Source organism: Phocoena sinus, chromosome 2 (assembly GCF_008692025.1).
Source record: "Phocoena sinus isolate mPhoSin1 chromosome 2, mPhoSin1.pri, whole genome shotgun sequence".
Classification (NCBI taxonomy): domain Eukaryota; kingdom Metazoa; phylum Chordata; class Mammalia; order Artiodactyla; family Phocoenidae; genus Phocoena; species Phocoena sinus.
Genome location: NC_045764.1, coordinates 8,653,795 through 8,767,306, shown reverse-complemented (window position 1 = coordinate 8,767,306; position 113,512 = coordinate 8,653,795). Strand labels below are relative to the sequence as shown.

Genomic DNA, 113,512 nt, shown 5'->3' with positions numbered 1-113,512 from the left:
TATCTATATCCTAAAATATTTAAGAGAAAAATTTTAAATCTCCTCTGTTTGACTTTGTCATAAGGATCTCTCCTACACAGACTTGACTTGTGTGGGCCTATGTGTGTAGGTATATATATATTTTAAAACAGGAATCAAAACAGTTAATTACAGCTTCATGCCAGGAGAACACACTGCACAAATTCAACAGTAATTTAGATCCCCTCCCTCACCCCAGGGGGTTTGTTAAAGACATTTCTAAAATAACTACGAAAGTTTTACTTTTAATTTCTTGTTTATAGTTTCTAGTTTAAATTTTTTTCCCTTACTATCTTATATTGGAGAAGATAGATTTCTACAGAATCCTAAATGAAAAAGCAAACCAAATGGTTCTACACTTAAGATATTGGGAATATCCTTTTACTTTGTTCAAGTAAAAATATTAACCTGATCCCAATGTGAAATAACAGTGTGAATGTGCTGATTAAGCCTGTTATCAAATTGTTTCCTTGCTAATTAGATGGATTGTAAATGAAGGCAAGTTCATATGGTCAATTTAAATTAAGGCTATTGTTTTGGGGGAATCAAACAGTTTGGTAAACAACTTGTAAAGTCTGTGCATGTCTTATCCAGTTAATTTAGTCTTCAAGGCCTTGTTCCATGTTACCAGTTAACTACACCTCATCAGAATTTAGGCCCCTCTTCTAGGGCCAGCCATGCTGTATTCTTGTGTGGCTAATGGGAACAACAGAAAGATGGCAAATGTGAAGAAATATGAGGGAGCAAAAGAAACTTTTACAGCTAATAATTTTACACAATTAAGTCTTTAAATATTATGTTAAAAATAATTTTGGTCTGGCATGTAAGGAGCTTGGACGTCATCACTCCTATCCTTATAATAAGAAAAACGCTGAACAAACTTAAAATCGTCAACTCTTTTAAATCTTTCAGAGAACTGAGGTCACAGGGTAAACCTCTGCCCCCCAAACTGGAGACAAACAGGGAGATACAGAGAGTCGCTGATGACAGACCACTGTCTCAGGAGCAGAAACCACAGTAGGAGCCAGTACCTGAGTAGGAAAACGTAAACTGTAATTGAAGAATTGCTAAAGTCTCAGTGTGGATGAGCTTGAGAGTTAAAAAACTCCAGGGGAGCCCAGTCTTAGGGGAACTCTGCACTTTCATGAGTTTTACCTCCACAAATCCTACCAGATTCCCACAGTAAAGATTAGAAAAAACTCCCCCATAATTCCAGCAGGGCTGGGGGGCAGGTGGGAGTAGACATTTTGAAATACACCAGAGCATTCTGTTCTTAAGAAGGCTGCCCTCAGGGAAACTTTTTTACCAGAGCCTTACTTGCTGGGATATTATCAGAGCCTGACCAACCTGGAGGAACAGATACACCCAACTTATGCCCCCTTATTCTTAGCACCTAAGGAGGAGGGAAAAACCTGTAAAGGTCACAGCCAGAGGCACAAGCTCACGAAAAGACTAACCATAGACCTATAGAATGCTTCCCCTCCCCGCTACTCCTCACCACCACATCAACAGGGCTTCTGTATAATAACAAGGGATTACAACGGAAACAACTGCACATCTTAGACTTTCTCTAAGAAGAAGTCTATAGGGAAACTCAAAGACAACAGTGGAGACAAAAACAAGGACACCAGAGGGAATTTCAGCATGTGACACAGCTGCAGCAAACACTAATAGTCCAATTCCTAACCAGATAAACAAAAACCCCACACCAGAGGCCTATTTACCACAGTTCCTTTTACCTAGTACATCATGTTCAGTTTTCAACAAAAATTCTAAGGCATACTAAAAGACCCAAAAAACAGTTTTTAAAGATAAAGAAAGCATCATAACCAGACTCAGACATAATGGATAGATATAAAATGGAATTTGAAACAACTGTGATTAACATCCTAAGAGCTCTAATGGAAAAAGTGACAATATGCAGAAACAGAGGGGAAATGTAAGCAGAGAGATGGAAACTCTAAGAAAAACTCAAAAGGGAATACTACAAATCAAAAAGCCTGTAACAGAAATAAAGAATGCCTATGATGAGATCATGAGTAGACTAACCATGGTTGAGAAAAGAATCAGTGAGCTTGAAGAAATGGCATGAGAAACTTCCAAAACTGAAAAGCAATTTTAAAAACAGAATGAAGAAGAACAGAATATTCAAGAACTGTGAGGCAGTTACAGAAAGTGTACAATGAGAATACCAGAAGGAGAGAAGGGGACAGAGGAATGTTTGAAGTAATAATGGCTGAGAATTTTCAAAAAATTAATGACAGGTACAAACCACAGATCTGGGAAGCTCAGAGAACACACAACAGGATAAATGCCAAAAAAGTCTTCACCTAAGTGTATCATGGGCAAAAAGCAGAAAATCAAAAACAAAAAAAAATTTTTTGAAAGAAGCCAAAAGGGAAAAATAACTTACCTGTAGAAGAGCAAGGATAAGAAATATATCAGACCTCTCTTCAGAAACCATGCAAGCAAGAGAAAGTTGAGAGAGAAGAACCACCAGCCTATAATTCTGTGTCCATGGAAATTATTCTTCAAAAGTGAAGGAGCAGTAGACTATCTTAGACAAACAAAAGTTGATGGAATTTGTTGCCAGTAGACCTGCTTTGCCAGAAATGTAAAAGCTCCTCAGAGAAGGTCAAAAACTCAGATCTATAAAAAGAAAAGAAAAGCATTAGAGAAAGGATACATGAAGATAAAGTCTTTTATTTTTCTTATTCTTCATGAACAGATAATAGGTTTTCTCGTTTTTTGTTTTTTTGGTGTTTTTTTGGCTGTGCTGCATGGCTTGTGGGATCTTAGTTCCCCGACCAGGGATCGAACCCAGGCCCTGGCAGTGAAAGCATGGAGTCCTAACCACTGGACTGCCAGGGAATTCCCAAATAGAATACAGTTTGTTCAAAATAACAATAGCCACATGTATTTGGTGATTATAGCTAATGGATAAATGAAATAAATGACAACAATGTTATAAGGGATGGGAGGGAAGAATTGGGGATACTCTGTTACAAGGTATTTTCCCTACCCATGAAGTGATATAGTATTCTTTGAAAGTGAACTTGGATTAGTAGTCGATGTATATTGCAAACTCTAGGGCAACACCACCCCACCCCCCAAAAAAAAGTTTTAGAAAGTATAATTGATACACTAAGAGAAGTGTGAAAATGGAATAACATAAAATGTTCCATTAAAACCAGAAAAGTCAGAAATAGAATGAAAGACAATAGAAGAAACAAAGAACAAGGGCAGTGAACAGAAAACAGTAACAAATATGGTAGATGTTAATCCAGTTATATCAGTAATCACTTTAAACATCATTGGTCTCAATATACCAATTAAAAGACAGAAACTTTGAGAATGGATAAAAAAGCAAGACTCATCTATATGCTCTCTACCCACTTTAAATATAAACACACATATAGATAAAATGTAAAGAGATGGAGAAAGATACAGCATGCCAACACTAATCAAAAGAAAGAGTAGCTATGTTAATTTCAGACAAGATTTCAAAGCAAGGAAAATTATCAGGGATAAAGGGGCATTACAAAGTGATATAGGGATCAATTCTCCAAGAAAACATAAATATCCTTACTGTATATGGTACCTAAAAACACAGCATCAAAATACATAGGGCAAAAACTACAGGGAAAAATATACCAATCCACTAGTATAGCTGGAGACTTGAAATCCCTCTATCAGTGATTAACAGACCAATAGGCAAAAAAATCATTAAGAACATAGTTGAACTGACACGGTGTCAATCAACTAGATCTAACTGACATTTATAGAATACTTCATAGTGTACATATGACAGAATACACATTCTTCTCAGGCTCTTAGAGGACATTTACCATGACAGACCACATTCTGAGCCATTAAACACAGAAATTTAAACTTAATTTAAGAAATTTAAAACAACAGAAATCATACACAGTATGTTCTCATACCACAGTGGAACTAAACTAGAAATCAATAACACAAAGATACCTGGAAACCCTCAAAACACTTGGAGATTAAATACACTTTGTAAATTACACATGGATTAAATAAGTCTCAAGAGAAATTTAAATATATTTTAAACTAAATGAAATAAAATATAACATCAAAATTGGGGGATGAAATGAAAGCAGGGCTTAGCAGGAAATGTGTAGCATTGACTGCATATATAGAAAAGAAGATCTAAAATCAATAGTTAACGCTTCTTTAAAAAAAAAAACTAGAAAAAGAATGGCAAGTTAAACGCAAAATAAACAGAAGAAATAATACAACTGAGGCCAGAAATCGATGAAATTTAAACCAGGAACTCAATAGAGAAAATCAATGAAACCGAAAGCTGGTTCTTTGAAACAATTGATAAAATTGATAAACCTCTACCCATGTTAACTAAGAAAAGAGAAGACACAGATTACCAATATCAGTGTGCCATGAATAATTGGAACTTGAAATTAAAAAAACACGATAACATCTATATTAACACCCCCAAATGAAATGCTTAGTTATAAATCCAATAAAATATGTATAAGATCTGATGAAGAAATAAAAGAAATAAATGGATAGTCCATGTTTATGTATAGGGAAACTCCATATTGTTAAGATATCAGTTCTTCCTAACCTGATCTACAGATTCAATGCAATTACAATCAAAATCCCAAGTTATTTTGTGGCTATCAACAAACTGATTCTAAAGTTTATATGGAGACACAAAAGACCTAGAATAGCCAACACGCTATTGAATGAAAAGAACAAAGTTGGAAGGTGGACACTACCCAACTTCATGACTTACTATAAAACTACAGTAATCAAGACAGTGTGGTACTGGTGAAAGAATAGACAAATACATGAATGGAACAGAACAGAGAGCCCAGAAACAGACCCAGAGAGTCTTTGACAAAGGGGCAAAAGCAGTTCAGTGGAGAAAGGATAGTATTTTCAACAAATGGTGCCGGCACAACTGAACATCCACATTCAAAAAGAAAAATAATAATAATAAGCTAGTTGCAGACCTTATTACACCTTTCACAAAAACTAACTCAAGCCACAGACTGGGAATAAATCTTTACAAAACACAGATCTGAGAAAGAACTGGTATCAAAATATCCAAAGAACTCTTAAAATGCAACAATAAGAAAACAACCCAATATTTTAAAGGTCAAAAGATAATGGATACCTCACCAAAGATGTAGAGTTGGCAAATAAACATATGAAAAGATGCTAAACCGCGTATGTCTTTAGGGGATTGCAAATTTCAACGATACCATCTCACACTTATTAGAATGGCTACAATTCAAAACAATAACACCACCAAGTGCTTGGGAGGATGTGGAACAACAGGAATTCTCATTTACTGCTGATGGAAATGCAGAATGGTACTTTGGAAGACAGGTTGGCAATTTGTTGCAAAACTAAGCACACAATCCTTGGAATTTACCCAAATGTATTGAAAACTTACATCCATACAAAACCTGCACATGGATGTTCATAACAGCTTTACTCATAACTGCCAAAACTTGGAAGCAACCAAGATGTCCTTCAACAGATAAATGGATAATCAAACTATGGTGTACATCCATGTGATGGAATATTATTCAGTGCTAAAAAGAAATAAGCTATCAAACCACACAAAAAAAAACCATGCAGAAACCTTAAATGCATATTGCTAAGTGAAAGAAACCAATCCGAAAAGACTACACATTGTATGACTTGAACTGTATAATGCTCTGGAAAAAGCAAAACTACGGAGACAGTAAAGAAGGTCAGTGGTTGCCAGAGGTTTGGTGGAGGGAGGGATGAGGGGTTAAGAGCACAGAAGATTTTTAGGGCAGTGAAACTGTTCTGCATTATACTGTAATGGTGGATACCTCTGTCAAAACCTATTGAATGTGTAACAAAGAGTGAACCCTAATGTAAACTATAGACTTTAGTTAATAATGTATCAATATTGGCTCATCAATCGTAACAAAAAGTCCCATACTAATGCAAGATGTTAATAATAAAATTGTGTGTGTGCCAAAGAAAACATACAGATGGCCAAGGGGCACATGAAAAGATGCTCAACATCACTAATTATTAGAGAAATGCAAATCAAAACTACAATGAGGTATCACCCCATACCAGTCAGAATGGCCATTACCAAAAAACCTAGAAACAAAAATGCTGGAAAGTGTGTGGTGAAAAAGGGAACCCTCCTACACTGTTGGTGGGAATGTAAATTGGTACAGCCACTATGGAGAACAGTATGAAGGTTCCTTAAAAAACTAAAAACAGAACTACCATATGACCCAGCAATCCCACTACTGGGCATATACCCTGAGAAAACCATAATTCAGAAAGAGACATGTGCGACTTCCCTGGTGGCGCAGTGGTTAAGAATCTGCCTGCCAATGCAGGGGACATGGGATTGAGCCCTGGTCTGGGAAGATCCCACATGCCGCAGAGCAACTAAGCCCATGCGCCGCAACTACTGAGCCTGCGCTCTAGAGCCCGCGAGCCACAACTACTGAAGCCCACGCTCCTAGAGCCTATGCTCTGCAACAAGAGAAGCCCCCGCTTGCTGAAACTAGAGAAAGCCTGCACACAGCAATGAAGACCCAACAGAGCCAAAAAATAAATAAATTTTAAAAAAGAGAGACGTACCACAATGTCCACTGCAGCACTATTTACAGTAGCCAGGACATGGAACCAACCTAAATGTCCATCGACAGGTGAATGGATAAAGAAGATGTGGTGTATATATACAATGGAATATTACTCAGCCATAAAAAGAGACGAAACTGAGTTATCTGTAGTGAGGTGGATGGACCTAGAGTCTGTCATACAGAGTGAAGTAAGTCAGAAAGAGAAAAACAAATATCATATGCTAACACATATGTACGGAATCTCAAAAAAAAAAAAAAAGGTACTGATGAACCTAGGGACAGGACAGGAATAAAGACGCAGATGTAGAGAATGAACTTGAGGACACGGGGAGGGGGAAGATGGGACGAAGTGAGAGAGTGGCACGGACATATATACACTACAGAATGTAAAACAGATAGCTAGTGGGAAGCAGCTGCATAGCACAGGGAGATCAGCTCGGTGCTTTGTGTCCACCTAGAGGGGTGGGATAGGGAGGGAGGGAGGGGATATGGGGACGTGTGTATGCACATGGCTGATTCACTTTGTTGTACAACAGAAACTAACACAGTACTGTGAAGCAATTATACTCCAATAAAGATCTGCTAAAAAAAATTGTGTGTGTGGAAGGGGCTATATGGGAACTCTGTTCTTTCCACACAATTTTTCTGTAATCCTAAAATTGCTCTAAAAAAATAAAGTCTATTATTTTCTTTAAAAATGAAAAAAAAACCTTTTAACTATATATAAGATTATTTAATATGAACACATATAAAATCGTTCACATTAAATCATAAAATCAAGATTATGGTGAAAATTGACCAACAATTTCATTTGACCCATGATGAAAGGGCTAAGTTGGAATTGCTTTTAATGAAATGTCAGATTTATTATGCAATCATTAATTCAATGGAAGAAAGCTGATAGAACAGCTAGTTGCAGCTTTGCAGTGTAATAGGAATCAAGTATACGGACCAATATTCAAATGTTTTAGTGAAAGGACAGGTACCAAAACTGCTTTGCTATGAAAGCAAAAAGTAGAAATAATTTTACCATCTTCTTTGGTATCCTTTGACTTACAGAGTTCGTCATTTTAAAAATTATTGAAATAACATTATGTTCTCTTTGTGAAGATATTGGTCATCACTGAGTATTGCAAGTGTTCTTTTTTCTAGGTAAGTAATTGCAAAGATATGAAGTATAATACAAAAAAATATTGGCTTAGGAACTCTCAGTAAGCTGATAGGTTTATGAAGCAATTTTGTCCTTTAAACGTATGGAGCCATAATCACGGGTCAAATTTATTCTGCATGCATAGAGTATATATTATAGTTATTAACTCAGCAAAACCAAGGAAGAGATGTGCTGAGCATTCTCATGAATTAATTAAAACCAGCAAGGCTAGAGTTTTTTTTGTTGGCTTCTCTTTGCAAAGCATCAGTTGAGATGGAGGAACATACCCTGTTGCTTGAAGTAACCTCTAGATTGTTTGAAAAGCAATAGACATTTATTTGGGCAACAAAGACAATATTCTGTTAGGAAAATTAAGGAGGCTGGGTTTTCCTTTCTCAGGAGGGCCATTCATCTTCAAGTAGAGCACTGCCTCTGAGGAAGGATGACAGTTTTCTCAGTAAAGCGTTTTTGTTCAGTTAGTTGGGCAAATTCAAGTTCGGGATAAGACTCTAGAGAATTCTGTGCCATAAAGCATGAGATGTGAAGGCAGATGTAAACAGATGTCTACAGGCAGGTGGTGTGGGTGCTTTGGAAACCGTCTGTTAATTCCAACAGAAGATCTGATTTTCTGATTTTTTTTTTTTTTTTTTTTTTTTTGCGGTACGCGGGCCTCTCACTGTTGTGGCCTCTCCGTTGCGGAACACAGGCTCCGGACGCGCAGGCTCAGCGGCCATGGCTCACGGGCCCAGCCGCTCCGCGGCATGTGGGATCTTCCCGGACCGGGGCACGAGCCCGTGTCCCCTGTATCGGCAGGCGAACTCTCAACCACTGCGCCACCAGGGAAGCCCCGATTTTCTGACTTTGAATAGCATTGTTTCCTGCTGGGCCGAAAGGTGGAAGCATCGATTTAATCGTCTGGTGCATTAACCCTGGAAACATACTCAAAGATACTCTGCTTCTACAATCTCTACTTTAGAGAACTCAACTGCACTCACTAAGCCTACACCTGCAGCCCTGATATGTCCCCTTGGCTTGGGTCACATATCTAAAGGTAGCGCTGAAATCTCCCCACCATCGCCTCAGGCTGAACTCACATCTCTACCCTGTCCAAAGCAAGCTCCTCCTCTGTAAGTCAGCCGTCTCTCAGCTGTTGCCAACCTGGCCATCGTCCTCTCCTTTTCCTGCCAAAGGTAACTTTCCTCTGGTCAGTTACCAAAGCAGGTAAGTTTCCCTCCTAAAGTGCTTCCAATTCGTCCCCTCCCTTCAGCTCTCACAGTCTGGGACTATCATGATCTATCAAGCTTCTTTGTCTTCAATTTCTGGTGTATCCAGTTCCTGAGCACCTATCTTTTGAATTTTTTTTCTTTTTGGCCGCGCTGTGCGGCTTGCAGGATCTTAGTTCCCTGACCAGGGATTGAACCTGGGGCCACGGCAGAGAAAGCACCAAGTCCTAACCACTGGGCCGCCAGGGAATTCTCCTGAGCACCTATCTTTGTTAGCTTAATCGTCCTAAGCATTGCCTTATAAAGTAGTAAGAATAAAAGTTATTACACTTTTAATGCTTACATGTGCTGGGCACACTCTGCATATTTTCAAGTTTTTCTCATGAATCCTCACAATACCCTATGAAATAACTATGACTGTCCTTGTTTTGCACATGAATAAATTGAGGCTCAGAGAGGTTAAGTAACTTAGCCGAGGTTGCACAGTTAGCATGTGGCAATTAAAAATCATGCAGTCTTAACTGCGTAGTCTGGGCACTTAGCCACATCTTTCTCTAACCATCTACATTCCTCCCCCACATGCTCAAACAGGGTCTCTTTACCGCTTACAGAATATTCATCACCTGCCACCCTATTTGTTTTACCTACATTTTAAAATGTTTCCACCTCATCTTTCTACCTTTTACCTCCTCATCAGCAAGACTGGTGCTCCCTGGTAGTCACCTTACATTATTTGTCTTTTATGCATAGATCACATCTCCCAAACTAGACTAAATGCCTACAATATGGACCTTGTCTTTGTCCAAACATGTACACCTGAGGCACTAAGTGATTATGGCTGATAACCAGTGTGTGAAAAGGTACTGGAAATTCTCATTTGATCCTTCCAGAAATCCTCTAGTTATCGCTATTATGAGCACTTTACGGATGAAGAAATTGACCCCCCGCCCCGCCCCCGCCAAAGCTAAGTGCCTTGTTCAGGAGCAAATACTCTATTCGATTTTTTCTCTCTGTAAACATTTATTGTGTGCCAGGCACCAACAGCAAGAGAAAAGACAGAGGAAGAGCTAGGAAGATGAAAACGACACGGTCCCCTTGTCTCCCGATGCTGACATTTTGGTGGGAAGAAGCAGAAAACAGTTACTCCCAACTCTGACGCAATTAAAGTCTACGGACCACGAACTCCTCCGCAAACAGTGGTTTCTACTGGGTCTAAGAATCTCATCTAGTCTTACCTTCTCATTTTACAGACGGTGACGACGGTCAGAGAGAGGTAAAAGTGGACCAGATTTTTGGTTTGTTTTTCAGTCCCATTATCTCAACTGAACACGAGGTTGTAAAATAACCAACCGAGCGAAATTATCAACCAGCCTGTTCAGACCTCTATACAGTCAACCCAGACACAGGCAATCTGTGAGGGCAGGGGGAAGGTCTGCAGTGGGTTCCGCGGTTTGAGCCTCAATGTGCAGGCTTCTCTGCGTCAAGCGTAAGAGAAAACGAGACTCAGAACTGGATGACACGGTCAGTGCCGGAAAGTGTCAGGAACTAACTTCTGACCTCCTATGAACATACCGTACAGGGACAGTTCTACTTCCCGGCGCCTGTGGGGACGCTAGAACACTTACCGGAGGAAGCCAGGGCTGCACCGACCGGAAGTTCCCTTGCCCCCAACAAAGAGGGCGCCGGTCACGTGAGCCAATCAGATTGCTCTACGCAAGGCTCACCTTCCCGCCCCCCCCGCGGTCGTTTCCGCCAAGACCTCTGAAGTAGCCAATCAGTGCAGCCCCGAGCCGGCGTGCGTCTGACGTCAGAGGCGTGGGGGCGGAGTCGAGTTGGAATTTTGGCGGTCTGGCTGTAGAAAGGGAAGGAGTGCGGAGCGGGTTAAGGTGCGGGTCTGCGACTGTTGAGGAGCAGCGTGAGGGACTGCCCGCGCGCGTCTGTGGGAGAGTTTAGCGAGCTCCGAGGGCGGGAGGCGCGGAGTCCGGGGGCGCTCAGGTGGGCGAGACTGGAATTGGGCGAGCGCGGAGGCTACCTGGGCCGAGCGCGGGGCCGGGCGCGGGGGTGGGCGCTGAGTGCTGAGCGGCGGAGGTTCCGGGGCTGGGGGATTGCGGGCAGTTCCGAAATATACCGAGAGGTGCCAGGTGTTCTGCCGTCCAGGCTATTTAAGGGTCCAGTTTCTTCTTTTTAAAGGTAACCTTTTAAGACGCTTGCTAAACGCGTGCCGTCTGTACTGTGTCTCATTCATTCATTCATTTGTTCAAATCGATGATTTGCTAATAGTTACTGAATGCGTCACCCATCACTTCAGCCTTCGTGAAGTTTACACTTAAAAGTGGCTAACAGGTAACAGACAGGTACACCATAGTGGAATGTGTAATAAAGTCGTGAAAAGGAGGAGGTGAGAGGGTTCCAGGGGCCTGGTCAGATAGGGTGGTCTGGAAAGGCTTAGAAAAATGGAGAGTGAAGCAGAGACTGAGGGATGAGAAGGAACTAGGGGAGAGCTTTTCAAAGAACCTGAGGCCCCAAAGCACTTGTGTGTCCAAGAAGTTGAAAGCAGGCTAGTCTGGCTGGAGCATCCTCCGTGGGGGGGAGGGGGGCGGAGTGGTTTTAGAAGAAACTGAGGAGGTGGAAGTAGGCGGGAGAGAGAGTAGCCATTGCCTCGCAGGAACTTTTGTAAATTTTGTTCTAAGGGCAATGGAAAAACCATTAAAGAAATTTTATCAAGGGAATACTGCCATCTGACTTAACGTTCCTAAAAGACTACTAAGGAAAGAAAAGATTACTGTAGCTTTTGTACAGAGGATAAATTACAGAGACAGGGAGACCAATACAGGAAGCTAACACGGTAGTCCAGGCAAAAGATTGATGGTGGCTTGGACTAGGCTTTTTGGCAGTGAAATTGGGGAGAAGTAAAAGATTTGAGCAATATACTGGAGATAGAACCCCTAGCACTTGTCGGATGGTCCTAGGTGTGAGGGTGAGGAAGGGTGCGTGGGTTTTTTCGGGGGAAAACAGGATTGGTTATACAAATAAACAAGAACAGTTTGCTCCTACCTAGCTCTCAGGAAGCTTACAATCCCGCAGATTCCCCAGTAGACAACACAGTGCAGGATCCATAGAACCTGCATGATGGGTCCTTAGAAATGTTTGTTGAATAAGTGAAAAGAAAGCACCATAATTAATACTTGACATCGGACTTACCAAGGTCATATATATTATAGGGCCCATGTAAGTTAAGCAGTAGCCTAGAAAAATTTATATTTTCTTCTTGCAGTTCTAAAAACCATTTTAAATGAAAAAAGGAAAGTGCACAGAATTATATGACTTTATCCTAATTGGCTATGCCAACTATTCCTCTGAGCTTTGCTAACTAGTACTGAATCGAAATCTTGATGTGACTAAGGCTGCAACTAAGTAGAACCACACAATAGGCTCTTATGGACAATGTAGACCTCAGATGTGTTACAAGAAATAAAACAGATAATAGCCCTACTATTTAGACCAGACTTCATAATACCTGTTCACAATTTGTCTCATCTGTGTAACCTAATATCAAACAAACTATACCTCAACCGAGTTTCTGTAACCATAGCTTGGAGACAAGAAAAGGAACTGCTTCCATACTAGGAGGGAGATGGTGTTGGCGGTGGGGTGAGAAATAGCCAGAGTCTGCATGAATTCTGAGCTCGAGCCCCTACAATTTGTAGGCTTCTGGGTTTGCTGGATACGCGTGCGATGTGAGAGAGAAGACTCAAGGGTGTCTTTTCTTATGTTCATTTCACGCAGCCAAGGTCCTGCATCTCCTGCTGTCTCCTGGGCACGTGACCCTGCCTCGCAGCTCTCCATCTCCACTGTTCTCTTGCCAGCATGGATGGTGAGTCCTAGCCATTTTCTCAGTTCCTCTTTGTTTCATGGAAAATCACTCTTGTGTTCATGGGCTTGTTGTTACTTATTCCACTTATAAAATAGTGAAAATCGCTGCCCTCCCCTCAAGCACTGTCTGTTTCGAAAGAAATCTCACTTCAGTCAGTGAATGTTATTTGTTTTAATCAGGTGAGATTTCTGTTCCTGACAGCACTGATTGTCTTTCATATTAACGGTAGTTGACATGTACTTACAATATGCCAAGCACTGCTCGAAGATCTTACGTATACAGTTGGCCTTCCACATCTGCGGATTCAACCAACTGCACATAGAAAATATTCGAGAAAAAAAATCCAGAGAGTTCCAAAAAACAAAACCTGAATTTGCTGAGAGCCGGCAAGTATTTACATAGCATTTTCATTGTATTAGGTATTATAAATCACCTAGAGGTGATTTAAAGTGTACGGGAGGATGTTCATAGCTTATATGCAAATACTGCGCTATTTTATATAAGGGACTTGAGCATCTATGGATTTTGGTATCCATGCGGGATCCTGGAACACATGCCCTGTGGATACCAGAGATGACTGTATTAACTGATGTTACCCTCACAGCAACTATTTTATAGACAGGAAGACAGATGTCTGAGTGACTTGTCACAAGTGAAACTGTCAGAGGCAGGGATTTGAACCCAGGCAGCCCACGTCGGAGTTTACATTTGATATTGAAATCTGTTGAAATGGTTTTAGTCTAGCTCTGACTTAAATTCTTATAGTGCTTTTAAATTTTGTTCATCTTGCAGGGATGTGTGCAAAATATTTACCTAGCAAAGTGTTGTCGCTCTAATTAGCGGAGCTTAGCCTGAGGGCAGCACAGAAATGATTGTGCTGGCTGTGAAGAGACCCTAACAAGTAAAATGCATTATTTTTCTGGTTGTGTAATTTTGTTTATTATTTTTCAAAATTTTTATTGGGGTATAGTTGAGGTACAGTGTTGTGTTAGTTTCAGGTATACTCTGGCTGGTAATTTTAAAGCCCAAGTTTGTTACACTTTGCCTTTTAAAAAAATTAAAACCAAACGTTGAAATTCATCGCACTGTGATAATATGTAAGATTGATTGTACCATTGGTATAATGATAGTTTCCTATTTCTTAAAATCACCAAATTACCTACAGAGCCATTGATGTAATACAAAGTGTAACTTTTTGCTGTGAGGTGGTCATGAGAAGAAGCGGTGAATGGGTCCATGTTCTCTCAGAAATCACTGTATCTAAAAAAAGTCTCATTTGGTTGGCATGGCTTCACAATTTGGTCCAGTACAGATGAAATCAAAAAGTTTCCTGGTGCTGGGTGCTGTTGAACAACATCCATGTTTACTTGCTAGTAGAGAGAGCAAGATAATAAAACAAGTAGGGAAATATCAGGTAGTTGGTAAGATGGGAGGCGCTGGAACGAGCTTGGTTGCTGAGAGGAATGCGCCAGGAGACAGGGAAGAACCGGTGATGTGGGAGAGAGCTGGTGATTGTCACCCGAAGTCCTGGAGAAGCTGAAAGTAGTGGGAACCAGTGTCTAAAGGGAGAAATGGGCCAGAAATAGGACCCGACACTTCATCTGTCGTCGCTGGAGGAAAAGCAGAGAATACAGGTTCAGGTTTGGTAGTGAAAGATGATGAAGTCTGATTGCTTCTATGTTTTTTCCTATAAAATACGAAACAAGATCAGTCAGCCAAGATTAAAGTGGGAGGAGAGGGCATCAGAGGTTTAAGGAGAAACGTGTGAAGGAGTTAGAGAACAGGGAAGCAAGTGTATCAGGAAGTGTGAGGATTTTTAAGCAGTATTGACTGCCCGTTTGTTATTGGTGGGAGTATATTTAAAGTTAAACCAGTCATGGTGGTGGGTCTTTGTTCAGGAAAGTTCACCAGCTGGAGTGCAGGCAGGGACGTGGTGGCCTCTCAGATTTCATTAGGGTTAAGAACCATGAGGGCAAGAGAGACAAGCAGGGGAGTTAAGAAGCTTTAGAAGGCAGTGATTATAATGATAGAACATGGATCCAAAGTGAGGAGATGGGGTATGAGGGTGGTAAAAACACTGTAGGAGGGTCGATGGATTTGGACATCTTTTTTTTTTTTTTTTAACTTTTATTGGAGAATAGTTGATTTATAATGTTGTTTAGTTTCAGGTGTACTGCAAAGTGAATCAGTTATACATATATTCACTCTTTTTATTTTTTTTTCTTAAGATTCTTTTCCCATATAGGCCATTACAGAATATTGAGTAGAGTTCCCTGTGCTATACAGCAAGTTCTTATTAGTTATCTATTTTATATATAGCAACATGTATACGTCAGTCCCAATCTCCCAATTTATCCCTCCACCCACCCCCATTATCCCTGGCAACCGTAAGTTTGTTTTTTCCATCTGTGACTCTACTTCTGTTTTGTAAATAAGTTCATTTGTACCCTTGTTTTTTAGATTCCACATATAAGTGATATCATATGATATTTGTCTTTCTGTGTCTGATTTACTTCACTCAGTATGACAATCTCTAGGTCCATCCATGTTGCTGCAAATGGCATTATTTTGTTCTTTTTTATTGCTGAGTAATATTCCATTGTATTGAATATACATATGTACCACATCTTCTTTATCCATTCCTCTGTTAATGGACATTTAGGTTGTTTCCATGTCCTGGCTATTGTAAATAGAGCTGCAGTGAACATTGTGGTACATGACTCTTTTTGAATTATGGTTTTCTCAGGGTATATGCCCAGAGGTAGGATTGCTAGTTCATATGGTAGTTCTCTTTTTAGTTTTTTAAGGAACCTCCATACTGTTCTCCATAGTGGCTGTATCAATTTACATTCCCACCAACAGTGCAAGAGGGTTCCCTTTTCTCCACACCCTCTCCAGCATTTATTGTTTGTAGATTTTTTGATGATGGCCATTCTGACCGGTGTGAGGTGATAGCACAGTGTAGTTTTGATTTGAACATCTTAATATAGTGCAGGAGATGGCGATGGGAGCACTAGAGTGAGTTGGCGGAAGGATAGGATGTGGGGATCGGAGTGGGATGCTTGAAGTCAGGATCTCAGAAGTAGGCTGTACCTTTGCTGTGATGACACGGAATGACCTTGGGAGTAAGTGGCTAAGATGAGGGGAGGACAGGACCATTGAAGGTGAGGTCAGGAAACCGAGAGACGGAGGCATTGGCTGGATCATCCTTGTGCAGGTTGTAGTGACTGAGAATGGTGACAGCAGTAGAGATGGAGGGGAAGAGGGAGGCATCCAAAGGGAAATCAGTCGGTGACAGCAACCAGGAGGGGATCTTGATGAAAAAAATCTTCTGTCATGAACTGTGGCTTGAAGAAAGTTAAGAGGGGGCTTCCCTGGTGGCGCAGTGGTTGAGAGTCCACCTGCCGATGCAGGGGACACGGGTTCGTGCCCCGGTCCGGGAAAATCCCACATGCCGCGGAGCGGCTGGGCCCGTGAGCCACGGCCGCTGAGCCTGCGCGTCGGAGCCTGTGCTCCGCAACGGGAGAGGCTGCAACAGTGAGAGGCCCGCGTACTGCAAAAAAAAAAAAAAAAAGTTAAGAGGTTCCAGAGTGAACAGGGATAAGCAAAGAAGACGTCAGAACCCTGGAGTTGATCTCCAGATATCTATTGCATGCTTAGTGCGTGCTGGACACTGTTCCAGCATTTGCAGTGTGGATGATTAAAGAACTTCCACTCAAGAGGGTCACAGGGCAGCCAGATTTTTGTTGTAAGAGCAACTGAAGATATAGGAAATGGGTTGGTAGTAGATTCTGTTGGGTCCAGAGAGCAGATCCCAGGAGTTTGGGAGGAAGGATGGTGGAAGATGGGGTCAGTATAACATGGAGAAGACAGATGATTTGGGGTGGTGACCGAGGTAAACTGGGATGCAAGGCATCACGGGATCAGCCCTGGTTCTCATGAAAAGATGGGTTCAAGGCCCAGAGTGTGGAGCCACTAGGCAACCTTTTTCACCTGTGGTTCCCAGTGGTGTGGGCCCAAGCCTCTTCCAGGGTGTGCTCTTTACAGCAGCTTGGAACGGGAGAGAGAGGAGGGCCTCTTGGCTCCGTTTGGGGGTGTGGTGATCTCAGCTGGCGCCTAGGGAGTCTCATGGGCTCTTCTCTCTTGCCGCACCCTGCAGTCTTGGAGTCTTTGTTGACTGAGCAGTTCAGACTAATGGTTAGGCAACCCCTGACTTCAAGCTTTAGACTCTTTCGTCAGATTCTAGGCCTTGAGTTTGGCTATTGGCTCATTTCCTTCTGGTAAGGGAGCATAGAGCAGTGGAAAGGATATTGGTTTACTGATCTAGAGATCTCCACCCTAACCCAGGCTCCTGTGCTGACCTGTTTCACCATGTGATCCTGAACTGACCCTTAACCTCTCTAGGTTTCAGCCCCTGTCTTTCGAGAGAGGGGGTGCATCACATATTCTTAATGTTTTTGCTTTAAATGCCTCTGATTTTATAAAGGAATCATGCCCAAATAGGGGAAAAAATGAGCAAACAAAATAAACAGATAAATCAAGAAAGAAGAAATCCAACTGGCCAGTAAACGTAAGCAGTTCCCTACCTCACCAGTAACCCTGGAAATGCCAATCAAAGCAGCAAGCTACCTTTTAAAACCATTCATCAGATTAGCAGAACATCTTAGATGATGTACCAGATGTTGGTGAGGTAGTAGGGAGAAACTCACAAATGTACAGGAAGGTGGGTACATGCTTGCAGCCTAGTTTGTAGTGGGGAAAAATTGGAACTAGCCCGTTTGTTGGAAAATGGGTGAGTAACACATGACACAGTCTTACCGTGGAATACTATACAGCAGTTGAAAGAAATAAACTACAACTATATTTTGATTTGGATGAATCTTACATGCAATGTTGAATGAAACCAGGATAGGAGTAACACGTACAGTATGAAATAATCTATATAAATATTTTTAAAGCATACTATGTTAACGAATACTATGTTAATGAATACTTACATGTTTATGTTAAAAGTGTGAAGAATGGCCTCGAGCGATATAGCAAAATTATGACAGTGATTGCAATGGGGCCTGGAGCCAGCCAGTGGTAAGGAGTTGGGACAAGATTTGATGTGATAAACCTCTTAAACTTTTTTTTCCCCCAACCATTTAATGTAAAAGCTAAAAGCAAACATGATAAAATGTTAATGATGGCTAATTCTGGGTGACAGGATATGAATACATTTAATATAATGCTTTGTAACTTTCTATAGTTTTTTAAAATTGCTCAAACGGTTAAAAATGGAGGGCATATATCCATCTAGAACCTAAATGTATACTTAGCGTGTTTTTCAGTTATTCCCTTGTGGGTTGAATTTCGTATGCAGGAAGTGTCTGATTAGCTGAAGTAGCACAGGTAAACAGATCTAGCCCAGTGGCTGCCCACGGTGGTCACTAAGCAGATACTGGCTCCTGCTTTCTTAGCCCAGTGCCCTCCAAGAAGCACTTGGGGAGAGCAGAGGTAGAAACAAGAACAATACTTATACCAGGCAAAATGGTGAATCTGCCGAGTCATTTTAACTGCCTTATGAATGTTGAATGTTTTAACTCTGCTTGTCAAAGGCTGTTTTTCACAGGTAGGCTTTCTTTCTTTGCTTTTTCTTCTTTTTCCCATAGGGGAGGAGGATGATTTGTCTCTGCTGACCGCACTGCTGGAGGAGAATGAGTCAGCCTTGGACTGTAATTCAGAAGAGAGTCAGCCCTTGACCCAGCAAGATGGTGAACCTGATGCATTCGATGAGCTCTTTGATGCTGACGGTGATGGTGAATCTTACACAGAGGAGGCTGATGAGGGTGAAGTGGAAAAGGCTGAAGACCAAAAGGAGAATTTGGATGCTCTCTTTGGAGACATGGATGACTTAGCAGATGAGGAAGAAGCTCCTACATCGCAATCAACGAACAACAGGGTCCTCCCTGTTCCTGCCCCCAGTCAAGGGAAAACTAATCAGGAATTGCAAGGTGCCCTACCACTTGCTTTCTCTAATTCCTTTACAGTAGCCCTGATGAAGACTGCCCATCTGACAGCTTTCCTCAAAATAGCTGCCGAGTCAGGGGTAGAGATAAATGACTTTGCCAAGAACATTGTACGAGTTAGTGGAGCGAGCATTTAAAGCCAGCATCGGAGGGTACAGAGGCCCCCTTATATCAGGGTCAGCCAGGTGTGACTGATCCTTCGCAGAATGGCTCTAACATTTCTCACGCTCATTACAGAAAAATAATACTTCAGGATTTAGCAAAGGGAGCCAGGGACAAGACTACAAAGCAGCTACACGTTCTACTTCAGCAGAAGACCATTTCTGAACACTCACATTGAGGACTGCCATTTCCTTATTCCTGGCGTCTTTCTTATATATTTTTAAATTACAGTAAAATTCTGCTCTATCAATGGGCTATTTCTTCTAATACAGGAGCCAGCATTTATTATATTAATTATGGTACTTGATTTACGAAATAAATATAATCATTTCTTGACTCTTAAGAACCTGTCAACCATGGACATATATCTGTGATTATCTGTCAGTAGTACAAATTCATAACCAGCTTTGGTATTAGAGATTTGATTACTGGAAATAATCATGTTTCTTTCTCTGAGGGGACCCCTTCGAAGTGCAAAAGTTAATTGTGAGTTTTCGGTATGTGATTCTATTGTGGGTCTCAAGGTTGTGGAGGTGATGGGTGGACATCAAAAATCATTTCAGTACTTTCATCATGTATAATATTTCCTCTGGTCTGGTTCTTAAATCAATATATTTTTCTTCCCTAGATGAATTAAGGAAGTTGCAAGAGCAAATGAAGTCCTTACAAGAACAGCTGAAACTAGCTACAATTAAACCGCCTGCAAGTCCAGCCCGTCTGCATAAAACCCCAGGTAATCAGACTAATTCTAAGGATAGTATGCATTTCTCTTACGAAGAAATTATAACATCACTTCTGCATCCAACTCCTGGTAAAACGGTTTTTGAGCCCCTTTCTGAATTTTCTTTACTAATTTCTTTTACTTTTAATCGAGTAGATAAGTCTCCACGTCCCCCTCTTAAGGAGAAGAAAGTTCAGAGAATTCAGGAGTCGTCGCGCTTTTCTGCAGAGCTTGACGTCCCTACTCTACCAAAACCCAAGCGGGTGGCTCGGACACCAAAAGTTTCACCTGCAGGTGTAGTACTTGAGGCCTCCCTGGTTTCTCACTGCTTGGGTTCTGTTTGCAATATATTTTGGCAACGTCATGTATGTGTGTATGTGTGTGTGTGTTTTGGTGTATCTTACCTGCCCATGGAGAAAAGTAAGTTTCCTGGGAATGGAAACCATATACTATACTTCCTAATCTTTCTCTACATCTCAAAGTGCTTAGAAAATCCTTAGGTAGAGAATAGATATTTAACCAAATGCTTAGTGGATTCAATATTTTTTTAGCTCTTATAGTCCTATAGTTGACTTGAATTATAGTCAAGTATAACCACTGGGTTGAGTTCTTATGCTAGCAGTCTAGAGATTTAATCTTCAGACTGTGAGACTGATACCCTTATAAAATGATCAAGTTTTATTTGAAGCCAGGTTGTTTTAAACCAGAAGATCCATTCTTTAGAAAAGGCTTCTTTGCCAGGAGCATAGAATGGTACTCAAAATCCTATTTCAGCACGTACACATATACACACAAAATAAAATGAAAAGGATTTATAAGCTCTATGTATTGGTTTTGTCGTACTGCCTTTTTGCCCAAAGTGATTATTCTTTGGAAGGTCTAAGACAAAATGGTCTGGAGATAACATAGTTTAGAGTAAGCAACATTTTATTGATCACATGTTCAGAGAGGCCCTTTTCATTACAATATGATACATATGGCTCAATAGGACAGAATAGCTGTAGGCTCCTAGTGTTCGTATTTATTTGACAACAAATTATATATTCCATGTATCCACTTATTAATAGTGTTTATCCCCTTAGGACCTTTGGTATATTACTAAGCTGTTTTATTAGGCAATGTCCAAAGTTGGGTTTTGAAGGGATGGGTCAAGGGCATGGTTTCTGGAGATTCTAAAGTTCTAGGGTTGTCCTGGCCCCTGGCTTGCGAGAAGTGATCCAAAGTCGCTTTGAAGGTAAACAACAATCTTACTTAAGAGAGAGAGAGATTTTATTAAGGAGAGTACCCAAGCTTTCTGACCCTCAGGAGCATTATCCAATGCTTCTAAAATATGAAAAGTAACCATGTCAGAATACCCTGGGCCCCCTAATTACGCCCCCCCCCCCCAAGTAAAATGGGATTGAAATGAAACGAAACAAGAGATAAGAAAACAAAGGGGAGCTAACTTTGGATGTTTTTCAGGTAGAATTTGACCCTGTGCATACATCTCTACTGATTACTGATTTCTGTTAGGAGGTCTCTACCTCCCTTGTGGAATCTTCTGCAGTGCTCTGTATATGGTGAATACTCAGTAAATGGCTTTGCCCAGAGGAACAGTGTTTTAGAGCAGCACTGCTGCAGCAGCCACTGGCTACATGTGGCTAAGTAGATTAAATTAGGCATCATTTCCTTAGCTACACCAGTCAGTTTCAAGTGGGCAGTGTCCACCTGTGGCTGGTGGCCGCCACGCTGGACAGCGGCGCTATAAAACATTTTCATGTGCAGCAAGCTCTTTGGACCACACTGCGGAGATCTGGGGGTAGCACAGAAATGGTCCTGTGGGCTTGCTTTGTTCTCTCAAGATTTGGTTATTGCATATGTTGATTAAAAAAAGAAACAATTCCATTTAATGTTTAGTTATCAGCGTGGTTTTCTTTTTAATTTTTATGTTCATTTTTTAGAGCCCCAAAGCTCATCTTTCAGGATGACAAGTGCACCCTCCCAACCACTCCGAACAACTCCTGGGAACAAGCCTGGTGGGATGACGAGGGATCAGAGTGCAGGGACCCCCAGGAGCTCTGGGGAAACAACTCAGACAGTCTCCATGGAAACCTTCTCCGGCCTGAGGCTCAGGTCAGTAACTGTAACGGGCCTCTCACTCTGCTCATAGGCCCCACTAGATGCCTCTTCCTCCTTCCTAGGGACCTGGCCTTCCAGAAATAGTGTGTTTGTACCGGAGATCCGCATAAGACCTACAGCTCTTGAACTTGACCATACTAGGCCATCAGCACTGGGTTTGACTCATATATTTACATATGAATGAGGAAAACTTTCTCTTGCTTGTGTAAAGAATAAAAGATATATGTTCATAAAAAGAGATCAGTAAATAATAAGTACTGTATTTAATCAGAAACTGATGGAAACAGTGATAGAGACTATTTTTTAAACACCTAAAGGTATATACAGTTTAACCAGGATAGTAGTATCTTCTTACAGTTGACGTTAAGAGAAATAGCTGTGCTCTTTTTCTTCCTGATAACTTTTAAGGCCAATTTATATTCTGTGTATCTGTTCCTTGGAGAAATTAAGATATTCAGTTAAAATAGGAATAAATCCCAGGATCAGTTCAGGGAAAAGCCTGGACTTTTAAATCTTCTGTGCTCTGCATCACTACTGCCTTGCATCTCCATTATTACTGCTCTTGAAGCCCAGGGCAGAGCAGTAACCCTTAACTCTGAAACCCGATTGCCTTTAGTACTGTCTATCTGAGTAGCCAGGTGCAGCCCCTCTAGAAGACCTGAGCTGTCAATCAAAAATAAAACTGCTAAGCTCTTAAATAGTTTATTATTAAGCAGGGGGAGAACAAGTGACTGCTAACATGCAGTAGAAGTTTATTGTAAAGACTCTGTACTCTCCAAAATTGGGGGGAAGATCAGTATCTTAATTACATTTGAGACAGTGTCGGAGGGACGGAATACAGTAAAAGCTCACTGAGGGGCCTCAGGGTTCTTTTTCAAGGTAAACGTGGCCCTCCTGAGATGATACTGCCTTTCCCAGTTGAAACTCCCTACAGATAATGAAAGACGTTGCTGATGTGAGCGTGCTGAACGTTTGAACTGTATGGAAGTAGATGAAGTTGAAACACTCAGCCAAAGCTTCTGAGGGGCCTATAAATTTAGCGGATTGCAGAATTGAGTCTCTATAATTGTTCTACCTGAACCACAGAACCTAGAAATACTCAGAAGGATCACTGCCTGATAGTAACCTATTAACTTACAGAAATAAGGCAAAGAAAGGATTTCTTCACCTATGCCAGTGTTTCTCTCCTGAATATTCTTCATTGTTCAGAGGTAGCTCTTGGGCTTTCTATTCTAGAAGCCTTCTGAAAGAGTCAGAAAGCATGTTTTTTCCTGTTTTCTCTTGTCCTTGAATATGTAATATGATCAAACATGGAACAGATGTTAATATTCTACTAGAGAAAAACAATTTGCAAATTCATGAGTTTTTAGCCACTCATTAAGAAAAAGAATATATTAATTGAAGCTAGGTTCAAAGCTTTTATTTATTATGTGAAAAGGTTGGCTTAAAGAAAACTAATTAGAAATAGTAGAACTTCTGAAATTCTTACAGAATTGATGGAATTGAAATATCTTATTTACTTAAGCAATTCATGATTTTGTATTAAAGTCAAGAGATTATTTTTAAAAGGATATTTTAACTTTATATTAGAATTCATAAGAACTTAAAGAATTTGTGATCTTTATTTTCTACAGAGGTCCCAGTTCTAGATCCAAGGAAGAACAAACCTAGCTTTTAAAATTATCTCTCTCTCTCTCTTTTTTTTGCCGCACTGTGCGCCATGTGGGAATCTTAGTTCCCTGACCAGAGATCAAACCCGTACCCCCTGCAGTGGAAGCACAGAGTCTTAACCACTGGACCGCCAGGGAAGTCCCAAAATTATCTCATTTTTATCTGCTGTAAAAATATGTGCCTTGTCCATTACTACGTAACTACACCTCCCTGAAAACAGGTGCTTTAGAGATCTCTGCCAATTACATCTGTGCTAACCAACTTGCTACAGCGCCAGATAATCTCTTCTTAGAATAATAATCTACCAGTCGCTGGTTTCTTGACCCAGGAAGCCTCGAGTATCCTCCACAGAAATGAACAAGAAAATGACTGGCCGAAGACTGATCAGACTATCTCAGCTCAAGGAAAAGATGGCAAGTGAGAAGCTGGAAGAAATAGACTGGGTGACATTTGGGGTCATATTGAAGAAAATCACTCCACAGAGTTCTAACAGCGTAAGCCATTTTATTGATTTCTCAGCTATTTCATCACAGATTGACAGTGGGGACTCATATGTTCTTGATTTGTTACCCAGAGCCCATCAGTATTTCATTTGGAAGTCATTGCTAATAAGTTCCCAAGTTGCCACACCATCGTTGGGTTGGTACCCGAGGGGGAGATGTGTAAGGAGGGCCCTACTTAAAGAACATCTGGTTGTACAGGCTTCTTGGGCTTTTTACTGTCCATGTCATTCTTTCTTACGTCACCTGTCATTGTTTGTTGATGTGTGTAGATGCCCCTATGGCACTGCAATCCCTTTTGTGCAAGGGAAGCAGGTCCTCAGAGAGGCTGAGTTCACAGATCCTTTGGAAGCTTTACTAGGTGTAAGATGTCAATTGCAACAGTCCTGAAATTGCTGGCTTGTGCGGGTACAGTATGGTATATTGAATTTGATGGATATTACAAAAGATGTAGCAAGTTTTAAAATAACAGTTGACTGAGGCATAACAGGAAAATTATTTTATGGCCTGACAAGTCAGAAAATCTGGATGCTAAGCCTCGTTCTCCACTTAGCAGGAGTTGTGGCCTTAGGGTGGCCCTGAATCTTTCTTTGAGGACCTCCATTTCCTTACCTGTAAAATGAAGGAACTGGCTTTTGATTCAAAGGCTCTCTCTAAAATACTGCAAATAATCTTGCTCAAAACTAATTCACTCTCCAGTTTAGATCTTGGCCAACCTTAGATTTTTTTATGAGCTCTGACACGAGGGCTTGAGTTTCAGATTCTGAATCCTGCTCTAGCCCTGTTCTATCTCGCTAAATGTGAACAAGTCTGGTTTTCATTTGGTTAAGTTCCTAATTGCATCACTACTGGCTATAATGACATGGAAATAATAGGTGTGAAATTTATCTGAACTCCTCTGTACAAATCCTTGGGAGAATAATTAGAATACTTGAGTCTAGGCGATAGCTCACCTCAACGTGTAACCATACCCACTCTGGGCTGCCTCTGAAATAGCTTGATTCAATGTTGTGTGAATTATTTTGTTTTAAAAAAAAAATCTGTAAACATGGAAGACATTCATATTATAAGTGGGCAGCATTTTGAGTTGCACTTCTTGATATGTCATAGTATTTCCAAAATTTTACAGTTAAATACAACTAGTTTTCTTTAAATGATGCTTTTTTCTTCTAAGCTAAGGAAAGATTTAGAAACATTAAGCTGAAACCTCCTTATTAATATTAATAACATAATCAGTGATAAATAATATTTACTAAATTTATATCAGTAAGTTCTTTTTTTTATTGAAGTATAGTTGATTTACAATGTTGTGTTAGTTTTTGGTATACAGCAAAGTGATCCAGTTATACATATATATATTCTTTTTCATATTCTTTTCCATTATGGTTTATTACAGGATATTGAATATAGTCCCCTGTGCTATACAGTAGTAGTCCTTGTTGTTTAAATATTTTATATATCATAGTTTGTATCTGCTAGTAACAAGTTTGCTATTGGCTTGCCTTTCTTCACCTTCATTTCTAAAATGAGAAGAGTCATACCAAAACCTAGAGAAAGGATTAATTTATAATTAACAGACATTCTGATGATTACATATTCAGGGTGGGTTATACTTAGATATTTTTCCACAGTAGAACACTCGAACAGTAAATGGAGACATTGTAACCTGTTGTTCAAAATTTATTAAAAATAAGATAAATGTTTGCTCCAGGGGAAAACATTTAGCATCTGGCGACTGAATGATCTTCGTGACCTGACGCGGTACGTGTCACTGTTCCTGTTTGGAGAGGTTCACAAAGAACTCTGGAAGACTGAACAGGGTACCGTTGTAGGGCTGCTCAACGCGAACCCCATGAAGCCCAAGGATGGTTCAGAGGAGGTAAGCCTCTGTTTCCATGTTTTTTTTTTTTTTTTTGGTCTTTATAACTTAGCTGAGTTCTATCACAAACATTTATATTGGTCTACCTCCAGGTAATACGTCAAGCTTTTATATTCTTTTGTCTCCATTAAACTGGTTTTTTGTTTATTCATCTACCCCTCACCCACCAATATTCTGAATTTCAGACTACTCTAGAGTATTTCCTAACAACTTCTTTCATTATATCTTTTCAAGTTCGTTCCAAGGTTCCTGTAATTCTTTCAACTCTTGGGCTCAGGTTCCCTTAGATCTCCCATGAATTTCCATGATGGCATTGAGAAGCCAAGGGTTTGTAGTTGAGGGAACTGTGTTCCATTTGTTAGTACAATCATAGCTGCAGCTTGTGAATTTTCATTTTTAAAGTGAATTTTCATCTTCTCAAGCATCATTAGAGTTTGGGTACTACCTACTGATTCTCTAGTAAATTGCAAACTTAGATACAGTATGAATAGCAACAGTTTCTCCACTCAAGCCAGCAAGAAGCTACTGCTTCTGTTGTAGACAGATTATTATATCACAAGGAGTGAGAGACTAAGTTATTTCATTCCTTGCTTTCACAGAGAAGGGCAGCAAGTCTTCATTTATTGGTTAAGAAGGTGTTTGGCTACAAATAACAGAAGAACTTCACTACAGTTTCTTTTTCATAGTAAACCCTGGGGTTTATTTTTCTTATATAATAAAAAATCCAGACATAGGCAGTGTGGTGATGTCAGGGCTGGTGTCCATGAGTCTCTCAGCCTTTTCCTCTTAGTCACAAGATGGCCGTGAAGCTCTAGCCATCATATTTCCATTCAAGGCAGGAAGTGAGCCAGGCTCCTTGCTCTGCTTTTAAAGGAAAGCAGAAGCTTTCCCAGCTACCTTCCCTGCTGACTCCTGCTGAGTGGAGTCACATGACCACCACTAGCTACAAAGAATGCTGGGAAAACTGGGAACTGGATCCATCATCTAAGGCTGAGCGTTTGGATTCTGATAGCAAAGACACGGGAGAAAATAGATAGTGGGTGGAGAACTAAATGTGTCTTCTACACGTCCCATTTCTACAGCTGTCTTATGGAGCACTGGCTTCAAATTCCAGTGCACTGATAAAAACCTTCTTAACTCGCACCAACTATTGTTATATCCATTCTTGCTGTTGAAAGGCCATACCTTTGCCTGCTTTTAACTCCAGCTCCCCCTTTTTTCTACAGGTGTGCTTATCTATTGATCATCCTCAAAAGATCTTAATTATGGGGGAAGCTCTTGACCTGGGAACCTGTAAAGCAAAGAAGAAGAATGGAGAACCGTGTACACAGACTGTGAATTTGGTAGGTTTCAGCTTTGTTGGGGTGGTTTTTGCTAAAGACAGAAACTAATAGGAATAAATTATAGGTACTTTACCTGTAATGACCTGTTTGGAACTGAGTTTCCTACATAACAGGAAGCATCAAAGTGAGAAAATTGAATGTGTGGTTAATAATGGCCGGTTTACAAAGCTGAGGGTGGGGGAAAGATTTAACCTCTTAGGAAAGTGATCTTTTATTGCTAGCTGACTAGGAGGTATAAGAAAGATAGAATTTTAATTTGCCCTCAATTCTTTCTAGTGCTGGAGATTAAATGCTAATGATGAAATATACTGAAACCTTATTTTAGTCAATACTTAACTCTATTATACCTTTTCTTAGAGCTTTCTTTTTAAAAAAAAAATAAAAGCTTTATTGAGATAGAATTCACATACCAGACAATTCACAATTCTAAAGTGCACAATTTAGTAGCTTTTAATATATTCAGAGAATTGTGCAACCATCACCACTATGTAATTTCAGAACATTTTCAGTACCCTTCCAAAAAACCCATATCCATTAGCAGTCATTCCCCACTCTTCTCTCTCCCCAAGTCCTGGCAACCACTAACCTACTTTCTGTCTCTATAGATTTGCCTATTCTGGACATATACAATGGAATTGTATAATATGTGCCTTTTGTGTCTGGCTTCTTTCACTTAGCATAATGCTTTTAAGATTCATCTGTGCTATATCCACGCTACAAAGCCATTTATTAGCGCTTCATTCCTTTTTATGGTTGAATAATATTTCATTGATGACCACACTCTTTTTATCCATTCATTGGTTGATGGATGTTTGGGTTGTTTCGCATTTGACTGTTACGGGCAATGCTGCTGTAAACATTCATGTACAGGTTTTTGTGTGGATGTCCATTTTCAGTTCCCTCGGGTATATATAAGCCTAGGATGGAATTGCTGGGTCTTATGGTAACTCTATGTTTAGGCTTTTGAGGAACCATCAAACTGGTTTCCAAAGTGACTTTTACATTCTCCCCAGCAGTATGTAAGTGTTCTAGTTCCTCCACATCCCGGCCAGCACTTGTTATTGTCTGTCTTTGATTGCAGCCATCCCAGTGGATACTATCCATCTAAGTGGTACTTCTTAGAGCTCTTTGAAAGGATTAAATGACAGATTTTGGTTTCATCTCTTTTTATTTCCCTCATTCTTGTCTAACAGATGAACTAGTGAGCAGGACATGGGAAGGAGGGAGATAGTTGGAAAAAGAGGTCTCAGGGGGAGTACTTGACAAATCACTTAAAACGCCACTGCCACCATCTCTGAGGTTCACCCAATAGGGTAATACTTCGGAGTTTCTCTTTGTTCCTTTCACTGAAAGGGTAGCATTCGTCCAAGAGTCAACCAGAGAAACAGATAACCTCACTAGAAACTGATTTTGTTTTATTTTTTAACTTTTATTGAGGTAAAATTCACATTATGTATAATTGACGATTTAAAAATGTACACGTCAGTAATATTTAGTGTGTTCGCCTTGTTGTGCAACCACCAGCTTCTTCTAACTTCCAGACCTTTTCATCACCCCATCAAAACACACCCTACCTATTAAGTAATCACTTCCCTGGTGACCTGTAATCTGCTTTCTGTCTCTAGATATATGCCATAAAAGGAATCATACAACATGGGACCTTTGTGTCTGACTTCTTTTGCTTAGCATAACCTTTTCTTTTCTTTTCTTTTTTTTAAATAAATTTATTTATTTTATTTTTGGCTGCGTTGGGTCTTTGTTGCTGCCTGTGGGCTTTCTCTAGGTGCAGCGAGCAGGGGCTACTCTTCGTTGTGGTGCACGGGCTTCTCATTGCGGTGGCTTCTCTTGTTGTGGAGCACGGGCTCTAGGTGCGTGGCTTCAGTAGTTGCAGCATGCGGGCTCAGTATTTGTGGCTCTTGGGCTCTAGAGCGCAGGCTCAGTAGTTGAGGCACACAGGCTTAGTTGCTCCGCGGCATGTGGGATCTTCCCGGACCAGGGCTCGAATCCATGTCCCCTGCACTGGCAGATGGATTCTTAACCACTGTGCCACCAGGGAAGTCCCTAGCATAACCTTTTCAAGGTTCATCCTAGAAGCTGATTTTACTTCCATTGTAGAAAGAGGGCAAAGGCAGTGAATGATGCCACTTTTTCTTTCACCCAAGTAGTGTGTTCAGAGGAGTTTAGGGGAAGAACTTCTCCCACCAACCCCGCTTTTTGTTTTTAATTTTTATTGGCGTAGAGTTGATTTAAAGTGTTGTGTTGGTTTCGGGTGTACAGCAAAGTGAGTCAGTTATACATATATCAATACATATATCCACTGTTTTTAGATTCTTTTCCCATATAGGCCCTTACAGAGTATTAAGTAGAGTTCCCTGTGCTCTACAGCAGGTTCTTATAGTTATGTATTTTATACGTAGTAGTGTGTATATGTCAATCCCAGTCTCTCAATTCATCCCCACGCCCCCCCATCCTTACCTAGGAAGAGAAGATCTAAGTTGCTGCTTAGCTGTGCGTTGAGAATGGTCTCGGAGGTCAGCAGGGAGGCCCCTGCCTGCAGAACAGCTCTCTGTGAGACTGGGAGAAAGGAGCTGTGTCTCTTAATGTTGTCCCCGGCCTGTCTCCCTAACGCTGATGCAGCCGTTCTTCCTTTTTACAGAACGACTGTGAATACTGTCAGTATCACATCCAGGCCCAGTACAAGAGGCTCAGTGCCAAGCGAGCAGACCTGCAGTCCACCTTCTCCGGCGGCCGAATTCCAAAGAAGTTTGCCCGCAAAGGCATCAGCCTGAAAGAAAGGCTGTGTCAGGATGGTTTTTACTACGGAGGAGTTTCTTCGGCCTCGTATGCAGCCTCGATGTGAGACATTCTCAGGGCTTCTTTGGGGTCAGCGGTCTTGCTTGTCTTCTTTTAAGAGTAAAAAGTGTGGTTGTACATTTCTGTCCCGGTGCTGGAAGACTTGTACAGGTTTTATCTTTCATAGCATGCTGCCTGGAACAAGATGGCTGAGGACCTCTTTCGTTCCCGGGAAGAGAGGAAAACACTCAGAAAGTGGGGAAACTAAGTCAGGTCATGGTGGTCTTTAACAGGGAACCCACACTTCCTCTTTGGCTTCTAATGTGAATAGTGCTGCTTTGTCAGGGCTGATGGGCCGTTAAAAGTGTTAATCATAGTGTCGACATACTTGAAATCATTTCCCTGAAGACTATTAGTGTGAGGTTGCCGACCTCGTGGAACCCACATTTAATTTAGTGAATGAATATGCAGAGAAGCCTCACGGGGGAGGGGGCGCTGCTCAGGCTGGCATGCGTGGCCTCCCCTCTGGGGATCTCAGTCTCTCCCTGGAGTCCCTGAGTAGATGATGGATGGCCTCGTCCCTGTTCTCTAGAAAGTACATCTGAGGATGCGGCAGGTGGGGACCTGGCTCAAGGGAGCTACACTTGGTCCAAGAACAAAACAGATTTTGTCCTCGATCCAACAGAAATTGGGCTAGAGGACTCTCACTTCCTGTATATTTTGTGATATCAAGCACATTTTTAAGATTTAAAATAATTTCTGTATTTTACCAAATTGCAAAAAGCAATACACATATGTTATTTTTAAAAAATGTATGTACAGTTTAGCCAAAAGGAGACAGTAAAAACCATCTATAATCCCACCACCTAGATAACTGTTTTGGTATATGTGGTTCTAGGGGGTCCTTTTTTCTCAAATGTATAACGTTTTAATAGTATAAAATGAGATCATAATATACCTATACTTTGCCAACGTTCTTTTTTCCCACATAAAATAATGAGTTTTACTTTGTGGAACATTCACTTATGGCATTATTTTTAGTGGCTACATGGTGTTCTTTTACATGGCTCTGTGATAATTTAAATAAGTCTCCATGGGTAAACATTTATAGCATTTCCAACTTTTAACAATACAAACAAAGCTTCCGTTAATATCCTAAATTTTTGCATAGGTCTTAGGTAAATCCTAGACTACTTGGTAAGTCCTAGTCTACTTGATCAAAGTGTTGGCATATTTTTTATTTCTCTTGCCAACTTGCTCTTCCGGAACGGCCTTCAATCAAATTTGTAGGTCGCCTGTTGTTTTATATCTGTGACATAATGCACACACCAGTTATGCTGTAGGGTCATGGTATTAAGAAAGTCTACTTACATGGTGATTTGAGAAACGTTGACAGTTTGTAATAAATGACTACTTCTGTGCCTCCTTTACCTCACAGAGCATTGAAGTTCAGTGATTTTCCTTTTTTGAGGGGGTGACTCTTGTCATTTCAGTGCAGCTGCTGTCGCACCTAAAAAGAAGATTCAAACCACTCTGACTAATCTGGTGGTTAAGGGCACAGACTTGATCCTTCAGGAAACTCAACAAAAACTCGGTAACTTTGTTTCTAGATACTATTTTTCTTTCTCAGGTTTAAACATGTAGTCTTCAGGATTGAAACTGGTTAGATCCTAACACTAAGTTATACTTGGTGAGTGATGTGGCCTCAGCAGAACGAACCAAGCTTGGTTGGCAGCATCTTAAGAAAAAACAGCATATTAATCTTAGCTGTGTCTTAGCTTTTTAAAATGTCTTGATGGGGACTTCCCTGGTGGTGCAGTGGTTAAGAATCTGCCTGCCAATGCAAGGGACACAGGTTCGTTCCCTGGTCCAGGAAGATCCCATGTGCTGCGGAGCAACTAAGCCCGTGTGCCACAACTACTGAGCCGCGCTCTAGATCCCGTGCACCACAACTACTGAAGCCCGCACACCTAGAGCCCGTGCTCCACAACAAGAGAAGCTACTGCAATGAGAAGCCTGCACACCGCGACGAAGATTAGCCCCCGCTCACTGCAACTAGAGAAAGCCAGTGTGCAACGAAGACCCAATGCAGCCAAAAAAAAAAATAATAAAATAAAATAAAATAAAATGTCTTGATGTATCTGGGTCTAACTCTTAGTGTCCAGCACTAGAATCAGTAGTATCAGGTTCCTAGTCAAACTCGTCGGTTATCTTTCATTAAAACAGGTCTAGGTTGGAGAATGCCACCTCCACCCTGTCCTTGGGGCTCTGTTCATAACAGTGGTCCAGGTCTAGCATGGATCCTCATGCATAGTGCATATTCCAGGAATAGTGTATGAAATGACCCTGCAGGTATTAATATTCTAATCATTTTTCAAAAATAAGATACATTTGTCTTACCCTTGCAGTCCTACTGGTCTGAGGTTAGAGGTGAAAGATTCTCTTTTCTCTTGATATTCCATCTACTTCATTTACAAATAACTAAAGTTATGAAAGCAGAGTTTAAAAAGGGGTAAGTCACATGACATAAAATACTCTGAATTTTGAATCCTCTAATGCTGGTATTTGTATATTCCAGGAGTACCCCAGAAGAGATTGTCTTGCTCTGAGGAATTCAAGGAACTGATGGACTTGCCTACATCTGGAGCCAGAAACTTGAAACATCATTTAGCCAAAGTCAAGTCATCAGGTAGAGTCAGCCTGTACCTGCTCTAGTGTCTGCACGTGGGTCCCCACAGCCTCTCAGAACCCCCTCAGCCTGTGCCTTGTGTTTCAGGGGTAATGGGGAGCCCGAAACCTGCTTTCCAGTCTATCTCGGCATCAGCCCTCTTGAAGCAACAGAAGCAGCGTATGTTAGAGTTGCGGAAAAAGAAATCAGAAGAAATACAGAAACGGTAGGAGTCACAGATTTAATGTTCCCTGTTTAGGTAGCTCATCTCAGGAATTCTGAGGATGTCTTAATAGATTTCAAAAGTGTGACTTTGGATTTGGGGTGGTTGGCTACCTTTTTAACTTTGGAAGTTTTTAAAAAATTAATTTTAACATAACCTTTAAAATTATAAAGCATTTTTAAAGTTATGTATTTCTGACTTATGCTAGTAAATCCTGAGACCTGGTGGTACAGGCTGCAGTAATTAATATCACTGTGGAAACAAGAAAGGAGTAACATATAAAGACAGTTTTGTGCAAAGGGAAAGTAGGTGTTGAGCTGTTTGGTGCCCATTTCTCAGTTTTGCCACAGTTAGGTTTTTAATTACAGGCTGGGCCAATGCGTAGATTCTGCATTTGTTCAGGTCAGTGATAAAAATGAGGCACTGAGAATGGAGAGTCATTTCAGAGGCAAAATCAAGTGGAAATGGGTGTGGAAGGTAAACAAATCAAAGACTCTTGAACTCAAGTTATGCAATGGTAGTAAGAGCTACTGTTTACAGTCACCCAGCATGCGCTGAGCCACCATGCTTTACACTGTACACACATCTAATCGGTCCTTACCACAATCTGCAAGGTGTTATTATCCTTGTTTTATGGCTAATGTAACTGAAGACCAGAGAGTTAGTAAGTGGTGGAGCCAAGTTTGAACTCACACCTACCTGTTCTACTCCAGTGTTGAACCATTATGCTGTCCCAGATCTAGGCTCCTGTAGGGTACCTAGTTCCGTGGAAGAGGACACCTATTACGAGTCAAGAGGAAATGCTTTGAATTTGGCCTCAGGCAGGTTAGTTTGAGGTGCTGGTGGGATATCTATAGAGGTATTCATCAGGGGCCTACAGATGACGTAAATGTATATATATGGACATAAAAATGTATATGGAGTTGTGAACCTTGTAGGGAGTAGAAAGCACCCGTCAGTTTAAAGGCATTAGTCTGAAGTTTTTCAGAATTTTGCTGGCCAAACAAAACATACCTTTGGGCAGGATCTGCTAGGCAATTTGCAAACTCAGCCTGGAGCCTACAGGAGTGGGGATGTGGTAGGGGAGAGAAGACTGGCCCAGGATTACCTGGTACTACTAGTCCCGAGCCTCTCACTTATGAGCAGTCGGCTCTTGGGCCTCAATTTCTTTATCCCTACAATGAGAGGTTTGGCCTAGATGATTTCTGACCTTTGTTGTTTTTCAATAGTCCTTAAAGCCATATATAAAATAATCACTGTGTGAATTATAGCACCTTTCTGTTAGGACTTCCAAATGTAACAAATGTGTTATCTCTTCCCAGTAGAGGAAACAAAATACAGAGAGATTCGCTGAGTTCCTGAAGGATCTCAGCTAACCGGAGGGCTAGGAATACAGTCCACAGCTCGCCTTCAGGGCTGGAGGTGCTCCATAGTCTGCACCCACTGGAAAGCTAGTTGATAAAAATAGTAATCAGTTCTACACTGGTGAAGCAATTAGCACTTATTCAATGAAAAACCAGTTAGCTTAAGAGTTAGTGAGGCTAGTATTGTTTTTACTGTGCACTAATCTGAATTAATAACCAAGAAGGGAAAATTATTTTACTGACGACTGCTTATCAGCTGGTGGCCTGCCTGCGGTCTCCCAGTCTGCATGTTTTGTGCTCGTGTGCATAGTTTGTGACTGCCTATTTCTTAAAAGATTCCTCCAAAGTGCGAGTGAAGTTGAGAGCCCAGCTGTGCCATCCTCTTCTCGGCAGCCCCCTTCTTGGTCTCCACCAACGGGGGCTGAGTTCCCCAAGCTGAAAGGAACCCCAGCCATACAGATGCCAAAGCTTGGAAGGGACATCTCAGAAGGAGATGATGTCCTATTTTTTGATGAGTCACCACCACCAAGACCAAAACTGAATATGTTAGCAGAAGCCAAAAAGGTAACTGGCATCTCTTTTCTTCACCACTTGAATTTGTATTCTGTGACACACAGCTGGTATTTCAAACTTTATATACCTGTGACCAGGAAAGACAGTCCCCTCATACCTATTTATTGATCATGATAACTAGAGTCAAAGGAATTTTAAATGATAATGGGTATCAACATAATGCCATTAATTTAATCCAAGAGAACTAGCTACTGTCTCCATACTAGTTCTTGTTGGGCTGCAGGAGATAACCTAGAAGAAGATACTGTTTTACAGCTGGAGATCCTAGTATTAGGGGGAAACATTCTTGGAATTGTTGAGGCAATTGAATTGTCAAATAGTGGTTTAAAGAATCCTTCTTTAAAAGAAATCTTACACAGAAGCTCAGTCTGTAGACAGATAAAAGCTAAGCTGCTCTGATTGAAGTGGGAATTGGGGGTGGTCAGAACCCCACCACCTCAGCAAGCTCTGTCTCTCCTCTTCCTGAGTCACCCTGAGCCCCCGACTTGAGCGTCTTCTCTTTATTCTAGTTAGCAGCTAGAACCACATGAAGGGCAAAGGCTAGCTGCAAGCCAAAGCCATACCTACAGTAATAGTAATAGCAATTATGCACGTATGTTACTGTGTGTCTGTGATATGTGCATACATGCTATTTACTATGTACAAGTACATGCTTGGCTTGCATTGTCTCATTTTATCCTTAAAACCACAACCCTAAAAGGTAGGTTAGTGCTGTCATCCCCATTTCGTAAATGTAGAAACTGAAGCTGAAAAATTAAGTCAGGTTATAAACTAGTAAGTGGCAGGGCTGGAATCCTTTCCTAATCTGTCTATTCTGAAACAAACTTCCAAAATGTTTATGTGGTTCCTCTGTGGGTCTAAAAGCCTACACACTAGCTGAAGGACTAGCTGAAGTTTAACTATTGATATTTAAATAAGCTGAGATTTGTTTTACTAACTTAGAGACCTGTCTTCCATTCTTTAAAATTTTAATAATTGTGTTAATAATGCTAAGTCAAATGAAGATATATTTTGCTAAAGTATGTTTGAGAACAGCCAGAATTCACTGGTTAATCGCTGGAAAGGGATACAGAGCTACAGATGCCTATCGCATCTTTTAGATTTTTATCTCCCTTTCTTTCCTTTTTTTTTAGTTGGCTGCTATAACCAAATTAAGGGTAAAAGGCCAGATTCTTACAAAAACAGACCCAAACAGCATTAAGAAGCTAAAGGAACCCCAGGATGTCCTGGCAGTGAAGGAACGTGTAGAAAAGAACAACACATTTTCTCCTCAAGGTACTGCGAATGGGAAACTTAGTAGTAGGAAAGAGACACTGCTTATAAAGGAAATGGTCCAAAACATAACCAGCCTCCCTGACATCAAAAGACATTATTTTATTTCCATTTACCTCTATGGAGAGTACCTAAGTAGAATTTCTGCAGTTGGAACTGATTGCTTTTTATAGTCACGTTAAATTAAAATGAAATTATGCACAATTTGAAAACTTGAGATTACTCATTGGATCTTTGCACATGCATATTAGTAGAAAGATTTGTTTTGAAAGAAGTAGAATTCCTTTGTTTTAAATTGCCCTATTTTTATTTTTAAAACTCTGAAGCTGGCAGTGTCCTTTTAACATGAGTTTGTAAATAGGAATTTTGTTGTTGTTACCTATTTTCATAATTGGCTCTTATTTTAAGGTGAAAACGATTCTAATTTAGTGGTCAAGTCTGCCATCCCCTCCTGCATATTCTAGTTTGTACTTCTCAACTCAGTTCTCTAAGAGCCATCCTTTGCTCATACCAAGTGGGGGTAAATGCAGTTTGAAGGGTCTTGTTTGTAGGGGGAGACGCAGCTGAGTTGGCGAGGCCCACTGGCCCTCTGAGGTTCCTCTGTTCACTCTTTTTCTTTCTGCTCTAGCTGAGGATGAATTGGAGCCTGCCAGGAAAAAAAGGAGAGAACAGCTTGCCTACCTGGAATCTGAGGATTTTCAGAAAATTCTAAAAGCAAAATCAAGGCACACGGGTATCCTAAAAGAGGTAAAAAAGAGCCCAGAAGGTCAAAGGTGACAGAGATGTCCTCAGACTCGGGCTAGTATTGTTAAGACTCTCTTCCTGTTTCCTTAGCCGAGATGTTAGTTGTATGTCAGTTTGTTTGATTTTGTTTTGAAGAACAGGAATATTGCTAATAGATTTTAGCTTTGCCTTTGTTGCATTGAAGAATATCATTCAACATTATTTAAATTGACTTCAGTATTATAAAATGTTTCAGTCAATATTTTATAACTTTGAAGTATATTCTATAAAAATGTCAAATTAATGTGTTGTACACCTAAAACTAATATAAAATTGTTAAGTCAACTCTACTTCAATTTTAAATGATTAATTAACTCTTTAAAATGTTTACCTGTAGTTATGGCTGTGAAGTTATGTTTTAATGGCTCTCCACTATCTACTATTTTCTGCCTTGCAGTATGGGAAGGGATTTTTCCATTCATACATTTTTATATGGACCCTGCAAATGCTCTAAATCAGTAGTTCTCAACTCAACACTCACAATGCCCCTTTTTAATAACAAGTGTTTTGTATTGTTCTCTTATTATCCTGAAATTAAATTTGTGGATAATGTAAATTACCTAGCTAGTAATTTCAAAAATACCAATATAATATCCTAGCTGTAATATAAAGAGGAAAAAAGGAAAATGTTTATAATAAAAATGTGTATTTCATTATGTAAAATACATGGGCACAGCTACCCTTGAAGAAGTAATAAAATAGAGGCTTGGATTTGTAAGTATATATGAGTGGATTTATAATCAGGCAGCTAGCCGTGAATACTCAGTAGATGTGTTTTCTTAGAAACTTGAATACCGTGGGCCTATTTCTTTGACAATGTGGTTTATATTTTTAAACTTTTGAAGACATCAAAGCACAGTTGTCTCTCCACATCCACAGGACTTTTGGAACAGTCAGTGTATGTGAAAACCATGCACAAGTATTGTGGTGTTGTATATAATGCTTTTAGGTTTGAGGGTTATAATCGGGTTTTTCATCCACATGGATGCCCTGTAGAACATTGAGAACAATCCTTTGATGTGTAAGGGACTGTTCCATGCATTGCAGAAGGTGTAGTGTCCGTGGTCCCCGCCCGTAGCAAAGGTTATGGTCACTGGGATAACAAAAAAAGTACTCCCACAAATTTTCAAAATGTCCCCCACTTAGTGCCTATATGCCAAATGATCTGCCTTTCTTTTGATTAACAAAGGGCTAACGAGACAATGATATAACTTTCTACTGGACTTGAAACTCAGTCAGGAGAGGTGCTCAAGCAGACCCCAAAAGACTGTAGAGCTGAGTTCCTTGGTTCTTGTGGCCACCAAAGACCTTGCACCTTTTGCCTGGTGCAGCTGCACTGACTCGTGCTGTGACCACATCCTGCCCTGAATATCTCTCTGCCCTCACACCTCCTACCTGTGTTCCAGACAAGCAGGGAGTGTTCCTGCCAAGTGCTTGGTCTGGAGAATAGTATCGAATAGATTGGGCGTCATCACTGGGGAAGCATCCAGCACCTCTCCCATAGCTGAATCTATATTGGAACAGTGGAAACAGTTCCCTTCTGGTGCGCACTTGATCTGATGATGCTGTTAATCACATCAGTAGTTTAAATTTGTATTTAGTGTCTCACACATCACCAAATGCTTACATACCCTCTTTTGGCCCATTAAGGGGCTTGTTTCTGCCCACCGTCTGGGGTTGCGGTTCATTGATCCGTGTCCCCATACAGTTAGCTTGTCTGTTCAGTTCAGATTTGATTACTATTAAGCAGCTGCCTGAGTCTATATCAGATTTGGTACAAGGTCTTCTGGATGTCTTGTCATTCCAGGCCGAGGCTGAGCTGCAGGAACACTATTTTGAGCCCCTGGTGAAAAAAGAACAAATAGAAGAAAAGATGAGAAACACCCGGGAAGTGAAATGTCGAGTTGTGACATGCAGGACGGTGAGTGCGGGAGACAGTTCTCCCCACGACCTGTCTGGGGTTGCTGTGACTCAGCAGGATGTGGAGAGTCTGTGGGGTGTGGGCCCACGTCTTATGACCAGAGTCCTGCCTGGGCCATTTAATTAGGCTGCAAACCAAATGGCGTCCGATAGCCCAGCACCGGGCTTCCCGTGACCCATCCACTGAGCTCTGATGGTAGAGCCTTTGTATTGAGATGTTCCTCATTTGGCCACAGCTCCTGGTTCTGTGGAAGAGCCTCTTCCTGTCTGACCACTGGACTGAGTATTCTTATCTCTCCTCCTCAAGTTTTAGCATGCCGTCAGTCCATAGTTTCTAAGACCCTGGGGCCTTGGTTGAACAACTTGATTTGGCATCAGATGTCATGATCAACTACTGTTGTTCACTTCTGCTCAGGTCCTAACCTACTAGATTGAATCTCGGGGCAGAGTGTGAATTGTATTATTGTCTCTGTTTGAGGAATTTTTACCCTGAGTCTATTAGAAAATTCAAAATCCTCTACTCCTCAACATTAATCAAAAATGGCCAAAAAAAAAAAGTTATTGCTGAATACTACTCCTTCCATTACCATTTCTTTGAAATATGTCTGCATGGCTAATCCGCTTCGTGAACACATGTAAGAGGAGAAAGAGGTTTAGTTTACCCAGTGCAATTTTATCTGTCTTTATTCTTTTTAAAACCTTAGATTCTCCTTTACATTTAGGGGGTGGGCCAAAAGGTGGAGCTTCCTTGAGAAAGTTCAGACTGTGGAGAATCAGTAAAGCTTTTACTTCGTAGGACAGCTTTTCCTCTGACAGCGTGGCTGTATTAGGACAAAGCTGGTGTATTCATTTCCTGTTGCTGCTGTAACAAATGACCACCAATGGGTGGTTTAGAACAACACAAATTTATTATCTCACAGTTTTGCATGTCAGAAGTGGGTCTTGCTGGGGTAAAATCCAGATGTCAATAGGGTGCGTTCCTTTCTGGAGGCTCTAGGGGACAGTCCATGTCCTTGCCTTTCCCGGCTTCTAGAGCTCACCTGCATCCCTTGGATCGTGGCTCCTTCCTCCATCATCGAAACCAGCAATGGGAGGTGGGGTCCTCTCGTCACAAATCAACTGATTAGCAACTGTAATTGCATGTGTAACCTGAATTCCCCTTTGCCATGTAACATAACATGCTTGTAAGTTCCAGGGAATAGGGTATGCACATCTTGGGGGGATTCTTTTGCCTGCCCCAATTGGCATACCACTCTCCTCTACCCTCTTTGAGGCTGCCAAGGCCAAAAGTTATTTATCTGGACTCAGTGTGATTACCCGAAATTACGTTGCACACTGTCTGGCTCTGTTTCAACCTTCACCCATCATTTCTTGTTCTTTTCAGTCCTTTGAAGGATCAAAATTAAACGTAAATTACTTAATATCTGTCTTGGTTTTGCTGTGTATGAAATAGGAGTAGTAATAAGTTTATAATCCTTTTCAGTGGCCTTCTAAGAGAAAATGAAAGAGCAGCTCATCATCCTTCCTGAATAGGCCCCATGGGTGTAATCTGTTGCCTTACAATCAGGGACTACAGTGAATACAGGGCAGACCAATCAAAGCTACTTAGAGATTTCCAATCCTTTTCTTCCTTCGCCCTAGCTATTGTCTTGATGTCACAGAAGATTATTGTGTATTTTACACCTGACATTGGGGCAAACGTGAGAAGAAGTGGTATCAGTAGGGGGAAAGTCAAGAAATCACATGATCACTGCAGCCAGAAGATAGTAGCTCCGCCGGCACCTGCCTGGTGGCGACGAAAGAACAGAAGTTCTCAGGACAGGCTGCCCTTGTGGCGGCTGGCTCATTTCTCCTTCGGAGCTCTTGACCTGACACGTCCCTTTCTGCTGTTCTGTGCAGTGTGCTTACACCCACTTCAGGCCTCTGGAGACCTGCGTCGGCGAGCAGCACAACTACCACTGGCACGACAGTGTGAAGAGGTTTTTCAAGTGTCCCTGTGGAAACAGAACTGTCTCCCTCGGCAGGCTCCCCCAAAAGCACTGCAGGTTTGAGAATTGCTGGGGTTCTTGGTCTCATCCAGGCTTCCTGAACCTTTTTCTAGTTCCCATGTGATGCTGTTCCCTTGGAACTGTGGACAGTCCTTGACCCCGGGAGGGTCACCCTTGCTCTGTGCCACCTTACGGCTCCTGGGTATCCCCAAATGCTCCTGGAGGGAAGGGACCCTGCCCCTTTCACAGCTGTATCCCCAATACTAAATATAGGGCCCAGTGCATAGTAGGTTATCAGAAATGTTTGTTGAATAAATAAATGGAGCCTGCGTATGGTGGGTTGGTGAAATATGTGTGTTTGTGGGGGGCTTGGATAGGGAATTTTTTTTCTCTGCTGTAAAGAGTTATTTGTTTAAATTTTTATAATATGTGAGTATGTGTGTTTTAAGGGGCTTTTGCTTTTACTTTGGGTGGGGAATTTTGGATACAGAGGCAGAGCTGCTGTGTTTGACTACTCAGGGGGCATGCTTCATGTAGAACAGCCTGAGGAATACCTGTGCAGTTCGGGGTGCAGTTTGTAGAACATTGTCCTTGGTGCGTTCAGTGCTCTCCTAATTTATGTATTTCTCTGTCCCCTTCTTCACTCACATATGAGTGTTGTTAGATATCTTTTCTTATTTTCCTTTGATTTATCAATGTGGTACATTACATTGTTAAGTTTTTCTGAAGTTGAACTTTCCTTTTTTATTCCTTGGATAAGCACGACTTATCTTGATGACTTTTTTATTTCAGCACACTGTTATAATCAATTAGCTAATATTTCATATGTGATTTTTATATCTATTCATAAGTGAATTAGACCTTTTTTTTCCTTTTCTTTTATAGACCTATCTTGTTTTCAAACCAAGATTATGTGAGCCTTATAAAACGAATTGGGCAGCTTCCTGAAATAACCTATCAACTAGCAATTATTTCTTGAAAGTTTAGTAAATCTCAGCTATAAAATTATTTAGGCCCTGTTCTTGGAGGAAAGGGGTGGCTTTGATTACCATTTCAATTTCATGGTCTCTTTTCTACCAATTTCAGCTTTTTATATTTTTATAGGAATCCATTTCATTTAGATTTTCAAACTTACTAACATTTAGTTGTCCCTAATGTACTTTTTTCAGTCTGTTACTTGCTATATTTTATTAATAGGTATTTACTATATTTTGTCCTGTTGTTTTTGTTCTTCTGTTTTTCAGAGTCAACCTTGATAGAAGTCTCTGCATTCTGTTAACCTTTCCAGAACACGATCTTGTAGTTTTCTAAACATTTATTGATTTTCTTTCTGTTTTCCTGATTTCCACCCTTATCTTTATGTACTTATTGTTCTTTGGGTTTGCTTTGTACCGTTTTGTGTACGTTCTTCAGTTAAAAGCTTAAACTCAACTTATTAGTATGTAACTTTCTTGTTGCCTCATAAATCAATTTTTTTTTTAATGAATTGAAGGTTTGTGGCAACCCTGAGTTGAGCAAGTCTATTGGCACCATTTTTCCAACAGCGTTTTATTTATTTATGGCCATGTTGGGTCTTTGTTGCTGTGCGTGGGCTTTCTCTAGTTGCGGTGAGTGGGGACTACTCTTCGTTGAGGTGCGCAGGCTTCTCACTGCGGTGGCTTCTCTTGTTGCGGAGCACAGGCTCAAGGTGCGCGGGCTTCAGTAGTTGTGGCACGGGGCTTAGTTGCTCCACGGCATGTGGGATCTTCCCAGACCAGGGCTCGAACCCTTGTCCTCTGCATTGGCAGGTGGATTCTTAACTACTGTGCCACCAGGGAAGTCCCCTCATAAATCAGTTTAAAGCTCCTATTTCCCTCTAAGTAGTTCTGCTTTAGCAGTCACCTGCAAAGTTTGGTGCTTAGTTAAAATTATTTCTTAATGTCTTGGATGATTTCCTTTTTGACCCAAGAGTTAGTAATATATATGGGATTGATTTTATCTTTTTTGTTATTAATTTCTAACTTTATTGTGTTATTCTTGAAGGACATAATTTGTATGATGTTGATTCTTTGGAATTTGAGGCAATCTCACTATCACCTCTTCACCAGGATATTCTCACTACCTTTTTGTTTGCTCATTTCGTTTTGGTTGTTGTTTATTTCCTGGACCCCTAACTCCACTCTCATTTCCAGTTTCTCCAAAGCTGATTTAGGATGAGGGTGGGGGCTGGTTCATCACCTTGTCAGGAGCTGGTTTGTGCATCTTTTTACAATCTAGGTTAGAATTGTTCTAAGTAGCTATTTGTATATTGATATTTGACTTCTCTCCAAAATATTGTAACAGCAAGAGCTTGTGTAAAGCATTTGATTATCAGAGAAATGTGTTCATTGAGGATAAGCAGTAAGTACAACTCAAATGGAAGAACACGATGCCTTTCAGCCTCCAGGTGGCACTGTTATTTTTGTTAACACCTGCTTTCTCTGGTCTCTCTCTTGTCAATTCTTGATCTCGAGCAGAAATGGGCAAACTGTTTCTGTGAAAGGCAGATAGTAAATATATTAGGCAGGCACTGTGGTTTGTTTCACCGCTCTTGTGGCAGCCATAGGTGATGCTCAAACAAGGAGGCTTGGCTGTGTTCAGCAAAACCTCACGAAAACTGTGGCAGGCTGGATTTGGCCCTTGTGTTATAATTGCCAACCCGACAGTAAGCTGTGCGTAATATCGTCACTGGTCTGGTCGTAGGCCACGAAAGTCTCTCAGTAGACATTCAGCTGGTCTCTAGCTGGGGAAGGTGAGGTTCGGGGCTAAGTCCTCGGGCAGCTGATGCTCAGGGCGGGAGTGGAGTCTAAGCCAGATGGGGAGGAAGGTTGAGGCTGGTGGGGTGACCCCTACAGCCCGGACCCTCTCAGATCCAAAGCTACTGGGAGACATAGTCCCACGGCTTCACTATATTTCTTTTCTGTTTCTCTCTCTCTTCTCCAGAGTAAACTTCATAGACAGTGAGCTTTCCCCATAGCATCCGAATGCCTCCTCAGAGTTGGATTCACCTACCATGTTAAAAAGTGAGAATGAGAGTCTCCAGGCCCTTTGAGTGAAGAGAGTGAAAAATCTCTGGGTTATGAAAAGATTTCCTTCCTGTTGTGTTGGTTTCACACCAAATTTAACATTGACCTTTGAGTGGAAAATCAAGATAGCACTGTCTTCCCTGTTCTTACTACTGAAAAAGGGGGAGGTGGGGAGGATTGTTCAAACCAGAAGGAAGAGTAATCCTTTCTTATCACAGCCTTTTAGTTCCAGAACAGGAGAAAAAGGGGCAAGCCATAGGCTGCACGTAGCTGTAGGCTGGCTTCCTCGATCCAAGGATCTTCCCAGTGACCGGCACTAGAAACCAAGCTCGCACTCACCACCTATAGCATGTGTAGCCCTGTTATACTACCATTTGAAATTCCTTCTCTGAAGTATCTAGCTTACTGCAGAGTTGAAGACCATTTCTCAAATCACTGGAGTATTTTCAGTAGCAATAGAGCATAGCCTGGAATATGAATGTCACCTTGATCAGCTTCTGCTTAAATGGGGGAGATCTTCCCCCAAGTGCAGGGAGCACTGTTATCTTCACGTCTGTGGGCCCATAACCTCACTGCTGAGTCAATCCCATCTTTTCTGTTTCAGTAATTGTGGCCTCTTCAAGTGGGAACGGGATGGAATGTTAAAGGTATGTCATCTGCAAGGTGGTGGGTTTTAGTGACCCATGCAAATAATATTGACCCATTTCTTATTAAACTATTTTTATTTTTCTAGGAAAAGACAGGTCCAAAGATAGGAGGAGAAACCCTGTTACCAAGAGGAGAAGAACACGCCAAATTCCTGAATAGCCTTAAATAGCCCCGACTTCAAACAGGTACCCACAGCCTACATTGCTTCTTGTGGTTCTGGAAAAGCAAGAGTATTGGCTCTGAATTGCCCGTGTTCCTGATTGACAGGATGAATACTTGCTAAGCCTACAGCTTTGCCTCCTTCCTCGGTTGTGTTGGTTTAACATCAAATTTAACATTGACCTTTAAGTGGAAACTCAAGGTGTCATTGTCTTCCCTGTTCTCAGTACTGATGGCAGAATTCACAGTTTTTATGCCCCAAACTGGAAGGTAGATAGAGAGTTGTGTTTCTCTCTCTTGGGCTGTAGAGAATGCAGTGTTGCTTCTTGATCACAATAAGGCTCCGGTGTTTATATGGACGCCCAGAGACAGAAGAATGAATTTAGCTCAGGTAGCCTGCCTAACTTCTGGGCTCCAGTTCCCTCACATGTAAAATGAGGAAGGTTGGACTAAATGATCTTGAAATGTGTCTTTGAGCACTCGAAGTCTAAAAATAATATAACGTTTTGCCATCTAGAAAATTATGACCGTCGCCCTTGGTAGAGTCTTGCTGTATTGATATTAAAAGCTGGGTTCCTTCTGTTGATTCCACTGTTACCTCTCTTTTGTTCTTGGAAATCAAGTCACTGACCCACTTGGCATTTCAGTTCATATCTATGTGGTCTCTGTGCTGTTACGCTATCGTGGAGCTCTGTAATGGAAATGCCTAAACTCTCATCATTTTAAAATGTTGCGTTATTTAAATATGGCTTAAAGAATGTGAAACCTCTCACCAAAACAAACATAAAATTTGAGAAGCCATGAAGCCCAATTGGAGAACAGAAACAGTCCACAAGGAGAATCCTCTGGAGTTTGGGATTTGCAGATATGCTTTATCACACACGTAAAGAATTATAGGTCGGGGATTGCTGCATGTTGCAAGGTGAGGGGCAGCCTGGGTCTCGTGGTTACGCCCGAGTCTCAGCCCTTCCGCTCACTAGTTCTGTGACCTCGGCCGAGGTGCCCGTCCTCACTTTCCCTGTCTGCAAAACGAAGGCGATGATGTCTTGGTGGCGCGGACTCATGTGAGATAGCGCGTATGCGCAAGGGCTCGGTAGGTGCGGCTTTTGTTACGCTTCCCAGGTAAAAGCACAGAGACCCGAGAAAGCAGGCCCTGAAAGGAGAGTTTGGTTGCGGGTCGGGAGGCGGTGTCGCAGGTGAGGCTGGAGAAGGAGGCGGTGGCAGACCTTGAACTTTGCAGTGCCTCCTTGGCTGTGGTGAGGACATGGGTCTTGGTCCTGTGTGTGCTGGGACCCACGAGAGGGTTTTCAGCAGGGGGCTCTCTCATACCACTCAGCTGCTGCGTGGAGAATGAGGCGGGGGCAGGGGTGCTAAAGACAGAACGATGCTGGCAGATCGCAGCACCTGAGGGAAAGGAACGGCAGTCTGAACGGAAGGGTGATGATGGAGGTGGACAGTGGTGGATGGCCTTAAAGGAACAGACAGATTGTGCCGGAGAGGGAGTCCAGGGTAGCGTTCCGGGTTAGGTAACTAACTGCATGGATGTTGAGGGGAAACTCTGAAGAGGTGGGAGACAGACAGCCCAGACGTTCAGCTGCACCAGGCTTCCCACCCAAGGGAGATCAAGGCCGTGGCAGGAAGCAACTCTGGGGCAGCTTGGCCCACAGGGCAAGACCCATACGGTCTGAGGTTCCCCCAGAGGTTGCTAAGGGCACTTGGGAATGTGGACTGTAGCCACCATTTGGTACAAACATTAGGTGCTCAATATGCTTCTGAAGAAATAGCAATTTTATGAGGACCAAGGGCCAGAAGAATGCGGTCAGCATTCCAGATAAGGCACGATGGGGTTTCACTGGGTCAGCTCCGTCTTGTCCTTCAGCCGACTCAGAGGCACCCATAATGTCTTGGGTCTTTGCCCTGAACCAGCCCAGGCTTGGGAGTCACCGTCAGGAATCAGGGTATATGACTCTGTTAGAGTGACCGGCAGAAGAATAGATGGGGAGATGAATGTTACTCATGGAAGATCCTTTCCAGGTCATTCCTCAAACACAGCTCAGTATTTATGGGTGAAATGATAAAAATGTCGAGGATTGACTTTCAAAGCAAAATAAAGGGATGGAAGGCAGCAACGGGGCTTTCGGTGAACCACAAGTGGCTGAGTTACTAACTGTTAAAGCCGGGTCATGGGGACATGGAGACTACTGCTCATCTCTGTATTGTCACTTATGTTGTAAGATGTCATGATGAAAAGGAAGAAAACAAGATAAGCAGCTAGAGCGTGCTTTCTCTGTGACACCTGCCCAGTGTCCCTGGGAGCAGTCGGCGCTCCTTCCTCCAGATTGTTGCTGTATTTTGAATGTCGCTCTGGCAGGGAACTTATTGTAATGGGTTTGTTTATCCATATCACCTGCTAGCTTGTATATTTGAGTGTGGTTCAATTTCCAGGTGCCAAACATAGTGCTGACCTACTGGTGCTCAGTGAATGTTGGGTGGGTGGAGGGATTTTACAAACTGTGAATACAAGAAACTTAATGTTTTCTGAATTGTTCAAACAAACAAACAAAAAAATAGAAGTATAGGTCAAACCTCACGCAGGTTACTACCAGAAAATTCCATTTAGGAGAGTCCTCTGCCTGGACGACCTGATTTTCCAAATACCGTTTGACCCAAGTGAATGCCACTTAAAGATTGGGTCAATTGATAGGATTATTATATTGGGATTTAAACTCTAGCTAGGAATAATTTAGGTTTCCCCCAAGATGGTATTATAGTAGGGACATAAGGTGGTTGTGAGAGATGGTTGCTTTAGGTTTCCGAGAGCCAGAAATAAATTTCACATGCCTTAGATTTCATCGAAGTCTGCGCTCTGTGCATAGAAGGTGCTGTGTCTGATGCTTGCGTTCCCCCTAAGGTCACATCCTTATAGCTATATCTTTAGGAGTATTTCATTTTCCAGGAGATGTGTGTGTGGTTATTTTCTTTAATTTTTAACAGAGAAAATGTTTAAGTTTCAAAAAGAACCAAAAGCACTTGAAATTCTGATATTTTTGATGGCTCATCTTGAGTAGATGTGTTTGTCCCATAAACCTAAAAGAGAGCTATGGATCTGAAGTAGGTCACTACTGAGCAGCTGCCCGGACACAATGCCAGGTTGCTCTTTGAGGAGCCCCTTCCTATGTAAGCAACTTGTTCTCGTTTAAACCAAGGGTGTTGTCAGAGTCCGGATTCACTTGTATATTGTGTATAAGTCATGTAGTAACATTCTTTATAAAGGTTAATGGGTGAGCTGAACCTAGATGCCCTCTGTTTTTAAATTTGATTTTTACATTTTAAATAATTAAAAATATAATTGAGTTACTTCTCAGTTACTCTAGGTGTTGCGGGGCTTCCGCTGGGTTGCCTTTGTGTGTGTGTGTGTGTGTGTGAGAGAGAGAGAGAGAATATTCAGGGATGGGAAGGGATGGGTGGGCTGGAGGGGCCACGCACTTGTTTGCATTGAAAACGTGATTCATCGTGAGGCAAGTCTTTAATCCTGCCACCTTCTTTATCAATGTGTATTAAATGCTTTCATATAAATCCAAAATGTGTGTTTTTTTCTTATGCTGTCTTTGACAACGTAGAGATTATTGTATAATCACGGGCCATCAGAAGAGAGTAAGCGCACGGTGGTCTAAGTTAGTACACAAAAACTGGCCATGTCCGTCGTGGTTGATCACAATGTTCTGATCTTTACAACAGATTTTTTTTCCTCTATGCCTTTTTCCTTTATTTTCTTTTTTGGTTTATTTTATTTATTTATTTGGCCGTGCCACAGGGCTTGCAGGATCTCAGTTCCCCGACCAGCCATCGAAACTGGGCCACGGCACGGAAAGCCCAGAATCCTAACCAGTAGGCCACCAGGGAATTCCCTATGCTTTTTTCTGTTTAGAGGAATTAAGTGGGTTTTTAAAGAAAGTCATCTTTTTCTTGAGTTTTGTTAAACCATACTTTCCCTTTCCAAACAACAAAAGGAAAACTGAACTAATGTAGGTAACAGTGATCCAGAATAGCAAATAAGAAGCTTCTGAATGATTGGTGTGGAATTGTCCCCAAAGGGAACTTAAAACATTTAAAGTTTCCACTTTTAAAATTTTTCCAGTTTTCAACTTCTAAAAACATTTCAAGTTGATATATAGCTAAGTTGACAGGCAGTGATTGAACGATTGAGTTCTTGTGTAAAAGTTGATGATAGAAGTAAAGCTTGATGTTTATAAGAGATTAAGTGTCTGACAACATTAATTTTTTAAAATCAGGAGAGTAAGTCTGTTTGCCTGAGTTGTCACTGCTAGCAGCCCATCAGAGCCTCTGCTCTTACAGGTAAAACAGACATCTCAGGTGCCACGAGGAGAGATTTCCAAACAGCACCACTCAAAAGAAGGATGACTGACCCCCAAAATGAGATTATGTATTTACCAATATTGAAGAAAGAAACGGTGATATATCTAAAGAAAATAACAGAGAGACACAAAAGGTGGAAGAAATCAGTTGGCATAAGTCAGCAGCAGTTTGTGAAAAAGCTGTGGAATTTTAGAAAATTAAAGAAAGACAGCATAGCCACACAGCTGAACTCTCCAGATCAAAATGGGGGAGAGGCCTGCCATGTCCTGCACAGTCAGACCATGTATCCAGTAAGACTGACCTGCATTCTGGAGAAAAGCAGGACATAAGTAATCGCGGTGGTGAAAACTCAAAGCCATTTCACCAAAGAAAGGAAGAAAGAACTCGAAATATAGAGAGAGTGGATTTTTGTTATTCACAGTAATTATGTCTCATAAAGTCACCAGCTGAACTAGCAGATACCCAATCACTGCTCCTAGAGGAAATACAGGCTTAGGTTCCCTTGAGCCTCTGGTCACGTCTTCTTCACCGGATCAATACATAACCTTGTATTATGTGTGTTTCTGTTTAAAAACACCTTATTTAATATGTATCGTCGATTCATTAACATGGAACTCACAGCCGACAGCAGTGTATCTCCTAATGGAACAAAGCTGATCTCATCACACACTTTTTCTCCAGAGGGTGCATCCCAGCCTTCTTGCCCTCAGGAACACTTAAGCACTATGCCTGTGGGCCATTTTCAGCAGCAAAAGTACACCAAAGAAGCACAAAAATGTGATGAACGTGGCATGAAAAGGACATCTTTTTACAGCATCAGAGCTGAAACCAGCAAAATTGTTGTTCTACCTCAGCTGAGAACAACTTAGATTTCTCGTTGGTCTGCACATGTGCATGTCCGTAAGTGACCACAAAAACACCACATTTATTGCTTTTATAAATTGTAGCAATTAGGTGAATTTGGAAAAACATGGAATCCACAAATAATGAGGAGCAACTGTGTAATATTTCCCAAAACAGGGCCAGATCGGGAGTGTCCCCATTTTGCAGATTAGAAAATTACGTGATTTGAAACTATGGGAAGAAACCAGGATTGCAATCAAGTCTGTGGTAATGTTGCTTGAGCAGAGACCTCTCTATTGGTATTTTTTTAAGTCAACTTTATTAAGGGCTACATTTCACACAGCAAAAGGCACACATCTTAAGTGTACAGTTTGGTAAATTTTGATGAATTTATACATCCACATGACCACCACCACAAGCAAGATAGAGAACATTCCCACCACCCCAAAAAGTTGCCTCTGCCACTTCCCAGTCAGGCCACATGCCCTGGTCCCATCCATCACTGATCTGTTTACAATCTGTTTAGATCTGTCTTTCCTAGAGTTTCATATAAATGGAATCATACAGAATGTACTCTTATATTTCACTCTGCATATTTTGAAATAAATCCATGTTATTGCCTGTGTCCATAGTTCATTTTTTATTGTTGAGTATTTCAACTGTATGGATATGTCACTGTTTATTCACCTGTAGATGGACATTTGGGTTGGCTTGTTTCCAGTTTGGGGCTGTTACGAATAAAGCCATTAGCAATATTCAGGTATAAGTCTTTCTATGGATATGTTTTTGTTTCTCTTAGGTAAATATCTAGGAGTGGGATTCCTGGTAAGTATGTTTAGCTTTATAAGAAACTGCTGGGGCTTCCCTGGTGGCACAGTGGTTGAGAGTCCGCCTGCCAATGCAGGGGACATGAGTTCGTGCCCCGGTCTGGGAAGATCCCACATGCCGCGGAGCGGCTGGGCCCGTGAGCCGTGGCTGCTGAGCCTGCGCGTCCAGAGCCTGTGCTCCACGGCGGGAGAGGCCACAACAGTGAGAGGCCCGTGTACCGCAAAACAAACAAACAAAAAAACTGCTGAACTGTTTTCCGAAGTGGCCTTTTACATGCCCACTGATGATGCACCAGAGTTCCATTTGCTCCACACCCTCAACAGTACTCGGTGTTGTCAGTCTTCTCAGTTTTAGCCATTCCTGATGGGTGTGTGGTGGTATCTCATTGTGGTTTTAATTTGCATTTCCCTCATGACATCTTTTCCTGTGCAATTGGCCATTTGTATATCTCTTTTGGTGACATATCTGTTTACTTATTTACTGGGTTGAGTTGTAAGAATTCTTTCTGTGTTCTGGATACAAGTGCTTTTTGTGGATATATATATGGTGAATATTTTCTCCCAATTTGTGGCTTGCCTTTTCATTTTTTTAAGTGTCTTTCAAAGAGCATTTTTGTCATTTTGGTGGAGCCCATTTTATCACTTTATGGTTCATGTGTTTTGTATTCTAGCTAAGAAATCTTTACCTGCCTTAAGATCACAAAGATTTTCTTCTAGAATTTTTTAATATCGTTTTAGCTTTTACTATTAGGTCTATGATCCATTTCAGGTTAATTTCTGTATAAGCTGTGAGGTAAGGGTTGTGGATCCTTGTTTTCCAAATGGACATTTAGTTGTTACAGCACCACTCAGTGAAAAGATTATAATTTCCTCATTGGATTATTTTCACTTCTTTGTCAAAAATCAGTTGACCATACATTTTGGGGGTCTACTTCTGGACTTAGTACTGTTAAATTAATCTGGATGTCATTCCTTATGCCGGTACCATTGTCTTAATTACGGAAGCTATATAATAAGTCTTGGAATCAGGTAGTGTTAGTTCTCCGGCTTTGTTCTTTTTAAAATTTGTTTTGGCAATTCTAGATCCTTTGCGTTTCAATGTAAATTTCTGAATCAGCTTATCAATTTCTACCCCAAAAACCCTGCTGAAATTTTTATTAGGATTGTGTTTAGTCTTTAATATTAAGATTTTGTATCTATGAATATGCCTCTCCATTTATTTGGGTCTTCTTTAATTTTCTCAGCAATGTTTAGTGGTTTCAGTGTACAGATTGTATATGTATTTTGTCTTTATTTTTAAATAGTTTTGATGGTGTCATAAACGGTATTTTTTTCCATTTTAATTTCCAATTATTATTCTGCATACATGCTAGTATACAGAAATACAGTGCATATTTGTCTATTGGCCTTGTGTTCTGGGACCATGCCAAACTTACCTACTAGTATAGCAGCTTTTTTATACATTCCTTAGGATTTTCATATGGGATCTTGTTGCCTGAGAAGTTTTAACATTTCATTTCCTGTATGACTTTTTTTTCTTGTTCCCAGTCTGAGGAGGAAAGCATTTTCCTTCACCATTAAGTGTCAAGGAAGTATTTTGAGTAAGGTTGGATGAGATCTCTAAATAATGGTGTGGTTTTTCTGTTTGTCTTCTCTTATATTCCCTGGAGTGATGTTATCAATTGACCATTAGTGGGCTCAACCTTGAGAGGAGGAAGTGGATTCAAGTCCTGAGCTAAGTACATTTTCAGGTGGTGATGCTGACTTTATTACATAATTATTAATCTTGCCCAAACAAAAGTAGTGTCCAGTTGTGTGTCATTCGTGCACTTTGAGTTAAAGGTTCAAGAAAAGCTGTCTTCAGTGACTTACTAAAGGAATGTACTATTCTCTCTTTTTCAGCAGTGATTTCAAGGGACCAATCTAACGGTATTTTTGGGTTTTTTATCATCTAAATCCGCTTACAAAATAGAAAATAGCTTGCACCTTGCTACTACAATTCTGTGCTGGGTACATGATAAACAAACCAAACATGAGCTAATAAAATCATACTCGAAGGCTCCCGGACCTCACTGCCTCATATTAATGACGTTGTCATTTTATTTAGAAAGTTTTTAATTTGGGAGCCTACACACTAAATGGTTCAGGCTCACTAGTGTGTTATTTGAAACTCATTATTACAGGGTCTAAATTAATGAGAAATTATCTAGAAAAATATTTTTCACTTTTCGCTTTATGTATTAAATCAGTGTTCTTTTCAGTCATGTCCCCTCAAATGTTGCCATTCCCATAGGAAGCTTTTTCTTTAAAAGGCTTTATGAAAACTGCTTAGCTATAAATTACTATACAGATTTTCAGTGGTAGAAAATTAGTTTAATATGTAAAGTAGGCATCACTGGTCAAAAATGAATTTTAAAGTTTAAGAATAAAAGTGGAAAAGAAGTATAGATGGATACTTAGATGTGCACAGGTCACTTGAAGGATGCTCAAGACTTGGGGATGATGGTTTTCTTTGGGAGACAGGGAAAGGATATTGAATTCTTTTTTGTCCTGTGAAAAATTTAAATCATGTGTATACATTACCTATGCACAATATTTTTAATTAAAAAAATCAAAATAACGTGGAAAGTGGACAAAAGTTCTTTTACAGTGGTAGTACACTGTAAGATCACAGAGTATACCAGTTAAAATTGTGAACTAGAATATCCATACTTAACCAATTTGCTTTTGGACAAATCCCTTAAGAACTTTTAAATTATGAAAAACTTGCCAAAGAATTAGAACGTAATGGTTGAAAAGGAATTAGAAATGAATTTTCCCAACTAAATATTTTTAAAAAGCATATGACACCTTTCTTTAAAAAATTTAAAATCATTTTGGGTCTTAGGAAAATTACCACCTCCTTCCAGAAATCTAAGTAAACAAAGGCACGTGATAATAAGTTACAAAATCTCCCCTGGAGCACACACACTCTCAAAAAAAATAAAAGAAGAAGGAGAAGGTGAAGAAAAAAATAAAATGACAACATACAGAATTAGTGGAAAAAAATAATGAGTTTTCACCAATTCATCGTTTGACGAAATTTGTTTTCAACCACTTACCTGGAACCCCTAAAGGACTTGGGGATGGTAAGGAAAGAACAGAGAAGAGTTAGAAGAATGTCCCAAAGGCCACCCTTTTGACAAAGCCTATCTGAAAATATAGATCCTCCGTTACTAATTCCTATGAAATTCAGCTACCCCGATTCCGGTCATGTTTCCTTTGGCATCCTTCTCCCTACCCAGGAAATGGCTGCAATTGGTTCTGAGAGAAGGAATTCTAAAACCCTGAGGTATAATGGGGCCCTTGTTACGGATGGGGTAGAACAAGGTAATAGAATCCTTCCTTCTGCCAGAATTCTTTATCTAGAGCTGACATGCCAAGTCTGGCTCTTGAACAAACAAGGAAAGGCTGCTTTTCTTTTCTTTTTTTTTTTTTTTTTTTTGCGATACGCGGGCCTCTCAGTGCTATGGCCTCTCCCGTTGCGGAGCACAGGCTCCGGGCGCGCAGGCTCAGCGGCCACGGCTCACGGGCCCAGCCGCTCCGCGGCATGTGGGATCCTCCCGGACCGGGGCACAAACCCGTGTCCCCTGCATCGGCAGGCGGACTCCCAACCGCTGCGCCACCAGGGAAGCCCGCTGCTTTTCTTTTAAACCGGCCACTCACCGAGACCATTCTTGGTATTTGACATCTGTATGGCTCCGGCGTTCCCTCCTGTGTAAGCAGCAGGCTTTTTGAGCCAGGTGGCTGCAGAGTATGGCCTTGAGTCAGACTCCATCGGCTGCCGAGCACCTGGTTCCTGGCCCTCCGGTCAGAAGGCGTTGGGTGTGTGATTGTCACCATATGAGCCAGACTGTGGCTCCTTTGTTTCCTGGCTGAGGTGAGAGAGCAGTGCTTTGCCTTTTCTCTGTTGTACATCTGGGTGTGTGAAAACACACGCACACCCTCGTCAGTTGGGGTTACCAACCTAAAGGGTCAGGGGCTGGATCTTCTGGCTTGGCATCTGGCTCCTGGTCAATCAAGAGGGCATTTCATGCGGGTAGAGCACAGGCCCACTTGGATCGCTGGCCCAGCATCTGGCAGCCCTGACTCAGGACCTGAGCTAGCAGTCAGCAGAACTTGCACCTGCCCCATGACAACCCTGTCTCTCGCTTCCCCGAGTAACTGAGCTAAGCAGAGGCACTGTGGTTCCTACATGCCTGTAGCAAGAATTTCTCATCTGTGTGTGTGGCCAGGTACCATGAGGGCCCCGCCCCCGAGAGCACAGACCCTGGACCAGGGGGTCTGTCTGGCCCGTTTGCTAAGGCTCCCTGTCCTGCTCTTTTCAAGGGTGCGGTAGGAAGCGGGTGGGATGCGTGTGTGAGGCTCCTGCCCTGTAGTTCAGAGAGGACCATCTCTGACCTATGTTCCCCTCAAGCTGACTGATTTCTCCAGTGTAGACCAGAGATCGCAGAGAGGGAGGACAAATAGCAGAGCTCCCTTTTGGTCTGTTCAGCTTTACGCCCCGAAACTTTGGAATACTCATTCCTCCCAAATAATTTCAGTCTCATCAGGTAATAAGAAAAAACAGTAATGAAATATTGAGGCACCTGCAGAGTTTTTATTTCATGCCAGTTTCTTTCACTGCTATCACCTCCTAAGTTGAAGCTCCTGGTACTTGTAGTGGGAGCCGTGGGGGGCAGCGGGCTTCCTGAAGAGCCTGTCTGTTGAAGATAGGCCCAAAGGCGGGGGGGGGGGGGGGGGGGGTGGCCAGTGGGAAAATGTAGATTGTGTAGGTGGGGGGTTCACTGACAACCTGGTTTCAGATAAAGTGCTGGCTCTACATGAGGTGGCTTGGAATGTGCATAATTGCTTGATCACTAAATGTTTTTAAAGATTTTATCCCAGTCTTTTAAAAAATGACTTTGCATTCATTGCACAGTGTCCAGATCTAGTTAATTGTTCCACCTCTGGTGGGGGATTTTACTACAGTTGAGCAGCTTTTCCTCGAAACAAAGTTGCCCTTTACTGTTCTGGAAACCCAGCCTCCAAAGCAGGCTGGACCAGCCAGCCTGGGACCCAAGTCAAGGCCCAGGAGCGGGGCAGGGAGGTGGCCAGGAGTGGGCGCTCATTCTTCACCCACAGTCCGCTTTGTCTTCGAGAGCCGACCCCACAGGGGTGCCCACTTAGGCTGTTCGTGAGTTTTCTGCGTTCTTAGTGTGGAATTCCTGAAGGCAGTTGGGAGCAAGGCTGGAAGTAGCCTCGTGCAGAGTCTGGGGCAGGAAGGCAAGCCCTTCGGACGGAAGAAAGAGCACTGCTATGGGTGGAATTGTTTCCCCAGAGATATGTGGAAGTCTAACCCCTGAGACCTGTGAGTGTTGACCTTCTTTAGAAATAGGGTCTTTGCAGATATAATCAAGTTAGTGAGGCTGGTAGGGTGGGCCCTTAACTCAATGACTGTTGTCCTTATAAGAAGAGACACAGAAACACAGAGGGGAGAGTGTGTGGAGACATGGGGAGAAAAGGCCGAGTGACAGTGACGACAGAGACTGGAGTGACGCTGCCACAAGCCAGGGAACAGCTGAGCCCCCGGAAGCTGGAAGAGGCAAGGGAGGACCCTCACCTGGAGCCTTAGGAGGGCGTGTGGCCCTGCCCACACCTTGATTTCAGACTCCTAACCTCCAGAACTGTGAGAGAATAAATGTTCATTGTTTTAAGCCTCCCAGTTCTGGCACTTGGCTATGGCAGCTCTAGCAAATAAATACTATGAGGAAAAAGGAGGTGATACTAAAACTAAACCTTATCTGCTGTCTAGTTTTGGTTACAGCTGGCCTTGCTCTTACCCTGGCCTCTGAGTGATGCCATTAAGAAACCACCATTGAACCTTAAGACTTTTTTCAGAGACATGAGAAGCACCTGGGCTTTGGAGAATGGTTTTTCCCAAAGAGTTGCATTAGCAGGTCCCTTCCAGTCATGTGACTGCTGAGACAGGCTGCGGAAATAGTGAGCAGTGCTCCTGAGTCCAAGCTTCCCGACACCCTAGTCGGGAGAGGCCCAGTGTCACCTGGGAGGGACAAGCTGGTGCGGCTCAGTGTGAGATTCAAGAAGATGGTACAGAGTGTTGACTCAGCGTTTTTATTCATAAACTATAAGCAGACACGTGGTCTTTTCTCTCTACTGTGATTCTTTCATTGTTCTATGGGCCAGGAGTCTCACTGTGGGAACCATGGCGAAGCAGTGGGAAACCACCATACGGGTGATGCCCCACAGGCCTTGGCTCACCTCAGAAATTCACCTGCCCAGAAGCGCAAGCCAGGGCGTTTCCATCCACGAGAACAGAAGGCCCCAGGCTGAGGCCCTGGGAAGGGGCCTGTTTGTATGCAAAAGAGGTGCCTGAATACCGAGGGTGGGCGGGTTTGTCAAGTGCCATCTTCTGGGTGCATCGGGCTGAGGTCAGATATGGTGGCGGTTGTAGAGATAGGGTGGGTACAGGCCGTCACTGTGCCACTGGCGCCACTGCTCGATGGCCTCCCGGCTTCTCTCTTCCTGTTCTGGGGACGAGAGATGAAGTCGTCGTTTGAGGATGGAGGGCTCTGATCTGGGGGCAGCCACCGAGTCCACCCAAAGCCCCCCCCTCCAGCCGCCTGTGACACGTGACATGAACCACTGTGCCTGCATGCATGGATGACAGACAGAATCCCAGCTGGAAGGGCCTGAGAGGATGCCGAATCTAAAGGCCTCGTTTTAATACAGATCGGGCCCAGATAGGTGAGCGTCACAGAGCTGATTGCCAAGAGAGCGGAGACCAGGGCCCTGCCTTCAGTTCAGTGTTCCTTCCCTGTACAGCCAGCGAAGGGCGAAGAGCTGCGTGCAGAAACTGGCCCAAAGACACACCAAGTAAGACAGGATCCAAAATCACAGCAGCAGAAAAATAGACTGCAAACCATACTGTTGAAAAACTCATGGAAATGACTGTCAATTCCGAGTGATGGGATTATGAGCAAGGGGTTCCTTCTTACTGTTTCTTAGCTTTAAAAATAAAGTTATGTTTTTAAAGCTAACTGGGGAAAGGGGTGGGTGAAGCAAGTGCAGGAAGATCTTGATAATCCCTGATTCTGGGTGATGGTTATATGAGAGTTTGTTACACTATATACTTTTCCATGTGTTTGAAATGTTTCATAGTAAAGGCTAAAAAGAGCAGAAGGGAGTTTTTAATGAGTAAGAAAGTCCTGATTTTTCTGTCTTTGATAAGATATGTTTCTGAATAACGCCTTTGTGAAGCTATAAAATTAGGCTCCTGTTGCCAATTCAGGATTGCCTGTCACTCACTGTTAGGTACACTCACTGTTGCGTTAAAGCGCGAGCAGATATCCCAAGGCTGTTGGTGTTTAAAAAGCACCCTTAGAAAGTTAAACAGAATTACCATTAACCCAGCCGTTCTTAAAACAAGAATAGATGAATCGATAAAATGTGAGATGATAGATAGATAGATAGACAGACAGGAACGTATAGATATGTCTGTATGTATTATTCAGCCATAAAAAGGAATGAAATTCTGATATGTGCTATAACATGAATGAGCCTTGAAACATGCCAAGTGAAATACACCAGACACAAAAGGACAAATATTATGTGATTTCTCTTCTATGAAATATGTAGTATAGGCAAATTCGTACGGATAGAGAATATATTAGAGGTTTCCAGGGCTGTGGGGAGAGGGGAGTTAATGCATAATGGATACAAAGTTAGTTTGAGGAGATTAAAGGGGTTTGGAAATAAATAATGGTGATGGTTGTGGATGTACTAAATGCCGCTGAATTGTACACTTAAAAATAGGTAAGGTTGCAAGTTTTGTGTTCTAGATATTTTACCACAATTTTTTTTTTGAGTATTTGGAGAAAACGTTGAGAGGATAGAAAGTTAATAGAAGGTAATAGCAAGGATTCAAAACTCACAATGTCTTCCTTGCCTGTTTTCTCCAATGTGGGCTTCACCAAAAAGCCTGTGACCCTGCCTTGGTGCTAGTGACACGCATCCTCTATGGCATTGGGCAAACAGGACAGCCTGGTGGCTTCAGGATGTGGAGAAAGTGGGTGTCCCCATGGTCCTTAGCACCTGTGAGAGCCACGTGCCTGCAACAGGAAGGGCCCTTGTGATCACGGGGTGTGCAGGAGCCATGTCTGCTGGGTATGTTTCCTTCTATGTGAGCTTGGGGTCGGCGCTACCCTGGGTGCTGAGAATCCTCTTAGGGACTTGGTTCTTAGAGGAAACCTGGAGCTCAGAGTCAGCCCAGGCTGTTAGCCTTGGGCCATTCAGACCTTTCTCAGGCCACGTAGAGCAGCTACCCTTGGCCAATCTTGAGAGCATGATTCTGACATAAAAGTTGATTTTTTTCTTCCCAGATCATGCTGAACTCTTCTTAGACCATTTCATTTAGACAAAGGGAAGGTCTCGCTGGTAAAGACCCAAGGCCTGGACACTGTAGCCTTCGTGTAGGGACCACTTGTGGCCAGGCGTCGTGCAGCCAGCCTGGGATGGCCTGACCCAGGCTTCTGGTTTTGAAGGTGAAAGCAGACCTGGGCTGCTACCACGTAGGCCTTAGAAGTGGGAGTCCAACACTGTTTATCCTGAGCTTTTGGAGGCAGAACTCAGCTATTTTTGCCTTGAAGTTGGTGGTTTTGAGTAGAGTTACAAGCTGGAGCCATGACAGAGCCGAGTGAGACTCTAACCACCCCCCTCCCACTTCCCCAGACAAGGGCCAGTGTCCTGGGTGGGTTGGTAGAGGGGCCTTTGACTAAGGTGGGGTTCTCAGGCCCTCAGCAAGGTCAGTGGTGTCCAGAAATCTCCCTTCAGACCACCTGCCTAAAATTCCTCCACTGGAAACCCGAGTCCTTCCCATCACCTGTGGTATCTCTCAGCATTCGCTTTTATGCAGCAAGTACCTCGGGGAGAGAGCGATCATCCGCTGCTCTCCAGTATTCTGAGAATGGGTGACGTTGTCAATCAAGAGAGCTAACCGAACCCGGGGTCCTGACCGACAGGGAATGTGGGCGCCTCAGAGAAGGGCTCTGAGCGCTGCTCACAGTGGAGGCTTCCGGCAACCTGGCCTCTGTGCATGGTCTGTTCCGGGGCAGAGGCAAGGGAAGGGGGGAAGCTGAAGTGAGTTTCACCTTTGTCAGCGTTTACCCTTGGCCGGGCTGGGCCCCCTGCACCTCTTTGCCTCTCCTTCTTTCATCAAGCTCGTGAGGGGGGGCGACCCCCGCTGAGCTGCTCTGCATTACCCCCTCCCTCCCTCCCTCCCTCCATCCTCATGGGCCAGTCCTTGGATTGAAGAACCTCTTCAAGACCTCTACGCATTTGGTCTTCCTTCGGTACAAAAACATGGGCTTTGCTGGCAAACTCGCCTTCATTTAAATCCTTCACTACCTATGTCACCTTGGTTATTCATGTATCCTTTCTAAGCCTGAGTTTTTAAAACTGTAAAGTGTAAATTGTAAGACCTGAGATGCTGGTCGTAAGGATTATGTGGTTCAGTAAAGTGTCTGGCAGGGCAAGTGCTCAACCAGTGACAACGGCTGCTGTCACTACAGTCCCCGAAGGCCTGTGTTCTGCCCTGCAGCCTCTTCCTCTATGGGCAAGGCCTGAGGCCCCTGACCTTAGTCTCCTCTGGCTTTGGTGGAGGACCTGGCATCCCTCAGGTGCCTAACCCCTCATCCTAATCCATCGTGGGAGGGAAAACAGGGAATGGTTTTCATCCAGATGCTAGGGGTTTGGACCTGAAACATTTAAAAATGCACAAAATAAAATGCTGCTATTAATACTATGAGTTAGGGGCTTCCCTGGTGGCGCAGTGGTTGAGAGTCCGCCTGCTGATGCAGGGGACACGGGTTCGTGCCCCGGTCCGGGGGGATCCCACATGCCGCGGAGCGGCTGGGCCCGTGAGCCATGGCCGCTGAGCCTGCGCGTCCGGAGCCTGTGCTCCGCAAAGGGAGAGGCCACAACAGTGAGAGGTCCGCGTACCGCCGGGGGGGGAAAAAAAAAAATACTGTGAGTTAAAAAAAAAAACCACTGAAGGAATTTGAGAGACCACATTCTCATTTTCTAAATGCTTCTCCCCAAGCTGTCCACCAAGGTAAACAAATCTTTAACGGGAGTATTTGCCTCTGAATTACTACAGTCTGAGCTTCCCCCAGGATGTTTGATTTGCTGGGATCCTGCCCAACACCTGTCTGCAGGGCTCAGCCAGGTGCCACGCGCAAGGCCATGGGCATGGCCTGCAGCCCCCTGATACCTGGTGATGGTGTCCTTTCCACTAAGAGGTGCCCTAAGGGCATATTACCTCCCAAATCCACCAGAGCAGGCAAGCGAGGGGTTGACAACTTGGGAACTGAAATTGCAGACTTTCTCTAACAAAGGTCACCTTAACTGGGGTCTGACGTCCAAGCTCACCTGCATCCAGGAACTTACTTGGAAGCATTTAAATCTTGAAGTTTTGGAAGAGACCGGAAAAGGAATAAAAACACACATTGGCCTGCCTGGTCTGATCCCTATTACCTTGTTCTATGGATTTTTTGCTATAGGTGACCCTTGAGGGCACTTAATAGACACCAAGTCAAATCCCATCCCCCATGGGAGGCTGGGATTCAAAGGCAGAGCCTCCCTCCCCCTCCACCCTCCCCCACACCCAGAGGCCTGGTTGAAACCAGCATTCCTGGGAGGAGGCTGGAGCCCTGTCTCCCAAGGCCAGAGGGTGGGGATGAGGTGTGCTGACTGTCTGGTGAGAGACACAGAGGCAAAGGTCAAGGCTTTGCAAACAAGGCGCTGGGGGGGGGGGGGGGGGCCCTGGGTTAGGGAACACGCAAACCCCATAAAAACTTGCTCTGGGTGAGGGGAGCCGCCCCGTGGGCTGTAGATGTTGACGCTGGAGGTGGGGAGGGTACAGAGCAGGGCCCCGTGACCAGAGCCTTCTGAGTTCACTTGTCCTGGTTTGCTTCCACTGGTCACCCGATGCTGATGATAATAACTAGGTAAGAAGGCCTAGGTTTTCCAGGATGGGCAGTTCCTAAAGCCATGACACTGATGGAAATCCAAGGCCCTTGAAAGTGAGTTTGAAATCCTCCCAACTCAGCTCTAACGGGAAGTAAGCCAGGAGCACGGGTGCTAAGTCAGAACACACACAAGTAGGAGGAGAAAATACAATCAACCAAAAACTCCCCCAGCCCCACAGTCTCCAAGCCAGTGGTGTTCTGTCCTCTTCCATTTCTTCTCAAGTTCTGTAGCCACTTTTGTGACTTTCTCCCTGTTTTTCCGAGACTCCCATAGATATGAATTGAAAGTAGATCTCCTCTTACCTCCCTCCTCTAGTTAAAATTTAGGGATAAGTACAGGCAAATCACATGGTTCTCCTGCAAACTCCACTTCCCCAAAGCCACTGGCTGACGAGCTCTTACCATCGTTTTGCTCTTCCACGAAGTTCTCAAACTCGTTCCTTTGTTCCTCGTAATGTTCTCTCCATAGCTCATCCGCCTGCAGCTTCTGCCTGTTCTCCGCTGGGGGAGGGGAAGAGGTGAGAGTTGCCCCCAAGAATAGGGGCAGCCGCACACATTTAAGGGGACACTAATCATTCTGCCTGAGAAACTTAATCAGGTGCAAAAGGGGCTGTTTGTGAGGGGCTAAGAGTGGGGCTTCACTGAAATGGTTCACTCCTGACACAGACTTTAAAACCTGAGGGACTTGGGGGAGTGTCCCATCCAACTGCCTCGTTTTGTGAGTGAGAGGACAGACCCCCAAAAGGTGAAGCCGTTTAGCTCCAGGTGCAAAATGAATGGTGTATCCAAGCATGCTGGTCCTCTTAGAAGCTAGGAATTTGATGATAGAAATGAATTCTATGAGGGAATAATCCAACTTAATTTCACATTAATTAACCTGCAAGTCCATTCAGCATCTTTGCTCTCCTATCATGGCCAGAATATATGCTAAGCATTGGGATTAAAAAGTCAAGTAAGAAAGATTCTGTCCCTCTGCCTAAGAGGCCTGTGATCCACTTAAGGAGAAAGATATGAAAATAAATTACACCCAGCATTATGGCTGCTGTGATAGAAATTGCCATGGGGCATAAGGATGGCTGTGGTCCAGGGAATCTAAGATGATCCTGATATTCATGCCCTTAGGTGATTCTCTCCCCTTGTGTGGATTGGCCTAGTGGCTCACTTCTAATTGGCAGAATATGACAGAAGTGACGGGATATGACTTCTGAGATTAGGTCACAAAGAAGACTGGCTTCCGTCTTGGGTTCCTCGGTCTGTCTATCTATCTGTCTGTCTCTCACTTTTGCTCTTGCTCGGAGGGAAGCCAGCTGCCATGTTGTAAGCTGTCCTGTGGAGAGGCCCACTCATGGCAGGAACTGGTGTCTTTGACCAGTAGTCCGCAGGACTTGAGGTTTGCCAACAGCCATGTGCGTGAGCTTGAAAGCAAATCTTCTCTCAGTCAGGCCTTGAAATGAATGCAGCCCCAGCCAATACCTTGACTACAGCCCATAGAGACCCTGAGCCTGAGGCCACCAGCTAAGCTGGACCTAGACCCCAGAAACTGGGACAATAAATGTTTGTTGTTTTAAGCTGCTAAATTTGGGGCTCATTTGTTACACAGCAGTAGATAACTAGTACAGGATATGGGGTGATCAGGTAAACTCCCTGACGATGAAAATACCAACCTCAGGTATCCCTTAGTTTGTGAGGCAATGCATTCCAGTAAAGTTGGCTGTAAACTTTTTTATGAGGAGTCCCAGTTTCACATTATAAAGCTGAAGGTACACCTCTGGTTGGAGAAATACCTCCAGTGATAACTGAAAACTGTCACTGAGAACACGTAAACGTTCCTTGGCTGTTGAACATGAAGCTTACCAGAGGGAACCTTACCTGAGCTGCCAGGTCACAGCTCACCAGCAGGTGCAGCTGTCCCTCATCTGCTCTAATGTAGCACCCTCAAAAAACCTCTCTAGATTTTAGATTTTCCAACGTAAAATAAGTTTCTAGGTTCATCCATTTCTGCCCTCACACCTTTACATCTTTAGTCTGGCAGAAGCTTAGAGATAGGAATTGCCTGTTTTCTGGTTCCAGATTCAAGTTTATCACAGTGTTGCCTGCCTTTACTGAACCTCAGACATAATTGGGCATTGTTCTGCCCATCACCGGAGTTGACCAGGTAACAATAGATTAACTCAGGTGCATCCTAGGTGTTCACCGGGCTGTCCTGGGTTCCCACGACTGAAACCCCGAGCTTCCAACCTGGCTTAACCGTGCATCTCATTGTTCTGAATCCACTTAGAGAATGGAAACTATTTGCCTCTTAAATTCCTGCACGTTCCCCGCTGGGAGTCTGCCAACAGTTTGCTTCTCTCATTTCCGTCAAGAACTGCCCAAACTCCATCAGTCTTTTCAGTGTTTCTTGACATTTGCTAACCTTTAAATCCCAAATTGTGCGAGGCCTGGAGATTTTCCCAGTGTGGTTGTACTTCTCCACTTAAAAGAAAAAAGGGAATTTCATCTCCAAGCATTTTCATCTCACTTCTTGCCCATCATTTGAAAACAGTCCTGTTATTTTCACTGAGCAAGTTACCTTGCTGAGTGTGCCTGAGAGGCACAAAGAGTTTATTCAGACAGACACATAAGTAACGAATCTAGCCTTGGACTCAGAGTCTGTCAGAGCTGAGTCCTTGGAAGAATCTAGTTCAAGGACAGGGAACTCAAATCCCTTCAAGGGTCGGCAGGTCATGGAAATGAGGGTCTCTGCCAAGCAGGGGATACCAGGGCCTACTTCAGGCTGAGAAGGAGACATACTTCTGAGCTCAAAAGCCTCCCAAATGCATTAGAAGTGAAGACTTTTAAAAACACTGCTGGCAGATGTAGAGGATGGACTTGAGGACACGGGGAGGGGGAATGGGAAGGTGGGACGAAGTGAGAGAGTGGCATGGACATATATACACTACCAAATGTAAAATAGATAGCGAGTGGGAAGCAGCCGTATAGCACAGGGAGATCAGCTCGGTGCTTTGTGACCACCTAGAGGGGTGGGATAGGAAGGGTGGGAGGGAGACACAAGAGGGAGGAGATGTGGGGATATATGTATATGTAGCTGATTCACTTTGTTATAAAGCAGAAACTAACACACCATTGTAAAGCAATTATACTCCAATAAAGATGTTTTTAAAAAAGTAACTAGAAAAAAAAAAAAAAAAACACTGCTGGCTGAACACCACTCTTTCAGGGGCTTGTAAATAAGGAAACGGGCCCAGGGAGAATAAGTGGTCAAGGCCACTTAGCAGCAAAGCTGTCACCAAGCCCACATTTCCAGTTCCCGGTCCCATGTGCCCTCCTCCCTGCTCACAGTGCTGTAGGGTGCACCATGAATACCCGGAAAGCACACACTTAGCTATTGTGTCCCCTCTCCATTGAACATAGATTTTCCCCTTAACATTTTTTTTTTTGGCCTCACTACGCGGCATGCAGGGTCTTAGTCCCCCGACCAGGGATGGAACCCGTGCCCCCTGCAGTGGAAGCAGGGAGTCCTAACCGCTGGACCGCCAGGGAAGTGCCGCCCATCCCCGACCTTAACATTTTTAACTTTCAGAAACTGAGATGCAATTCAACACTTAAGTGCATTCAGTGTGGCCCTATCCTCTTTGTTTCTTACCCCTGCAGCATAGCCAGTCAAAGAGTGACCTACAGTCGAGGGAACGTGATGTAACTTCTAATTCAGAGCTGCAGTCACTGAGACCCGAGGGCCTAGGTTGAGCCCTTGGTCCCTGGCGGTGCCCGCAGCCCGGCTGACTATGGGAGAGAGGAGGAACACGAGGCAAGAGCAGAAGGCAGGCCACCGGCATCCTTACCATTGACCTCTTCTCGGGATTTGGGGGACCGCTTGCCTCGCTTCTTGAGGAAATTCAAGGCATCTGATTCCTGCATGAAGATCTTCCCTTCCGCGCCTGAAACCCGAGAGAAGCTGGTCACAACCGGCATATGCTCACCAGGGCTACCTCGGGAGCCCCCTGGGTGGCCCCGGCACTCACCTTCCTGCACCTCTTGTCCGGCCAACCGCCTGGTGCCCACCGCCACAGCAGTCCCCTCCCGCAGGGCTGTGGGACGAGAGCACAGCGTGAGGGCTGCTGCACCCCAACAGGAGCCCTCACCCTGAGCCAGGCCGGGACAGTCCTTCCCAGGGCTGTGACTTGCCCTGGAGACTGGATTCCTCAGATACCAGCCACACAGCCAACTTCCCCAAGAAATCACCAGGCGTGCTGGTTTCTGTGTACTGTGTTGTGTTATACACACAGAAACACACACACCGAGGTACAGCCTTCTTAACAGAAGGTACACCCTCTGCCTGGCCACCTGAGCAGCCTCACCTAACACCAAGGCCGTCCTGGGGCCTCCGCATACTCACTGGACAGGAGCACAACGGCCGAGAGACAGCAGATGAGGAACAGCTGTCTCCAGGCCATCTTTGCAAAGGCCGAGGCTCTGTCTGGGAACTGCAGACACAGGGTTCTACAGATCCTGAGGCTGCCAGGTCCTCACTTCTGTGTCAGGCAGATCAGGAAGGAGAGAGAGAGGCAGGAGGCTGGGGTGCTACTGAGGGGGGTGGGGGGTGGGGAGTGGGAGGGGTCCCGGCCACGACTTCCATTGGCCGCGCCTGCCAGAGCACCGGAGATGTTTTTGGCACCTTGCAAACCACACAGAAGCAGTCTGTCATCGGAGCCTCAGCCAGGACAGTTCTGAAGTGGCCTTTCCAAGATCCGCACCCAAGGAGTTACCTCAGAGTCAGGATTCCAAAGACCAAGGGCAAATTTCAAAGAGCCCCTGGCATCTGCTTCAGGGGAGGTGGGGACTCTAGTCCTGGAAGCTGAAGCATGCGGGGGGCGGGGTGGGGGCTCAATGGGGGACTTTGACTCAGCTGTCAGACCAGGAGGGACCATAAGGCTGGAAGAGCCCCCCTTAGTGTGACTCTGGCATGGACACGTGGGCCATTCTGACAGTAGCCCCCGACTTGACACGTTCCCCGCTGATGCTCACTGTCAAGCAAAGCAAAGACCCCTTGGCCTGGGGCCCCAGAGCCCTTTCAAGACATCGAGAAAGAGAGGCAGCCTTCCACGGGAGAGAGGCGGAGCACAGTGTGTAAAGAGCCCCTCCTCTGGGCACGCTTCTCACGGCACACCCCGTGTAGGGGAGGAAATGCATTCCCAGAAATGGAAATGCTGATGGAATCCGAGCCCTACGGGGCCATCAGAGCCCAGTCCCTTAGGAGCTTTGTTCTTGACACTGTCCTGTAGTTTGAACCGTCCAAAGAGTTGCCTTTGCGCATTGTTTAGAATCGTCCTAATAGTGACCATCCCTAGACCCACCCACATTAAGCTCCCCTTTCATCAGACACGTAGTAACGTCCCACATGTACTTGGACCGTTGGCAGGAAAAGAATGTTAATAGCGGAAAAATGAGCAAGGCACGGCAAACAAAATAAATGGGTTGTTTTCCAGTGGAGGGAAGTGCGACTGACACCTCTGCCAGGTCTCGGTGGCTGTGAGCACACAGAGGGCTCCCCTTCAACACTGGCTGACCTCACTTAACCAGGTGCGGGTGGGTTCTGCATGATCGACCCAGGAGGGGCAATACCCATGAGGACACATCAGCAAGGATTCATCTGTCAGGTTGACTAGCTGTCACTTGGAAGAGGGAAGGGCCAGGAGACAGAGCGATGTTGATGGGACTTGTGAGTGAGAAAGTGGGTGTGTGAAATACCTGTGGCATCCTTGATACACTAATTCTTCTTGCTGCCTTTTTTAGTTCCATTCATTTCAACCATGAATATTTATCGAACACCTACTCTAAGCCAGGCACCTGTGCTAGTCACACGCTCACCAGCTTTTAGTAAATCTGCCCAACGTTTCCAAAGTACCTTCCGCCTCAGGTCGGACACTGTGCATCCACTGTCCACGCAGAAAGGCTTAGGGAAGAATCTCAAGCCCTAGGAAGTTCTCTCAGACCCAGCCCGGAAGAAAAGGGCAGGAGATCCAGAATTCACTGAATGGAGGATGGAGGCTTGCAATGGGATGTAAGCTTTGTTCTGGAAAAACAAGCTTACATTTCTTACATACCAAGGCTGGTGGCCTGAGATTTCTATCGGCTACACTGATGCGCTCCAAGGAATGGTCTGGCCACGGCTGGTCTCAAAGTATAATCTCTCAGTTCTTCCGGAGCTTTCTCTCCCTCTAGACCCTTTGGTGTCTACACTTCCCACCCTCTTGCATTTTGCACCTTCAGCTCGCCCACCTCTGGGGCTGCTCACTGCACCTGGCTGTGCTGCAGAGGTGGCCTCCTCGTGACATCATACCCCAGAGCATAACAAGCCACCCACCTCAAGGCAAAAGCATGATTGTAATGCAACTATAACTTTATGAATGTACTAAAACCCATTGAATCGTACACTTTACGTGGGTGAATTGCATGGTATGTGATCAACATCTCAAAACTGTTACAAAAACACATGTATAGGGTACTTCCCTGGTGGTGCAGTGGTTGAGACTCCGTGCTCCCAATGCAGGGGTCCCGGGCTCGATCCCTGGTCAGGGAACTAGATCCTACACGCATGCAGCAACTAAGAGTTCGCATGCCACTACTAAGGAGCCCGCCTGCCGTAACTAAGACCCAGTGCAACCAAATAAATAAATATTCAACAACAACAACAAAAACGTGTATATACACATATATTACACGATATGGAAACAGCTTCAGGATACTCATCTGTAGGGGTCATGGGGGTTGGGGGAAGGTCAGGAAGACTTTAAAGAAGCACTGATGGCTGAGATGAAGTTTGAAAGATGAGGGTTTCCAGAGCCCGGTTAGACGGAAGGCATTGTCAAAGGGCCCAGAGAAATGAAGCCCTTTTGAGAAATTGCAGGCAATGAGCAATAGCAGAGCACGGGAGCACACGGAGGGGCTGGAGGTAGCCAGGACCTAGGTCACGGTGTGAGGGGTCTGGCCTCCATCCTTGTGAGACTAGTATGGCAGCTGTAAGCACATATCCCAGGACCAGTCCCCCAGTTCAGCCCCAGCTCTGGACTGAACCAGCTGCATGGCCTTGGGCAAGTCATTTTACCTCTCTGTGCCCAATTCCCTCTTCTGTCACACAGATTGATATGAGGATTGGAGACAATGCATCCACGGTTCTTACAGCAGTGCCTGGCATGCACAGACCATTCTATATGTGTTTGCCCTCATGACACAATAATGAACCATTGAATGATTTTGAGCAGGGAAGTGACGTGAGGGTTTTTTTTTAGGAACACCACACCCGTGATGTGGAGGGTGAGAGGGATTAGACTAAAGTGGAGACAATGAGAGAAGGCTGTTGCATTCGTCCAGGTGAAGCTCAGGAATGGAGAGGACAGATATTTAAAAAGATTGAAGAAATAGAATCAGTGAGACTTGATGACTTATTAGCTCAAGGGAGTGACGGATTGGGAGGTGTGCATTTCAGGTGGCTCCTGAGTTTTTAGTTTGGATAACTGGGTGGATGGATGGTAAGATCATTCTGTGAGGTGGAGAAAACAGAGGAAGTTCAAGGGGTGTGTCATTGGACAAATCAAGTCCAGTGATCTGTGGATTCAAACCAGGTCTTCTGATGTCAAATCCAGTGTTCTTCCCACCTTCCCACAACCGTAATTTTGTGAATATACTATCCCATCCCCACGGTCAATTTTAGAACACTTTCATCACCCCCAAAAAGAAGCTCCATACGCATTAGCAGTCACTCCTCATTTTCCCCAACCCTCAAAGCCCTGGGCCACCACTAACCTGCTTTCTGTCTCTATGGATTTGCCTCTTCTGAACATTTCACCTAAATGGAATCATACCATGTGCGGCTTTTGTGACTGACTTCTTTCACTTCAAATACAGTGTTCAAGGGTCATCCACGTTGTAGCATGCATCCATACTTCATTCCTTCTTATTGCTAAGTAATGCCATGTTGTACAGATATACCATATTTTATTTATCCATTCATTGGTTGATGGACATTTGGGTTGTCTCTACCTTTTGGCTATTATAAATAATGGTGCTATGAACATTCTTGTGCATGTTTTTGTGTGGGCATATGTTTTCATTTCTGTTGGGTGGATACCTAGATGTAGAATTGTTGGAACATATGGAAACTCCATGTTTAACTTCTGAGGAACTCTCACATTATAACTAAGATGTTCATTTACTTGTCTGTCTCCTTCAATGCTGTGAGGTCTCTTTGAGGAGGAGTTTCCACCTTGTTCATACCTGAGATGGTCTCTGGCACCGAACTGACGCATAAATGTTTCAATAAACATTAATCAAGGAAAATACTCTGGGGTGAGGGCATTAAAGGGAAACATTTAGGAGCTCACTTCAATGGGCTATTCATAAGAAGGTACCTACCCAGGGACCTGAAATTTCCAAGTTTATGTATCACTGGGTTCAGGGTCCTTCTCAAGCAGCAGACATGAATTCTGTGGTTCATTTGTGGATTGTCTTAGAGGGCAACTGAGATGGCTTTCATGTTCCCCTCAGTTTGACTGAACTTTAGACAGGTTTCTTTCTGACTGTAAACCCCTGACCTCCCTTTTGTAAGAACATTTAATTTAAAAAACGTGCGCTTGTAAATTCTTACCCTGCACCTTTGAAATGTATGCAAATCTTCTAACCTCTTGCCAGACATTCAAGCCAGGAAGTGTCTTTCTCAAGGACCTGGGAATCATGTTTTTGAAATGAAAACAACAAAGGAGAAAGCACTTCTATCTCACACCAGAGGAGATAGCATTTTTGCCCTCTGTGGGAGGGTAGGCACCTGACTTTGATGGGCACTTTATTCCAATTGTGACGGCCAATTAGCAAACACAGGTGGCCTCTGATTCCCCCTACCCTAGCTCTTAAAACCTCTCCACGTCTACCATACCATCCAGCAATTCCACTCCTGATTATTTATCCAAAGAAAACAAAAACACTAATTCAAAAAGATACATGCACCCCAATGTTCATAGCAGAATGATTTACAATAGCCAAGACATGGAAACAACCTAAATGCCCATCAACAGATGAATGGGTAAACAAGATGGGGTATATATACACAATGGGGTATTAGCCATAAAAAAGAACGAAATGTTGCCATTGGTAGCAACATAGCTGGACCTGGAGGGTATTCTGCTTAGTGAAATAAGTCAGGCAGAGAAAGACAAATACTGTATGTTTCACTAATATGTAGAATCTGAAAAAAACAAATGAACAAATATAACAAAACAGAAACAGACTTACAGATACGGAGAACAAACTAGTGGTTTCCAGAGGGGAGGGTATGGGGGAGGAACAAGATAGGGGAAGGAAATTAAGAGGCACAAACTACTAGGTATAAGGCTGTAATGTACAGTGCAGGGAATATAGTCGATATTTTATAATAACTTTGTACGGAGTATATTCCATAAAAGTATCAAATTACTATGTGGTACACCTGAAACTAATATAGTATTCTAAGTCAACTATACTTCAATTGGAAAAAAAAATCTCCAGCCCTTTGTTTCAGTAGAGTTGAGATCAGTCTCTCTCCTCTATTGCAATAATCTTTTTATGTTTTATTTTTTAATTTATTTGGCTGTGTCGGGTCTTAGTTGCGGCATGCGGGATCTTCATTGCGGCATGAGGGATCTTTCGTTGCAGCGTGCGAGCTCTTCATTGCGGCACGCGGACTTCTCTGTTGTGGCATGGGGACGGGGCGCTCCTGAGCATGTGGGCTCAGTAGCTGTGGCATGCAGGCTTAGTTGTCCCTCAGCATGTGGGATCTTAGTTCCCCGACCAGGGATCGAACCTGCGTCACCTGCATTGGAAGGCAGATTCTTAACCACTGGACCACCAGGGAAGTCCCTACTGCAATAGTCTTGAATAAATTCTCCCTTGCTTTTTCTGGTGCAGTTTTAACTTTGACAAGGGCACTGACTCAGCATCTCATTTGATCCACCAGGGAAAGAGGGCATAACTCATGTAAGTGGAAATGATCCTTAGGGAGTGGGTCCGTGCAGGTGAGGTCACCAGATGCCATGGCCCAACTGTAAGTGTTATCCTGAACTAAATATAGAAAAACCCGTTGTCTATAGCTGATACTAAGAATATATTATGTTCTTTCATTTCACTTCATTTTCAATGGACTAATTCTACCCCTGAGCACCTCCCCGTGTGGTAGAGGTGAGTTAAGGATTGTACCAAAAAGGGGACTCATGACCCTTGGAAGCAGGAGGTCCTCAGAGCTCGGCCCCCTCAGGAGCCCTCACAGAGCACGTAGATGGACACCTTTCCTGCCGCCTCCTCAGTGAGAAGGAAACACCCTATAGATGTGAATGTGAAGGCTTATTTGTTGGGCAAGAGAGTGACAGTTTGCAAAAAATAAAGCTTCAACTCATTTGAAGTGCCTCTGGACCTGACTGTGTTGACACAGGTGGGTGTGGAAAATGAGGACTTCGTGAGTCAGGACAACATTTCTAAAACCTTTCTGGTTTCTTATTTTCCTGTGAAAGACATTCATTTCTCTAAGCACCTAGCCAGAGTGCCATAGAGCTTCTTTATAGCTCTTTCCCTCATGTACCATGGAAATATTATCAGTCCCTGTGAAAATGGTGTCTAGAAGTCTTCTCCTGAAATTAAGTCTGGCAGGAGATGTCTCCATTCAGTGCAGTCGGCACCACTAGGCTAATGTTCTGTTCTCAATGTGACCAGCAACTTCCTTGAGTTTATAGAGAAAATTATAACCCTTTCTCTGTGTCTTGCTTTCCCCACATGCCATGCAAGGAAGCCAAGAAGCATTTGCCTTCCACCATCACCACTAGGCTATATGACGCATTAGCAGAGAAAGCGCTGAAAAGGGCATGGGGTATTCTACAGCTGCATGGAGTACTGCTGTGAATATCTGAGTTGATATTCAGTAGGCAAGCACTGTTATGGCTAAAACAAGTCGCTAAAATATCAAAATACTTCCTTATCAATTGTTCAGTAGCCACTTTCCTGAGCCATCTCTCACCCACTGTTGCCCCAGGTACCCCAGGCTCCCTCGCAGGACTCCTACTTTCCATAGTCCATTATCCAAGGGGATGATGCTTGGCCCAGCGGGGAACCCTGCTCTGCTCCCACAGCTGGCCTTGATTCTGATTGGTCAATGTCTGTCCAGCTAAACATATTAATATCCCTCTGAATTCAGAGATTTCTAATTACTCACGAGTCATCTAAAATTACATTATATTTTTTCCCACCTCTCCTCTTTGCCACCTTTTGTGTCTCTCACCCCGAAGTACTATCCCTAACCCTCACCAAAAATCCCACACCTATTACAAAGACTCCTGTGCACCGAGGTTTAAAGTATCTATACTTACAAAAGTGAAAAGTGGAAACAGTCTAAATAAAACAGCAGGGCACACATGATGGTGTATGTGGGAGAGAAGAGTGTGTACCTATTGGAAATGTTGTGAAAGATGGAGAACATGATGGTGTAATAGTTGCTGATGAGAAGCCACAAGAGTGTAGGTAGCCAGAAAGGTGTTCCACCGTGACAGGTTCTCCTGGTTTGCTGAGGAATCCCTTTAGAGTAGGGCTGAGTAAAGTAAGTTAGTGATGTAAGGGAAAGGTGAGTTGGGCCCATTTTTCTGGAAGGAGATCAATCACCTGGAATGGGTAGATCTTCACTGTTGTGAAAATTAGTCACTTTGGCAGGTCTTATGGGACGGGGAGGAGTTGGAGGGGTAGAGGAGGAAGAAGAGGGGCTGGAGGGATGTTTCAGGTCAGTGAAGGGGGGTCTTGGGCAGGTCCTCACCCAGCATCCCTTGGGCTTCTTGTCAGTGGAAACAGCAAGAGCTGATCATTAAGACTGCTGAGACTTGTCATAGCTTGGGCTTAAGACCCTAGACTGAGAGTCACCTGGGGCTCATCTCCCCGCAAAGAAACAAAGTGAAGGACATTTGTTCTACTACCCGTGGCAGCAACTAGAGCAGAGCACGTAGCTTCCACCTCTGGAGCGCCCTGTGCCACCATGGTCACCTGTGCCCTAACCGTACGAGCCTGAGCCTTGTGACCCAGACTCACTGGCTCCCACCTTCCTCAACAGCCTCTTGCCTTTGACCCATGAGACTGAACCACTGCCCACTTTCCAAGCTGCCCCAGGCTTTGGGAGTAGCATCTTGGTGCCTGGGTTACTGGTACACCACACCCCTAGCCTTCACTGCTCAGAAGTTGACCCGTCAGGGATTTTAAAAGCCTCCCAGTCAGAGTGGCTTGAAGCCCCTGTCCTGAAGGTGACACTTGAAGGTGGGAAGCCCACCCCCAAGGGTTTACTGCTCTACACGGTGACAACAGCTTAGCAATTACAACCACTTTAGGAACTGAAGGCTTGACCCAGCCTGCTGACGGACTCAACTCACCGAGGCCAGGTTCCAGCGCAAACCCTAATCTCACTAGACCATGGCCCCAAGATTAACCTCCCAAGATGCAACCAGGGCAGATTGTACGGCTGCCTACAGGACCCGTGATGTACAATGGGAAAGAGCCTGAACTTCTGTCAGATGGAGAGACTTGAATGTTCTCACTCTTGGGATGGATGGATATACATTAGCTTTACTCTAGAGGGTTTAGAGATGTGGTTCTCAGACTTGACTATGAATTCAGATCTCCCTGGTACTTTAAAAATACCAACACTGGGGACTCCCCTGGCGGTCCAGTGGTTAAGACTCCACAATTGCACTGCAGGGGGCACCGGTCCGATCCCTGGTTGGGGAACTAAGATCCCGAATGCCGCGTGGTGTGGCCAAAATAAATAAATAAAATAAATTATTTTAAATAATACCAACATTGGGCCTCAACCTCTAAGAGTCTTTGTGTGTGTAATTTGAAAAATTCATGTCTTTCACAAATGAACGTATCTATGAAACAGAAACAGAATCAGGGACCTAGAGAATAGACTGGTGATTGCCAAGGGGGAGGGGGGCTTGGAGAGGGATGGATTGGGAGTCTGGGATTAGCAGATGCAGACTGCTTTATGTAGAATGGATGAACAACAAGGTCCTACTGTATAGCCCAGGGAACTATATTCAATATCCTGTGATGAACCATAATGGAAAAGAATGTGAAAAAGAATGTATATATATAACTGCATCACTTTTCTGTAAAGCAGTAATTAACACAGTGTTATAATTCAACTATACTTCAATTTAAAAATTTGTTTTTTAATTTTGCAAGAACAGAGGTATTATCGATAACCTAGGTCTGCAGTGGCACCTAGAAAGTTGTGCATTTTTCTCAACAAAGGCGCGCTATCTCTCTGGAGATGAAATACAGAGCTGCTTTCTGGTTTCAGGATGGGCTCTCTGGGGGAACAGAAAGGCAAGGCCCACGGAAGAGCATACAGACAAGGTCTATGGGACAAGAAGTGTGGGCCAAGCTGACTGGGGTCCCTGGCCATCCAGGAATCCTGTGAATATAAGGCTTATATCCTGGGTTCTCTACAGTCTGGACAGCTCGGCACGACATAAGGCAGGCCCAGGGAGGAGAGAAACTAAGTCACATCAAGAAGCTTGGGCTAGGGCTGAGCCGTGTTAAAGGAAAACAGGCACACAGTACACCCCCGTCTTGCCCAACTTGTGGGGACAGCTTTGCAGGCAAGACTCGGGTGTGAGGGGACTCTGTTAGGCTAAGTCTTACGTGACAGGCCTGAGGGACCAAAAGGACTGGTAAATAGCAGGCAAGAGCCCTGACCATCTTCCTCCCACCAGACGCCAAAATGCATCTCACCGGAGGGAGAGGGCATCATCCTGTCACTCCCAGTAACAGCCCAGCACTGGGGAATATTTTAGGGTGTAGGTTCCACAAAGTTTGGACACCCTCTACTACAAGATACTCCAAGATGAAAGGCTTCCAGGGTCAAATAAATTTGGGGAGTACTATATAGACTCTGTCCTCCTTTGCGCCAGATTCACAATGCACAGGAGCATATTAAAGGCTCTGACAAGGCCTGCAGCTGGAAAATCTGTTTTTGTTTAGCATTCCCCAAATTTAATTGACCATGCCATCTTTATCCCCCGGGATAAGGGAAAGAGTCAGCAGTTAAATTGCTCCGTTGCTGCCCCACGCCATCCTCCGACTGCAGAAGTTCTCCAGGCCCTCTCTGTAGATGTCCCTGTGACCAAGCTGCAGGCTGTTTTGTTGTGAAGCTGTGGCTGGTTCAGTGTCACACCAGCCATCTGGCCTCTGCTCCCTCTCCTTCCCAGCCTCCCCTCCCCTCCCTCACTCTCGTCTCCTGGGGTTTCACTCCCCAACAGAGTCAGTGCAGAAGTTTTTGCGTCCAGCTCTGAGACTTAAGGAATCAGAGCTCACATAGACACTTCCTGTCACGCATCCTCTACATTCTACCAAGGAAAATAAACCACAACCGTGATTTTCTTTGTGATTATAAGTAAAGACCATCAGCAGGTATTCTGAGTGTGGTGTGATAGAAAGCGTCTGATCTAGGAATTAGAACTCCGGGATTTTCCAGTCTCATCTCTTGCACAAACCAGCTAAATTACTCTTCAGAGAATGGATTACCAAAAATGGGGCAACACATGTTTGTCCTCATATCTCACATTTGTGAGGATTAATAAGCATTATAGGGACTTCCCTGGTGGTGCAGTGGGTAAGAATCCACCTGCCAGTGCAGGGGACATGGGTTCGATCCCTGGTCTGAGAAGATCCCACATGCCGCAGAGCAGCTGAGCCACAACTACTGAAGCCCGCACGCCTAGAGCCCATGCTTCGCAACAAGAGAAGCCACCACAAAGAGAAGCCCGTGCACCACAACGAAGAGTAGCCCCCGCTCGCCACAACTAGAGAAAGCCCACACGCAGCAATGAAGACCCAACGCAGCCAAAAATAAATAAAATTAAATATTAAAAAAAAAGCATTATAACTAACACTTGTTGAATGCCTACTACACTGTATGATCTCTTTTGATATTCTACCAACAAGCTGGATATTTTTACTTTCAAAGACAGGCCTTATTAATTCCATTTTTCAAATGAGCATTCTGAGACCCAGAGAGGTTAAGTAACTTGCCCAAGGTCACACAGCTATTTAATATCAGTGCCAGGAATTAAATGCAAGTTTGTCTGAACTCCAAGCTCATCTTTCCACTGTACCGTCCTGCTTGTCCAGTGAGGAAATGCATATGAAAATATGTTAAACTCCACAAAACATAGATAGTAAAATGTACTCTGTCAGAGACTTCCCTGGTGGTTCAGCAGTTGGGACTCCATGCTCCCAATGCGGGGGGGGGCCCAGGTTTGATCCCTGGTCAGGGAGCTGGATCCCGCATGCCACAACTGGGGATCCCGCACGCCGTGGCTGAAGATCCTGCACACCGCAGCGAAGACCTGGCACAGCCAAATAAACAAATAAATACTAAAAAAGAAATAGTAGCATCAAAAAGTTTTTAAAAAATGTATTCTGGGAGTTGAAGACACCGCTGACCACATTTATCCTAATAAAGTCTATGTTCTTTGAGGCCTTTTGTTCTGGAAATGAGACACAAAATCAGTGACTTAGACAAAAGTTAGGTCTTTTATGTATATCCTTTTGGCCCCTAACTCCTTCTTTCCACTAGAGATACCTCACACATTGCCACAATTTTAAAAAATTGTCTCAGACCGGTAACAAATATTGGCCGTCTCTAAGCCGGTGTCCTCTCTCTCCCCGCCTCGGTGGCAGCCAGCAGGTGGCATGTGGCTCACATTCTGTCCCCAGAGCTTGTCCCCAGGTCTTGGCTCCAGAGCAGGGGCCCCAGGGTCAGGGGTGGGGGTGGGAGGGTCACAGCTCTTGCTGCGGCCACTGGCCCAGCCCATCTTTCGTGTGTGCTCTTGTCCACTGCATGCCGGGCCTCCTGGCTGCCTGCATGTTTCTGAGCCCTGGAGAGCCTGCCAGCACGGCACATGACTGTTGCCTATGGTCATGATCTGTGTCTGTTGTTTGTAACCAAGAGTTTTGATGGACATTGATGTATATAATTAAGTGGATTCTGTGACTCTATCAGCATCTCCACTGCACCTCAGAGGAGCTCCTTTCTGGGCTACAGACTACACCACAGGTCTCGGAGGCGTCCCTAACTTAATCGAGATCAACCATGGGCCGCATCAAGGAAAAAAATAAGGATGTTAACTAAATTTATGGTAGTCACTTTGCAGTATATATGTAAATCATCATTATGTTGTGCACCTAAAACTAATACAATGGTATATGTCAATTATATTTCAATTTTATAAAATAAGAATACATTTTTTAAAAAGAAAAGCAGAAAAGGGAACAGCCATCCATCATATGTGAAAGCAAGCCACACTCTGCACTGGGCAGGGCCAGGCTCACGGCACCTTCTCTGTCCTAAAGAAGCACTGTGCGGGGACTTCCTGGTGGCGCAGTAGTTAAGAATCTGCCTGTCAATGCAGGGGACAAGGGTTCAAGCCCTGGTCTGGGGAGATCTCATGTGCCACAGAGCAACTAAGGCCCGTGCGCCACAACTACTGAGCCTGCGCTCTAGAGCCTGCGAGCCACAGCTACTGAAGCTCATGTGCCTAGAGCGTGTGCTCCGCAACAAGAGAAGCCACCGCAGTGAGAAGCCCGTGCACCCCAACGAAGAGTAACCCCGCTCGCTGCACCTAGAGAAAGTCCGCGTGAAGCAACGAAGACGCAACACAGCCGAAAATAAATAAATTTATTTTTAAAAAAAGCACCGTGGGTGCACCCCAAGCACAGCTGCCACTAGGCCAGATGCTTCTTGCCCAGGTGCAAAGGACTTGTTTGCTCTGCTGACTCCGGGCATTCATCCAGAGCACGGGGGCAAACAGGAGCTGGGGTCAAATCTCACAGGCCACCTGTTTTTGTAAATAGAGCTTCGTGGGGTCACGGCTACTGTGGTCCCCAGCTGCCTCCCGGAATTGTTGCAATAGACACAGTATGACCGGTGAAGCGAAAAATAAATATTTTTGACTCTTTGACCCTTGACAGAGAAAGATCACTGACTCCCGACCTAGGGCAGAAATCCGGAGAAGGGCAGAGAGAGTTTTGCTTGCGCCCCTTAGTGACCAGTCTCTGAGTCACTCTCAGTTTCTTCCTGTTCATTTTTTTTACTTTAAAATTTTGCTTTAGTTTCTGAATGGGGAGTGCATTCACCTGGTTCAATCAAAGTCAAATAAAAGAGAAAAGTCCTGGGCTTCCGTGGTGGCGCGGTGGTTGAGAGTCCGCCTGCCGATGCAGGGGACATGGGTTCGTGCCCCGCCCACATGCCGCAGAGCGGCTGGGCCCGTGAGCCATGGCCGCTGAGCCTGTACGTCCGGAGCCTGTGCTCCGCAACGGGGAAAGGCCACAAAAGAGAGAGGCCCGCGTACCGCAAAAAAATAAATAAATAAGTAAATAAATAAGAGAAAAGTCCTGGGCCTTCCTCTCCCCACCCAACTCTGTTCCAAGAAATGACAGTTCTCAGGAGAATTGTGTGTATACCGGCTTTCTTTTTTGAGGTGACAGAAATGTTCTAAAATTGACTGTGGTGATGGTTTCACATATCTGTGAATCTACTGAAAGCCCCTGAATTGTGTATTTTAAATGGGTGAGCCCTCTGATATGCAAAATATCTCAATAAAGCTGGTATTCAAAAAAATCAACAGTGCAGAATATGGGTGCGTATTAAATTTAATCCGCACCCTCGGAGTGATTAGTCAGCATTGAAGCATCCCCACCAGGAACTCATGTTCAAGTACTTTAACTATCATTATCTAAATCTGCACCAGAGGGTTTGTAATTCCCATAAGGGAAGATAGAAACAGTGCTCCATCCCTAATAGAGTGTCGCTTGTGGCTAGAAAGAGTGTGTGGCCACAGCTCTCCTTGCATGTACAACACAGAAGCAAGCAGCCGCCAGACCCCAGTGGTGTGGCATTCTAGGTCCAGGGACCCTCATTCACAAGGACCCTGTGGCCAGATCAAATGACAAGGCTCACCTGCTCTCAGATCACTGTTTCCTACCCCAGGATGGCAAAGGAGAGAAATCTGAGATGAACAGACCAGGTTAGATGACTGACTCCTCTGTCCCTTTGCCAACAGCTGTTTGAATCAGTAGCAGAATCTATCCTGAGACTTGCTTTTATTGTCCACTTGACAGTTGTTGGAAGCAGGTGACATCAAAATGTTGAATAACTAGTGAGGCTTGGCATGTTCACGGTCCTGGGGCAGGTCCCCTCTGGCCGCTGGATTTGGGAAGTTGTGGGAGGAGTCCCAGGAAAGAGGTGGGAGCAACTGGGATGGAGAGGCGGCACTTGGCCTGGGGGGCGGTGATGGAAATGCTCGGGACAACGTCTCGCTACCCACTGTTATGACGGTTTTTCCGTATTTCAGCAGCAGATATAACTGCTCTGGTACACATGGGCTCAGTGCCAGTTTTGGTGAAAGGCCAGTTTTGGCCTATGTCACCTTGCATCACTGTTACACACCTCCCGTGACCCTCTTCCCTTTTGCTTTTCTATCCCCATTTGTTGTCTTTCCTTTGTTCCCAAGGCTGTTCCATTTCTCTTATCAAAAAGGAGGAAATGTCCCACTAAGATGTTAGGATTTAATGCCAGACTTCCTGAGGCACTTGAGTTTTAAAAGAGAATGTCTAGGGACTTACCTGGTGACACAGTGGTTAAGAATCTGCCTGCCAATGCGGGGGACATGGGTTCGAGCCCTGGTCCGGGAAGATCCCACATGTCACGGAGCAGCTAAGCCCGTGAGCCACAACTACTGAGCCTGTGCTCTACAGCCTGCGAGCCACAACTACTGAAGCCCATGTGCCTAAAGCCCGTGCTCCGCAACAAGAGAAGCCACCGCAATGAGAAGCCCACGCACCGCAATGAAGAGTAGCCCCCGCTCACTGCAACTAAAGAAAGCCTGCGTGCAGCAACGAAGACCCAGCACAGCCAAAAATAAATAATTAATTAATTAATTTAAAAATAAAGTCAATTCCCTTTTTTTTTTTTTTTTTTTTAAAAAGAGAGCGTCTAGAAAGAGGCTCTGTCCTCAAACTCATGGCTAGGGTGGAATTTGTGACATGGGTGGAAGATGATTTGAAGTGGGAACCTTCTCAGCCCTCTTGCAAACACATGACAAAGGGGGTCAGCCTATGTGGGACCTGCCTTGTTCAGGATAATGGCATTAGAACTAAAACCCAAGAGTGGCTTATGTTTATTTGGAATAATTTTGTCCCTGTGAACTTCCAAAGGTATCCTTCTGAAGAAGATAGAATTGATAGTTCAGAGACAATGTCTTAGCCAAAGACTAAAGTATTGTGAGATGGAGAAGTTTCCAGGTTGGAACAGTGAGGGAATTTACATAATGATAGAGATGTACACCACCTCCCTCCACCTACTCTATTTCAGTAAGGTAGTCAACTTTCAACTGTCCTTACAAGTCTGAGCTAAGAATTTTACTTTCAAAAATATCTAACCCAGCACCACCTCATACCCATTAGGATGGCTACTATAAAAATACCAAAAATAATAAGAGTTGGAGAGGATGTGCAGAAATTGGAACCCTTGTGATTTTTCGATGGGAATGTAAAATGGTGCAGCTGCTGTGGAAAACAATGTGGTGGGTCCTCAAAAAATTAAAAATAGAATACCATATGATCCTGAAATTCGGCAAAAGAATTGAAAACAGGGTCTCAAAGGGTTATTTGTATACCACGTTCATAGCAACTTTATTCACAATCGATACAAATTGGAAGCAACCCAAGTGTCTGCAGATGGATGAATGGATAAGCAAAGTGTGGTCTATCCATTCAGTAGAATACTATTCAGCCTTAAAGAGAAGGAAGTTGGGCTTCCCTGGTGGCGCAGTGGTTGAGAGTCCGCCTGCCGATGCAGGGGACACGGGTTCGTGCCCCGGTCAGGGAAGATCCCACATGCCGCGGAGCAGCTGGGCCCGTGAGCCATGGCCGCTGAGCCTGCGCATCTGGAGCCTGTGCTCTGCAATGGGAGAGGCCACAGCGGTGAGAGGCCCGCATACCACAAAAAAAAAAAAAAAAAAAAAAAAGAGAAGGAAGTTCTGACACTTGCTACCACATACATGAACCTTGAGGACAGTATGCTAAGTGGAATAAGCCAGTTGCAAAAAGACAAATACTGTATGATTCCACTTATATGAGGAACCTAGAATAGTCAAATTCATAGAGATAGATAAAAGGTAGACTAGTGGTACTATGGGTTGGAGGGAGGGGTAAATGAGGAGTAGGGGTCAGTTTTGCAAGATGAAGAGGGTTCTAGATGGATGGCAGTGATGGTTGCACAACAATGTGAATGTACTTAACACCACTCAAATGTACACTTAGAAATGGTTACGGTGGTAAATTTTATGTGCATTTTACTACAGTTAAAAACTTTTAAAGCATATCCACCTAAAAAATAGATGTCAAGCTCAACACAGTCAAACCTATTGTGGAGCTTCTGATGAGTAACCAGACTTCTCAGTCACAGTCACCTCCTTTCCCAGCGTCCCTGTCCCCCAACATATATGAAAGAGGTACTGGTGAAGAGGTGAAGAGTGCAGTGGAGCGAGAGGTAGCTGGAACACTCAGGGGAAAACACGTCAGGAACCGGAAATCGGGGCCAAGGCTGCACAGGCCAAGTGTGTTTAAGAGGGACATGCTCTCTCTCTTTTTTGATGTACAATGTTGTGTTAGGTTCTGCCATACAGCAAAGTGAGTCAGTTGTACATATATGTATCTGCTCTTTTTTAGATTCTTTTCCCATATAGATCATTACAGAGTATTGAGAAGAGTTCCCTGTGCTATCCAGTAGGTCCTTGTTAGTTATCTGTCGTATATATAGCAGTGTGTATGTGTCAATCCCAATCTCCCAGTTCATCCCTCCCACCCACTATCCCGCCTTTCCCCCCTGGTAACCATAAGTTCGTTTTCTACATCAGTGACTCTGTTTCTGTTTTGTAAATAAGTTCATTTGTATTATTTTTTTAGATTCCATATATAAGTGGTATCTGATATTAGTCTTTCTCTGTCTTACTTACTTCATTTAGTATGATCATCTCTAGGTCCATCCATGTTACTGCAAATGGCATTATGTCATTCTTTTTTATGGCTGAGTCATATTCCATTGTATGTAAGTACCACATCTTCTTTATCCATTCATCTGTCGATGGACATTTAGGTTGTTTCCGTGTCTTGACTATTGTAAATTATGCTGCTATGAACATTGGGGTTCATGTATCTTTTCGAATTAGTTTTCTCCGGATATATGCCCAGGAGTGGGATTGCTGGATCATATGGTAGTTCTATTTTTAGTTTTTTAAGGAACTTCCATACTGTTCTCCATAATGGTTGTACCAATTTACATTCCCACCAACAGTGTAGGAGGGTAGAGGGACATACTCTTTTACGTAAGAGAAACAGTTACAAAAATGAGGGACTTCCCTGGTGGTCCAATGGTTAACACTCTGCACTTCCACTGCAGGAGGCAGGGGTTCAGTCCCTGATCAGGGAACTCAGATCCCACATGCTGTGCAGCACAGCCAAAAAAAATGAGAAGTTTGGTGCTTACATTGAATAAGCAATAAATAGCAAGGGTCTCATATGTGAGGGCACTGTGAGCGCTAACAGAGGTGCCCAAAGGAATAGGCAGGACCTTCAAGGGTCTTTACTATCTCTATTCAGGAAGGCAGGGTATTTACAAATGGGAAAACCATACTTTCAGGAAATGTATTAAGTGCCAGGTGGTGGTATGTACTATACATACAGGATGGTTACAAGAGTTGAGTTGAAGGAGAGATTAACTCAGGTTGTGTTGGGTTAGTGAGGAAAGATTTTGACAGGTAAATTTGAGATGGTTACAAGAGTTGAGCTGTATTACTAGAATTAGCTTTGGGAAATGTTATCATGTTTTGTTGATGCAATCATAAGCTTTTCAAACTCATTTAACCTGTGGTTTACGAGGGGCGAGCTCAGGGGCTTCCCTGGGGGCTTCCCTGGGGGCTTCCCTGGTGGCGCAGTAGTTGAGAGTCCACCTGCCGATGCAGGGGACACGGGTTCGTGCCCCGGTCCGGGAAGATCCCACATGCCGCGGAGCGGCTGGGCCTGTGAGCCATGGCCACTGGGCCTGCGCGTCCGGAGCCTGTGCTCCGCAACGGGAGAGGCCACAACAGTGAGAGGCCCGCGTACCGCAAAAAAAAAAAAGGGGGGGGCGAGTTCCAAGCAGATACCAGGAGCAAAGGTTTCTGGTTTTCCTATGATTAGTCCCAAATATAGAAAAAGAGGAGCCTATTTGTTTTGTTCTGTGCTTTGAGTACCTCATATACTCTTTTTAGATGGGTCTCTGGTGCAATAAACATAAGCCCAGGATAAATCCCCTTCACCCACTGTGAAGCCAGGCTCTTGTTATCTTCCAGGCTTTTCCGTATTCTGCCAAGATCTAGTGATATTCCTGTCCCAGCCCATCAGTTTCCAGCGGACATTGGCTCCCACCTTACCAGGGGTCCCATAAGCAAAATAAGCAGTCAAGTTCATCCTGCTACTGTCTTCGTTCCATACTTGGGCCTGTTACACGGAGTGAATGTGAAAGCGTGGGTAATCGTTAGTCAAATCCATTTCACCTGCCTCCACTAACCAAGGTCGTTTTAATTGTTGCTATACGATGTTATGCCTGAGTTCTTGTCCCAGAGCTTTGAGTCAGCTGTGTCTGCTTGGAGGTGAACTGGTTAAGACCGGATAGGACCACCCACCCTCCAACTGGGCATGCGCGAGTCTCCGTTAAGTGACCTTCTGACATCAGGGGGCTGAAGACACCACCCTGGGTCTGTGCAGAGCGCCTGCGTTTTTGAACGTGCAGAGACCTGAGGCTTAGCCACACCTGCACAGAGTAACAGTGATGACCTGACTGCACCTTTCCCCAATCACCTTTCCCACGCTCCCCATGCCTCAGTCCGCCCTGCTGCCTTATCCCATAAATAGCCTAAGCCCCTTGCCTTCCAGGAGGCAGATCTGCGGCTTTGTTCTCCCGTCTCCTCTCTTTGCTGCAAACCTCGGGTCTCAGCATTTCGGCTTGAAAAACCTTTCTAGAAACTGGTGCAGAACGAACCTGGTTCAGTAACAGATGCTTGGATATTTGTTAGATAACTAGTAGGCAAAAGGGACACGGCTAAGATGGGAGATGTTTCCCAATTAACTAGTTGGAGTTCACTCAAAAGTGCACAGGGGGGGCTTCCCTGGTGGCGCAGTGGTTAAGAATCCACCTGCCAATGCAGGGGACACGGGTTTGAGCCCTGGCCCGGGAAGATCCCACATGCCACAGGGCAACTAAGACCATGCGCCACAACTACTGAGCCTGTGCTCTAGAGCCTGTGAGCCACAACTACTGAGACCACGTGCCACAACTACTGAAGCCCGTGAGGCTAGAGTCCGTGCTGGGCAACAAAGAGTAGCCCCCACTCACGGCAACTAGAGAAAGCCCGCACACAGCTACGAAGACCCAACACAGCCATAAATAAATAAGCACAAGGGAAGTGACAAATTCTGCTGTCTGGTTTTCCTGCTGAAGTCTACTTTTTCACATTTATTTTAAATTCAAAATTAGTTGGGGGCTTCCCTGATGGCGCAGTGGTTGAGAATCTGCCTGCCAATTCAGGGGACACGGGTTCGAGCCCTGGTATGGGAAGATCCCACATGCCACAGAGCAACTAGGCCCGTGAGCCACAACTACTGAGCCTGCGTGTCTGGAGCCCGTGCTCCACAACAATAGTGAGAGGCCCGCACACCGCGATGAAGAGTGGCCCCCGCTTGCCACAACTAGAGAAAGCCCTCGCACAGAAACGAAGACCCAACACAGCAAAAATAAATAAATAAATAAATTTTAAAAAGAAAAAAAAAAACTTTAAAAAAAATTAGTTGGAGAAGTTTATTGCAGAACAGTGCCCCATACATGCTGTTTACACTGGCTTTCCCTATGTACATTTTATTTCCAATTATTCCATAATGCTTAGACGCTGTCAGGGATTCTCAGGTCTTCCCCAGTGTCTAGCGAGACCTGAGCTTAAACTGGGTGTTCTTACAGAGAAACTGACAAAAACGGTGAAGCTAGATTTAGGAAAACATATGCATAGCAGAATGACAAAAACGGGGACTCTTTCTTTCTTTTTAAAGCTTTAACTAGAATTTTTAAGAAAAAGGACTGTGGCTCCTTGCTGCCCTCAGCTGGTGTAGAAATACAGTGCTCTATTAAATTCCCCCAGTCCACACCACTCGAAATCCAAATCAAAAGTATCTAACCATACGGTATTTATTTTTCTCTTTCTGACTTACTTCACTCTGTATGACAGACTCTAGGTCCATCCACCTCACTACAAATATCTCAATTTCGTTTCTTTTTATGGCTGAGTAATATTCCATTGTATATATGTGCCACATCTTCTTTATCCATTCATCTGTGGATGGACACTTAGGTTGCTTCGTGTCCTGGCTATTGTTATAAAGCAGAAACTAACACACCATTGTAAAGCAATTATACTCCAATAAAGATGTTAAAAAAAAAAAGTACCTAACCATTTTCCAAGACCTTGAAAGAGGTTAGATTTCATTCGTAAATGCTGCCCTGCACAATAGGAATTGGCAGAGAAAGTTACCCTGGTCTTCTCTCTTTAGAGAAAAAGACTTGGCAAGATCCAGTCTTTGAGGAGGTTGGTTGGGCTGGAGAGGCCATGGAAGGAAATCCTGTGTCAGAACATGAGTCTCCACCCACATTTTTACTCCGTGGTGCCCTTCTTAGGCCCTCCACTAACTGTGCCTCTAATATTCATTGTTCCAGATTTGAAAAGAAATCTCTCACAACACGAAATTGGGAGGTGGTGGGCTTTGCATTTCAGAACATTAATCCCTGCTTGGGTAAAGAGCTAACTGAATGAAAGAAACTGATCGAACAGACTTCAATTATGCATCACCTTTATTAGCTGCAACCCCAAGTTTTCCTTAAAACAGTAATATTTCACTTTTACTGATTTTATATTCGTTAAAGCCACGCCACCGTGCTGCAGAATTACCTGTATGCGGTTAAGTACTGGATCTGTGCACTTTGATTTTGTTAACAAGTGGATAGAAAAGATTACATCATCTCATTGAGAAAAGGTTTTCCTCTGACACCTTGTTCCATCCTGGTTTTCTTGAAAAGAGTTCGAGCAAAGGGCTATTTCAAAGGTTGATTCTTTCTCCTTTCACGACGCGTGCTCGAAATTTCCAAATATCCTGGAAATAATACCAAACGGTGAATTTATGGGACACTTCGATTTACCTATTCACCATAAGACAAAGTAGATTACTAGCATCTACAAGTGGTTAAATACAAAAAAGAAAAAGAAAACCCGTCCACAATGGTCATAACAGTAAATAAACCACATTCTGAGACTCCAATTAATGTACCTGCCAACATCTAAAATCATGTTTTGGAAGCCAAGACAGTGAGTCCCCACTCGTGTCAGTCTTGTTTCACTTGGCGCTCGTGCTGAGTACAGGTGTTGGAACTGGCTGTTACGTCTGGTCACAATACAAAGAGTTTAGTACCCAAGCTCCTGCTTTCCTTGGTCATGTTTGCCTGCCCCATTCTGAGCCATGTACCCCTGATTAGATCATTATCATGAAAATGATGTCCTGGGCTACTGGTTTGGGTTTTTTCTTCTTTGTTCCTAATAAAACAACTCAGACTTTCTTGTTTATTTTTGAGCAAACAGCAAGGTATCCTGGGAAGAACGATTTTGGAACTGGACCTGACTCTGAAATCTCCGTCACTTACGTAATTGAGGGCAATCTCTTGAACTCTTCATTTTCTCATTAAGAACTTGGAGCTATAATGACTGCTCCACTGGGTTTTGGTGAAGAAGAGAAGAAAAGGGATATGAACGTGCTTTTGTACCTGACAAAGAACTCTATAGCAGAAGTTACTATTGTTCTTTTAAGTAAAGCCAATGAACTATAGCTGAGAGAGTAACGAAAAATAAATACAGGAACTGATTCATTTAGTACAACTGTGACAGACCTCAAACGTATACATTTTTTTCCTGCCTTGAAATTCAGGGTGTTGGATGGAAGCTCCAGTTGGCAAAATATGTTGCCTTTGTAGGACATTTAAGTACTGGACAAAGGGAGAAGGACAAGACTTCCAGGATGTGCAAATGTGAGACCAGAGCATTTTCAGATATGGGATACATTCACAGATTCTAAAGAGAAAAGGGGTTAAGGGTGGAGGAAGATTTGTGCGCTGGGAAGTTGTTTCAGAAGGTGGTACCCTGCCTTTGGTGAGCAAGGCTCTTCAGAGTACTAGAAGGCCCTGAGTTATCATTACACTCAGCCTATTTGGGGGTCATGTCGCCCCCAGAATAGATGCATTTAGTTATCTAATGCACATTTAACAAGTAGGGTCAGGTTCTTGGTTCAGATGCTAAAATGTACACAATCTACGATGCAAATAAGTTTATTTGCCTTGACTGATAACTTGTTGTCGATCAGCAGCAGCATGGAATGTTCACCAGTTGGAAACAAATAGTCTGCAGATGAGGTGTATTAATTAGGGAAGCATATGGAATACCGTCTTACGCCCGCTCTGACAAGCATCAGTGATCTCTCATCTCTGCTACGTGCAGGCTCTCGTTAAACTCCGGATGCAAACTGACCCAAACAAACACTTGCTTGCTTGAGAACTGCTTTCTGGGAGTCTTACTGGAATTCCAAATGCATATACTCTCTTTACAAACAAAGGAGGCCTATGATTGACAGCCCAAACCTTTAAACTGTGTGCGTTCAGAAGGTAGCCTTGTCCTCCATTTGCTCTCCTCTGAATTTGTTATCTACTTCCTCTCCTACCTGTCCGTTCTGCAACACGATGGCCTGCGTACCACAGGACAGCCCAGAGACTGACAGAATTCAGGTCTCCCACGCTGGGGAAGCAAGTAGTACAAACAAACTCCACTGTCATTCTTAGGTCTCAGCAATGTTTCCGAAACGAGCTCTAAACCCAAGCATTTTATACTTTCAGACTAAGTCAGGTATGAGAATTATTAAGCATCTGAAGAAAAGAAAAAACCAAGATCTTTACCTTGTCATTTCATACAGACATACATACCTTCAGGCTGACGTCTTTCACTCCATGGATTTTACTGGCTATCTTTAAAACTTCCTCTCCAATGTTTTCTTGACTGGTACCCTTCACGTCGATGTAGTGGCAGTTGGCATCCGCAAAATGGCAGGAAATTGCCTGTGCAAAGTGAATCGATTCATGTTACAAAAACAAGAACAAACAAACAAAAAACACCCCGTTAACACCAGCAACCTAGCAAGGAGGCTTCTTTTAGATGTCACTGCGCATTCGATTTCTAGACTGAATGCTGTTCCCATGTGTCCTGAATCAGTCTCTTGATGGCTCAGCTGCTTTTTTTTCCACCCAGCTAAAGGATAATTGAGAATTTACATGACGTTTTTCACTAGCTGTGTTATTTATTTTCCAAAGGTATATATGGGGCAGGGAACAGAATTATGTAAGTAAGAAATCTTTAACTTTTTAGCATTTGATTTTTCTAATGAGTGGATACTGCCAAGTCCTACAAAGGAATGTATTGCAGGGTTTCTCATCACCTCAGTTACAGAAGTTACTCAGTTAAGTTTGTAATGAGTTGGTATTTCAATGGCCACAGATGATGGGGTGAAAAAACTGAAAAGACCTTGCAAAGGAAATAATAGGCAGACACCCCTCTTGAATCAGAAGGATGTTTAAAGTTTGATCGCATTCACATACAATACCCACCTCGTTTCCTTTTGAAGGTAAGATGGAAGTCCCTTGGTTCTCCCCATTCTTGAAGGAGTTATAAACAGATCTAACTTGCAAGGCGGTAGTTAAAACTCACCTTCCTTGTCACAGGTTAGTTGTCTTAGGGTGACTGCACCCATCAGAAGAGCTTCCTACTTTGCCCCAAATATCAAATTTCGAGGCAGTTGAGTCACAAACTTTACTTCCCATGGAAGCCCTAGTGCCATACCAAGCCATACTGGAGCCTGAGGCAACAGGGAAAAAATGTACAGTCCTACCTGTACCCTTTTATGTATTTTTTAATGGTTAATATTTCCCCAAACATTAAAGCAGTTAAAAAATATTGAAAAATTATAAAGTCGGTATATTAAAACACATTATTTCCAGCGTAGTGCCTGTACCCCTTTGCACAGTTCTGAGGGTCATGGTAGTGGAGGGTCTGACCTCGTCTTTAAAATTTTGGCGTTGTGCTCACCATGGATTTTTTGGCATTAATTTTGATTTTTTAAACTACTACATTAAAATATTATGTAACTGGACCGTGGAGGTTTTGGGTACCCCTGAGGGGAGTGCCTTCTTCCCTCATGCCCATCCCTCACCAGGCTCATGGAGCCTGCTGGATATTGGAATGAATGGAAGATGAAATCTGACAACTAACCCTCAGCCTCAGGGAGACACAAGGGATTGTTGTGACAGACTGGAAAACTTCACTCAGCCCCAAAGAAGCCCCTAATATTTGGTATAAACAGCCATGTCATCATAGGGAAACGTGAGCCCACAGTATCGTCAGATCTGCGGAATCTTAGAGAGGCAAGAAATCTGGGGATTTATGAGAAAGTATGTCAATTTTTAATGTAAGCACTGAAATCATGAAATTGAAAACACTGAGGCTAACGGGTGAAAAACATGGCCATATCTGATTTCCGGGTGGCCAATTCAGACCTTACTTTCCGATCAATAATATTTTCCCCAGTAGCAATAATATTACAGACGTTCCTCTTATATGAGCTGTACACATTCCAGATGTTCTTATTTGGTATGTCTGCCTTTGTTTTTGCCTCTGAAACCATAGGCTAGCAGCTTCCAAGTAAATAAGCTCTCACTCTGAAGCAATTCCATGAACGTTCAGTAGGCTGGGATCCTGAGGTCACCTGGCTCCTTGCTGCTGTGAGCAAGAAAGCGTGAGGGAGGCAAATATATTTCCTGCTAAATAAACCAGACTAAAGGGCAGTTTAGTTAAAAGTCACAAATCCTTTAACTTTGAATATATCATGGCACTTTTGTTCCTAACCCGTTCATCTTCAGAAAGAGCTGTGATGTGAATGCATACCTTCCGGAATCCTTGGCTTTTGTTCCGACCAGATCCATGGATGAGCAAAGGATGAAAGAAAACGGTGTCTCCTTTCTCCATCAGGAGGTGCACCCGGTCGTTATTTTTGTCATAGTCCTGGATCCCGTGGAACATGATGTTAACCCCTCCCTAAAACACGAGAGAAGCCAAGTCGAGATGTGAGGAAGCCACTAATTAAAACCCTATCAATGACTCATCAGGAAAAAACAGAGCTTCTCTAAGTTCTTCCAAGAGAAACAGATAAATAAATTAGATTTTAAAAAACCAAAACACCTTACCTATACCAAAGCTTCTCAGATGACTGGTTTTAAGAAAGCCCCACGTTGATGCTAAAATTTTGGACTTTTTAGACCGGATGAAAAATTTGGAATTTTCACCTACCCTTCATTACTGAATTATAAATGAAGATCTAGATCAGCTTTGCATTTTGTGGTAATGCAGGAGACCACCTTTCCAGGTTAACCCATAATCATTCTTTCCCACCTGGAACTTGGCATAAATCATTATTCTATCACTCAGGAGCATCTCTGAGAAGCTAACTGTTCTCCCAAACTAGGGGAGAGAAAATACTCAGTTTTTCTGGGCTGAAAAACCACTCATGTCACGTGCAGAGTAAAGAAAGAATAGTAAATTATAACATTATGGGGACTTCCCTGGTGGCGCAGTGGTTAATAATCCACCTGCCAATGCAGGGGACGCAGGTTCCATCCCTGGTCCGGGAAGATCCCACATGCCACAGAGCATCTAAGCCCGTGCGCCACAACTGCTGAGCCTGCGCTCTAGAGCCCGCGCGCCACAACTCCTGAAGCCCGCGAGCCTACAGCCCGTGCTCCGCAACAAGAAAAGCCACCGCAATGACTAGCCCGCGCACCGCAACAAAGAGTAGCCCCCGCTCGCCGCAACTAGAGAAAGCCCACGCGCAGTAACGAAGACCCAATGCAGCCAAAAATAAAAAAATAAAGAATAATTTTAAAAAATAATAAAATAAATGAAACATTATGTTTGTTTATAACTATTTTCAAAGTTAGTCACTGTATTAGGTAATGGTTATGTCTTTATGGAAGAAGCTAAAACGAGAAGTGACAAAGTTTGCAAACCTTTATGGGTCTTTGGAGGGTAGCATCCCATTTCCTTTCCTAAGACTATCCCAAATACAAATTCCTTTTGGGGAATGACTACTTTCGTACTGCACTGTATTGGGACTTTGACCCAGTGAGCTTCTCTCTGTGCACAGGGTTGATATGTAACCAAGATAAGCTAATCTGACCTCCCACCGAGGCCACTTTGAATCTGAGCAGAGGATCGAAGAGACCGGATGTAGTCAGGGTCCACTGCCCATGCCAGGTACCCCACCCAACTGTTCCCGCCGAGCAGGGACTTCCGCTTTCCTTCCCCATCCCCCAACCCCCAGAGCTGGCCAGCCTTCCCACCGATTCTGCCTGCCCCTGCAGCCCTCCAAAACATTCCCTTCGGCTGAAGTCAGTGAAAACCCACTTCTGTTGCTTGCACCAACCTTTCCTAAACCTCAACTTAATCGACGAATTTCAGATTTTATATCAGAATCTAGACTCAAATATGTTCACTTAGCACTAATCCTCAGTGCAAGAATTCTAACTAGGGGCTTCCCTGGTGGCCCAGTGGTTAGGAATCCGCCTGCCAATGCAGGGGACACAGGTTCGATCCCTGGTCCGGGAAGATCCCACATGCGGAGCAACTAAGCCCATGCACCACAACTACTGAGCCTATGCTCTAGAGCCCGCGTGCCACAACTACTGAAGCCCATGCACCTAGAGCCCGCGCTCCGCAACAAGAGAAGACACTGCAGTGAGAAGCCCGCACACCGCAACGAAGAGTAGCTCCCACGCGCCACAACTAGAGAAAGCCCGTGTGCAGCAACAAAGACCCAGTGCAGCCAAAAATAAAATTAATTAATATTTTTAAAAAAGAAGAATTCTCACTAGTTGGCACAGAAGTCCTGAGAGCCATATTCTTTACGTCCCACAGAACCGTGTCCATTCTGTCTGCCTTAACAACAGGTGCTCTTCCCACCTTGATCATCATTATGGGATTTTTGAGACATTGCCTTATACCTAAAATGCTAAGAGTCTCCTCTCTGGTTTCTCTGCCTCTGGACTCTTACACCTGCAGTACATTCTGTGCCAGACCACAAGGTTATCGCCTTGAAGAACCAATTTGACCTCATCACTCATGGGCCCCAAAGCATTAAACAGTCCTCCAGCATCATCAGCTGAATCGATAAACCATGAACAGCCTCGCAACGGGATACTACTCAGTCCTCCCCAGAGCCTCTCTCTGCCGGTCTGTTCAGCTGGAAGGAGATGATCCCACTTCTTCACTGCGAGACCCACCAATCAGGGTGTAAGACTCATGTGGCGCTTGGCACACACATCTGGTGTTGCCGCGTTTGTGTCTTACCTCTGCACGTAGGCTTCATAATCTCAGATCTTTTATAGCATCACCAAAGTTCCCCACTTTGGTTGGCTTTCAAGCACTTGTTGAAGGAACAAAGACAATCATTTTATCTGACATCCTTAAATTTTCCCTGATCCTTATTCTAAATCCTAGAACAATGTTTTGCTAAGAAGGGAAGTGTCATCTTATTGGCAAAGCTCCTTATGTATACTGATGTGAAATCAAAACAACAAAAGATTCTGATCAAGACTCAGCCTCCAGGCAGACTTACCTCCCACTGGGGATAATTGTGTGTCTTCAAGGGGCCTCTGTGTGTCCCTGGGAGCACAACCAGACAGCCGTTGTCCCGGTCGATGTGCTCCATGGCTGTCCAGGCACAAACGATGCTATTGCTGGGCCTGAAGGGGAAATAGTGCAGATCCTGGTGCAAGGGGTGACGGGATGTCTTCTTGCCTAAAACAGAACCTGCTGTTAAAATAAGTAAACTCAAGTCTCAGAATTCTTCTCCTCTGCCTGAAAAACCAGAACAATGAGCTATCCCTGCAAAAGCAAACAGATGAAACAATGCTAAAGAAAACCAGCCTCAACAGATAAGCACCAAACTGGAACACTGAGTCAGCACAGTGACTGTCTTTTGTTTGGCCATGCCGCAAGGCATGAGGGATCTTAGTTCCCCAACCAGGGATTGAACCCATGCCCCTTGCAGCGGAAGCATGGAATCCTAAGTGCTGGACCACCAGAGAATTCCCATCAGCACAGTAACTCTGGATCCTGTCATTCTTTCTGGGCTTCTGGTAGCCAAGGACTACTTTACACTATTTTCTAGCATGCTGTACGTATGTCATCATCTCTGTTGTGCTTTATTCTTTCCTAACTCTGGTTTGGGCACAGAGCTTAGTATTCCCAAAAAAAGGCTGATTAATTAAAGAGAGTGGTCAAATCTGAGGTCCTCTGATAGCCTTCAAAGTGCCTGGTACAAAAAAATATATTCGTTAATTAACTAACTAACTAAATAAAAGGCCTCTCAGAGGTTTCCCCACCAAACTAGAAGCATTTGGTGTACAATCAGTGTGGAGAATCAGAGATACTAGGCCCACGTTTACATTTTTCCCTAGTTTTGCCCTCTGAACGTGGTTCCCCCAGGCCACCGGCTCTCTCCAGGCAAGACACCCAAGGAGGGAAAGACTTGGTGTTAAACTACAGACCTGTCACATAAGCCTCTCCCAGCCATCAGGAGGAAGACAAAGTAGAAAAGGATCCAGAATCTCTAATGGCCGATTTACTACCGCTGGTACAGCTGAATTTCTCAGTGTGGCCCAAGAGCCATCTGCATTAGCATCTCTGGGTATGGTTAATAAAAATGCAGATTCCTGGGTTCTGTTTTCTGAATCAGTCTCTCTAGGAGGGAGGTCTTAGAAGCTACATTTTAGCAAGCACAGGAAATTTTAAGAATAACTGTGGTATATGATTTATAAGAATAATTTTAACTTTGGTAGTAATAGTAATGGCTTTAGATCAGGAAGGCAAAGTCCACACTCTCATGCATGGGTGAGACTGGTAACAAGGCTTAGAGATGTTGAATAACAGCCTCTGGGGTGTAGGGACAGTCGTGTTTACTGAACTGCATCTTTCAGAAGCCAGTTGTGTAAAAACCCAGCGATAACCCTATACTTCAATGTTTTTATGATGTAAGCTATCTTAAGACTTAAATAAAAGTACATATATTCATTTATGCGAAGTTTAGCAGCTGTACACCTTGCTATCAGTTAGGACATCAACCTTACGTACTTAAACACTTTTTTTGTTGTTGTTGTTGCTTCTACTTTACAAATAAGAGCTCTTTACCAGAATCTGGAGGTTTGTTTATCAGCATCGTATGCATGGCCATAATATTGGGTCCAGTGAAGCACTCCACATATTTCAGAATCTAAGGGAGAGGGGCAAGAAAGTTCATGGGAAATCAGATACATAGGCAGGTGGCACAAAGTACATCTGTCTATACAAGAACTCAGATGGCAACTGTTTAAAACAATCCATTGATATTTCACAACCTTGCAAACAAACCATGGAAAAGTCAGCAACTGGAAATCATTGGAAATTTACAACACTCTGAACTAAACAGCCTTTTTGGAGCCAGCTGGAAACTTGCGTACTCCTTCTACAAGACAGATGTGAGTTTCTGTGAGACACCAACTGCAAAGGGCAGGAATGCCCTTCTTTCCACCAAAGCCGTTGGCAGTTGCCCAGTGAGAAGGCAGCTTCCTTTTCCTTCACGGAGACTCTTCGTAAGAAGGGACCACGAAAGGCCCCAACAGGTTTGCCGCTGTCATGAGTAACCCCAAGGGCAGGAGAACAGGGGCCTGGAGACCACTTCACAATCAGCATGGCCATTAATTCAACAACTCCCTCCTAAGGTCTCTGAACCAGGCAGAGTGACAGCAAGTAGGGACACAACAGTGAACAAGATAAGCGGGTCCCTGCACCAAAGGAGTTTATATGCTGGTGGGAAGAAAGGTGTTAAACACATAATGACGTGGGCCGATGTGGTTGAGACCCATGCTCCGAGAAATAAGCTGCAATGGGAGCAAGGGACAGGGAGGACCACCTCCTGCATCAGACCCACTAGAAAGGGGTAAAAAGCAGAAAGGACTCAACACTGCATGCCTCCTACCTGCCAGGGGCTTTCTATATATTGACACATCAGCTCGGTTAAGCCTCACAATAGTCCCTGAAAATTAATGCCCCCATTCATTAATAATACTTTGAAATGAATGCCCCACACGAATAAGATGCCTAAGTTTGCAGAGCCAGTTAAATGAAAAAGATGGTATTCAAACTCCCTTTCTGTCTGCCTCCAAAAAATGAAGCACAGTCTACGGCTTTCTCACTATTTGAACTCTTGTGTATAAGGAATATTGGCAGTTTGAGTATGAAACACTTGAAATGTTACAAAAATCTCAGGAGTCAGGCCTCATGCTTGTTTTTTTAATAAGAAGTTTGTTTTTGTCTTTTTTTTTTTTTTTGGTATTCACTTAGGCTGCGATTTTCTAAACCTTCGTCATTCAAGAGCCATCCTCACCGTTTCTGTCCTGCTTTGCAGAATTTCCCAATATATTTAGCCAATATTCTCCCTAAATTAAATTAACTCACTTCTTTTACTTAGTTTTTTTTTCTTTTTAAAAATATTTATTTATTTATTTATTTTTTGGCTGCATTGGGTCTTCGTTGCTGTGCGCAGGCTTTCTCTAGTTGCGGCGAGCGAGGGCTACTCTTTGTTGCGGTGAGCGGGCTTCCCATTGCGGGGGCTTCTCTTGTTGCGGAGCACGGGCTCTAGGCACGCGGGCTTCAGTAGTTGTGGCACACAGGCTCAGTAGTTGTGGCACACGGGCTTAGTTGCTCTGTGGCATATGGGATCTTCCTGGACCAGGGCTCAAACCCGTGTCCCCTGCATTGGCAGGCGGATTCTTAACCACTGCGCCACCAGGGAAGTCCCTCTTTTACTTAGTTTTATCCTGATTAATAATATTCTTGAAATCATGGATTTGAGGTGCTGGTTCATTTTTCCAATACATATTAAAATAAATACCCAGCTATTAAAAGAATGCCTACCTCCCTAAAATCATTGCATGAACCACCAGATACGTGGTTCACACGTTACAGAGGTAGGAAATCTGAAAGTCCCGATAGAGCTTAATCTACTACATGTTGCCTGTGATTTCCAGCTTTTTATCCTCGGTCCACCCACACAACTTCCATTTCTATAACAGGACTTGAGGTTGGGAAGCATGCATGGCTCAGAGGGGCCACTTCTCCTCCCAACCCCAACCCAAGGGGCCCGACATCCCAGGTGGCTCAGCTGTACAGTCTTTCTTCATGAATCAGATTTTTTAACAGCACTTGAGGTTATAGCTTCTAATAAGTACTTTGTGCAAAGTGTCCTTTCAAACCATTCTAAATAAATGGTCATAAACTGTAGTACCTTTATGCAATGGAATACTATGCAATAGTTTACAAAGTATAAAGTAGATCCATAGATACTAATATGGAAAGATGTCTCAGATCTACTGCAAGTGGAAAAACAAAGTGACAACCAGTATGTTCCCTGTCACACAAAAGGTGGGGTTATACAGATATGCTTGCTTATACCTGAAACAATTCTAGATGAATACATAAAAAAACTGAACAGTGAGTGGTGCTGGGGCTGGGAGAATTCACTTTTCATTTCATGTCCTTCCATACTATTTGGATATTTTTATAAATATGAACTACTCTTAAAGAATAATTTTTTAAAAACTAGTTTACATTTATTTGTGTTTTTTTTTTTTTTTTTTGGCTGCGTTGGGTCTTGGTTGCTGGGCGCAGGCTTTCTCTAGTTGCGGTGAGCAGGGGCTACTCTTAGTTGCAATGCATGGGCTTCTCATTGCGGTGCCTTCTCTTGTTGCAGAGCACAGGCTCTAGGCACGTGGACTTCAGTAGTTGTGGCTCGGGCTTCAGCAGTTGTGGCTCTCAGGCTCAGTAGTTGTGGCGCACGGGCTTAGTTGCTCCGCGGCTTGTGGGATCTTCCCGGACCAGGGCTCAAACCCCTGTCCCCTGCATTGGCAGGTGGATTCTTAACCACTGCGCCACCAGGGAGGCCCTAGTTTACATTTAAAAACAAACTCACACCTCTACTGACCAGATCATAAAACAAAATGAAAAAAATAAATGGATATTACAGTAAATGGCCTCAGCATTATCACCCCTGTGGAAGTGCCTGTATGAAGTGTGAGAAAGGCTCTCTTGCTCTCTCTTACCACAGAATTCCTGCTCTTCTTCACCAAAAATAATTAGCAAAAGCAGGATTTCTCAGTCTTGGCACTACTGACATTTTGGGCTGGATAATTCTTTGTTTGCGGGAAGGGGCTCTTCTATGCATTATAGCATCCCTGGGCCCAAGCAGCAGCATCCCTGACCTCCACCCATTAGAAGCCAACAGGACACCATTCCTCCTGCCTGACAAGCAAACATGTCTCCAGACATTGCCAAATGTCCATCTCTGATTGAGAACCACTACTCTAGGACCCCGGTAGAAAAGGGCTAGATGAAGTAAAAAATAATAATAATATTTCAGAGGCAGGCACGCAGATGGGCAATTAGCTTAAAGAGAAAGAGAACACAAGAAGGGCTTGAACCTCAGGGAGGGTGCAGTATCTGAAGAGTTCCTTATCTTCTTGGAAATCTTGGACCTTGGTGATCACTTTCTCACTTGGCACATACTCTGATTTTGCAGTGGTCACATCTCTCATCACCATCAATCCCAATGGCTTCACCTCCATTCTGCAGATTCTTTCAAACTCATCCCTAGAAAATTCAATTGGTAAATGATATCATTACCGCAGGCTCCAAGCACCTCCCTGGCCTTGTTCTGTGGAAAGACTTGAAGGTTTGGGGGTGGTTTTTCTGCACCAAGTTGGCCTCTAGCCCCAGGTTGAACAGTTCTGATGGGAGGAAGGAGAACATGGCCAACTCAGAAGTGCCTGGGGCTTCCCTGGTGGCGCAGTGGTTGAGAGTCCGCCTGCCGATGCAGGGGACAAGGGTTCGTGCCCCGGTCCGGGAAGATCCCACATGCCGCGGAGCGGCTGGGCCCGTGAGCCATGGCCGATGAGCCTGTGCGTCTGGAGCCTGTGCTCCGCAATGGGATAGGCCACAACCGTGAGAGGCCCGTACAGCAGGAGAAAAAAAAAAAAAAAAAGAAGTGCCTGCCTCCTTACTGTGAGGCTGAAACTTGCTCCCAGAGTTCAAATATTCCTTAGCTTGGCAGACCAGCGAGGAAATACTTGTGAGTTGGTTTCGTCTGAATAAAAAAGCAAACACTTCCCTAGCACTGCAATAAGCCAGGCCCTGTTTAAAGTATTCTCTCTCTATTTTACCTATTTAGTCCTAAAAACAACTCTAGGACATAAGTACTGTTATTTCCCCCGTTTTGCAGATGTGGAAACAGGCATGGAAAGGTTAAGGAATTGCCTCATACACACAATGTTAAGCGACGGGGCTAAGATTAAAGCCAGCCACCCTGGCTTGAGCCCAGGTTCTAACAAACCACTTCCTCACAAACCCAATCCCTGAAAAATATCTGTACAGACACAAGCTAATCTTACTCATATTCCCACTATACACATATAATACATATTTCTGTTATATAACAAATAGTGTTACTGTACCTAAAATACTGAATATCAGCATCAGACACCAAATTTTTAATGACAAGAAATCCATTTTCTTCATAAAATTTTCTCTGTTCTAGGTTTAGAATATTATTATCCCGAGTATACCTGAAGGAGAAAAAAATCTCAAGTAAGTCCAATTTAAAAATCACAACCTAACAACAATATGTATCAAGAACCTGAGAAATGTATGTACTCTTCCACTAAGCATTTTTATTTCTAAGACTTTAAGGAAATAATCTGAAAAAAATGTTAAAGCTTTAGATCCAAAGCATTAATTACTGTCACCAAGAAATGGAGGAGTAATTAACTAATCATATTATATCCATTCAATGGGACATGACTCAAGCATTAAAAATAAAGAGCATATAATAGCATGGACAATGCCTATTAAATTAAAATATGATGACAATGATGTAAAACCAAGACACTACTTGTTTAAAAAAAAGACTATAAGGAAGTACAAAAAAAAAATTTTTTTTAATAGTGATTGCCTTTATGTAATGGCATTATGGATGATGTTTTTTTAATTCCTTCTATTTCTCTGATTTTAAAATTCTGTAATGAATATGTATGGTTTTTCAGATGGGAAACTAATATATTTTATGTTTTAAATTGTCTAGTTCATGCATTCACAGAAGAAATCAAAGTAACAGAAATCTGAATAAGTGTACAGCACACACACAAACTCAGATCACCCTGTCCATTACTCTGGTTTGGAACTGTGACCCTATAGAATATTCCATGGAGATCAATGTTTTCCACTTCAAAGGTGATTTTAAGACAAACCAAAGATGCTAGCTAATACATCAGACTAACCAAACGACAGGCTAATTTAAATGAGATATACGATGCCTGAATTCTACAAAATAAGATTATGCACTTTCTCACATTTTTCCCCCTTTCTGAATTTTAAAATACATATAGAAAAAGCCAGGGGCTTCAAAATTTTCCATGATCGTTAGAACAAATCCTGGAAATGGAGAATTTGTATAATGAATTCTCATCGGGCAACATGTATTTTAAATCCTAGTTACCACTAGAAAAAAAAAAACCTTTATATACATTGTATGGCTAAAAATTAAAATTAGATCTACTCACTGGAATTGTTGAGGACGGAAGCCGGCAGGAGAAACAGTCCCTGAAGTGTGGTGCGCTATCTAGGATGTGAATTAAGGCAAATGAAGTAAAGTTTAGGTGTCAACCTTTTCTAGAAATGCTCTGCCCTGGATTGGTTTTCACAAGGGAAGACGGGCTCTAAATAGTCACCAAGCAAACTGATTACACACGTAAGTTCTGATGCACTGCTGCTTACCTCATTTCATTTCACAATAGCCTGAGGAGGTGGCTGCAAGCCAGGAGCTTTATTATTCCTGTTGCATAGAGCAGGAACCCTAGGCTAGGAGAGCTCAGTAACTAGTCCAAGGTCACCGAGGAGAAAACAGCTGAGCCAAGGCTTCCACGCGGTATTCAGAGTTTCCATCTATTTCATTCCCCCTGGCTATTTCTCCCACCGAACTACTGAACGAATAAAAATGGAAAGGCTCTATTCTAGAAATAAGGAGAAACATGTGCTATTCAAAAGAGGAATTTAACTTAGTAGGAGTCTAGTCCAAAGTATTAGCAATATTGGCTGGTCATTAGAAAAAAAAAGTCTACCTTTATAGAAAATGTTTGCCAACCCTGGCTCAAGACTAGGAGCTGCTGGGACTTCCCTGGTGGCACAGTGGTTATGAATCCGCTTGCCAATGCAGGGGACATGGGTTCGATCCCTGGTCCGGGAAGATCCCACATGCTGTGGAGCAACTAAGCCCGTGCGCCACAACTACTGAGCCTGCGCTCTAGAGCCCGCGAGCCACAACTACTGAGCCCCCATGCCACAACTACAGAAGCCCATGCGTCTAGAGCCCATGCTCCGCAACGAGAAGCCACTGCCGTGAGAAGCCTGTGCACCATAATGAAAGAGTAGACCCCACTCGCTGCAACTAGAGAAAGACCACGCACAGCAACGAAGACCCAACGCAGCCAAAAATAAATAAATAAATAAATCATAAAAGAAACAAAACTGAGTTATTTGTAGTGAGGTGGATGGCCCTAGAGCCTGTCATACAGAGTGAAATAAGTCAGAAAGAGATAAACGGATATCATATGCTAACACATATATATGGAATCTAAAAAAGAAAATGGTTCTGATGAACCTAGGGGCAGGACAGGAATAAAGATGCAGATGTAGAGAATGGACCTGAGGACACGGGGAGGGGCAAGTGTAAGCTGGGATAAAGTGAGAGAGTAGCATGGACATATATACACTACCAAATGTAAAATAGCTAGTGGGAAGCAGCCGCATAGCACAGGGAGATCAGCTCGGTGCTTTGTGTCCACCGAAAGAGGTGGGATAGGGAGGATGGGAGGGAGACGCGACAGGGAGGAGAAATGGGGATATATGTATATGTACAGCTGATTCACTTTGTTATACAGCAGAAACTAACACACCATTGTAGAACAATTATACTCCAGTAAAGATGTTAAAAAAAAAAAGACAGCCCAAAGAACAGGAAAAAATGTTTGCAATCATATATCTGATAGGGGACGTGTATCTAGAATATAATAAAGAACTATTACAACTCAATAATAAAAAGATAAATAACCCAATTAAAATTTGACAAAGGAGGGACTTCCCTGGAGGTCCAGTGGTCAAGACTCCACGCTCCCAATGCAGAGGGCACAGATTCGATCCCTGGTTGGGAACTAAGATCCCGCATGCTGCACAGCACAGCCAAAAAAAAAAAGAAACACTACTTGCCTTAGATTTAAGATTTGCAGCAATACAGCCTTTCACAGGCCTCTGAATTACCTATGGTTTCTCAAAAGAAAAAAAAAAGTCTATAAAATAAACAATGACTCCAAGAAAAATATGATCCACATAGCAGAGTATCATTTTAAATATCTTACAGAACTAGAAATTCCCTTTTGTTTTCTATCTAGTAATCACAGATGACTGACTTAGCATCTTGGTTTTTTTCTTCTCATTTTTTTCATTGTTTCTTTAGCTTAAAGAGTTACTTTCAGAATGTCACTTCTCTTAAACATGTTATCCTTTTTGAATGATGTCTTTATATAACTGGGGAATATAATAGTCAAGGAGATGAGAATTCCCTGGAGGTCCAACTGCGGAAGGCCCAGGTTCAATTACTGGCCGGGGAACTAAGATGCCACAAGCCACGCGGTGAGGCCAAAAAAAAAAAAAAACGTCAAGGAGGGGCTTCCCTGGTGGCACAGTGGTTGAGAGTCTGCCTGCCGATGCAGGGGATACGGGTTCGTGCCCCGGTCCGGGAAGATCCCACATGCCGCGGAGCGGCTGGGGCCCGTGAGCCACGGCCGCTGTGCCTGCGCGTCCAGAGCCTGTGCTCCGCAACGGGAGAGGCCACGGCAGTGAGAGGCCCGCATACCGCACAGAAAATAATAATAAATAAAATAAATAAAATAAAATGTATCAGAAACAAGTGCAAACAGATCGCTGGGCCCCATGTCCAGGTATTTTGATACCACAGGTCTGAGATGAGCCTGAGTATCTGCGTTTTTAACAACTGCCCAGGTGACGCTGATACTGCTGGTCCGGGGACTGCACTTTGACAACCACTGCTTCCCTTAAATGACCTTGGTCAGGAGTTTTCATCTCCCCTAGCCTCGACTGTTTTCTCAACTGTAAAATGAGATTACAGAGTCACCTGGGTTCCCTTCATCAGTTCGTGGATGAGATTTCAAATTTACAACGGTTCCGATTCATCAAGGCTTGGAATTCAGCAGAGAGAGCAATAGTGAAAGTAAAAGAAACAGCCAGTAAGATCGTTTTAGGAAAGATTTCAGGATCCTAAATATAGCAGAACAGGACACAAGGGAAAAAAATCCCAGGCCCAGTTTTCTGTGGAGCTTCCAAAGGTTCACGCTGAACGAGAACACTTAAACTGAGCAGGCAAAAACAATTCTATAAAGCTACTTGACTTCTATGTCACAGTGACATCTCTCTGGATCCAACGCCCGTAGCACACACATGCTCTCGGGGATTAACTTCTCAAGGCCTGACCAGGAGGGGACACAGGGCACCCAGCCCTTCTCCAGGAGACAGTGTTAGCTCCAGGGGCGGCTCCTCCAGGCAGCTCTGCGACCCCGTTTAGGGTCTCGGTCTCTGGGCAGCCGCGGCCATCAGGCGCGGCCAAGTGCAGAAAGCGACAAGGCAGCAGAGAGCAGGCCCGCTCGGTAACGACTTCCCCCCCGCCCCCAAAGCCAGGGAACAGAGGCCCTGAGGGCCCGGACGGCTGCAGCGACGCCACTCCAGTCGCTGGGGCCAGCAGTCCCGGGCCTACCGGGCGGGCCGGTCCCCTCTGGGGCATTGGGGACCACCGGCTCCTGGGGTCGCACCTATCCTCGCCCCCAGGGCCCGGAAGAGACGTGACCATCACGGGGACAGGCGGCGCGGAGCAAGGAAGAGCCGGCGCGGCGGCTGTGTGATGCGCCCTGATAGCCACCACCCTTCCAGCTCGAGACCCCCGCACCCAAAGGATACGACGGCCCCGGCCGAGCGGCCGCCGAGGTGTCGCAGCAAGACGCGCAGGCGGGCGGAGGCGCGATCCTTGTCCATGGCATCGGGCGGGGGGACACCCGGCGGCCCGGCGTGGGCCGCACTTAACTCCGCGGGCGACCCCGCCTCCGCGCGGCGGGCGGGGCTTGGCACGGACGCAGCTCAACCCGGGCCACGGGACTCGGGGAAGCGCCACCTCCGGGGAGCGGCCTAGGGCGCTGCGCGCAGCTTCACGTGGCGACCACAGCGTGGGGTCGCTGCCTGCGCACCTTGCTTCTAGCGGATCGCAGAGGTCATCTTTGTCGCACAGAGCAGGAAGCTAGTCCCCAAGGGCTCGGTCACTAGGGTAAGATCGCCCAGGAGGAAGTCCAGCCAGAACACAACATGCTTAATGGCATAATTTCCACTCATTTTATGCTGTATGACTGATCCTTCCACTAAACTGCTGAAGGAATAAAAATTCCAATGTTCAGCCCTAGAAGCAACATGTGCTTTCCAAAAGAGACCTTTAATTTAGTGGGAATCCAGTCCGAAATATTAGAAACAGTTTGGTCATTTTAAAAAAGTGTAATAAATGATTCTATGAAATGTCTAAACCACGGTCTAGTATAACATTTTTTATTTTTATTTTTTTGGTGGGCCACGCAGCATGCGGGATATTAATTCCCCGACCGGGGATGGAGCCCGTGCCCCCTGCAATGGAAGCGCGGTGGGCCCTAACCACTGGACTGCCAGGGAATTCCCTAATTTTAAATTTAGTAAAGAAACAGAATTTTTTTTTTTTCCCCAATGGGATGAGTTTGGGGATGAGTGCGTGAAACCATCACCACCATCAAGGACATAAACATCCATCGCCTCTCGGTTTCCTCCCACACTGTTTATCTCATTTGTGTGTGTGTGTGTGCGTGTGCGTGTGCGTGTGTCTGTATGTGTGGTAAGAACACAACATAAGATCTACACTTTTAGCAAATGTTAAGTATAGGATGAAGCATTTTTAGCTACAGGCACTATGCTGTATTGCAGATCTCCAGAACTGTTTTCTCTTGCATAACTGAAACTTTGTACCCACCTCTCCATGTCTTCCTCCCATATGCCCTGGTAACCATCATACTCCTCTGTGCTTCTATGAGGTTGACTTTTTTTTTTTTTTTGAGGTTGACTCCTTTAGATTCTACATAGTAGTATCATGTAGTATTTGTCCTTCTGTGATCAGCTTATTTCACTTAGCATTATGCTGTCAAGGTTTATCCATGTTGTCACAAATGGCAGGATTTTCTTCTTTATTAAGGCTGAATAACATTCCACTGTATGTATATACCCTGTCATCTTTACCCATTCATCCACTGATGGACACTTAGGTTGTTTCCATTATGTTGGCTATTGTAATAATGCTGCAGTGAACATGGGGGTGTATGTATCTCTTTGAGATCCTGATTTCAGTTCATTCGGATAAATACCTAGAACTGGGATTGCCCGATCATATGGTAGTTCTATTTTTAATTTTTTTTAGGTACCTTTATAAGTGTTTTCCATAGTGGCTGTAAGAGCTAGAAATTCTTTCCATAAGATCTCTTTTCCACCTAGTATCTACAGATGGCTGGCTAAGAATGTCCTTGGGGTTTTTTTCTCTCATTTTTAAATTATTTCTTTATTTTAAAGAGTTGCTTTCAGAAGGTCTCACCTCGTAAACATGTTTTGATCTCTTGATGATGCCTTGATACAATGTGGTGGAACTGCCATAGTCAAGGAGAGAAGCAGGACTCAGAATTGCTGTAAGCTGCTGCCTGTTTTCTCCAACGCAGAAAGGAGAAAGGACTGTCTCTGGGCTTCCACCTCTGGATTCTTTATTCTCTTTCCATGATTCCTCCTTATCCACACTCCCAGATTCTTTTACTTAACAGGAGGGCCCTAGGCCTTCCCTTATTAGCTCTTAACCTCATTCCCCTCAAACTTCTCATCCCGTGGCTGGAACCTGACCCTGAACTTGTCGACTGGATCTCTAAGGGTTTCCAGGAGATATACTTGTGTTTATCATAGTTTGAAACGAAGTATCTGGCCTTTGATGGGTACACGAAAGAGAATCTGCATCTTTCCGAAACTTTCTGAGAAAAACCCCTGATGGAACGGGAATGGTCAAATAGGTATCTCCTTACTGCCCTCGCGTGGTGAAAAATGGAGACTGCTGGGAGGAAGCAAAAAAAGTAAATATGTCAATTCAGTCTACCTCTACCTGAATTTTTTTTTTTTAATTGAACTGTAGTTGATTTACAATATTGTGTTAGTTTCAGGTGTGCAGCAAAGTGATTCAGTCATACATGCATATATATGTATATATAGTCTTTTTCAGATTCTTTTCCATTATAAGTTATTACAAGATTTTGAGTATAGTTCCTTCTGCTATACAGTAGGTCCTTGTTGTCTATTTTATATATAGTAGTGTCTGTCTGTTAATCCCATACTCATAATTTATCCCCTCTCCCCCTTAGCAACCATAAGGTTGTTTTCTGTGTCTGTGACTCTTTCTGTTTTGTAGATAAGTTCATTTGTATCATATTTTAGATTCCACATGTGATATCATATATTTGTTTTTCTCCATCTGACTTAGTATGATAATCTCTAGGTCCATCCATGTTGCTGCAAATGGCATTATTTCCTTCTTTTTTATGGCTGAGTAATAGTCCATTGTATATATATACCACAGCTTCTTTATCCATTTATCTGTTGATGGACATTTAGGTTGCTTTCATGTCTTGGCTATTGTAAATAGTGCTGCTATGAACATTGGGGTACAAGTATCTTTTCGAATTATGGTTTTCTCTGGATATATGCCCAGGAGTGGGATTGCTGGATCATATGGCAACTCTATTTTTAGTTTGCTAAGGAGCCTCCATACTGTTTTCCATAGAGGCTGCACCAATTTACATTCCCACCAACAGTGCAGGAGGGTTCCCTTTTCTCCACAACCTCTCCAGCATTTATTATTTGTAGACTTTTTGACGATGGCTGTTCTGAGTGGTGTGAGGTGATTGTAGTTTTGATTTGCATTTCTCTCATAATTAGTGATGACGAGCATCTTTTCATGTGCATGTTGGCCATCTGTATGTCTTCTTTGGGGAAATGTCTATTTAGATCTTCTGCCCGAATTATTTAAAGATTAAGACATTTATCCTTACAGGCCTTGAGAGAAGCCTTGGCTTTCCTGACCAATGAGAAATCGGAATGAAATGAAGTTATCTACACCTGTATTTTTAATGTTACCCTAAAATATCCTCATTTTACAAGTGTGTGAAAATCCCTGCCCTCTCTACCACCAGCCATTTACACAATGGTTGTGTGTAAGTTTATGACTGTTAGAAGAGATGAGGAAATCCCTGAGAACTTCCAGTTGTTATCTGCCTTTTTAAAATTAGAGGCAATGCTGGGTTTCAATTTTCCATCTAAGATTCCATTGGGAATTAAAACAATAAATTGTCCTTTAGGTAAAGAGGCAAATGTTACTAGTTTTTTGTTTTGCTTTGTTTTATCTTTAACGTTACTAGTTTTTAAAAATAGCAATTTGGGGGGTTCCCTGGTGATCTAGTGGTTAGGACTCCATGCTTTCTCTGTCGTGGGCCACATTCAGTCCCTGGTCGGGGAACTGAGATCCCACAAGCTGTGCAGCAAGGCCGGAAAAAAAAAAAAAAAAAAGGTAATTTGGATCATTTGGAAATTCCGTACGTAAGCATCTTTAGTAATTGTGTTATGAAAATAAAAACAGTTTACAGCCATTGAAACAATACATTAATGGAATGTGAACATTATCACAGGAGTGACGATTTCTTCTTCAGCGTTTGATATTTATTCATTTCTTATTAAATAAAATATTTATTTTCCCCCTTCAAGCAATGTACTTGGTTTACCCAAATATTGAAAGTAATCTTGAAGACAAATGTTGAAACATAACAGTTTTCAAAATCATCTAAGGAATAGTTTTTCCCAATGTGTAAGATGTTTCAGGAAATGATTTTTTAGATAATAGCCATATATTTGAGCAGCTGAGAAAAATTAGGGGAATTCGCTGGTGGCGCAGTGGTTAAGAATCCGCCTGCCAATGCAGGGGACACGGTTTCGAGCCCTGGCCTAGGAAGATCCCACATGCCGCGGAGCAACTAAGCCCGCGCGCTACAGCTACTGAAGCCCGCACGCCTAGAGCCCGTGCTCCGCAACAAGAAAAGCCACGGCAATGAGAAGCCCACGCAAGGGAGAGTAGCCCCCACTCGCCACAACTAGAGAAAGCCTGCGCACAGCAACAAAGACCCAACACGGCCAAAAATAAATAAATAAAATGAATAAATTTATAAAAAAAAAATGAGGACCTAGGAAAACCTTGGATTAAATTGTTCAAGTGTTGTGCACACTGAATGAGAAAATGTAATCAATTCCAGATTGAAAAATGCCATTTCCTTTTGAGAAACATAGATATGACTACAGGCCACGTTATTTGGTAGCGAGTTGTTTTTTTAAATTTTATTTTATTGGCGTATAGTTGATTTGCAACGTTACGTTAGTTTCAGGTGTACAGCAAAGTGATTCAGTTATACATATATTCATTCTTCTTCAGATTCTTTTCTCATATAGGTTATCACAGAATAATGAGTAGAGTTCCTTGTGCTATACAGTAGGCCCTTGTTGGTTATCTATCTTATATACAGTAGTGTATATATGTTAATCCCAAGTTCCTGATTTATCCCTCCCCCTTGGTAACCAGAAGCTTGTTTTCGATATCTGTAAGTCTGTTTCTGTTTTGAAAATAAGTTAATTTGTATCATTTTTTAAAATTAGATTCCCCATGTGAGTGATAGCATATGATATTTGTCTTTCTCTGTCTTACTTCACTTAGTATGATCTCTAATTCTCCATCCGTGCTGCTGCAAATGGCATTATTTAGTTCTTTTTTAGGGCTGAGTAAGTGAGCTTTAAAGTGCACTTAAGGAGTTCCCTGGTGGCTTAGGATTCCGGCCTTTCACTGCTGCGGCCGGGGTTCAATCCCTGGTCGGGGAATCCACAAGCCAAGAAAAACACACCAGAAGCCAGCACACTTGCCATCTACCTGCAGCTCTGCTGTTGAAGGACCGTTCAGTGCTCCCAGCAAAAGCCAGCCCTCCCCTTGTGCATCCCTTGTCTTGATGTTTCTCCTCCTCTCCTTCTCCATCTTGTTGGGTCCTTCCCCCATCAGCATACAACATCCTCTTTTCCCCCCTATTTTATAAAAGCTCCCGTTGGCCTCACCTCTCCTTCCAGCTGTCACTCACACTTCTCTATCTTTTTGCAGCAAAGCTTGAGAACATTTTATAAATTCACTGTCTTCAATTTTTCTCATCTCATTTTCTTTGGAAGCCAGTCAATCTTTTAGCCTCATCATTTCACTGAAACTGCTCTTGTCAGGTTCACCAGTAATCACGAGCTCGTTGAGCATCCAATGGTCAATTCTCATTTCGAAACTTACTGGACGCTTGAGCAGCTTCGGGCCCAGTGAAACACTGAAGGGGCCACTTCCTGCTCTTTCTCAGCCTCCTCTGCTGGTTCTTCCTCATTCCCTGGGCTCCCAATTCAGTCCTTTTGTTGCAGGAAGGGGGACCCCTTTCAGGGCCCGAGAGTGGGCTCTTGTTTAATGCTTGGAAATGAACTGCCCGAAGAGACACACGTGCTGACAAAGCAAGAGACTTGATTGGGAAGGGGCGCCCGGGCGGAAAGCAGGAGGGTGAGGGAACCCAGGAGAACTGCTCTGCCACGTGGCTCGCAGTCTCAGGTTTTATGGTGATGGGGTTAGTTTCCCAGTTGTCTCTGGCCCATCATCTTGCTTAACCCGTAGTCTGCCTCAGGGCCCTTCTGGTGGCTCGCGCAGCTCTTAGCCAAGATGGATTCTAGCGCGAGGGTTTGTGGGAGGTTAGCGGGACATATTGTCTCCCCCCTCCTCCTTTTTCCCCACCCGAATTCTTCTGGGTTAGTTTTACAAGATATACTATGGGCTGGGGCCTCCTCCCTCCTTGTGGCGCCTCCCGAATGCTTCTGGGTTAGTTTTACAAGACATACTATGCGCTGGGGCCTCCTCCCTCCTTGTGGCCCCTCCCGAATGCTTCTGGGTTAGTTTTACAAGACATACTATAGGCTGGGGCCTCCTCCCTCCTTGTGGCCCCTCCCGAATGCTTCTGGGTTAGTTTTACAAGACATACTGTGGGCTGGGGTCTCCTCCCTCCTTGTGGCGCCTCCCGAATGCTTCTGGGTTAGTTTTACAAGACATACTGTGGGCTGGGGCCTCCTCCCTCCTTGTGGCGCCTCCCGAATGCTTCTGGGTTAGTTTTACAAGACATACTGTGCGCTGGGGCCTCCTCCCTCCTTGTGGCCCCTCCCGAATGCTTCTGGGTTAGTTTTACAAGACATACTGTGGGCTGGGGCCTCCTCCCTCCTTGTGGCCCCTCCCGAATGCTTCTGGGTTAGTTTTACAAGACATACTGTGGGCTGGGGTCTCCTCCCTCCTTGTGGCGCCTCCCGAATGCTTCTGGGTTAGTTTTACAAGACATACTGTGCGCTGGGGCCTCCTCCCTCCTTGTGGCCCCTCCCGAATGCTTCTGGGTTAGTTTTACAAGACATACTATAGGCTGGGGCCTCCTCCCTCCTTGTGGCCCCTCCCGAATGCTTCTGGGTTAGTTTTACAAGACATACTGTGGGCTGGGGTCTCCTCCCTCCTTGTGGCGCCTCCCGAATGCTTCTGGGTTAGTTTTACAAGACATACTGTGGGCTGGGGTCTCCTCCCTCCTTGTGGCGCCTCCCGAATGCTTCTGGGTTAGTTTTACAAGACATACTGTGGGCTGGGGTCTCCTCCCTCCTTGTGGCCCCTCCCGAATGCTTCTGGGTTAGTTTTACAAGACATACTGTGGGCTGGGGTCTCCTCCCTCCTTGTGGCGCCTCCCGAATGCTTCTGGGTTAGTTTTACAAGACATACTGTGGGCTGGGGCCTCCTCCCTCCTTGTGGCGCCTCCCGAATGCTTCTGGGTTAGTTTTACAAGACATACTGTGCGCTGGGGCCTCCTCCCTCCTTGTGGCCCCTCCCGAATGCTTCTGGGTTAGTTTTACAAGACATACTGTGGGCTGGGGTCTCCTCCCTCCTTGTGGCGCCTCCCGAATGCTTCTGGGTTAGTTTTACAAGACATACTGTGGGCTGGGGTCTCCTCCCTCCTTGTGGCGCCTCCCGAATGCTTCTGGGTTAGTTTTACAAGACATACTGTGGGCTGGGGCCTCCTCCCTCCTTGTGGCCCCTCCCGAATGCTTCTGGGTTAGTTTTACAAGACATACTGTGGGCTGGGGTCTCCTCCCTCCTTGTGGCCCCTCCCGAATGCTTCTGGGTTAGTTTTACAAGATATACTGTGGGCTGGGGTCTCCTCCCTCCTTGTGGCCCCTCCCGAATTCTCCCGGTTAGTTTTCAGCGGCAGCGCCATGTTCTTTATCGGGACCTCGTAATGTGAGACAGCTCAGGCCAGCGGTTATCATCGTGCCTGGCCCAGGCGGGTGGTTTCGGTCAATGGTTGCTTAACACTTTGACATCTGTCTTCTATAAACTCTAGTTCCCTCGGTAATCCCCGGCCTCATGATGTTAAGTTCCTTCTGTAAACTGGTGATCCCTAAATTTATATCTCTGGCCTGGACTCTCCAATAAATTCCCAACCCTGTGTATCCAACTGCCTACTTCACGTCGTCACTAGCGTTTCGAACAGACGTCTCAGAACAGAATTTCTGACCTTCCCTCACAGCGGAGGCCCCTCCAGAAGACCTGTCCATGACCTAACCCCTGGAAAGGGTCATTGTGACCTTGTTTGGAAAAAGGGTCTTTGCAGATGTCGACTGAAACGGAAATACATAGGAGAATTATGTTTTATTCGGCAGACTTGCTGGCCATAAGCCCAGGAGAGAGAGAGCCTCTCAGAGAGGTCTGAGCGACTGTAAAGGGGGAGGGGCCAGGATATAGAGAAGTTTTTGCCAAAAGAAAACCAAAACCAAACCAAAACCAAACCCAGGTAGTTGGAACGTCAAAAGACGACCGTTAGTTACAGAAAAACGAGCTGGCCCAAGGTAACGAATTTAGTACTTTTCTTTTGTGTGGGACACTGCAGGAGTCTGGGCTCCTTGAAATCATTCCTCTGCTGTGCACCTAACTGTCTAGGGCTGGTATCCCGTGTTTTCTCCACCCTGAGTCCCCTCAGGGCGCACAGTCTGGGGCGGCTGCAGTGACTGCTGGAAGATGGCCACAACATCCTTTGTTTCCTGATATGGAAGGTGACATTTTTTTGTCCACACAGATGTGATTAAGGATGTAGCCGTGAGCTTATCCTGGGTGAGCCCTAAACCCAAGGAAGAATCTCTCCAGGTGACTTTGACATATCACTACCCTCACTCCCATCCCACTGAGAACCACTGATTTCTGGCGTTTTTGTGGTGAAGGTAGGGTAGGGAGGAAGGAAACAAGAAAAAAAAAATCACACACGCACACACACACACGCAGCACTCATTTCCATTCCTTTAGCTCTGACTTATAATTTCTGCATCTGTCCCATAAAGATCATGGTCTTCTCTTATGAAAATAATTTAAGTAAAACGGCATAAAGATATTTCTAAGGGCACAAATATAATTAAGCTGTGTGTTGAAGTTACAATACAAACCTCCTATAAATCATTTCCAGACAAAGAGATGCAAGTTTATTTTCTCCAAGCCCATTTCTGGTGTCAGCCATAATTAAAACAAGTCTGAAGAGTTGAGAAAATGTGTGGTGCAGAGAGGTTTTTAATCTTTCAGGAGGAACTAGAAACTAAAGGCTATATATGTACAAATTCAGCAGAAAATGAAAGGATAAAATTATCACTTTTATGGAATTGTTAGGATTGAAAAATGTCAAGAGGACTAGGGTAAATTGTCCAACATGAAATGAAGATAAATCAACCAACACAACGTCACACACTTCTTGGGTATCGAATTTGTGCAGGGCTGTCTACAAAGTACAGGGGGAAATAGAGAGGGATGCGGGTAAGCATTCACGTTAGCAGAGGGTTCACAGTCTAGTTAAAGAGGAAGACAGTAAGTACCTGGCAAGGGCTTCAGGATCTATACAAGGCATTTCTCCACGGGGAGTACATGCAGCCAGAGGGGACAGGGGACAGGGAGAGAAGTTGGTACCAGAGACCCTGGGAGCTGGTGGGTCAGAGGGAAACACTATAAACCAG

General features: G+C 43.8%; 3 protein-coding genes across 5 annotated transcripts; 1 reads left to right on the top strand and 2 right to left on the bottom strand.

The window, feature by feature from the left end:
• The first annotated feature begins 10,846 nt into the window (after positions 1–10,846).
• MCM10 (minichromosome maintenance 10 replication initiation factor) lies at positions 10,847–50,650 on the top strand. 3 transcript variants are annotated; one of them, XM_032624844.1, is made up of 21 exons: positions 10,848–11,018; positions 12,810–12,897; positions 18,552–18,893; positions 19,699–19,803; positions 19,948–20,085; positions 21,732–21,903; positions 23,909–24,074; positions 25,792–25,959; positions 27,186–27,302; positions 29,959–30,158; positions 31,589–31,689; positions 32,674–32,784; positions 32,872–32,989; positions 34,686–34,914; positions 36,057–36,198; positions 36,824–36,942; positions 38,786–38,899; positions 40,798–40,943; positions 44,535–44,577; positions 44,664–44,763; positions 49,094–50,650. In XM_032624844.1, the coding sequence occupies exons 2-20, from the start codon at positions 12,891–12,893 to the stop codon at positions 44,745–44,747; spliced, it is 2,622 nt and encodes an 873-aa protein (XP_032480735.1). In that variant the 5' UTR covers positions 10,848–11,018; positions 12,810–12,890; the 3' UTR covers positions 44,748–44,763; positions 49,094–50,650. The 3 variants fall into 3 exon arrangements, with proteins under 3 accessions (XP_032480734.1, XP_032480735.1, XP_032480733.1); XM_032624843.1 differs by lacking the exon at positions 49,094–50,650 and having other exon boundaries at positions 10,847–10,909; positions 44,664–48,178; XM_032624842.1 differs by lacking the exon at positions 49,094–50,650 and having other exon boundaries at positions 44,664–48,317.
• Positions 50,651–56,987: 6,337 nt separating this feature from the next.
• On the bottom strand, positions 56,988–66,301 carry UCMA (upper zone of growth plate and cartilage matrix associated). Its single transcript, XM_032623852.1, has 5 exons — positions 66,244–66,301; positions 65,870–65,935; positions 65,690–65,785; positions 62,253–62,351; positions 56,988–57,353 (listed from the first exon to the last, which is right to left on the bottom strand). Exons 1-5 carry the CDS (start codon positions 66,299–66,301, stop codon positions 57,256–57,258), a joined length of 417 nt encoding a protein of 138 aa, XP_032479743.1. The 3' UTR covers positions 56,988–57,255.
• Positions 66,302–86,826: 20,525 nt separating this feature from the next.
• Positions 86,827–104,402, bottom strand: PHYH (phytanoyl-CoA 2-hydroxylase). Its single transcript, XM_032623850.1, has 9 exons — positions 104,246–104,402; positions 100,783–100,841; positions 99,679–99,789; positions 98,650–98,818; positions 95,324–95,405; positions 93,750–93,931; positions 91,025–91,174; positions 89,014–89,145; positions 86,827–87,143 (listed from the first exon to the last, which is right to left on the bottom strand). The coding sequence occupies exons 1-9, from the start codon at positions 104,318–104,320 to the stop codon at positions 87,090–87,092; spliced, it is 1,014 nt and encodes a 337-aa protein (XP_032479741.1). The 5' UTR covers positions 104,321–104,402; the 3' UTR covers positions 86,827–87,089.
• Positions 104,403–113,512: the final 9,110 nt, after the last annotated feature.

Coding starts and splice junctions, on each gene's coding strand:
- MCM10 (XM_032624844.1), top strand. Junction 24,075..25,791: donor CTCCACAGAGTTCTAACAGC/GTAAGCCATTTT, acceptor TGTTTGCTCCAG/GGGAAAACATTTAGCATCTG. Junction 40,944..44,534: donor CTCCCCCAAAAGCACTGCAG/GTTTGAGAATTG, acceptor TTTCTGTTTCAG/TAATTGTGGCCTCTTCAAGT.
- UCMA (XM_032623852.1), bottom strand. CDS start 66,301: ATGGCCTGGAGACAGCTGTTCCTCATCTGCTGTCTCTCGGCCGTTGTG. Junction 65,936..66,243: donor GGCCGTTGTGCTCCTGTCCA/GTGAGTATGCGG, acceptor CTCGTCCCACAG/CCCTGCGGGAGGGGACTGCT. Junction 65,786..65,869: donor CGGACAAGAGGTGCAGGAAG/GTGAGTGCCGGG, acceptor CTCGGGTTTCAG/GCGCGGAAGGGAAGATCTTC.
- PHYH (XM_032623850.1), bottom strand. CDS start 104,320: ATGGACAAGGATCGCGCCTCCGCCCGCCTGCGCGTCTTGCTGCGACAC. Junction 91,175..93,749: donor ACAATTATCCCCAGTGGGAG/GTAAGTCTGCCT, acceptor CTCGTGTTTTAG/GGAGGGGTTAACATCATGTT. Junction 87,144..89,013: donor TGAAAGACGTCAGCCTGAAG/GTATGTATGTCT, acceptor TATTATTTCCAG/GATATTTGGAAATTTCGAGC.